Here is a 141026-nt window from a genome sequence, read left to right as displayed (position 1 = left end):
CATTAGGAGAGCATGGCTATTAGTAAATAATTAATTAGAGTTCAGAAATGTTCTTTGCTCCCCCCCCTTAGTAATGTCAATGCGTAATTTCAGATACCGAAAGTTCCTGCCAAGCATCACGTTATCAGAACACCCACAGATGCAAAAGGTGCATGGGCAAAGAGGAAATCAGATCTTCATTTTGCATCCGAGGACCTCAGGCTGCACCACGGTCCTGGTTCTGGTCCAAAACTCTCAGATGTAGCAGGAGACTGGATGGTGCTGGAGGTCAAGGCCTATTTGTGTAATTATCTAGCGACTGTTGTTCTTAGCAAAACCACAAGAACTCGCAAAAGCAGCCTCACCCAAGACTCTGCTGCTCGCCTACGGGGGTAAGGCTGCAGAGCGAGGAGTTGCATGAAATTTTCTTTTCTTTCCTTTAAAGCAAAGAGAGATTTTTTTAAATCTTCTCTGAGGTTCGGGCTCAGCATCATTTTTGCCCAAAGTGATCTGCAAACAATGAGTGACAAAAACCAAAACCAGGCTGCGGGCAAAGCTCCAGCCCCTTTGGCGGGGGGCGGGTGGGAGGAACGGGCAGAGCCACTTCCAGAAACAAGAGGAGACAAAGCGAAGGAAAGCGCCTTCTCCTTGGCACTCTTCGACTCCTAATCTTCAAATTTTATCAATGCCTCCGCACATCAATACCAGACTAAACAATTACAGAGCAGCCCATGGAAAATATGGAATGAGCTCCGTCTCGCTCGGCGGAGTAGGCTCAGGGCACTCAGCGAACCCTCGGCAGCCGCAGGCTCCCTGTGCTCCTTTCCCAGCCTGCCGAGCATCAGAGCTCAGCTTTCCAGCATTCAGATAAACTGAATTTTGCTGGCCCAAGGATGAGGAGTGGTTCTTCCACACGCCGGTGCTGGATCAAAGGAAACGGAGCTGGGAGAGACTTGGAGGGATGGTGACAGAGACCTCGCACAGGACGGGAGCCGGAGGTGACCTCCACATGGCACCAACCCTCCCTCGAGGGCAACGCCACCACCGTTTCCAGCCTTCTGGCCACTTTGCGGTCCCAAGCAACTTTACAGCAAATGTGCACGGCATATGAATTTCTACTTTGCATTGGCACAAAGTGAGGGAAATAAAATCCTGCACTCCTAAGTGCAATTATTCACCCCAGAGCTGCCCAGTATGCATCCAGGCAAGGAATATAAACCTTTCCACTCCGCTTATCTGTCTGCAATCAGGCTGTTCAGCAAAATACCTGAAGAAGCAGTTAGCAAATTAATTAGCTCAAATGCATTTGCGGGCACAGTAATTAGCTTGGAAATATTCCTGAACAGAAAAAGAGGTTAAAACTATGCAGTAAGAATTGTTGGCAGTAATTCTCTGGTCTCTTGCAAAGATGCATCCCCACGGAGAGGAGCAGAAGGATGGGTGGTACAGGTCAGGATATGAACAATTTAAACAGCTGTTTTGCTCTGTGTTTGCCTGCTACGTACTTGGATACAACCACAGGTCCTGGGCTGTCCTTCCACATTACCTTCCCCAGCTTTCTTGATCGAAGGGGACCGTGGTTGCTTTCGCAATCTGCCCTCGCTTTCTCCTAGCATGGATTTTTCCAACAGCTGCTGATTGACCAAAGGCCTTTTACCTTGCCCCAAATCAAACGCTGAACAACCGAGTTTGGAAAGCTGCTCCTGAGCATGCAGGCAGGCATTAGCGGGTTTTTCCTCGCATGCAGAGTGCATTCATTTTGCCAGAGCTGTGCTGGCTGACGAGCGCCCCGCGCCCGAGGAGCACCCGAGGGCTCTGCTCCAGCTGCCTCCGTGCCTAGGGCATGCGCGACAAATCCCGCAAGAGAAGACCACAGACACACTTGCTCGGGGATGCTCCGCTCGCTAGTCACTAACCCCGCTCAGCGGCGGCTCGACACCCTGCCACCGCAGCAGCTTTGCATGGGAAATTTGGGGGATGCATCTTGGGGTGGGAGATTTCTGGGAGTCTTCACCTGTGTTTCTTATTTACGGACTTCCTGCTGTATTTAAAGGTTATTCCTCACCTGTATCTTCCTGATGTAATATAGGAATATTATTAGCTAGACTTAAGCTTTACAGAGGCAAAACCCCTGGCCACAGATGAAAACTTTACAAAATTCCCCCCCTCCTTTTTTTTTTTCCTGGAGGGCTTGCAGAGACACCCAAACGAAATGGCTTTCTTCTCCTCCTCTTCCCACCACCTCCTTCAGGTGGGCTTAGGCCTGGCTTCAGGACACGGCGGAAACTGCAGCCGCCGCCTTCACTCCCCACTAACCGGCTCCGGTTTTCACAGCTGAAAACAAGGGGACACAGTAATCCCTTAGCAGACCTTTGCAGCCGCTCTTGTCGCAGAGGTGCTATAGACTGAGGCAACCTAAAGCTTTTGCAAACAGCTGTATGTGGGGAGAAACGAGGAATCTTGCATGTTGAAAGCCATATGATTTGTCAGTGGTGGTGGAAAATATTGGAAGGCTTCTGGAAGGGTAACAAATAAAAGTACTTCTCTTTTCATGCGGAAACAACTGGAAAATTAATCTACTTTGGAGGATTTTTATGATAATGACTGATGCTTTAATGTAGTCAAACAATTTTCGCTTCTATATTTTTTACCCATGTGGGATTTATAAGAACCTCCCAGTAGTCACAGAATCCAGTTAAAACCTTGCTGCCTGTATGTCTTTCGTTGCAGATGTTTAAGGGTTTCTCCGCAATGGAAAATTCGTTAATGCTAATTAGCTGCGCACCAAATTGCGATCCACTGCTTGGATCCAATTCACCCTAACCTTCATTTTTCCACTGTGTTGTACACTAGTACTCAGTGACTCTCACAAAAGCGCTGACTTTGCAAAGTCTTTAAGCAGATGCAAAAGTTTAACAAGAAGCTGAAATCCTATTGATTTCAATTAAACCACTCCCAGGCTTAGCATTAAGCATATGTTTAGAGCCTTTGCTGCGCCAATGCCTACAAATAGAAAGTAAAGCCAATAATACTTTTTTTTCCTTTGGCTTCAGCGGTCTTTGTATCATTGCAATGTGGTGATAGCCCACTTTTTTCCATAACAGCATCATGGCAGCAAGTATTTATAAACGAGAGTTTTGTATTAGTAGGGATGTGTCTTACTGCAAAAGCTGAACTGGTGATGATCAGATTATACCAAATGGAGCCTCTCTGTTATCAGGCTCATTAGTAGCCTGGAGAGGTGGTTGTCCAAGGGAAAAAAACTTCTGAAAGTGCACAGCGTGAGAAATGCCGCCCACAGTGGCGCAGGACCTAGAAAGCAAATTAGCACTGGGACTGCACAGGCCTCTCTCCATCTTTTCCCAGTAGAGATATTTTTACTAAAAAAGGGGAAAAAAATAATGTTTCAACCACTGCTAGATATTAATGCATATTGATGAGACGCGCTTTTACATGAGCACGGGAGAACGTCATTTTGCCAGAAAGCTGCTGTGGTTGTTTGACTTCTGCGGGAGCACCGTCCTCAGTAGGTATGCTACCGGTGAGATCAGTGATCACTAAGGAGCTGCCTAATAAATCCGCATTTTACTAAAACAGTCCCTTTCCACGATCCTCCCTGGTGGAAATCTGCATGTCGGTTATGGGCTCACAAGACTTCAGCTTGCTTCCCTAGTGCAAACTAACTCTTGAGAATTTACTTCACAGAAAGAAAAAAAGAAGAGGAGGAAAATTCCCATGCAACAAAAACTCTGCGACAGCAGAATCCAGATAAACAAATAAGAAAAGAAATTTTAGTTGGGTGCCATGGCTTTTCTGGCTTGGCTAAATCAGCTGAGAGCGGGAGTTCGTGCACAGTCACATTCCCAGTCGCAGCCCGTGCAAACAGAGGAAGTGGTTTCCTGGGAACGAAACCCACATGAAAGTTCTGCTGATGGCGCTTTACTTCATTTCCTCTCCACTTCGCGTTTCCTATGTAAGCCCACCAGCAGGACTGAGCACCTGGTGCCTGGATCAGCTTTGTTATATCGTCTGAAAGACGGGGGGGACAACTCTCACCCATGGCGAGCAACGCGAGTCCCACCATAACGTGGTTCAGCACTTCCTCAAACGGCAGCAGGTCGGAGCAGATTTGTTTCAGATGGGCTCTGTTTGTAGGCATTACTGGTGGGACAAAAAGAGCTAAAAGAGCTTTCGCCTCTCTGTTAGCTCTATCAATGCGTCCTTGCCATGCTGATGTGGCCAGGTGGTCCTCAGGTCAGACAAATGCTGCGTCTGCCTCCAATTTAAAGTGATGCCGTTGCCATGATTATTTCCATTTAAAAGGTAAAAGGTGGCTATCTCAAGCTCAACACAGTTGAAACTACAGTTTGAATTTAAAATAATATCTTTGGAGCAACCAAATATCAGGGGTTCGGGTCATTTTTGTGGACTGTGATTGTCACTTGCCTCACATGGATGTTAGCCAGCAACGTGCAGAGCCAAGGCATGATGCCGTATTACCAATCTCCTAGGCTGCCAAATTCAAAAGCAATAAATCTTTTCATTATAAAAGTGAGATATTTTAATGTATTCTTGACTACTTTATGTTAAAATATTGAAAGTCTACGTTTTACAGAACCATCAAGAATAAGACAAGGAAAGGTATTTTGCTGAACACCTCAAACGTTAATAATGAGCAGGTCTTACAGTGGTTTATATCTTGAAAATTAAGCCTTTAACATACGTTTGAAGGTTCAAACTTCAGCTGTTTCAGTTAATTAGAAAGCTTAAAAAATGCAGCTTAATGAATTCAGTGCTTGTTTATGTTAAACTGTCAAGGAGTTTAGCAGTGAAAAAGTGTGATTTGAGGAACATCTGATTACAGACCATGTGGAATTCCATATGTCAGAGAAGCTGGAAAGCATTTTACTGAACCATTGTCTAGAATGTGAATTAATTTCCTACTACTTCATAAAAGACTTCTTAGCAGGGTTGACAAAGGATTTATCATAATTATTGCTCTGGCCTGGATCATGATTATAAATGATACATGTGTATATTTTGTTTATAAAATTCCCGGTTTGCAATTAAAACAGCCTGTAATTTTCTCCTTCCCGCTTTCTCATCAGTGACTGATCTTGAAATCTACTGCTTGATTTCAAAGTAATACCTACCAAGCATTTCTTTTGATTTACACTGCCAGGAAAAGACTAGTAAAAAAAGAAGAAATGTTTGAAAGACTTTAATAGAAGAGGATAGGTATTGAGCTGCTAGAGAATAATGATGCTTCATATTCGTTAGGACAAAGGCTGCAACCATTTTTCCTTGTGTAGCTGTTTCATTGCTCAAGAGCCAGATCAAACCCCCCTAATTACATCAACCACTAGCAGTTTGTTTAATTTTAATGAAATCACTTCTAAGGTTCCTGAACTTGGTTTTTCTCTAAACTATCATTGAAAGTGTTTGCATGTTTTTTCTTGCAGGCGTGGATGTGGCATGCATGTATTAAATGCACAGGATTTAATGTCCTTCTCCAGGAAGTCTTTGCATGCATTTCCAGACGAGGAACAGAGCAAGTGTCGTGTGATTTACCTGGCCAATATGTCTTGGCATATTGAGTACTCGTGCAATATCAAATAAAAATAATAGGGCCGTATTAGGACACTACTAGGTGAGTTTAACCTACTGCCCTGGACTGGTGTCCCCTAATAAGCTCTGAACACCACCAGCGATCCAAAGTGCTCCAGAGAGGAAAAGGGAACTTGGGCAGTCATAAATCAAGCAAGTTTATGCCTTAGGGCTCACTGGGGTTATCACCTGTAGCAGCAGTTTGGCATTTATACAGCTGGGACTGGAAATCAAGAGTCTCCAAGAGTTGGGCATATCCTCTGCTGCTCTCATTTTGCATGTATGGATGATGCTTCAAGCTTTAAAGCTGTATGCTCCGGTAATAAACATATAATAATATAAATTAAGATAACTCAGTCTGGGCACCTTAAGTCCTCTCTTTCCACACACAACTGCATCACACTTAGCAATCACGTGAGCGTCTCCATTTTTCTCCTAAGTGTTCATTTTTCCTAAGAGGAAGCTGCTCCTGAGACTGGGCTCTTGCAGCCAAAGTGGTCACTCATTTCTCTGCAGGCAAGGCCATCGAAAGGCATTGCTGGACTTTGCGATGTAGAAACAGCCCCAGCCCATGATTTGTTTCAAGAAGGAGTGAAGTAGCCAAAAGGGCTGAGAAAAAGTGATCAACAGCGTGGAAATATTCCATGTTTCCTTACAAACGCGGAGGTATCTAGCCTCTCTCCTGACTGCTGGTTATTCCGCACTCCTAGCCCTAGTTCTTGTAAGGGCACAACTTGTTAGAAGTAGTTGCTTCCCCATCTTTTTTGGAAACAAGCTTTATCAGCCCTTCGTCTCCCAGCTACTCTGTCCTGCTCACCGCCTCTTCAACCCTATTGCCTGGGAGATTTCTTTTACATCCCAGACACGGGACCCAGTCCTTCAGGATGCACAGGGTCTGAGCTGCGGTGACCAGTTTCAAACGGACAAAAAATTGATTTCTTAGGCACCACAATGCTGCCGCTGTTGTTAAATTGGCATACCTCATAAATGTGGAAAATACTGGTTAAAGAGGATCTTCTGAGTTTCTGAAAATACTTACTAATGCTAGAAACGACCTGTGTGGGTTTGAAAAGATTTTATAAAACTTAAACCAAAGTAGCGCTTTGATCATGCCAAAAATCCATTTAAGGTCGTCTTTTCATTTTTTCAACTATATAAAGCAGTTTTAAGTCTTTCATATCTATTTTTTCCTCTTTGATACCACCTCTGAGTTTGCGACTAGAACCACAGCCATCCTGTGCTCCTTGACTGCTGCAAGAATCAACAGTCCCGCAGACACTGCCAAGCCTGCAAGTGACTTGTGGTTTGTGTAAACCCATGGTCCAATCTCCTGGAAATTTCATCTTAAATGTTGTCGCAAACACCAGCAATATTGGATGTATGCAAAGTCACAAGGCGGTCCATTAAACGTAGTAAATGCCTATGCAAAAGCTTTTCCCCCCAACCAATAAATCAACTTTCCATTTTCCATTCACAAAAATTTTGTGTGTGTGTGTGTGTGTGTGTGTGCGCGCGCGCGCGCGCTGTTTTTGAAGTTGACTGTTTTGGATGGTGTTCAAACATCAATACATTTTTATCACTTTTTTTTTTTCATATGAAAGTTAAAAGCCTAATGGGATCTCTGCACAGAGACGGAATAGTTCCAGGGGAGGAAGTAATATATGATAAAAAGAAGGGTGTTCGATTTCAAAGACTTCTAATAGAAAGTTTCAGAAAACCATGAATAGAAAACACTTACACTAATACTGCCAGCTTACATTATGTATATCAAATCGGAAGAAAAAAAGTTTCTTTTTTTAGCTCTTGGGGGAAATTAAAATAACATAGTTGTACAGGAGAATATACAATCTAAATGAATGTTTGGCTGATATTTAATATCAACAGAAGTATTTTTGAATTCACTGTAGCAAATCGGGCTGGATACATTTCAGTGCCCCAGACTGACCGTTGGAAAGAGCCTTGGACTGGGCCCTACCCTGAGCTTAGCTTGGGTGACCCTGCACTGCTTTCACTCATTAGCATCACTGGGGCATCAGATGAAACTCAAGCGTTAACTAAACCCCTTTTCATAACCTTAAATGTGTGTTTCATTTCTTCTCACTCCTTCCTTTTCTTGTTTGATGTGAAAGTTTGCAGAGTGTTTTTCCTTGGTTGGGTGCCTAAATTTTCCCCCAGAGACGGGATCACATCCATCTTCCTGTGAACATTGCTTGTCAGATTTCTGACTGTTTGTCCCAATTCCATAAACATGTGTGCGTTTATAAACCTTGTTTTCAAAAGGGCAATTTTTCCTGAAAGGAAGTTTTTGGGGTTTTTTTTGCATATTGTGAATGTAATGCAAGGTTAATGGAGTTTTTCTGTCCCACCCCCCGCCCCACCAAGGGAAAATGACTCAGAAAAAGTGAAATTAGACCATTCTCTGTGGCTTTTTCTAAGATGTACCCTGATATTCTGCATTCGAGGGCATTTTAAAAGGTGGTGTGAATTATTCTGATCACGGGACTATTTTCATACAAGCAGAGCTCATGCCCAATGTTTTCTGCTTCTTTCACATAAGACAATCAGCAAATGGCAGATGTAAAGAAGAGCTCTGCTTCTTGTTTCTGCCTGATGGATCTACTAGAAAGGCCTGGGCAGTCTGAGTCTGAAGACAATTCTTTATTCTCTGCAGACGGGTCCCACTTCAGAACTTCACTTCTGTGCTCACCACAGCTGAAGTTCAGCAAAGCTTGGCTCAAGTTGTGATGCCGCTTGCAGGCAAGCGTAATGACTGCACTTTCTTTTTTTTCTTTTTTTTACTTTTCTTTCTTTTTTTCCTTTCTCAAACTTGTTTACATGTTTTGAGGTCTGCCTTGGCCAATCCTCAAGTTCTGGCTGTGTTTTCACCCGGGCCTGAGACACAACCCCAGATTTTCCTCTCCCCGGGCCCCACAGCAGGCTCGCGGGAGCGCAGGGACGTTCTGCATTGCTGTTGTGCAGCATCTGTGACCCTGGGCATCCTAGGGCAAAAAGGAGGAAAATGAAAGGCTTGGATGCAGGCCAGAAAGAAGAATTTGTCCCTCATTATGTGCCATGGCATGATGTGGTAGGATAGTTATTTTAGTGTATCCTATATATACATCCTAGGAAAGTGTATTCATAAACACGTTTGCTAACTCTAACCTGCAGTTAAATTCAAATGTGGCTTTTCATGATCATTTTTCTGCTAACAATATTGTAGCCAGTATTTATTTGTTTGAGTGTTTGGAGAGGGACTTTTATTCATGTGAATATAGGTATTCATCATGTAAATGAATGTATTTATTCTATAAAGGCTCACCCTGTCTCTGGCACTTTCATACATTTCTTTGATAGGAATGTGACAAGAGGAAATTGAATATAAAGTCGACCGGACAGCCAATAAATCAGGCTTATATCTTTCTCTCTACCTCAGACAGGAAGGAACCCAGCTATTTTTAAATCTATAGTCCATATAACTAGCCAGAGCTGTTCCTTCTGTAAAAAAACTCCAAGGTTTTAAATGTTCCAAAATTCCTTAGACTTGCTTACCTGGCCACTTGTCTATCCTCCCCAAAGTCCTTCTTTCCCCTTCGCCAAGGCGCACGACAAGCTAACGACACATCCAAAAACCGCTCAAGGCGGGCCAGCCGTTGGACCCGTATGGGGCACACTCATCAGAGCAGTCCTCGCCAAGAGCTGCATAAAACCTATAGGCTTCAATATAGCAATAAAACCGCTTCTCAGCCGATCACCAACACCATGAGTGTCGGCCACGATCCCAGAGTGCTCCTATCCCCGTACGACAAACTCTCTCTGCCGAACAGTTTGACGAGCTCTAGCATGAGTGTCTTCAAGGAAACTTTCTCCAGCTTGGAGCTTTTGTTCGTTCGTGGAGTTGGTTTTACATCCATGACCTCACCAGGGCTGCCGGGTAGGAGTGATTCATTCCAAGCAATCCCCCAGCGTGAATCTTTGCTGATTAACATTTTCATTTGTCTTCCTTTAACAAGCAAGTTATTGCTGATGAGGAGTTGGGGGATTCTTAGGTTTCCTTAAACTAAATTAACTATTCCTGTTCGATTTGCTCTGGCTGGACTTATACTATATTGCCCTCCAGGCTGCTAATTTGAAAAATGCTCTTGGATTTTAATTTTTTTTTTTTTTTTACTTTTCCTGATAGAAATCCAAGTGCTAACAAGGAGTTAAGTTACATTTCTTGGTAAGGTTTCTTAATTGCCAGTGCTGGCTGAAACTTGAACAGTTGAGAGATTCTGTTGATTATGTCGGCTTGAATATTATTACATTGAATTCCCATCAGGGTAACTATGGCTTTTGTTGTATCCGTTGCATCATTTTCCTAACGTTGTTCAAACCAAGTACTGTAATAATGTTATGGATTGAGAAGGAAATTAACTGTGTCCATAATGCTGTGCCTCTCGTGTAGGCACTGCATTGCAACTGTCTTACAAAAGGTTTTTTGCTTGTAAGCATTTGTGCCGTTTCCTATGCGGAGACTTTCAATGATAGGAAAGAGGCTGGCACACAATTCCAATTGGGTTTTACAGCACTCAGGCACCTGATTTGTCCCTTAGGGCCTTCAGAAAGTCTTTCCTTGGGATATTTGCAGTTAGATTTTATGAAAAGTCCTAAAGAGCTTGGAGGACTACTTTCCACTGACTTCAAAATCACCAGTGTGTTTGCAGCACCACCTGAGTGAAGTTTCACAGTGTTTTCAAATAAATATTCATCAGCCTGGAATTCCTCACCCACACATCTCAAATATTTTAGGATGGTATGTGAGAAGTTCCTGTGTCCATGACCTCAGAAACCAGAGAACCAGAGTAGCTGAGATCCACATTTTCTCCAGGAACATCCACTTTGAGAAGGCTGCTTTGTGAAGAGGTCTGGTGGAGACACCCATGCTAGGGCTGAGGGGCTCAGGGAGAAAGACGGACACCTTCTGGGCAGAGTCCACCCAAAAGAGACACTTAAATATTTTGACTCTTAAGAGTAAGCAGCCTTCCAGAAGCAGAACATTGCCAAGGCATGAGAGGTGGAGATCTCACCACCCTTTATTCCTAGCTGCTACAGCTGGGCTTTATCCATGGAGACACCTCTTTTTCTTCTGCCATCTGAGACCCCAGAAAACCTCTAGAAGAGAGAGTTAAGATGACTACTGTCCCCCAGCCAAGAAAAGGTTTCTGTGAATACTGTGAACTGGCTTGCTCCATTGTTTGTTGATAAGAAAAACTGGGAAGAACCTGCCCGGAGCACAGGCACTCTTTTCAAATGAGGTCTGTCGCTTGCAAAGTTTATATGGTTCTTTATAACATTGTGATCAAAGGCATTACGTAAATGTAACATTTATTATTATTCATAATGCTGTCCATAAGCACAAATTGCTAGAAGGTATTGCCAAACGAGATTTAGTTTTATTATATAAGTCCTATTAACATCGATGGGATTCAAACAGCGGAGGAAAAAAGTTTGGGCTACCCCTACGTGTGTAGGCACTGCAACGCTTATACAAGAAAATCCTCTTCTGCACAGATGCAAACTAGAAGGCCTTGGTCCTTTGAAGGTCTATTAGTGACTTCGAATAGCAGATCAGTAAGTCAGGGAGCATATGACATTCCCCAAGGCCTCCCGGGGTCCCTGTCCCCATATGGCTTTTTAAAGCAAGTAGCCTCAGCAGAGCATGTCACCAAGCGTGGAGGGATGCTCATGTCACGGCGAGGCACAGAAATCAGGCCTGCAGTGCCTCGGCGCTATCCTGGCAGCTCCAGTTAGAGCTCATTTGCAAATATGCCATTTCCTACACATGCACCTTAAAAAAAAAACCCTTCAGACATGTCATCCGTTACTTTGAGTCACCAGCAGCTTGGGAGAGCATTTGTTCCTTTTGAAAAATCGCGTCTCTGAAGAGGTACAATATTAGCTTTAAGCTGCAGCTATCACTGTCTCATATATCAGCTCATTAAGAACACGGCTCGTCTCGATGGGGCTGATGTGGATGATAAGAGACATCAAGTAGCAGCCGGTGACAGGAGGAGCGCGAGAGCCCGGCCCAGGCTGACGGGACTCAGCTGCTATTTCCTCCGGGCTCCCCGGCTCGGGGAGCAATTCACAACGATTTATTATTTTCATGCTTGATTTTACATTGCTCTCCTTTAAGTCGCAGTCAGACTTCTTGTTTGTTATTATTACTATTGTTGTTGTTGTTGTTATCATTATTATTATTACTATTATTATTGTTGTTGTTGTTGTTAGGAAATGCATAATTTTCTTCCTCGTCACTTATGAATATCGGTACGTTCACAGTGCATCCTGTTCAAATTCAAATACTTGCTCCACTGAGGAAATGTGTTTCTCGTTTTCCTGGGGTTGGTTGCTCAGAAGTAATTTCTGTGTAAACTTTCCACCCTACTTCTCCTGCTGTTTTCTGTCTTGTCTTCAAAAGGACTTAAAACATGTCATTTTTTTCTGATTTCCTTCTATGCTATAACAATCTTTTTAATAAATGTGATAAGCGCTTCTGTTGATGAAAAAATAATCCACTGCTGTCGGCTGCATTTTTCCCTCCTTTTGGGCAGGCAGCAGGAATGAATAAAGATTTCTTACAGCTCACAAGATAAGAAAGTTTAAGGGGATCCATAAGATTTGTATTAACACTAGAAAAACACAATAGGTGTCATTAAAAATTGTCATTTATTCTGAAAGTATACTTACATGTACATGGTTATTTGCAGTATTCCCTGAACCGAGAAGGAATGCTGTAAATCTTAGGCTAAAAGAAACCTTTATGAGTGACAAACACAGTCAGGATTAATAAGACATTTAAGGGTCTCAGGAACTTTTGCTCCTATAATAATTGTTGTATTTGCTGTTTTTTCTCAGTGTGCCTCTCTGTGAAGAAATGCAGTTGCTGTTGTTTCTAAGGCACAAAAGCAGCAATGATCTTGTCGCGCAGATTAATGAAATCAAGTTTTCAGCCTTGGTTTCCGAACTCTGCTACCCACCTCCCATGTGCCCTTGGTCGGCTCATTCTATCTCCTCTTCCTCCTCTTCCTCCTCTAACAGTAAACTTGAGAATATATCACTGCTGCAAGAAAAAGCAGGCTGAGACCATGACTGGGAAAAGATATAAAAATGTAAACCAGGCAAATGTTATTTTTCTGTCTGTTTTGTTAAGATTTGGGTAAAAAAGTAATATTCCGTATTTCAAGGAGCATTCCAGTCCTCATATCCTCATTAACTTCATCATTTCTTCTGGCAGCTCATGGGCTTTGCTCGATCTGTGATGCTCAGAGAAGGGGTCCCGCAACCGCGGGGCCCTCCCTGCGCGGGTGATACCCCGTCCCGGGAACGTCACGGGAATGTGCGTAGCGCAGTTTTCTCTTAAGGCGTGAACAGGTTCTTGTAGGGTGAAAAGTTCAGATCAGAAATATTTCCATCCCGGGCCTAATCCTCCCGCCATCAGGATCAACTGCCAGATTCCCGTTGACATAAGTGAAAGCAGAATCGGCGCTCGCACAACGGCGAGCTTTGTTTTTCGTGGCTTATTGTCACTGTCGGCGACCCCCGTGCGGCTGAGGGTTTGTTCATGCTGTCTCTTGGATCTCTCGCCCTCCCTCTTCATATTCATTTTCCACTCCTGTGCCCCGCGCCTGGCTGGGCGGATGAGGTCACGGACCCGGCCGCGGGCTCTTGAGTGTTGCTTTTGGACTGACTCTCGCCTTATCAGATCGGATCGGGATATCACGGCTATTCGACAACGCTGCAGCCATTCCCTGTCCGGCGTGTTCTCCGCTTCGCAGGAGCTGAGCTATGAAAAGCAGCGTGTTTGTTTATTGCCCGTTCCGTGAGAAAAGGCGGCATCTAGCCCCATGCCCTCGGCGCGCGGGGCGCCGGTTTGCTGCGCGGCCGGCTCGCCTGCCCCGTGCCCTCTGCGCTGATTTGGAAAGCGGCTCCGAGACGCCCGGTGGGAAGCCCAGGAAGTGGGAAAGGAAAGCAGCCAAAGCTGCTCGCGAGCTGCTTGCAGCAGCGACTGCGGAGCGGGGTTTCGCGGTGCTGTCCGCTTTGCCTTTCCCAAACGCTGTGAACCAGAGCTGGCCAGAAAAACAACGGGAGAAAAAGGCTGCTTTTTTTTATTTTTATTTTTTTTAACTTTTGGTCAGAATTTGAAATGTTAAGAAAACTTTTGCTGACTTTCAGAGTGATACTTGTTCTGCTGCTGTTCCCATGTAAATGGGAGAAATTGGGAAAACATCATCCAACTCTGTGACTTCTTAAAGCAAAAATCTTCTAAAGAATGAGAACAAAACGATTGCCCCACCCTCATCTTAAAAATTATCACAGCCCTCTGATTCGGACTGCATATCAACCTCTGCTGTAGCTCTCTGAAGGATGAGAGAGAGCCTGCAGAGAGTGATAATCTGATTTATTAGGAGTAGGGCTGAGAAAACAGGGGACAAATACATGGGAAGAGAGAAAGGGAACTGCATGAGAATATAGGAGAAGAAACAAAACCAAAAGATATACATGCAGATTTTCTTGTGACTGAGCTTCTCAGATCCTTTCACACTCCTGGCAGCAGGTCCCATCTATGAGGCTGAACTTTCCCCTTAGAAGTGTGGCCACTTTTAAGTGCCCCAAGCCCACCTGAGCTCCTGACCCCTAGTTTGGGAGGGATGCTCCAGACGGATGGACAGCCCTTAATGCACCAACGGACCCGAAAGGTCAACATCTTACCGTGCAAAAATGGCAAAAGCTGATGTTAGTGACTTGATCCTATGAATTTTATTCCAGTTAGTCAGGGAAATCTTTATCAGATGAGACAGTTTTGCAGCATTCCTAAAGACAGACACACTTGCAGTTCACTTGACACTCATCAGAAAAAATGCTGTTTTCCAGCAATATGTCTGGGGATGAGTGAGGCTGCTTGCTTGATTGCATGCCTTCATCCAGCACCTAAAGCTGGCATCGCACCAAAAGAATTCAACATTCAAAACATTCCTCTGTTTTTCCTTGTCTTTTGTTATGATTTCTGAGCTTCTAAGTCCCAACCAAGATTAGAAGCACTATGAGAAGGGCCCAGAGCACCATCAGAGAAGAAGGTTCACCTGGAACAAGGAGAGAAGATAATCAAAACATACTTTGCGAACCAGATAAGCCAGTTCCCCATATTTATCTCTTTTCTGTTTTATGTGATGCACCAGTTTCATTTTTGCTAAGTGAATAGCCCATTCCCTTTGCAAAATCCACCTGTCAGAGAAAAAATCTGATTAAATAAAGGGAAAAAGAACTTCCCCAGAGCCAATGTCTAGTTAGCAGATGCACCAGCATGAATGGAAGGAAGTTAGAGGACAGTTTCTAGCTGTCAGAGCCTTCTCGTAGTGCTGAACAGGGAGGAAAAAAAGAACAAAGAAGGTTTAAGATAGGGTTGATTTGTTTAGGAAAAAGATAAGATGAGGTGGTTGACTGTGCTTGGAGAGAACTTGACTTGATCGTCCATATATTTTCCTCTTTAAGAAGAACTGTGTGAAAGCAAAAGCTTCCCCCACCACCATTTTTAGTACAATCTGCCCCTTTTGAACAAAAGACTGAAATCTTGCCCAAATGCAGATAATTCGTTTTCCATATCAGAGCTTGCAAAAACATGAATGCTTCCACATCTGAGCGTAAAATCAGGGATCCCGTGATCTGATTCTCATTGCACATGAAAGCTGAGGAGTATCCAAAGATATAATTTAGACTGTACCAGCATATTTTAGGGCTTTCCTAGCTCCACAGAGAGGAAAGAAGTTGCTAATATAGCTACACCAGGAGATAACTGTACTAATGCAGGCACTGCTGGCATGCCTGTGAGATAGCAGCCAGAGGAATTCACAGCCTTCCTCCCAGATTTCTTCTTTAATGTGCTGCTTTCTTAAGTGGAAGCAAAGCATTGATAACCTTTAATGTCCTCTTATGCTAAGGTAGGGAGGAGAAGTCAGCAGGGTCCCTTCTGGCTGTCGATGTGGCCTCCAGAGAGGTTCCTCCGTCCTTAAACGGGCCAGAACAACACTGTATGGCCCTAGTCAGGCCCTCAATGTCGTCCGACCTGTGCACAGACTCTGTTTTACCCACCATCACCAAGAGAGGGATCCTGTGGTCTGTCCTTGAGGAAGGCTAGCCTGACATCTCTTCTAAAATTAAGAAAACAAAGCAGTGCTGATTGAGTGAAAGTGCAATTACACAAGCCTTTGAAGTACCTTGCTAATCCTTCTGCTGCCTGAGGACATGAGGCGCAGGCTGGCAAAGTGACGTCCCTTCACGCGTGCGAGGTGGTGCTAGCGCCTTTCACCGCAGTGTTGCTGCTGGCTCTCAGCAAATGCACCAGCGCCAGGATGAGCTGCCAGCTCTGAACAACGTTGTGCGCATGGAGAGAAAGTGGCCCAAACCCTGCCTGCACGGGCAGCCCTTTGCTTCTGCCATGAGCAGAGGAGGAGGAGAAATCCCAGCGGAGGTGGCAACCCCAATGCCTGCTGGAGAAGCAGACAGTATTGCTGACAATTACGATGCCAATCTAAGCTCTTGGAGATGCTTTCCAGAGAAGACTATGGTAGGAGCAGGTCCCTACACTATTTCAGGATTTTTTAGGTTCCCCACAGCTCCCAGGAGGCTCGACAGATGAAATAATGCCGATTGAGGCTGGTGTGGACCCTCCCCTGCTTGCCTACGTTTAGCCATGTCCTAGCTCTGGAAAGAGCAGCAGTTTTGCCTCCTGACTCCCTCTGCAGAGCAAAGGGACACCCCAGGTGCAAAGAGCAAAGAGCCCAGACCGCCACAGGGGTTGCCACAGGAGGACTTGGAAGAGGCGTCTCCATTCCGCCTCCAGCATGTTGGCAGAGCCATTTACCCTGCTCTATTTACACAGCGTTTAATGCTGTTGATGTCAGTGTGGAGATGTGTTAATAACCCAATTAAACTGTTCATCCATCTATGTCAAATCCAATCGCTTGAAGAAGGCTTGTGTGTTTTGCTTTGTAATTCTTGTACCATGTTATGGCATGCAAAAATGATGTCCTTGTGGCTGACATTTAGCCCCAGCCCATCATCAACATGATCTCATGTGATGTGAGATATTAAAGTGCTAACATCTAGAGTTGTCTTGCTATGAGGAGCTTCAAGAATTTTTTTTCCCCAGAAGGCCTCTTTCTAAGGCAAAGATTAGGGAAAGGAAAGCCCACATATCACCTTCTACTTCTGATCCTCTCTCTGAGGAGACAGAGCTTGACAGCCCTCACTGCAGACTACTGAACTTTCGATTCATGCCAGGAGAAACCATCCTTGCACAGGCAGATCTGTTCCAGTTAACAGTTCCTTCAAACCCACCCGAGAGCTGAAGACCAGCAATATCAGTGCTTAGGCCTCATGTAGGTCCTCTGAGCAGGATAGCGTTTCCAGCTCCTGAGATACGTTAGTCTGGGGTGAGATGAGCTCCAGCTCCTTCTGACATGCTGCAGAGCTGGGTGGGGAGAGCAGTTCCAACCTGTGTAAACTCTCAGCCCCACGCAACCCCACCAAAGTGACCAACCCCCTTGCACCGGCACGTGGTATCGAGTGGGAAGCTTGAAAGGAGGTGCTCAGGAGCAGGTCATGGCCTCCTGAGGTGGGATATGGCAACACAAGTCCTCAGTGACTGCACTGCAAAGGGGATTTAGCAAAAACCTGCGGCAAGGAGCGTTGCACTGATGACGGCAGGGAGCCAGCGCCTGCGTCCCAGCAGGGCTGCTTAACCCGGCATGGTGCAGAGCAACCCGGCACTTACTGCACCGGCTGTGGCCACTTCTGCTTTCCCATCCAGTGAAGGAAGATGGGAATGTTTCACGGCCCCCTTGGGTGCTTGGGAGACTCCAACCACTCCTGCCTGTAAAGAGATCACAAGTCCGAGGCACTATTTTGCCGGGGGAGCTAGTACACAAAACCAGTCCTTAATTTCCCTCTGCCATCAGTCTTGGCTGTCTCCCACTGGGTGTAAGCAAGAGGCCTGTGATGCACGGCACACCTGCAGGTGTGCATGTGTTCACATATATCCATATATATGATGGATCTATGCATGCATGCCAGTGTATGAGTCACCCTGCATTTTAAAGATGTCGTTTAAGTTTTGTTCAGATTGAATTTATTTCCTTCTCTATCTATCAAAACCTATCAGCTCCTAGTACCCTCAGCTGTGTCCCTTCAACTATGACTTTAATACAAACTCTTCCTGAAGCAAAGAAATAGAAAATTGTGTTATATGGTCCCAGTAGAAGAAATCATCTCCCTTCCAGACAGTTCTTAAGCATGTACTTAACTTTAGGCATGTTTAACTCCAACTGATATCCACAGAGCTGAAAAACACATCAATAAAGCTGAAGTTAACTGCAACGATTCACTTAAGGACTGTTCTGAACAGCCCTGACTTAAGCATATGCTTAAATATTTTCTTGAATCTAAGCCTATATTAGTGGAAAAGTCATTGTTCCGTACCAGATTTTTATATGTCTGTGACTCTAGGATAGTTTTAGTATTCTCAATAGATCAGTTCTTTGGATGGATTCCTCCACTCGTCATTAATATTTGGCGTCAACTGTCTTTCTTTCTCATCCATTCCCAGAAACAAGGAAAAAATTTCCCTTCTTTCCACGGATGTATTTATGTTCCCCATGGAAATTCTTCTCTGTGATATATGAACTATTTTCAGAGAAGTTTAGCAAAGTCTAAATCACAAAGGGGAAGAAAACCTCTTCGGCTTGAGTTCATAAGGGGAAAAGTTGGGATTGCAGTGACCTGTAGTGTAAATTTTTTTCTCGAGTTTAATTGTTATTTCCATTCGAATTTCTCATAGCCTCAACCATAAATAAGAGTTCTGAATAATCCTCAGTTTTTGTCCACATATCTGCCTCCCTTAAAATTAGAAGGGAATATTTAGGATCTGTCAAGATGATAGAGTGTCCTTTATGGTGGCCGAATGAAAGAAAGAATATAACTTTGGAAGTAAGCAACATGCTTTTCTTCAGCGTAGGATTTCCTCCGCAGAGACATCATCACAGACTGTCAGAAGCTGGGCAACTCTCCAAAGGTTAGACACAGGGCCAAAACTTATAATTTCTGCTTTACAGAGGGCCATTTCTGTCTCTGAGATTTTAAATACTGTCTCACCGCAGCTGTGAAATTCGGAGTTTGCAGATTGCAGCTAGTACAAGACGTTAGTTTGCCAGTCTGGGATATGTCATAGCTAGGTCTGCACAGGCTATTTCTAGTAAACTAGCTGGAAATGACATTTCGAGAGTGAATGCCAGGACAGGCACAGCGTGAGCATGCAAGACGAGCAACGCAGCAATCACTGCAACGTCCGGCGTGGGAACGCTCTGCTCCGCAGCCCTCCGCCTCCGCCGGTGAACACGCGGACGTCTCCGTGGAGCGCCCACACCAAACCACCCTCCAACCCACTTCCCAGATAAACCTCCGCTTCCCCTCGGCTTGCCGAGCGGCGTGTGGTCCGCCCAGCCGGGTGGGCACCTCCACGCCGCGGGAGCTGAGTCACGGAGCTGTCGTTGCGGCGTTGTGTGCAGCCCGGGACACAGAGACCATTGTGTGAGGAGCCGCTCAAAGGCACAGGAAGACGTGCGGGCTCAGATATTTCACATGTGACGTTCCCATGGTGCAGAAGGTCACCCTCTGCATCAGCCATTCACTTGTGGCCAAATTCCTACCGCCTGCTGTGGCGCCTAAGCCAGGGAGAGTTAACGGAGAGGAGCCAGGCAGTTCGCAGGCCACCCAGGAGGGATGCATAGCTTAGGTGACTCAAGCAATTCTTTTATTAGCTGGAGATGAGCCTGGGGTCTCGCTGCCCTTGACAGTCAGTGGGTAACTTCACCCTTGATGTCAGAGCAAGCACCTGTCTTAAGCACGGAGGGGATCATCTGAAGATATGTCCCTCAGATATATAAACTGCCACATCCATGTCTCTGCGTCATGTACACAGGAGCTGCAGAGACTTGCACGTGATGCTGGGTGCAACCTCCGTGTTGTGCCAGAGCACTTTTTGATCAGGGCAGTGCAATCCAGGGAGAAGCTGAGCCTGGGAAAGGTCTGCCTTGCCCTCTGTGTAGCATAGCCCAGCTCACCGGGGTAGCCCTTTGGGCCAAGCCCCAGCTGCTGTGCTTACCCTCCCTGGGGTAAATTGAGCCAGAGTTTATGAGTTCACAAACGATGCTCTAAGCACTGCACACTCAACCACACATGCACAAATGAGCACACAGGAACCCCCAGTTCAGCTACTCACAGATCCTTCCTGACCTTAGGAGATAAGCAAAGATGGATTTTCCCTTGGACATCATTATTGTGATAGAGTTTGGGAGAAAGAGGGCAAAACCCTAACACTGATCCAATCACATTAGTCTGGGATAGGTTTTCTTTCCTGAACTTCAATCCATCTGTGTATTTTTGTAATGATTCTAGATCTTGGAGGAGCTGCCTGTCAGATTCAGTTCCCTTTCAATGTTTTCAAGTGCCTCCAGACTGATTCTTCACGTTTCCTCTGTAGTTTAATGCTCCCAGAGAGAAACTTCACTTCTTAGACATTTGAAAGATATTTTATCCTTATTGATTGCTTTTATCCCTGGAAGGAGAGATTAGCACTTTTAAACAAGCAGCAAGAATATGCAAGCATGATTATAGAAGTAGCATATCTCATTTGGAGACCTGATGTTAATGTCCTAGCATGGAAATCTTAAGGAGTAACATTAGATTAAGGGGAGGCAGAGCTGTAACATGATGTGGCTGCAGTTATGAATTCCTGTGACTTTGAAAGGCCACGGGGTCACTACTATTCATCATTACAGCTGGCTGGACAAGCAAGTGAAAAATCCTGGTAGAGGACTGATTCCTTAAAGCAAGCTGGGTGGCGTAAAAAAAAATCACGCTTCTCCTTTCCGAACCGGGGCAGGGCTGGGTAGCTCATGCACGTGCACAAGCGCATCTGCTTCTATCTGTGCGAGAAAGAGAGTAGCTCGGTGGCCACTCTGGGGCAGGAGGTAGTCACATTATGAAGGAAGCTCTGGAAGCAAAGCAGGGTCCGAAGGAATCAGAAGTCACATCTCAGCCTGCTCGGCTCTGCTTAGAGAAAGATTCAAAGTGGCATCATCAGATCCTGCTGACGAGCAAGTCTGAGTGAACGACCCAGCGATGCCCTGTTAGATGCTTGTCCAGACAAAGCCTGAGTATTGCAAATTAAGCACTCAGCCAAGCTTACCTGAACCTCGACACAGGGAAAAACAGAGTTCCTCTTCAAACCCCAACTGCGGCCCCTCCAGGCGCTTGGGCCCATGGAAATCAGACCAATGGGAGTCTCCAGAGCCAGGACCCCGATTCCACATCTGGAGTGACAGGAGAGCACCTCCAACACCAGCTCCAGGTCCTTTCTTGTCAATGCATTTAATTAGGCAGTTGGTTACTCCCCACTGAAGTTGGGATTCTGTGGTTTGCAGAGACCCTGCAAATATGTCTCTGACACCCTGTCTGAGAACCTGATGTCTCAGGAGTTCTCTAAGAAAGATCTCTAATTAAAATACCTGTTTTCTCCTCTGTCAAGGGATTTAGGTTGGGATTTTTTTCCCCATCACTAGAGATCATATATGGATAAGAAAGGAAACAGTCCATGAGACTTCAAAGGACTGACTCACCTCTCACTCCAGTCTTGGGCTCGCTCTGTTCAGCCACAAGCCTTATCAGGCAAAAGGTATTTTTGTGGGCTTTACTACATGAATGCATTTTGCAGTCTAAAAAATGATTTTCTTGATTTTATATAAACTAGAGTTTTGTTCAGCTTTGTTTTGCTAACAGCTGATCTGCTGTTTCCTATTGATGCTCAAGCCATAGGTGAAATATCTCTGAAATAAGCTAAGAAAATATAACAGGTCAATCAAAGATTTCAAGACACCCATCACGCTGCAAAGGAGCACAGAACAGCTAGGTGCCCATTTTAAGCTTTTAAGCCCATTTTAACAGTCTGTTGCTATTTCATTAAATTCAGAGTCAACTGGCTTAATTTGGTTTGTCAGGAATTTACTTCAGAATAATTTGGAGTAGGATCAGAATCACCAGGCTTTCTTTTCCTCTCTCTCTTTTAGGATAGAAGACGATAATAACAGAGGATTTTTTTCCATGAAAGCATATGCAATTTCCTCCATGGCCATCCAAAACAAATAATCAGGAGATTTCCCCATGTTTACAGTGGGGCATTCGCCTGACCTCCTCTGCAAAGGTCTTTAAGAGAAATCAGTGAAAAATACTCTGTAAGAAGTGGGTCACAATTGTTGTTGTTACATAGAATTTATGTAGAGTCTAATCTGAAACCAGACACAACAGTTAAGGGCTTCTCTTTGCTATTTTCATAACAAAGCTATTATATTTAGCAGTAGGTAGAGTGAAATTGAAATAAATTTGGTTCATATGCAGAGATTGCATGTTTATTAATAATCACTGTGTCCACATTGTTTATACCAATTCCAAATATAAGCTGTAGTGATGTATAAAAACCCTTCTCCTTGGCATAATTGAGTCAACATGACCAGCTTGGCTCTCCCACTTTTTGAATGACTGCAATTATGTCAGCGCAAAATTGATGGGTACACGAGCTTCGATTTGCAGCCAAGCATCGGATGGACGAAAGTGAAGGTGACACTTTCATATCAAATAGGGGAGAATAAGGACGATGAAATACAGCCTTTTGCTGCTCCATATATCTACCTTTAGGGAGGTCGATGTTTTCAGTAGCCTGCTCAGCATCTCGCTCCTCAAAGCTCCGCTGCGGTGAATGACGGGTGCGCGAGCAGCTGAGACAAGTGGAAAGACAACCCCAGCTTTTGCGAGAGGTGAAGAGCTCCTTACGCACTGAAGGATCACAGATCCATTACATGGAGTCTAATGAGGGGGGCTGAGCCAGTACAAATACAACTGTTTAACAGTTTATTTTAACCATCCAATGGGAATGACGTAACGTAAAAGGATTCACGTTGCCAACAATCTTTTTCTCTCTCTCTTTCCTTTTTTTTTTTTTTTTTTTTTGTTCCTTGCATGGTATTTGTTAGAAATCAGGATTTTCCTTAACTAAATGTCTTGTGGTCTCCTTAGCTTTGTTTCTTAACAGGGTTGTCTTTATGTTAGTTTTCTTTGGCTTCCCAATAGAAGAGTAACAGATTTCTTTTGAAGTTTTTATTGATGAATGAGCTCCTATAAATAACTCTCTGTGGCAGCAGCTTGATCTCTGAGTTTACTCTGGAATAATAGTAGCAATGGGAATGGAGGAAATTTATGGCAGCATGACATGAAATAGTTTAATGGGCTTCATACTGTTTAACTTAATCTTTACAGATGTAAAAACAGAAATACAATTATTTTAACAACTATTATTACATATTGCTTTTCTAATGAAAACAGCGACTTAGTAAGCAGTTTGAGATACGTAGTGAAGAGCTAAGGGGTCCTCCTCATTGCAGAGTCAGGAATGAGAGCACTGGGACAGAGTATTTCCGAGCGTCCGTCTGACGGGCTGGAGGGAGCTCAAGGCACCGGGCGGGAAGCGGGCGCACGGAGCTCATCCAGAGCTGGCCACGAGCTGGCGGTGCCGCGCATCGGGCCGGCCGCCCCGCTACGGACACGAGGCTCGAAGCAGGTATTACACCCCCACCAACCCTACCCACTTCCATCCATAAATGACAGAAAGGAAGGAGGGAGATGATGAAAACCGAGCGCACACTTCCAGACTCAACCCTCTCAGATACCTACGCGTCAGTGCAAGGAGCACAGAGTGCAAATAGTTTTCTAGGGCGGGTTTCACCCTGTCAGCTGCGAGCTGCCTAAAGAATTAGGCATTTAGGCTAAGCTGGTGGTCTGAGTCTCCTCTTTGGTGCAGGCTGAAGCTGGACGCCGGCCCCAGGGCTGCTGGCCACATCCTCCTCCTTGTCCCGCGACACCTCTGTGCAGCAGAAGGAGTTGGTGCTTTCGGAGAGAGTGTCCTGCCCACGGTCCTCCCTCCGGTCTGCCTTGCCTTTGCAATGACCAGGGATGCGTGTGTGGCTCCGCGATGGGCTGGTGTCCCACGCACGGATGGGCTGGCATCCCGTGCAGCCGGTATCTTGGTGGCACGAGATGTTTTTTCTGGGGCAGGACAGAGACTCACATAAGACAACGCTGTAACCTGACTATAGTAAACCAAATCCTTCCATTCATGAAAAAGCAGAATTTAACTACTAGCATCGCGAGTTTGCCTTTTATGGGTTTGCTGGTTTCTCTAGGGTGATGTCACGTAGCATCGAGATGGCCCAGATGTGCCTCTTTTCCTGGGGTAAACTCAGGAAGATGACACTGGGAGAAAGAAGAAAGGAAAGGAAAAGCTTTAAAAATCATCTGTCTTCCGTCTAAGTGGATAGAGCGTCGTAATTTTCAATTAGGCAGCCTCGCTTCGTACTTTAATCACCGTACAGCTGAGTTAGATCACCGTAATGTAAATTAGGTCATCGTACAAGTCCGGGTCCGGTGTTTAGCCGGTCCAGGACTGTAAACAAGAGCTAGTATAAACGACCACATTTCTGATCTCGTGCCCACGTCCCCCAGGTGAGCTTTGAGTGCCGTGGACCAGCGCGGGAAAGAGCCGGCTCCGGGCACGGCGGCCTCCAATCCAGCCGGAGCGCTGCGGCGACCAGCGCGCAAGGGGTGGGCCTAAGATCCAGTCTCACGATTACCAGGAATAGCCCAGGACCTAATTCAAATGCAAGATTGCCTTCGCGCAGTTTGGACGTGGCTTGTAGCCAGCTGCAGCTCCGTTGTACTTTTCAGGGCTTTGCAAAGAGCGTGTGTAAATATTGAACTATGCTAATGCTCTGCATAATTTTTATGACAATAGTCGATTGCTATTAGTGTCTCTTTGTCCTGGAGGGAGTATTATTTAAAATGAAATTACAATGAAAATTATTAGTATTGTGTTTTAAAATGTCTATTTGGTGGGAAATTTGCATTATTCATAATGCTTTCCAATCCCTAGAAATTGCCCATGCAAGAAATAACTTGCAAATTCTTACTTGATTTCCAAAAATGTGGGAAAGTTTATTTATTTCTCCATGCATTCCTGATTTGCAATGTGCTCTCTAAAAATGTCGCTAAGATTTAGGCTAACCAAGCTCATGCTAAATTTAGCAACTATATTTTAAATAAACATTCTTTACGCTTTACTGAACTGGCTTTGAAGCTGGGTTAAAACAAATTGCGTTCACAAGAACATTAACAATGTTTTACTTTGGACTAAGTGAACATCTGAATTAGTAATAACGTATTATTCAGTAGAATCTGAAAATGAGATTTAAGGGATCTAATTCAGCCAACTTAAGAAAAACTCCTGTAAGGAATACAGAATCAGACCGGTATTTGTTTTCAGAAGAGCCAGTTCTGTTCTCCTTGACCACACAAAATTTTCTTCAGGTCTTTTATTAGACATTGCAAGCTACGAGCCTCTGAGAAATCAGCTGTGATTTAGCACGCATTGAGCTTGAGGAATCTGGCCCATTTTAAAGCACTTAATGATTTGTCTGGATAAAGCACTAAAAATATACTGTAGGGAGCAATTATGCAATGTCCAGACTGATGAATTGCATAACCTCATAGACCTTTTCCATCTGTAACTTCTCTAATTCTGTGATCTCGTCCTCTCGGTCTTTCACTTAAAATCAAATATGTGATCTGTTTAGTATCCAAAATGTTGTCTCCCGGAGGACCTGTTTTCTGTGTGCGCAGGGGTATGAATCAAGTAATGTAGCAGATCCTTCCCCCCCTCTCAGTTCTGGATTCGGCTGCTCTTCGCAGCAGGCTTAAGGGCGATTAGCAGAAAGCCAGCAGAGATTTTGGTGTGAAAAGAGATGCTCTCTCCACTCTTGGTAAACGATGAAAGCAGAAGTAACTATTAAAAAATAAAAATAAAGTAGAAACAGTTCCAAAGTCCCTTAGACTTAAGTCACCTTGAAAGCAGACACAGAGACAGCCAGGCGCTTTGAGTGACAGCGCCTGAAAGCAGCTTCTGCACCGCGCACATAAATACTTGATTTTTTTATGTGCTACGGGGCCAACTTCAAGCGAACACGCACTTCTGCGCTCCTGCGAGTTAAAATTGGCTACATAACTCAGAGACGTGCCACCTTGCTCAGCTGGGATCGGTCATTCCTCTCCGGTGGAATGGAAAGGCATATGTATCGCCCACACAAGGAGTGTGCTGTTTAGACTGCATCACCGGCTATTTTCTATTTTTCTTCGCAGTATTTCAGACTTGCGTTTATAGCCAAGCCGGAGAGGTTGGGAAAGCCAGGGGGAAGATTCCAGGGATGAGTTAAATAGTGGGTGGCAGTTTTGTGTTCGGCTATTGCTTTTTTGGTTACGGAACAGGTGTGAAACCACTGACATCGAATTTTTGCAGCTTGTCCAGTCGTTTATGTTCGTCTGACGCATTGCCCGTTTTGCATTGCACTGCGCTGAAATTTGCAGCGGCGGCTGCGTAGAGGAATTAAAGATGTGCAGTTAGATACGAGTGACAGGCAGTGGCGTATTAACACGTACACTTACTTCTCTGCGCTGCTATGCTATCGTTTTTACAGTACCATTACTTCTGCTGCTCTGTATATAAACAGATGACGTGCTAAAGCAGTGCGTGGTTAGTCATTCTGCATGTTGGCAACAAGACCCTTTTTCCTCAGCATTTGTCCTCTGCAAGTTGCACCGATCGCCTGATCCCAATTCACTCCAGACTGCCACTCATAACTATCTACTTGACTCCGAGTTCACGCAAGCTGGTGTCACCTTTGTGCTAAGTCTATTAATTTTTCTTTTGCAAGTGAAACTGAAATCAGGCCCAGCGCGGTTTTTAAACGCTGCAGCTGTGCTGGGTCCCATTCCACTACAACAAAGCAGAAATAAAATAAAATGTCACCATAAACAAAGCCTCGCAGAAAATAAACTCTCGTCGCATCAAGAAGAGAGCTAAATCTCAACAAACATGTCTGTGGCAAAAACACGCATCATGTACCAGTCAAGCTGAAATCCCAGTTTCAGTCTCCTTCCTTCAGATGATTTGTTCACTCTTGACCTGGACCTTAAGAAAATGAGAAAGCTACTCAGCCATTTCTTTTTATTATTTTCTTTTCCATCGTGGTGCAAAAATGAGGAGACCTGGCACATATTTGAAAGGCCGGCGGGTTTGAACCAGTAAAAAGAAGTGACCCTGTAAACAATGCAAAATTAATTTGTGAAACTTTGTACCGCCAAGGACCCCAGAGGCTTTGGTGGTTTGGAAGGAGGGAGGATTTTCCACTGGGGGAGAGCGGTGGGCTTAGCTTGGTCTTTCCAGGACACCTGCAAAAGGCAAAGATCTACCACTAAGAGCTGCTCTTCTGTAGGAAGGACCATCTCTTCCTTCCCCTTGAGGTGGAGGATATGGGATGGAGGAAGCAGTTGCAGGGGCTTTTCCCTGCTCCTCCTGGGCTCCTAGATACAACTGTGCGGGCAGAAAAGGAATGAAGCCCTGTCTGCAGGTCCAAGAGGTATTTTGGGAGCTATAATGGGAGCTGAGGGGTCCTGAAACTGGGGGGACCCGGCTGGGGAGCCAAGTTAGGAGAAAGGGAACAGCGGAAACTGATGACACAGGTGAAATAGTGACAGGATGGCTCTTGGAGACTCGGTGGATTCCTTCAGCCTGTGGCCATCCCCATGGTCCCTGGGCACAGGAGGACATGCTGGCCCTCAGCGGCAGCAGCTGCTCGCCAGCGGTGTGCCAGATGTGCACAACGTGCCGGGAGGGTGGCACGGCTGCACCCGGACCGTGCCCCTGGCAGGTGATAACGGGGGAACTTCCCCAGGGCTTCCGGGCGTATCCACAGCTACCTCAGGGGAGTTTTTGGAGACAAGCAAAAAGGTTCTTCTGGGTATAAACCCTTGTGATTGAGAACATAAGTAACCACTTCCAGGGGCAAAACCCTTCAGCAGGCCAGGCCGAACAGAGGCCAGGGAAGCAGCTTCTCCATCTGAAGCCAGCGACACTGGCCACCCGTGGAAATGGGCTTTTGGACTAGATGGGGACCTGGCCTCCAGACCTCCTCCTGACCTCCACTTCCTTGGAGGCAGGATTAGCCCCCATCTCACTCACGGGCTGGAGTCCTGTTGCACCCAGGCAGCTGGGGGTGGAGGGGTGGCCTGAGGTCTCGGTCACCGCTGGGCAAGAGCTAAGCAGGGTCTTTTCCCTTCCCTACGCCTGCTGCTTTCCATGAGTGATGTTACCACCCGGACTCCGAAAGGACTTGTGATGCCTGCCCCGAGCCTTTCCTCAAAACCTCCTCACAACGTGGCTATTTATTTAACTTGCTATAATACCTGTCTGATTACATGAGTGGCACTGTGAAAAAAAGGGATTTTGAAGCTGGGAGCATTAACCCTCTCGGCATCTGCACAGCCCTGTAAATTATGGTGAGGGCACGTGTGGCTTTGACCGGGTCGTGGCATCTTCACTTGTGCAAGGTTGTGTTTTTTTTTTTTAATTCAGTGTCATAGATTTTAAAAATGGGCTCAAGAGGTCTTTAAACAGGAATTGCCAGAAATAGAAAATATGGCAGGGATTTTATTTGAAGTCCCTCTTGCAAATCTATATAGAAAGCTTACTCCCCTCACCCCCATTTTTTCTTCACTGGGGGAGGAGGCACTTTTGTGTAAAAGGCTGTAGCTGTGTCTGTCTAGGGATCCATCTGTGAACATCTTTCTTTTAGGAAACTCAGCACCCCTTCCCACCCTTCAGGGATTTTCTGCACTTGCCCACACCACAGTTCTTTGCCGAGTGCTGCAACGCTCTGCACCTCAGCTCCTCGTCCAAATAGCAAGACAGACTGGCAGGACCTTCAGGGAGGAGGTGCTGCCCTTTCTCTGGAAAAGATGGACCACAGCTCTCTTGAGAAACCCAGATTTTCAATAGTCCAGGTGCTTATTTAAGGGCAGGCTTTTCTGGTGGGGTGGGGTGGGATGGAAGGATGGAGGAGGGAGGAGAAACAGAATCACTTCAGGAAATATTATCTCAGTTACTAGGAATGGGCAATTTCTTAGGCCCCTATTTTTAGCCTCTCACCTTTTGCCTTCTCCTGGCAGCACAGTGCATCATGCCGTAACCCGAGTATTTGTCCTTGAAAGTCCCCCAGAGCTCCCTGCTGCACCCAGGCTTGGGAATGAGCGCTGGAGCTTCTGCAGGGCCACCCGCCAGCCTGCGAGCCCGGAGAAGGCCCTGCTCCGCTGCGCCGACTCTCCAGGTACAGAGGCGGAGGTGAGCTCAGAACGAGTCAGCCACGGTACTGGGCAAAATACTTTTATTGGATATAGGTGTAGTTTCATAAGGAAAATTGAGAATATAGATCTTTTTCCCAAAGGGCATTTATCCACTAATATACAAAAAGCCTCTATTTATGGCAAAAAATAAGAAATATTCCTGTTTGCTTATAATGTGTCTGGATTCTTCCTTCTTTAAGAAAAAAGAAAAAAAATTGAGAAACAGTTCTTTTCTTTTTTTTCTTTTTTTTTCTGGTAGTTGTCTGGATTGTTAACACAGCTACTCCAAAACGCCAGGATCAGCTTCCACGACCCTCGTTCAGTCTTTTTTGGTAAGAAGTAACCGATTCCAGCAAGCCATGGAAATGGGCAGCTTCTCCCCGTTCAAGGTGTGTGTGTTTGTCCGTCCCCCTCTCTCTGCTTAGCCACATCGGTGAGGCAGAAACGCTGTCGCGATACTCTGGAAGTCCAAGTGCCAGGCAGGAAACCAGCTTGCGTTACCGCCGTGAATTGCGTACAGTGCTGAGTCAAAGCAAGCACGACTGCCCAGGGACCGGCTTATTTCGTCCGTCCTTATTTTAGCTCCGTTTATTCCGACTGCCTGCCTTTCACCCACGCCGGGGACTGGAGGGCAACATCTCGGGAAGTATTTGTGTGTAGGCACCGGTGGGTATGAACGGCAAGACAAAACACAGCCCCCTCCCCCAGGGATAAAAGGGGCGGGTTTGGTTTTCTAAAGAAAAGGGGAGAAAACCGGAGAGGCGAGGGGCTCGGCAGAAAGCAGGTCTGAAAAACCTGACGGAGGCAAAGACTAAACCTGCAGAAGAGCCGCGACGGGGCACCGAGGCGAGCGTGGGAACGCCACCGCCTGTCTCCGCTTCTCCATCACCGACGTGAAAAGAAAAGCGTTTTACCTTTAAAAGTCGATCTGGCAGGGGAGGCAATCGCTAAAGAGAGCTCCGCAGCAAGACGTGCCTTGAAAATGCCCTGAAATCCTGAGTCACCTTTAACATCATGTTTTGGTCTTTACCCGCTTGGTGAGGTCTGAGTCCGGTCTCTCCCTCCCATGCTGCCCCCGGGCCGGGAGCAGCGCCTAGACTGGAGGGGAGGCGGGGAGCATAATTATGGGGGAACTACTGGAAATTAAATACCGTCTCGGAAAAGTGGAGAGGGAGGCAGGAGAGGAAGGGGATGCCGATGTGATAGAGCCTCCCGTGCACCTGGGAGTCGAGCATGAGGGAGGCGTTGAAAGCCGGCCCGAAGCTGCCGCCGGCGACGAGGGAGCCGCCGAAGCAGCCGACGGGGCTCTCGAGAGCCGCCTTGGGGGCGACCCCGGGGGGCGGCTGCCGCAGCCCCTGCGCCAGGATGCTCTCGATGCTGAAGCTGCGGCAGCGCGGGGCGCCCTTGTGCGGGGGGGCGGCGGCGGCGGGCGGCCCGCCGGGGGGCCCCCCCGGGGCGGCGGCGGGTGGTGGCGGCGGCGGCGGCGGCGGCGGCGGCGCGGCCTCCCGCCGCGGGGGCCGGCTCTCGGCGGGGGTCGGCTCCCCCCCGCCGCAGCGCCGCCGGCCCCCGGCCGCCGCCGGCTCCCCGCCAGCGCCCGCCGCCCCCCGCCAGCGCCCGCCGCGGCCCTCGGCGCCCGGGTCCGGCGCCGGGCTCTGGGCGCCCGGGCTGCCCCGGAGCCGCTTGGGCTCCTCCGGGCGGCCGCCCAGCCCCGGCCGCCTGCCCTCCTCGGGGGCCGCGCCGCCCCTCGCCTCCGGCGCCCCCGCCGCTTTGGGCTTCCTCTTCCTCCGCCGGTAATTGCCGTTCTCGAACATGTCCAAGCAGCGGGGATCCAGGGTCCAGTAGCTGCCCTTGCCCGGTCGGCCCTTCTCGCGGGGCACCTTGATGAAGCAGTCGTTGAGCGAGAGGTTGTGGCGGATGCTGTTCTGCCAGCCCTGCTTGTTGTCGTGGTAGAAGGGGAAGCGGTCCATGATGAACTGGTAGATGCCGCTGAGGGTCACCTTCTGCTCCGGAGCCTCCTTGATGGCCATGGTGATGAGGGCGATGTAGCTGTACGGGGGCTTCTGCGGGGGGTCCTGCCGGGAGAGCACGCTGCTGGAGGCGAAGCCCAGCGCCGCGGGGAGATACACCATGGAGGAGCTGCCCATGGGCGAGAGGTGGCTGCTGTAAATGTGGCTCATCGCGGATGGGCTTTTAGCTCCGGGTCTTCCCCCTCGGAGCGGGGAGAAGGGACAGGGCACGGCAGGAACCCGGGGAGAGTCCACCAGGGAGCTATTTGTGCTAGCTCAGATCCCAGCCCTGCCTGAACGAGCTCGCTCTGCCTCTGTCCCTGCTTCATAGCTCTTAAAAAAAAAAAAAAAAAAAGTTAAATAATTGTTGTAAGTTTGCTATTATATGTTGACTTAGCACTGGAAAATAAATTGTCTCTGATAAACAGTCGTTTGTGTTCTCAGCCCACCCACATTAATTAAAATTTCATTGCTACAAAACTCCAAGCTCTCTCCACGTGTCTTGCTGGTACCAGCCAATGGTCTCCGGGTTATTCCTTCATTTGTTTATAGAATTAGTCTGTTGATAAGTCTGCCCACCCAAGTCGAATCAAGCTGTGTTTATTTGGAAAAATTTCCGGGCACCCAATATATAAACGCACTGATCTGATGTTTGAAATATCACGTCCACCCCTTGACGCTGTAAGCACACACAGCAGAGCAGGATGTACACTGCTGGAGCTCGGGGAGGAACGGGCAAGGCAACCCTGGAGGAAAAGAGGGGTATTAAACACACACCCCCCCCCAAAAAAAAAAAAGAGAGAGAGAGAAGGAGATCGATCAGAAGAGAAGCAAGCGCTGGGACAGGGATGATGCGCAGGGAGAAAAGAAGCGGGGCCTGTTTCTGTCCTAGGGGAAGGGTTATTTGGGGGGGGGGGGTGTCCAGGTGCTGGTGGCCGAGGTGTGCAGCCAGCGGGAGCCGGTGGGAGCGGAGCGGCCGGAGGGGAGGCCGAGCCCCGGCGGGGCGAAGCGGGGGCTCCGCGGCAGCCGCGGGCGAGGCTGGCGGCGCAGGCCGGGATCTGCCGGGGGGAGGCTCCCGGGGTGCAGCGAGCTTCGTGAAAGGGGAATTTGGCAGGCGCTGGGAGGAGGGTCAGTATTTGTGAATGCGGGCCTGTTGCTTTATATTATGTACTTTCCTGTTTATAACAAGGAGGGGGATTATAACAACTTTACAAGTGCACACAGCTGGCCGGTGCTTACATTAGGAATTTGTGATGCTCTTTTTCTGTATAAACGTCCAGGTTTGGGGCTGTGTTTTCTGTTGTTGGTTTGGGCTTTTTTTTTTTTTTTAATTTACTGATGTAACAGTTTTGATCCGAGGCCCGAGGGATTCCGATTCGGCTGGAGGTGTCTCCCCAGGCCCAGGAGGCTCGGTGGGGCGCTGCGTTAGACCCCCTTAGCTCCTGCCCGTGGAGCATCACCTCCCTCGGGGAGGGAAGAAGAGGGCTGGGGCGGGGGGGGGATCCCCCGTGTATAAGGCCGTGGAAATAAAGCACGAGGCGTTTCCTGGAGGTCGTGGGTGAGCCGGGCTCCTTTCAGGAGAGGGACCGCCAGCTCTGAAGCTGCCGCCGTCCCTGGTTGTTCAAGGAGGGCACCAGGGATGCAGGTCTGGCAGGGCCTGATGCAGAGGATGGGGGCTCCAGCACCCTCTTGTGAGCCTTCTTCATCCTCCCTGCCCGAAGGACTGTCCTCCTTCAGAGAGAAATAATCCGTCACTACAGCTGCTCGCCCGCACGTAGCTGCCACGGTGGGATTTTTACCTGGAAGGGAAGAGGTAAAAGCCGGGCTCGGAGTGTCTCTCAGCACGCCCCGGCCTCGGCGATGCCCTCCTGGGACCTCCCTGGAGGCTCCCCTTCCTCCCAGCTGACCGTCAGCTTTCTTGCCCGTTTCTGCTCCTATCCCTCCGTTTTCCGAGTAATCCAGCGGGCGAGGACGTTTAACCCCTGGGGTAAAAAACAGCGTGACTGCTTTGGAGCCGCAAATGGTTTCTAATTGCTTTAAGACACCATGCGTACACATGAAATACAGAGGGGGTGTGTACGGAGGTCTCTTCTCCACGAGGGGCTGGGGGAATCTCTCCGCTCACTGGCTCATCTCAGGCAGGAGGAAACAAATCCAGCCCCGTTAACACCGCCCATGCCGGTAACGCCGCATCCGCCCCCCCCCCCGCCCCCCCGGTGCAGACACCCGCCGGCCGCCCGGACCTGCCGCCTCCCCCAGGACCCACCCGGCGTGCGATAAACGCAATAAAACCTCAAGTAAAACAAAGCGGGAGGCGGAAGGAGGGCCTGGGGCCGCCCGTCGCCTCGGCAGCCCCCCGGCAGCATCCCCTCGCCCAGGAGGGATGAGGCAGAGCCCAGCTCTGCTCACTCGTCCGGCACCAAGCCGGCACCCTCAAGGCAGCCTGTGAACGGGAGACCAGCGCCGAGGGTCGCCCCCCCCCCCCCGCCCTGTACAGCCCCCTTCCCACCTCGGGTCAATCCCCCGCTCCTTGGGACACTCCAAGCACGGATTATTAAAACAATAAATACTCGCGTGTTTGGCAGGAGACAGGCACACGGGCTCCCCCGCTTATTCCCCCACCCTTCTCCCCCAGTAAAACTGTCGCTTCCTCCTTTCTTCCCCTCTTCTCCCCCTCTTAGCGGTAGGAAATCCTTGGAGGCAGAGATGCGGCTTTTCTGTCTGGTCCTTGCTCCCAGCTCATGTGCTCCCTGGTGTCTTTCTCCTGCTCATGGCATTGCTGAAAGTCGCTGCGTTATGTGCCCAGGAGCAGCCCCCGAAAGCGCCTGTAACCGGAGAGGCTCCTGCAGCTGCGGGGTGACGGGGGAAGCGAGCGGCTGAAAGCGGGCGACGTGGTTTAGAGGGATGTTGTTGTTGTTATTGTTGTCGTAGCCCTTCCCCTGCACGGAAGAAATGCGAAGCCGGCGATGGAGGCGCTCCTGGACGTCTTTCCCCTCCTCTCCGGCTGACAGGCCCCTTTTAAAGCAGCAGCGAGGAGCGCTCCCGCCCGGGGTCCCCGCCGAGCGGGCATCAATCTGTGCTCCCCACTCCTGCCGCAGCCCGGCCCGGACCCGGGGAACGGGGCATCAATCTGTGCTCCCCACTCCTGCCGCATGCCAGCCGGGACACGGAGAGCAAAGCATAAATCTGTGCTCCCCACTCCTGCCGCATGCCAGCCCGGGCCCGGAGAGCAAGACATAAATCCGGTCTCCCCACTCCTGCTGCAGCCCGGCTTGCCCCGCCGTAGGGTCCGGTCCCATGCAAGGCCCGGGGAGTTGGGGGGGGAGCCAAGCGAGCCTGGAGCGTCTGGGTTGCTCCAGCACTTCGGGAAGTTACTTCAGACGGGGTTAAAACAGGCAGGTTTGAACAGTGACATTCGTGTCTTGCTCCCCCCCAGCTCCTGCCCCGAGTTAAAGCCTGTTTCACAGCGGTGATGAGCCCTGCTCCTCGGAGATGACCCGGTTCGCCCGCTGCAGGCTTAGGCTGCCTTAGAAATCGCTGCACGGAGCGGTCCGATCAGAAGTGCCAAACCCTCGCCCGGGGCGACGTGCACGGCGCTGTACAGCTGCGAGGTCGCTCGACATTAGCACGGAGTCGGGCGGGGTGGGGACAGGTTTCTTCCTCTCCCGACCTCCCGTGCCTGGTATGCACTCTCTGCAAAGTCACCTCCGAAGTGACAGAAGAGCTAGAGGCCTTCCCCCCAAAATCTCCTTCTCCAGAGCCTTCCCACGGTGCGTTGCAGAGCCCATCTAAAATGCTCTAGGGGAGGCGGGATGGCTTTTGTGGGGGACAGAGAGCTCCGTGCCTGTGTTGTACTTCGGCCTTCCTTAAGGAAGTGTATTTTACCCGGGTCCTACGGCACCAGGGAAGCTGGCTCGCTCGGCCGGGCCACGGGACTGCCTGCACACAGACCTACTCGGCAGCGTAGAGAGGGAACGAGCTGGAAAACTCCCGGCCCTTCCCCTTCCAAAAACCCGGGGCCGTCTGGGCTTTCAGACAGGTTTGCATACCCGCAGGTTAATGGCAACGCAGCAATAAAAACCCAAGCACCGTCCTCATCCGCTGCCCGGAGCCACGCTGGGCCCGGGCCCGGTGTAAGCGGCCGTAGAGCAGCCTTCGGCTGGCCCCGGTGGGGCCGGGTTTGGCCCAACGACCGTGCTGCGCGGGGGGTTATGCCGGTCTCTCGGTTGCAAGGACCTACAGGGCCCGATCCGGCCGGGTTTGGGCGCAGACGTTGTCCTAAGGACTAAGAGGGTGGGCTGCCCCGAGCGAGGGGACAGCTGGGGGTAGGGGGAGGACCGGGGATGAGAAAGGACACGTCGGGGCCAGGTCGAGGGGACGGGCTGACCATAGGCACGCTCAGGGCTGTGCTACCCCGTGCTGCTTCCTTCCTCCCTCTCTGGCCTGGCCTGGTTTAAATCACCTGTCGCGAAAAACGTCTCATCGGCCTAGTTAGTCGCCTCTGGCTCCTTCCTCCCCGGATCTGATCACGGGATTCGTGTGGGACCCCCGACGGCCTCCAGGGAGGGTCCCTCCAGACGACCCGGGGCTGGGGGTGGGGGGGGGGGAGGCTGTGAGACTGCTGCCTGCTTTGAACCCCGTCTTTGAGGCTTTAAATGCGGCCCCAGGAAGGTGCCTCTTAGGGGACCGTGCCCGGCGCTGGCTCTCGCCTCCCTGCAAAATGAGCTCTCCGAAAAGGACTCCCGCAGGAAAGGCCGGGGGGCGGCTGGGGCTCGAAAGCTCTCCAACGCCTCGGTTAGAAAAGGGGCCGACGGGGCTGGTCCCCGCAGGAGGGAGGGCAGGCACAGCGAAGGGAGGATGCCCTCAGCAGCGCGCCCGTGCCCGGCGCCCCGGGCCGGGGTCCGGGCGAGCAGCGCCGCGGGGTCGCCGGCCTCGACGGCGCTGCGCAGAGCCGCTCGGCCATGCCCCTTAGCTGGGGCTGGGGGAGGCGACAGGAGCCCCTGCCCCGGCGAAGGGGTGGAGGGACACCCTGCCCCTGTGCTGTGCCAGGCCAGGGGGAGGCCTGATCTTGCAAGCGCCGGGCAGAAAACAAGCTCCTGGGCCCCTACTGCTCTCAGTACCTGATAGAGGGCTTTTATTTTTCGGCCAAGCTGCTGAAATCCTGCCATTTGCAAAGGCAGAAGGGAGGGGGAAAGGACCCGGGCGCACGGCAGCGCCCACGGGGAGGCACCTCCTTACTGTCACCGCGAGCAGTCCCGGCGTTACTGCCATCATCAGCTGTGACCGCTGCGACAGGCGGTGCCGTCTCGAAGGGAACCGGCCAGCCGCGGGCAAGGACCCGACGGTGGCTGAGGACAACCACAGGGGACAGAGCCCTCGCTGTTGCTAGTGCCCTTAGCCGGGAGTAGGGGGACGTCTTCCTTCGCCTCGACGGGGCGAGGGTGCGAGACGGCAAAATAAATAAATAGAAGGGTTGGGAGGACCCCCCCCTCCCCCCCGGGCGAGAGACGGGACCTCCAAGCCCGGCTAAGGTTCTGCCCCCCGAGTGGCCCCGACGTGCCCGAATCCCCTAGGAACTGTCCAGCAGCAGCGCGGCTCCCGGCGGGGGTGGCAGAGCCCGCCGGGGGCAGGAGGCTGGGGACACCCCGGCCCCAGCCCTGCACCCCAGCCGAGAGCCTGCCCCGGCCCCCCCGACGGCTAACGTCGAGGGGAAGGGTCGCCGTGCGCCCTGCCCGGGCGCTCCCGGCCCGACACGCGTGGGAAAGCGGCTCGGGAAGCGCCAGCGGACCGGGCACTGCTCGGTGCCCCCGGCGCACTCCCGCTCTCCCACGTTTGGGAAAATCCCCACCAGGCACCTGATTTCCAGCCACCTCCCCGGAGAGGGAATGCACTGACCTTCTCTCGATGGGCTGGACGCAAGGGGCAAAGTCCGCTAGCGAAAAGCTTGGGGAAGGGGGATTTTAGGACGGGAGAAAAAGTCCTCTCCGCTTTAGGGTTTTTTTTTTTTTAATCCTTCTCTCTTTAAATTAGCGCTTTGGATTTTATTGCAAGAAAGAGAAAAGAAAAAAAAATGAAAGAAAGAACATCCTCTGCGAGCCAGGAAAAATGGCAAGAGTTTTACAAGAATGTTCCTTAAAATACAGATCTAGTGAGTCTCGGACATTTTTTCTCATTTAAATCGAGCGTTTCAGCGTCTTTTGCCAGGTTTCTAGCGCATATGAAATTTACCTGATCAAAATCAATTTATGTCATCGATTTTAACCGCCTGCTACGAGTAGAACTGTTCTGTAACCCAGCTGCGGCTGCCCGTATATTCACCCTGAAAAATGCCAGGGAGATGGGGAAGGGGGAGGCAAGCAGAAGGGGAGTGAAGGAAGGCCCGAAAATGTTCCCTTTCGGCCGCGTTTGTTGCGGGCTTTATCGCCCGTCTGTTGTTGGACGGCGCGGTGCCTCCGGGCGATCTCTGCGGCTGCGAAGCGAACCGGGCTCCAGCGAGCTGGGCTTGAAAACACTCCGAAAGAAATGGAGCAGTTTCCCTCCTAAAGCCGGCTTCAGGCTTTGCCGGCACAAGATTTTAGGATTACTCTTCGCCTACCCTGGCTGCATTTCTGCAATAGGGTAAAGTGGCTTTTCAGCGATTTGAGGAAAAGGAAGGTTCGTGGCTCTAACACGGCATCTGTCAGCGCCAGGCATTGCGAATAGGAGCGTAAGTAGATAAAGAAGAGGTTAAGGCAGCCACAACTTCGTTTAAGAGAGCATTTAAAGCTATAAACTCGTTCTAAATGAGCTTCCGGCAATATTTTTAAACTCCGCTACGAGTTCTGGTTTAAATGATAGCCCGTAGCACCCGCACCAACTCGCAGCGCTTCGGACCTCCTGGAAAAGCGGCGGGCTGCTCGTTTGCTTATAACGTGGCAACTGCCCGCTTCGGACATTGCAGCTGAGCGGGGAGGCGTGCAGAGCACAGCAGAAGGCCTACATTTGCAGAGACAGAGCAAGAGAAAAAGCGCTCCCTCGGCCAGCAGCCTCGCTGCAAGTCCTTTTTTCCGTTCTCGCATTTGGAGGCCTGGGAAATCTCCCCCCCCCCCCCCCGGCACCCCGGTTTAAAGCCGGCCGCGGACCGGCAGCGCCGGAGCGGGCAGCGCTCGGCCCCGGCCCCGCTGGCCCGGCAGCGCCGGCTCGTCCCGCTCCGCAGCTGGGCGATTCCGCCCGCAGCAGCCCTCCGCGTGAACCGAACCTTTCCCAAAGAAATAATCATAATAAGCCTCTAGGCTCCAGGAAAACGACTTTGTTTCAAAAGCAACGAGTCCCATGTTTTCCCGCATGAAGGAAAGGCGAAGGGGAGAAAACTTGCAAAAAAACACGTATATACACACACACACAAGCGCCAGACTTGGAGCAGGAAAAAAAACAGCATGGATTTATTTTAAGGTAAGTACAACAATTAGGACCACATAAGACAAAACGAACTTTGAAGCAGATTAAAGCAAATAGTCCTCAGGAATGGTCAAGGTGAAATCTATTATACAAAACATCACACGTTGTAAATAATAATAAAAAAGTATCAGATACTTTGTCTTTTTTTTTCTTTCAAAAATCCACCAGCAAAAAATAAATTATTTCCTCGTCTTGCAAAAAGAACAACTCTAAAATGAGAGAAACTCTATTGCATAATTGTACACAGAAGAAAAAGAAGAAGAAGAAGAAATCACTTGTCATTAATTTGGAAGTTAGAAATTGTTGGGCGACACAAAAATAATCCAGTGAACTCAACTTTAAATATTATATTAATGGCTCTGAAAATTAGCCTGATTAGAAATCCACACATTTTTTACAGCACAACAGAGAACTTAAAAAATACCCAGGACATATAATTATATATATATATTTATATATTTTTTCTTTTAAATCGTATAAATGGTCGCTGTGATATTGGTCCATAACTTATTTTCTGAGACCCCCTATACTTTAGCATATAAAATTTGCCACTTTGCTTAGATAGACATATATATAGACTTTTTTTTTTCATTATTTTTAGGAGCGATCCCTTTTTCAAGTAGAATCTACTTGCCTGGAATTTAAAGAGGGCCGAAACAGGGCTTGGGATCTGCAAACTCTGTGGTTCCCAGGTCCACCGAGAGGTTGTCAAATCTTTCCTTACGCGATCTGAAGTGTTTGTCTGGTGTTTTGGGTTTTTTGGGGTTCTTTTTTGTTTTTCCTCCTGATTTTTTTTTTTTATTATTATTATCATCGTTAATTTTTTTTTTAATTTTTTTTTAATTTTTTTTTTTTTGGCGAACGGCCCTAGGCGGCAGAGTCGCGGCTACTCAATACTTAGTGCAGTCGTAGGAGTAGGGGGTGGCGTGGCGGTATAGGGAGGGCGCGGACCTATAGGGGAGCTGACAGGTGGAGTTGCTGCTCACCTGGTGGTCGCTGAGCGAGGCGCTCTCCATGCCGAGCCGGTGCGAGGTGAACATCTCGCGCACGTTGGGGAAAGTCTGCTGCTGCGAGCCGAAGCCGTGGCCGGGCAGGTGGCTCAGCTCGGCGCCGTGGTTGAGGTACCAGGAGGCGGCGGGCTGCGCGGCCGCGGAGCCGCCGCCACCGCCGCCGCCGCCGCCGCCGTGCGGGTGCCCGGCGCCCAGCGCGCCCTCCTGCCCCGACGGCAGGCTCAGGGCGCCCAGGGGCGACGGGGCGCCCGTGGGGTGCTCCGCCAGGCCCTCCTCCAGCGCCGCGGGGGGCACGCACATGTGGCCCGGCCGCTCGCCGCTGTAGAGGCTCATGGCCCGCATGCTGCAGTGGTAGCTCCCACTAGTGTCCAGGGCCTGGCTGCACGCCTGGCTGTAGCCCGACGGCTGCCCCGGCGGGTAGCTGAGCGCCAGGCCGCCCCCCGGACGGCCCGAGGCCGCGCTCACCGGGCTGAGCTCCGCCGGCGGCGAAGTCCGCAGGGTCATGATGTTCTCCACGCTGAAGCCCGGCAGCCCGTTGCTGGACGGGTGGTGCTCGGGCAGCGAGCCCTCGGGGGAGGCCGAGGGCGGCGAGGCCGCGCTGCGGGGGCTGTCCCGCAGCGCCCCGCCGCTCGCCGGGCTCAGCGTCTCCACCTTGGTGATCACCGGCAGCTCCGGCGACGCCGTCTCGCTCTTGATGACCACCTTCTTCTCGGAGGAAGGCGCCGAGGCGGAGGAGGAGGAGGAGGAGGAGGCTTCCTTGGGGATGTCGGCGCCGGCGAGCCCGGGGGGCTTGGGCTGCTCCTTCAGCAGCCGCTCCCGGGCCTCCTCCTTCTCCTTGGACACGTCTTTCTTCTTGAAGCGTCTCCGGCGGCGCAGGAAGCTGCCGTTTTCAAACATGTTGTAGGAGTCGGGGTCCAGGGTCCAGTAGCTGCCCTTGCCCGGCTTCTTGTCGTCGCGGGGCACCTTGACGAAGCACTCGTTGAGCGAGAGGTTGTGGCGGATGCTGTTCTGCCAGCCCTGCTTGTTCTCGCGGTAGAAGGGGAAGCGGTCCATGATGAACTGGTAAATCCCATTGAGCGTGATCTTCTTGTCGGGGGCGTTCTGGATGGCCATGGTGATGAGGGCGATGTAGCTGTAGGGCGGCTTCACCAGGTCCTTGGGGGCGGCGGGCTGGTGCGGGTGGTAGGGCCCGTAGGAGCGCCCCATGCCCGCCGCGTAGGGCTCGGCGTGGCCCGAGTAGACGCTCATGGGGTTGGCCATGCCGCCGTACGTCCCCGCCGTCCGGTAGTAGTTCTGCTCGCTTAAATACGGCACCACTCCCAAGGCGTTGGGGTCCGAGACGGAGTAGCGAGCCTGCATCATGGAGAGGGCTTCCCCCGGCGAGGCGAGGAGAGCAGAGCCGCGGGGGGAGGAGAGGAGGAGGAGGAAGAGGGGCGAAGGGTGGAGGGCCTCACCCCCGGCGGGGACCCCTCCGCGGAGAAGGAAGAGGGCAGAGCGGGAGAGCGCGGGAGAGAAAGAGTCTCAGACACGAGCTAAATCCCAGCGCGTCCTTTAGCAGCGGCACCGCAGCAGCATCCTTCAGGTCGCCGGGGGCAGGGTGGTCTCTGGCGGTCTCTCCCTCCCTCTTTATTACTGTGATTATTATTATATACACCTATGTATCGCGGCGGTGGCAGAAACTGCTGCGGAAAGGGAGGCGGGCGGGGGGGGCTGCTCTCGCAGGAAAAGGGAATTAAAAAAAAAAAATCAAAAGGAAAGAAAAAAAAAAAGAAGAAGAAGAAAAGCCTTGCGAAAACCCAATTCTTGTCACAACAACCACCCGAAATCTTCCGGAGCCGGCGGCGCCCCGCCGACTCCTCGCAGGCGGCGGCGGCGGCGGCGGCGGCGCGGGTGCGCGGGGCGCGGAGCCGGCGAGCTGCCCTCGGAGCCGCTGGGAAAGTTTCAAAACTCTCCCTGCTGCCGACGCGCTTTTACTCCCCGCCGGCCACGCCCCTCGCCCCCGCCGCCGGCCAATGGCGGGCCGCGCCCGGGCGGCGGCGGCCAATGGGCGGGCGGGCGGCGGGATGCGGTCGCGCCGCGAGCATCACACGCAGGCACACGCCACACGCGCACACGCGCACACACACACACACGCACACGCACACACAGACACAGACACACACAGACACACACACACACACACACACACAAGCGTTGCGTTGCTGAGCGCTTTCCCTCACTCCGCAAAAAAAAAATAAAAAGTTTATTTTTTTCCCCCTCCTCCTTTATTTTAACGTTTTGGACCCAAAAGGAGCAACTCCCGCAGCGGCGCCGGCTGCGCACTTTCTGCTCTCCCGCAGCGCGTTGCCCTACGCTTCGTTAAAAGAAAAAAAAAAAAGCCAAGTTTTAAAGCACATTCGCAGCCGCGAAACGCGCCGGGTTCCTTTGAATGATCGCGGGTGTCCGAGCAGCGCACTGATTTCCCGTACTGCGCTGTTAAACGCCGCAATTCCTAGCTAACGGTGGTGTGTATCAGGCAGGTATTCCCCCCCCCCTTTCAAATATATTTATTTTAAGTGAAATAACGCAGCAGCTCTTAGCTCGAAGCCGCGGGAAGGCCGCCGGGTCCTTCCTCTCGCTGCTCGCCCGGTAGCTGCACAGGCAGCGCGAGCGCTGCGGAGCGGGTGGCTTCGCACCCCGCTTCGCCGCTGGCACCCCGCTCCCCGCCCCGACGGCCCCGAGCCCCGCCGTCGTTTGGGGCGGAGAGGTTTCCCTGCCGCTTTCCAGGAGTTTGCGGAAATTTCTTATTTAAGAAAAAGCAAAGAAAAGAATACAGTGAACTTTAGGTGCCTTTTTTTTCGTTCCGGCCATTGAGGCGGATTTTCTGGTGCATGTGAAATCCGCCCCTCTGTCTTTCTCTAATGATTTCATTAGAGGCAATCAGAGTCGCATAATTAGGGACGCATGCTGGCCAAGTGTAAATTCAGGTATTTGGAAAGCTGCTGCGAGCTGCCCTGAGCTGCCTGGGAGAAGTGTGGGTCTGAACAGCGGAGAAATGACGATGGGAAACAGTGATTTCACCTCTCCTCGCTCCGCAAAAAAATAGTCATTACAAAATCGATTCGAGCTCCCAGAGACAAGATAAGATTGAAAGGAATTAACTGTCTTTTCGGTGGGGCTTGTTCCCACTTCCTCCCCCCAAATCCGGCTCCTCCTGATCTGACTTCTAAGTAGTGATCTTTTGGTTTCTTGCACTGTAATTCAGCCCTTCCCTCCTTGCAATTTGTGGGGCTTAGTAAAGCTTTAAACAAAGACATTTTTCCAAAAGTCAGTTTGAGACTTTGCTGGCTGCTCATACGAAATGTCCCTTCCCCGCTTTCAGCCCGCGCCGTGGGGACGCGCGCGGAGCGAGGGTCCAGCCGTGGGAACCCCGGGCTGATGTTAATTGCCGGCGAATTTCTTAATAGGAAAGGAAACGATTTTACGTGATAGCTGAAAAAAATAAGGGAGGCAGCCTCTCTAAAAGGACGTGTCGCTAAAAATTATTTGCGATAGAAAATTGGTTGGAAAGTTACACTGGAGACTACAAAATTGTCACTTAATTTTGATGGAAATAAACGTAAATGTTCAGGGAGGGTTTCATCAACTGAGCAAATGTCAGGGGGATTTTTATGAAAACAAATAGTAAATTTTGCGAACGCTGCTGATATTTTTCATTTCAAAGTACGACTAGAGAGACAACATTTTTTTCTGGAATAATTCGAGAACAACTTCACTTTTTTATCTTCGGTTTTCAAATAAACCGCATTTCTCATAAAACCTAGGGCGTTTTCTTAGCATGCATAAGCGCACCGGATTTCTTAGACAAGATAACATTTTAAAAGCCAGGAATGTGTAAATGCAAAAGCTTGACCAAAGACACCCCTGGGGAGTCCTAGGACTGTCCCTTCCTAGAAGCCTGGTACGCTCTTGAGAAATAACCTTTATTGAATCTTACCTCTCCTCAGCCGAAAACTTTAGCGAGATGAGTTTCTACAGAAAACCAAGAAGCAGCAATGGGTCTTTGCTTGCTGCAGCTGCGAACTTTTATAGAGACTAAATCAATAGATTCGGAAAAGCCCAAACTTCAGCTGCAGGGAAAAAAAAAATCATTACCAAAAAAAAAATAAAATAGCCAGCTTCCAAAACGAGGGACCGGGAAGAGAGGAGTCCTTTCAAGCAAGAGAGCAAAAGGCATGGGGGCAAATATTGCCTCGTCCCTGGAACGGTCTTTTTCTTTCGCCCTTCCTCCGCGGGACTCCCGCGAGCGGCGTTACTCCGCGCTGCGCGAGCAGCCGGCGCAGGGGCGGCGGTTTTATCCGCCCGCGGCCCGCGCCCGAGAGCGGCCGCCGGCGCCGGCCCGTGTCGCCGCTTCGCCGCACGGGCACCCCGCGACCCGCCGGCACCGCGAGCGCGGGGAGGGCAGCGGCAGCGGCCGCGGTGCTCGGCGCTGCCGGTGCCCGCGGCGGGCGCAGCCCTCACCTGCGCGGGCGGCCGCACCGCGCGGCGTGTGCTGCCCCCCAGGGGCCGCCGCGGGGGCTGCACCGCCGCCGAGCCCGCACCGCACCGGCACCGGCACCGGCACCGGCACCGCGCCGCAGCCGGCCGCTCGCCCGGGGTCTGCGGGCTGGGGGTGCCCGGCTTGTGCAGGCGTATGGCACGAGGGAAGAGAGGAAAGAGAGCGAAAGAGGCAGGAAGGAAGGAGGAGAGGGGGGAAAAAAGAGAAAAATGAAGAGAGCAAACAATCAGGCAAGAAAGTGAGAGAAAGAACGGGAATAAAGAGATCAAGCAAGGAAGATAGAGGAAAAAAAGAAAGAGAGAAAGGGAAATAAAGATAGCGAGAAAGAAAGAGAAAGAGAGACAGAGACAGGAAAAAAAGAAAGGAAAGAAAGAGAGAAAGAAAAAGACAAAGAAAGGGAGAAAGAAAGAGAGAAAGAGACAAACAAAGGGAGAAAGGGAGAGATAAAGGGAGAAAGAAAAAGAAAGAAAGAAGAAAGAAAGAAGAAAAACAGAGAAGGAAAGCAATAAAGAGAGAGTGAGAGAAGAGAAAGAAAAAGAGAGACAGAGAAAGAAAAAGAAAGCAAGAGAGAGTGAAAGAAAAAGAAAATGAAAGAGAAAAAGAAAGAGACAGACATGAAAGAAAGAAGGAAAGAAGAAAAGAAGGGAAGAAGGAAAGAAAGAAAGGGAAAGGAAGAAAAAAAAAGAAAAGTGAGCTTGCTCTGGCTTGGCAATGCCAACAGTGGCATCAGTCCGGCTGAGACCTGCAGATGCCCTTGGCTGGGCACTTCTGCACCGCTGCTCTGCATCCGGATCAGCAACCGACCCACGCGCGGGCTCCGGCCAGGCAAGCAGCGGCAGGGGACCAGCACAGCCCCACACCTCTTCCCCACGGCAGGTGACGCCGCCGGCCTCGAACAGGTCAGTCCGTGCCAACCCCACCTGCCCCAACCTGCTGCCTGCGCTGGCTTATGCAGTATGCACACAAATTTGGTTGTGCACAGTTTATTCACATGTGGAAACTCACCTCACATTGGTCAGAAAGACTAATTTCTAGTACCCCAGTAAATACTCTAGAAAAATGAATATATCATAAAAAGCCATTGCCTTTGGAATGTATAGCCTATTTTTAATTTTTAATATAGAAAAACGATCACAGTCATATAGCTACTTTAGCACTGATCTGCCGGGAGCATTTTATCTGTTTTCTGTGGTTGCCCTCATGTGTTCAGCCTGCACTTCAGGGAAATGATTCGCCTGGCACAAGGAGCCTCTTTGCACTGTCCACCTTGCAGCCTGGGGTTTGTAACCCTGCTCTGCATTAATCAGGAGCTGCCCTTTTTTCTAGGTCTTTTCACAAAATGTGAGTGCTTCAGGCAAGAGCTGCATTTTATCTTCTGTGTTAAATACTGGTTCCTTTTTAACCTCTTTCACTACAGTATTTTATTCATTTTTTTAAATGAGTATTAGAAGTGATTCAGACACCTTGAATGGAATAACTGGATTTACTAGGGATGTTGGTGGCCTTGTCCACTTCCTGCTAAAACGAGAGGCTTTCCACTGACATCTGTACGAGCTGCATTAGGCTGCTAGCGCTAATGCTAAAGGCTGCAGTGTGTCTGAATAGAAGAGATCCTGGAAAAGTAATTTGGAGCAAACAGGACTTCAGAGCCATGGAACCAAAGCAGCCAAGTAAACTGGTAGAAAAGACGTCACTGATTAGCAAACTCCTCGTTTAAGAGGCTGTGGCAAAGTATCCTCATTTCTACAAAGCCATCTCAGGCCCTCTTTTTTGGAAGCCAAGCCCATGTAACTGTCTTGCATGGAGGCTGGAGAGAGGCGTAGGTGGTCCGATCAGATGTGAGCCCCCCGTGGCTGTTAATGCATTAACTGTCACAGCACTGTTGCTACCTTATTCATTTAATAATGATTAATAATTTGCTTCTTTAAATGAGAGGAGAAAGAGCATCCGGCGGAGCATCCCCAAGTCCCACAAGCTGCAGTGCGGTGATTTGGGGGGGACCCAAAGCCTCTCGGCTGGAGAGGGTCCGACCACGGACACAAGGGTCTCCCAAAGCAGGGCCGGGGGGGGCTTCCCAGGATGGGTCCGCGCGCGCCGACCACAGAGTCCGGGAAGGAGCTTGGTGTCTCGCGAGCCTCCGCTTCCTCAGCTGGGAGCGCAAAGAGCAGCTCCGAATTAAAGAGCGGCTGCACATGGCTCACCAAAGGCCCAATCCCGACCTCCCCACGGAGATATCAAAGTCGCTGGGAGTTTTCCGTGAGTAGGAAGTAGAGGAATGAGCTTCAAACGCTTAGGCCCTACTCCGCATGGGTGGTCTATTATGCCTGGACGGATTCCCACTGGCTCCAGCAGCACTCGGAGGCAGGGAAAAGGCTCTTCCTAAATGCACCCCTTTGCAGGACCGGGGCTCTGAGCACTTTCTTTGAACGCTTACTAGGGATTTTGGCGGAAAGGTGAAGCCCAGGCGCCTTGCAGCTGTTGCAAAGCATTTAGCCCCGTGCATTGGTATTAATCCGAGTCTGAAAAACAGAGGGGGAAAGACTCCCGCGCCCGGCGGAGTCCTGGCCTTCGATCCGTGCCGTGAAAACCAGTTCAGCAATCAACAGCAGTGGAGAAAATACGTTTGCGTCTGCCCAGCTGTACATCTGCAACTAGTCAGAGAAGAGCATCCGAATTTGTTCCGCCTCTCGGCTGGCAGAGCAACAGTCGTCTCCGACCGTGGATGTGTATCAGTAGCACCCGAGCCAGGCAGATTAGGAACCAAATCCATCAGCCGGTTCCCCCTTCCCCAGCACGCTTCAAAACAACCCTTCCGCTTCGTTGTTCCCATGACCCTGCTATTCCCCTCCACGCGGGAATGTCCGGATTCTCAGCGCTCTCCGTCTTCTCGGAGTGATTGTTGAACACATTAATTCCATAAATAATAAATCATGCGGATTAATCACTCGCTGGGCTATTAAATGCAAGTGAGAAGTGCTGGGAGTTCTGGAATCCCCTGCAAAGGCTGGATGTTCACGACCGGCCAATTTTTAGTGGAAAAATAATTGATTTGGGAGTTTATTTTACAAAAAGTGGGTTTTGTTTTTTTCTCCACCCAGATGTGACACGCGATGCAAAGTGAGACCACGGTATTTCTGGGGTTTGGGGTTTTTGGGGGGTTTTTTTGTTTGTTTTTTTTAAGCAGAAGTTCGCAGTGATTCCCGCTTCGAAATCAGCGGTACAGCGCGTCCCTTTGCGTGTTCGGTTTGAAGAAGGAGGGCGACGCTGCCCAAGGTTTTGGGGCAGGCGGGCCCTAATCTCGCCCTTACCAAGGCCGGGCAAAAAGACACCGCGCGGTGCCTCGCTGCAAAGATTGCCGGGCTACAGCTCAGGAGCTGCCCACCAAGGGAGACATTGGAGAAAGGAAAAGGGAGCCAAGAAAAGCACATTGGGAAAGTCACGGGAGGATACTTTATTTAAATGGAGCGTTCCGCTAAGAGTCGTAATTCCGATCGGGGCAGGATTCAACACCCCCCCCCCCGCCAAGCCACACACAGACGCTTTGACTTTGGCGCTTTTTGCCCCCTGCACGCCACCGTAGCCGCGCGCTGAGAAGGGGCGGGGCTGAGCGAGGAGGCTCCTCCCCCCCGGCCCCCCACGCCGCGTGCCGCGCCGGCATGGAGGGGGCCGTGCGGCTGCGCGCGGGTGAGCGGCGGGGGCGCGCGGCGGGGGCGCGACCGTTGGGGGCGTGGCCGTTGGGGGCGCGACCGTTGGGGGCGCGACCGTTGGGCTGAGGCGGGGGGGGGGGAGAGGGGCGGGGCCGCCCGGCGGCCTGTGGCGGCGGCGGTGGCGGCGCTCCCCCCTCCGGCGCCCTGAGCTCTCGTCCGCCCGCCCGCAGGTGCCTCCAAGTGGGACGTCCGGGAGCAGGTGTGGGACTACCTGGAGGCCAGCGGCCTGGCCGCCTTCCCACGGCCCGTGCACCGCCGCATCCCCAACTTCGAGGTACGGCGACCTGCGGCCGCGTCCGGCCTGTCACCGCCCGCGGTGGCGCCGCGGCCCGGGCGCCGCTCTGCGGGCTGCGCGGTGAGGGAGGGGCGGCGGGGGGTGGCAGACACCTGGCAAACACCCCCCCCCTCCCCACGGCAGCAGCGGGGAGACCCCTTCCCAGCGAGGGAGGCCCCGCAGGTACCTGCACCAGGCGCGACGCGGCGGGCACACGCTGCGTTTCCGTCAGTAGATAGCAAAACACCTTGTGAAGAAAGTAAATATATTTAGGGATGGGGAAACCGAGGCGTTTGGAATTAAATCTGCCCATCCAAGGCCTTCAGCAGGTCCGTGGGGAGGGAGAATGAGGTCCCCCGTGTTCCAGCACCTGGCCTAGGAGCTATAATGTGCAGCTCAGTTGTGACTGGTGGCAAAGTTATTGCTGGGCAGCGCTGAGGGAGCACATCCTCCTGCTCCAGCTGCCTTATGCTCTTAGCTGATGAGTGGGAGGAAGAAATAGGAAGGCTTCCAAATACTCAGTTACTCGGGCCAGGGCTTTACTGTCTGCCTGTTTTGATCCAGGCTCAAGGTGTGCAGCCCTGTATCTGCCATATGTTGAAGAAACGATGACCTTAATAGCGCTGTGGGGATGCGTGTTGTGTGTTTTAGCCTGTGAGCAGCTTTGGGAGATTGGCTCTGCTTTTGCCCAAGGGACTGGCAGAAGTGCTGCCTTACTATCTTGGGGAGAGCAGTGGCCTTGAGGCAGAAGAAGTGCTGACATGGAGGGAGCCTGAGACGTTATCTTCCCCCCTGAAGCAAAAGGATATCAGAGTTGAAAGTGCTAAGTGGGGGGAATATGTGCTCTTCTAAGGTTTTTCATCTTACTTGGTTAAGAAGTGAATCTTCTGAGATCTGTTTTGTCTCTAGAAAGAGAGAGCCTTGTCCAGAAAGTGGCTCATCTGAAAGTGTCTCTGGCTGTGACTTGTGTTTAGAGGAATCTATCTGTATTCATTGATCAAAAAGAGAAACTGGCCTCCAGCTTTGAGTTAGGTACAGGTGAGGCAGAAGTTAGGCAGTGTGAATGTACTTGGCCCCCCTTTTTCTGAGGCCTGCAAGATATTAGTCAAGCCCAGCAGCAGTTAGTGGTAGGTGAGAGTTTACCATAGAAAATATCACAGAATGAGCAATATGTCCCTCACACTTAACATCTGAAGAAATCAGCCTCTCTACTTGATGTGAGAGTCAAAATTTCCCGTCTCTGGTTTAAACTCCTTGCTGATGTGCTGATATCTTATGAAAACAGGGTGCCTCCCATGCTGCAACAAGGCTTCTGGGTTTACAGGAATTCAAAGCTGCCAATACAGTAAAAATAAACCCTGATGCTCCCCAGAAGAATGCTCGCTTTCTAACCCTGGAAGTAAGTGAATGTATTCTCTTGTATCTCTTAATTCCTTTCTTCACGCAGGGGTCTCACCAGGCTTGTTGCTCTATTAAAGAGCTCGATGTGTTCAGCAGAGCAACTGAGATTAAAGTGGATCCTGACAAACCTCTAGAAGGTGTTCGGCTAGCCGCACTGCAGGTAATGAGCACCTTTGCACCCGAGGAGGAGTAGAGCAATAGTGCAGATCACAGCATCTTTTGCTCAACACCTGGCATCTCTCCTATGGGAGTTTTACTAGTGCTAAGCCTCGTGTGGCTGCTTATGTAAGGATGTCTTTGCCTTTTTGGCAAGTGGCAAAGGTGCGTTTAGGGTTTTTGTGAATGAATATGTTTATGTGGAGCAACAGCTGGTTCACCGTGTTCTTGTTCCCAGAAATATATATGGTAGCCTTGCTTCATACTGTCTTACATTTAGCACTGAATGAATGTGTGACAGACTTAGAATAATGAACGTTCACTAGCTTGTTATTATGAGTAACTTGTTTGTGTATCATACTCTTTGGACTAATAGGTATGTCTTGTCATCTGTTTCCTTTAAAAAAAAAAAAAAAAAACTAAAGTTTTACTGTACTGAGAGGATTCATCTACAAGCACTATACAAACAGCATTAACTACTCTATAGCAAATAAAGTAGTTGACCACATGGAGGCCTATGGGACAATACACTTTTTTTCCAGGTATATTTAGTGTAAGATGAGTCCACTCTTTGTAATGTAATAACTTATTTTGTTACACAGGCAAGGAAGACACTGTTGGTTCCAACACCACGTTTGAGAACTGGGCTGTTTAATAAGATTGTTCCACCTTCAGGTGCAACTAAGGAGATTCTACGGATATGTGCTACATCTCAAGTAGGAATAAAAAATGGGGGAGGTCTGAATTAATATGTGAAAGAGTGTTGAATTAGGGTAGTCTAAGTAGAAGTTGAAATATGAAATATTGTTCTACTAGTATGTTATTCCCATTTTGTGTACACATCCACCATGAATAATTTTTTTTGTTATTACTTAAATTGTCACACAATTTATTTTTTTTCACCATTATTTTATTTACTAGTACGATGGTATCTATATTTAGTGAATGTTTTGGGGAACATTATGAGCAACTTTCATAGATGACCTAAATCTTTAAGCTTCTAGTAAATACTACTTCTATTTTCTTCTGCAGTTTTGAGCTGGTGAATTCTAGAAGGAAAAATATTTTAGCGTGTATAGTTTTTGCCTAATCTGATGGATAAAATAGTAGATGTACTATATAGGAAAGATCAGTTCTTTTAGAATCCTAAGTCTAAAGAAACATGAATTCTGTCATTTGCTTCAATTAAGGTGCAACAATGCTGCTTATGCACCTAACAGTTTTCTTTTGAAATGTGGTATGTTGCTGCCCTCTGGTGTTAAAATGTCATACTGTACCGCTAAACTCATTTGGCAAAGAATTCTGCATTATTTTATGTGCATCTTGTATTTGATGTAAGAATATAACTTGTACAAAATGAATAGGCCAGCTATATAGGTTTTATTCTTTACTTTATCTCCAGGTAAAAGCAGTAAAGTTCCTACAGTAATCCTGTATTCAGCTGCGGATTGTAAATGGATGGTAGTTGTTAGTGAGTTTCTTTGTTAGAAGTTCCATTAAGGTCATTAACTAATTAAGCTTTTCAGGGTGGAAGAGCACTTTTGAAAGAGACCTTTCTTTTGACCTGCTTCAGGCCTCATATCTCCTCTGTGATCTCGCCACCATGTGTCTGTTCCCCCCCAGGCAGGCATACTAATGAATAAATGCTATTAGCAGTTTGTATTTACAGAGCATTGTGCAAACAATTCTTACCGCGTTGCTGTGAAGTGGGTAGTGAGTATTGTTACTGATAAAGTGAGTCAGCCACAATTATTAATCTCTTTGTTTTTGTGCTCTAAACTGAAAATATTTGGCTTTTTATTGTGAAGATTAGTTTAGGACAAGGTTGAGTTGGTGTGAGGATGATTTACGTCACCTGTACACCTGTATTAAGAGTCATAAAATAAATCTCAAGATATTTTTTTTAAAAGTTCTAAAACCTTGAAGTTTGGAAGCTGAAGTGAAACAGTTTAATTTCTGTACTTTTGTACAGAATTTGTGTAGAAAGTATTCTTTAAAGAGGAATCTGAAAGTAAGAAAGGGAGGGGAAGGAAGGTGGGGTTGGGTAAGGTTTTTCTTTCCACTTGTCAGGCACATGGTGTTTTTCTATTCATTAGTGTCTTAGGCAGTTTTGGCAAAGATAGCTTAGCTTGACAGTGGCACGTCCTGAATGATGGTCACTCCTCAAATTGTTGGGCAACATGTAGGCAGCGTTGGAAGATGTGTTTAATGATACACGTGTGGAGAAACTGATAGTGCAGTGGATACAACATGAAACAGCAATTCAGGTTGTGTTCCTGGTTGTGCTTCAGCAAAGCATTTTGTGTACTTGTGTAACTTCAGACAAGCAGCTTAACATCTTTATGCTGTAGTTGTCTGTGTCTAAACTGAGCTTCGTGATTTGTATGTCAGAATTAATTTAAGAATTTGCAGCACTCTCGAGTTCCTCAGGGAGAGGAATCTACCTATTATGACTATCACCCAACTGGTAGCAGTATTGGGGTAAAAAGTTTCGCTTGCTGTCATTTTCAAAAATAGATGCCCAATCTAGGGTTTCAAAATCTGAGCTTACAGCCTTAAATAAATAACTTTGCTCACAAAAATGCCCACCTCCCATAGCACGCTCTGAAGTGTGCCAAAATTTTCATAACTAGTAGAAAATGTATTCTGGGATTCCCTAGAGGATAACTTTTCAGAAATGTATAATTTGACTATACATGGAAGAAACACCTTGAAACTTGGGGAGCTACTTGGATTTATCAGAATATTCTTGATTTCTGCCTCACTGGTTGGAAGATTCAGCACTCTGCAATCCTAAAATTATGTTTTTATTGCAGGGTGTAAAAGAATACAGTGTGCCTATAGGTCTTGATGGGAAAGCACGAGTGGACTTGGTGGTAGTAGGATCGGTGGCTGTCTCTGAAAAAGGTACGATAATGTCTCGTAAGCTTTTCGGAAGGAGGGTGCTAAGTTGTGATTCATAAATTCGAGTAGGTTACATGTTCCTTTTGGCAGGCCTGAATATCTCTTTGGAACTGGATTGTTGTCTTGAGTTCAGTCTCTTCTGTGTGACAAGTTACTGATCTCAATCCAGCCAGGAAGAATCAGTGCCTGCTTCACAGCAATGCCACCAAGACGTGGTGGGCAGACAGCAGCGTGGTTTAGAGCCTGCAGGCCAGTGTTCTGGCCTTCAGTATAACTTTTCAGGCAAACACGGTGTGAGTAAGGAGGGCTCCTTGTTCAGAGGATCTCCTCTGTTAGAGAAGGGAAGTGTGAAAGGATGGGTGTTGCAGCTGCTGATTCAGTACCTATTTGGGGAAAAAGTTTGCATTTTCTAGTATTTTGTAGACCAGCTGGTGGTAGAATATTTTTTTTATCAACTTTACCCATTGCCTAGAAATAAAATCCTTTTTGTCTGTGACCCAGACTCCCTTTTGCCCACACAAAATTAATGTATGTTTGACATGAGTAGATGGTCCTAATTGAGGCTGGTAAATAGGCTTCCATTTTAACCAAATTGGATCAGATTTTGTTTTCCTCACAAATTTGTCCTGAGTTGCAGACTCCTGGGATCCTTCAGGTGTTCACTGAAACTGATGTTCTCTTTTAATCTCAGTGCTAATTCTAAGGAAAGCTGCATTCAGTGAAGAGAAGCTGATCTGAAATTCTCCCAAGTTACAACTCCGTGCTTGGTTTGTCTGTTGCAGACTGTTTAATTTAGTCGTGTGCTTTTGACGGGAACCATCCTTTCCACTCTGCTGTTCTGTGTTTACTATCACTGTTCACTTTTGTTTCAGGCTGGAGAATTGGAAAAGGGGAAGGTTATGCAGACATGGAGTATGCAATGATGGTGTCAATGGGTGCAGTCCAGAAGGATACACCTGTAGTTACTATTGTGCATGACTGCCAGGTAAGTTAAAATATTCACTCTCAAGTGTTTTAAAGAGTCAGTTGTGTGCTACTCAGCGGTCCATCTGGAGAAGAAACTTGGTTGGTTTTGGCATAGCATCTTTACTTTGTTTCCACTATCAATGAGAGATTTTGATACATTGCAAGGCATCAGGAAGGATGCACAATTTTAGTGAATTTGTTTTTAACTGCTTACCATATTTCTTGTGCCTTGTAGGTTGTTGACATAGCAGAAGAGCTTCTTGATGATCATGATTTAACAGTGGATTATATACTCACTCCAACAAGAACTATCAAGACTAACTGCAAACGATTGAAACCACAGGGAATAATATGGCATAAGGCAAGTTACTCTGCTAAAAGTGACTTATTGGTACCAAAGTTCTGTTGATAAGTCCCCAGTTTTTCTTCAATAATTCCCTAGGGAAAATTGCAAATAAAATTATTTTTCTACTATTAGAAACACTTGACAAAGGAACAAATATGTTTAGCAGGTGAAACTGAGAAGCAATATTTTATATTCAGCTGTTTGTAACTGGTAATAGTGAAGAGGAAAAGTATGGGTTTTTTGAAGCTGAGGTTGCTGTATCAAATGGATTATAGGGTGAGAGTAACAGAAAAATCATCCATGGATTTTTAAGACAGATGTAGTTTCTTGTAGTCATTTGCGGTATAAAAGTCTATGGAAGCTGAGCAGCTGCCTCACCTTATGTGTCTTGTTCCTGAATGCTGATTAGAATTATTTCTTTTCATTTTTTGGAGACAGTGCCGTAGAGACAACTTTATGGTATTAGACAGTGTGGAATGGAGGAATATGTGCTGCTCCATTTCTGTAAGAAAAGCATGACCTGGTGGCTGGTACCTTGCTGCATACAGAGTGAATATGTGGGATTGACTTTCAAATGATGCATTATTTGTAACTGGAGCTCTTTTTCAGGTGGAGGCATAGTGACTTGGTACTTTTACTAATCATTTCATTTTAATCATTTAATCACTGTTTTATGGGGTTTTTTTTTTTTTTTCAAAGCTTGTCAGAAATCTAAGCAGTTTAACAAATGGCTGCACAAAGGCGTTTAGTAAATGCTTTTACTGGAAATTCATGCTGGGAAAACTTTTTCTTTGTCATTAGATTTTCATTCCTAAAAATCATCCAGTTAAGGAGCAGATGAAATCCAGCATGAATGGGTAACAGTATGAACACTAAAATGAGGAACAGTTTACCGTTGTCTTGCAGAAACCACTAGGGAAATATTAGTGCATACTTCTAGGGAAATCAGGAGTTGGTTGGCAAGTGCTTAACAAACAGTAAAAAGAGTTAAATTTGTTAAGGTAACGTATCTACAACAAACAATTCTAGCCAGTACTATTTTTATTCCGATGGTGGGAGAGTATGTTACCCTGACTGTGGTTGAGGATTTGAGGTTAAAAATATAAAAATAAAATCTGTCTGTACTAGTGAATTTTTTCCATTGAATTATTCCTGAATTTTTTTTTTTAGAATACTATTGAAAGTAATTGTGTTGAATGTTTACCCCTTTTGCCCCATGCATCTTGCCAACATACTTTTGATCACACTCTGTCTTTCTTAGTGTCAGAATTCAGTCTCAGTGAGTGGCCTTGCTAACACTTTTTTTTCCCCTTCTGCTTCCTTTTACTAGTTACATTTTTCAAAGGTCTGAGGAACACACAGTCTCTTGCAGGGTCCTTTAATCTTTGTGTAGCTTGTGCCACTCTTGAAAAGTCAGTCAGTCCCCAAGCAGTGTATTACATTCACTGTTATCTTTGCATTTCCTTGCTTCTCAGAGAAAAATTCAAGATCAATGTTATGATGCTTCATAAGCTTGTGAAGTATTTGTCACAACTCCTTTGTGCTTGTATTTAAAGCTTGAGGAGATGTTTAGTTTAGTCATATCTAAAGCTTGAGACACACTGATTTTTAAGTTTGCATGTCATAATGAAGCTTTTTTTCTATAGTGATCTCTACATTTGTGGGCATTGTCTGAAAAATACAACTCTCACTGAATTTCCTACAGCTCTCAGCAAGACCAGAGCATGTTACATGATTGAGCCTTTATTTAAATGTTTGAATGTTGATTTAACATCTGAAAATTAGAGGATCCAGCTTTTGGCTGTTCTCCAGGGCTCGAGCGATTAGGTAGGAACATTGGAGAACTATTGCTCAAAGCAGGGATAATCATTACATTTCCATTGTTTTGGAACAAGAACCAAGTACCTTGTATATATGAAGAAGAAAGAACTTGCATTATTCTTTCACAGGGAACTGAGCAACTTGTATATGTTTTGTTTGTGGTTGTGGAAGTAATTGTGATCAACCGCTGCACAGAGTGTCTTGAAGGTGGGAGGTCTAGTTAACAGTCAAGGTGTTAAAAATGCAGGATTTGATTCTTGCGATTTAAGTGTTTGTCTATAGGCTTTTCATGCCTGTTTCTACATCCTTTTTTCCTTTCGAATCCTGACTTTGCTATTGCATTCTTGTTCCTCTGAGCAAAATTAAATGAACCGAGAGGCAGAGAGTAAATAAATATCCCACTTCTGAATAGGGTGTTTTGTCAACAGAAAGTAGCTTAACTGTATTGTTAAGATGTGTGATGTGTAAAATACATTGCAGAGAAGTTCATCCATGAGGAACATGACTGGATCAAGTAAGACAATGGTTTAAGGGCTTAAATTAAAGAAGTTTGCAAACATGGGATTACTGCTAAGCGTTGTTCTAAGGGATGTGCTTTCTATGAAACTGTTAGGAGAAATAGCCATCTGTACATGCGTTCTGTTTTCAGCTCACAAGAGGTCAAAAATACTTATGCAGCAAACAAAACGTACATCTTCAGGATAAATTTCTGTGCTCAAAGAAGCACTGTATTTTCTTGGAGTATTTTTGTTCCTTATGTAGGAAGGAAGCAGTGAATCGGATAAGGAGATAAGTGTAAATAGATGTTACTCTGACAGTAACTGACTTACAGCTCATGGGGTAACTAGTATGATTTGCCCTCAGTTGCTTCCTTTCAGGTCCCTCTGTGCAGAATTTCCATTTGAGTTATTTCTTGCTGTCAAGGTAGTATGTTTTTTTCCAAACAGGAAGATGTGAATTGCATGCTGTGATTTTTATCACAGAAAAGCTGCTTCCAAGAAAAGCTGACTTCCGAGTAATATGGCTATTTTATCAGAAATACAATATTACTGATGTCAAAGAAGCATTATTAAAGTCAGTGCTAGATGCTCTAGAAACATTTCTAAATATGAAGGTAATACTGGAATGCGTGAGGGGAGAAGTTTTCTGCATGTCGGTTCAGAGTTTCAAAAATCAGTAAGTGCTCTTGGAGGACAGTAATAGCTAAGAACTGAGCACACTGGAAAACTTGGCTAATTTATCTGGATGCCAACGGAGAATTATTTGGCTTCGTCTCTCCTGAAAATCTAACCCATTGTTTCTGGGAACTCTAAATTCATGAAGCGACTTACTTTCTCATTTAGTATTTTGTATGGGTAGCTGTGATCTTTATCTGTGACACTGTCTATTATGTTTGTCACAATTATGAAGTTATTTTCTGCTGTGCTTATTTTAAATTGAAACTATACAGACCAATTAAAATATTTGGGGTCATGAAGAGGGAAATGAGAGTAGCTAGTGGAAAAATAACTAGCATCTAGCATCTTTTCTTTTTTTTGACTCATTCTTTTGCTGAGAATTTAATAGAAGCAGGAGAAGATTTTTTTTCCCAAAATGAAACAAACCAAGAGGGAATCCCTGGGTGTAATGCTGAAAGAGTTTAGTACCTGATGGCAGAGACAATATCTGACAACCAGCAGCTTTTGATCCAGGTTTGTGCTAGAATATTTGAAAAATAAAATAATGTTTCAGGGCTCAGAAAATTCACACACCCAAGCTGGCAAAACCTCTAGTAAGGACGCAGCTTGGCTGTGAGAAGAAAATTACTGTCAGTTTAGCCGAGGCTTTCCTTGGAGGGATGGCATGAGCAGAGAGTGCTTCCGTGCATGGTTAAACATCTCAACACCTTTGCAAATCTGACCCTTGCTGCAGAGCCCATGAAGGCAGTTTTTGCTGATGGATTCCAAATGTGGGTTGCATAAGTTGCTTTCTCCTGAGGGACACCAGCAGACTTCATGGGCTGCCAACTCCCAGAAATATGCCCTTGGATTGCCTGCACATATTTGGACATTTTGTGCAAATGAATGATAAAATGTGTGACTGCACTGGCCCGTCCTAGCTATCTTGGCTTTGTCTGTGCCACCACTTTAAACCCCTGTGAACTCGGTGCTCATTGAAACAAGCCGCTGATTAAGGAGACAGCACAAGAAGTGGGCTCTGTTCTGGAGGCCTTTTAAGGAGCATAGGGTCAGACGTCTTCCAGGGTGGGCAAGGATGGATCATTCAAACTCTTTCAGCTTACTAGCCTCAGGACTTGAAAGGGCTGCTGGATCTACTCTGCTAGAGATTGTTAGGTTTCATTCTCAACCCTCTGCAGGGCAGCAGTGTCTGTGTCCATCCTGAACCACATTTCCCTATGTTCATTTGGGCACGCAGATCAATAGCTTTGTGAAGCAGAATTTAATAGCAGATCTAGCATGCTCTCCATTCTATAGCTGTCCTTCCCGCATCTGCCGTGCATCAAAACTGCGCCGCCTTTGCTGCCAGGGAAATCAAAGTGGTGTTTGCCTTGGCCTGCACTGTATCAGGGGTCAGCATTACTCATTCTGTCAGAGGACAAACACATCTTTCATTTTCCCCAGAAAAATATTGAAAGTGGCTATGTTCACTGTTCTGGAATAACAGAGGTTGAAGAGAGCTCTTGATGTTCCAGCAGAGATGCTGCAGAGGTCCATCTGCCTCTACATGGTTTTGGGACCACATCAGGTGTCATAAGAGTGGATGCTCAGGGTTAAGTGCTGGGAGATTTGTATTGGCAGTCAGCAACCCAGACTTTGTTTTCTTCAGGTTTCTGTCAGAAAGGGGCCACATTTCCCTTCTCAGCTCCTTTCCCATAGCTTGGTAATTGTGTGCCAGAAGAATTCATCTACCCTGCTGTCCTCTTTCCCCAAGGCTCTCCCAGCTATGGCAGGGAGTAGGCAGGATTGTTAAATGATTAATTGCCTTTGGTGGAGTTATTTTTAACCTGAATCACTTCAGTTACTGAGTTTATAGCGCAGATCCGCAAGTACTTTTGTGCTGGCCAGCCCCAGAGGGCTGAAATATGGAACTAGACTGGTAACTGATGGTTGAGAGATAATAGGAAACTTCTTCAGCTGGCTTCACTGCCAAAGCCAATCATCTAACTACGTCACGGCACTCGATACAAAGTTTAGAAACATCAATAAATGGTTTGGCCCTAACTTTATAAGGGTGGGGCAAGCAAGGGGAGAAGCCTCAGCCACTGGGGTTGCCCAGGTCTGCCTAATGGGATCACCAAGACTTGCGGTAGAACCCAAGTCCCCTGGATCCTGGCTTAGCTTTAATCACTAGGCAAGGCTAGGGAGGAGTGACCAGCAGGCACAAGACCAAGAAACGTGCAGCTTGTTTGAAAGAGAGGAGGAATATCTTTGGACTCTCTCCACATGGAAATAAATCATTGCAATCCTCTACAGCTCACAAGACAAAAGAAACTTTTTGCATGATTGTAATTAGCAACACATTGTACTACCACAGAAGAGTTCTTTTGTTTGGTATTTTGCAACTGAGCAGAGCAAACTTTTTTCCCTCCTGTGCCACCCACTGCCCCCTTTGTCCTTTTGTCTCCCACCCCCCGCACCCCAAAAAAGGTGGTGAGTTGGTTTGTTGGATCGGTACTCTGAAATCCCAAACTGTTTCTGCCTTTTCTTGACATAAAAGTTAGGGGAAAAAGATAAAACATAGACGGGGTTGAAAGCTTTGACCCAGCTGAAAGATTATCCTAGACCCCGGTGAAAATAGCCCTTAAGGCAAATCATCTGTCTCTTTTTCTGTCAGAAAGATGCCTGTTGACAGTGTCAGAACTTGTCTCATACAGTAGTTTTTTTGTTTGTTTGTTTTTAGAGAATAATTTCTATTACAAACAAATCTGAGTGCCAGATCGATTGCCTGCCTTTCTCTGATACTGTATTTACTAGTATCTCTGCACAGGGATGAATTTAAGGTAATGATAAGTTCACCTTGTGGTCTTGTTTAATGATCACAACTTCAGCTTTGATAGAAAACTAGTTCGCAGGCCTGATGGATACACGTATACTATTGTAACTGCATCTTCCTGAGTTTGCAGGGAGCCTGGAACAGTAGCTCCAAGAGCTCTGTTTATTTTAATGCCAGAAACTGCTGGTCGCTTCAGCGAGAGGAAAGGCCATGTTGAAGCCTGGCCATTTGAAATCTCTGTTAGAGAGCATGCTGGCCCCTGGCCTGCCTACCTCACCTCCTCAGTTTGTCCTTGAAGGACTGGAGTTTGACTGGCGTCCCAGCGCTCATCTCATTGATTCCTATAATCTACAAAGTGATGAGGGCTTGCCCTCGGTAGCGTTGATCTTTCTAAATAAACACCCAGTCTGTATGTCAGGATTTAGGTTTAATTTCAGGATGAAAGGAACTGTACATACACTTGGTAATAGGTTAAGGTTGTGTTTTGGACACAGGAGTGATTAGTTGCATGAGAATAGAAAAATGTTTTTCCTGTTTGGTTTAATTAGCATAGAGCTTACATTTCACATAGAAATTTGACAGAGGACAACAAATGTTCCTAATTGTTGGCCAGTAAAAACAAAGTAAGATGGCCTCAGCCATTGGTTTGATGTTGTATCGCCCAGGGAAGGGGAGTTTGCTGTCAAATGCAGCAGTCCGAATTCTTGGCTGAGAAAAACAAATCAGTCCAAGAGTCCATAGAGCAATAACTCTTCAAAATCTGAAAATGGCATGTACCTTTCAGAACGCTGAGGCTCCCAGAGTCCCAGAGGAAGTCCTTGCCTCTCTGTACTGGCTGCCAGATCAGGCCAGTTTTGTATAGAAATTCTTCTCAATCATAAAGTTTGCTTGTTTAAAGGGTCTGATCCCAAACACGTTGACTCTGGATCTGCAGTGTGGCAGAATAGTGGCAGACCCTGCCCATGCTGGTTAGCTCTATTTGTTGTTTGATCTTACATTAACAAGATGGAGCTAGGCTGGACTTGATGTAAATGTATATTTTTATTTACTTTCAGCCTGAAATAAAGCTGGCTTGTTTGTTCCTCAGGAGAGGAGTCCTGGGAACCTTTAAGAAACTTCTCTTGACTGGCTTTCCTTTTACCTCAGTCTAACTTTCCCTGCACCCTCTTTTCCATTTTACTCCAGTCACTTTCAGAAATGGGCTCCTTTCCCTGAAGATCATTACATTTTAGACACTATGTGGTGCAGCTGGATCCAAACTCACCCTGACTGTAACTGTAAAATGAGGAATTCAGGGGGTCTGAGAAGAGAGAGATCTGAGCTGAGAGATCTGCAAGCATATTCTAGCCAGGATATGCTTGTGCAGTCCAGTACAGCCTGCTGAGAGTTGTGGCTTGTCAGTTTGGGTGCAGCACCCTGTTAGAGTGGCTTGCTCACACTGTGTGGGCTACTAGCTTGGTCTCTGCTAGCATGGGCATCTCTTCCCTGTGTTCTGTTTTCCTCCCTAAATTTAAGAATTGGGTCTTGTGCTGATGGATGTTCTGCTTGTCCAGCAGCCAAGTATGAATTATTCCTCCTTCCAACTGCAGTCTGCAAGCCAAGAGTTAGACCACATTTAGCTAGGGAACCGTCGAGTTTCCTGCCAGTCACTGAGTGCAGCCTGGGGCATCTCATGCCTGAGATTGATAGGGTTCAGCTGTTGAGAGGAAGAGCCCTTCCAGAAAAGCTGCTTAGGAACCGGGGCTGGTGCAGGGGTAGGGGGTTCACAGTTTTGAAGTATAGTGTCAGGGCACTCTTGCGCTCTGTGATCCTACACAGCAGACTGATGTGGGCTCTGACGAGCAGCTGCGGGTGGTGTATGAGGTCAAATGGCAAGAAGGGAGGCTGTGGTGATGTGCCACAACCAGAGAACTTGCCTCCAGCTGGGCCCACACTCATAGGAGCCCTGCTAGAAGGCACGCTCCCCAGCTGCAGACTAGCACCATGGTCCCTCCCCATTGTATGACCCAGCCTACGGGATATCCTGTTTTGAGGGAAAAGAAAGCAAGGAGGTCTGCAGAAAGAAAGTGCCTTGATGGTTTGGTGAATTGTATGCATGTAAGGTTTTGCCAGAGCAGGAGCTCAGACCCTCAGTCAAAGCAAATATTGATGGGTAACAATGAGAATGCAAATCTGAACGCATCCCTATAAATAAATGTCAAAATCCAACGGCTCCAAGTTTGGTTTTGATTTTCCTGCTGCATCTACATTGTGCAGTTTGCATAAAAAGTAGCTAATGTTTATTTATTGTCCTACAGTGTATGTTTAGGGAGCAACAGAGTAAGGCCAGCAATTAGTAACACTTTGAATGCTCTGGCACACCAAATGGCAACAATATAATAAGGTTCCCCTATTTTTATGGTACAAAGTGGTCCTGATGGTCTTTTCCCCTTTCTGGAAGGAGAGAAAACTCAATTTTTTTTTTTTTTTAGGTCAGCTATGAGATGCTGGGAAAAATCCCCATCCTAAAGAGTCTTCGATACAGAGAGAAGCAGGCAGGCAAAGACGTTACCCTGAAGGATGAACATCCAGACTTGGCAAAAGCCGACAAACCAACAGCGTTAAATGAGAAGGCAATGGCTGAAAATACGAGACCGCAGGCTGCAACGGGCTCGGCTCAAATAGGACAACAATATGTTGAAAGTGATTCTTTAAGTCCCAGATTAGAGGGATCTGGCATGCTTACTACTGTGTATGTGGGGAATATACCTCCTAGTACAAGAGTGAGTGAGCTGAAATATGCTTTAAGGGAATTCCATGCAACTCCTTTACGACTGAATTGGCAAGGAGCACAGCACAGGGCTTTTCTCGATTACAAGGATAAAGCAACCGCGGAGAGTGCTGTATCCTCTTTGAAAGGCTTGAGCCTCGGGGGCAATACTTTGCGAGTTGAGCTGGCCAAGAATCAGAGAAACAGAGGGCAAGCAGAAATCAATAGTCAGAAATGAATATGAATAGAGGGAAAAAAACAGGCGTATTTTCATTTTTTCGTGGGAAGCCAACCTAAGTTTTCAAGGATATTAGTACATCCTCTGATTTCTGCAGGCTGAACAACGAAACGCAAAACCAACCTCTCAAACAAATGAGGCATAGCTATCACAGCTGACTTGCCTGCCTAATTCCTGCAGTTGTATACTCAAAGTGTATTCACAAAGATGGATGACACAGGGGGCACGTCTCTAAACAGATATCCACAAAGTACCCCCACTTTGTGCTTTTGTTTTCCATTGGCATTGGGTTGCTTTGCTGTTCTGTGTGTTCCTTTATTAAGCCTGGATCAAAAACGTGCCATTTGGCAGCTGTGTGCAGCCACATGTAGTGGCACCTGCAGAGTATACATGCAAATTTGTACCTGTGAGTTTAAAAGTCAGCAGCTGAAAATGTTTCAAGGATTACAGTTTTGTTTGCTAAGAAGTGGGTTTTGCCTTTTAGAAGTTTTCAACTTTTTTTTTTAACATAAAAGTAAGAAGGGAGATTCCCATTTTTGTGCTCTTGAAGAAGCATTTTGAAACATTGTTTGTACATGGCTCAGCCATAGAGTCCTGATAATAGCTATTAACATCAGGTATAGAAGAGTGTAGCCCCTTCTCAGAATTCTTACCTTAATTCAACCCCCTCTAAACCTTGTACATCTTATTTCAGTCTGGGAGATGAAAGCAAATACCAATTTTATTTCCTACCTTTCCCCAAAACACTTTAGGTGCCTCTTTCATGGATACATAGAATTATAAGCTAGATACTTTTCCTGATCGTTGTCTTTTATAATTTGGTGCAACTCCATTGCCTAGGTGAAAGTTGTAGCAGAGGTGAAAAGCAGACAGACCATGGTCAAAACTAGTCAGGTACTGAGTTATTTGAAAAGTTGCTGCAGAGTGTAGCAAAGCTTATTCTTGTTGTGCCTTTATGACCAACAATGTGGTCTTTCTGCACCCACAACATCAGAGAGTGGTGAGCGTTAGAGAGCGCAGCACTGGAAAGTTTTCTTTATGGGGAAGTGCTAGCTTGGACAGTAAGACTTGCACACACATGATTATTCACTTACAGAATAAAGCAGAATAATGATTTATTTGGTACGGATTTTATTATATTTTTTTCTTCAGTTCCCTATTCCTGAAAAACAAGTTGAATTTTGGCTGAACCATCCTTTCTAAACAGAAGCACTTTTGCCATTGATGCTGGGCACAAAGTCAAAATAAGCATCTAAATGGTTTTTTTAAAGTATGAGTTGGAAACATTTTTTTTTTTTTAGTCAGAGGGTACTGTTAAGTATATTTTAAGCACGTTATTATGCCTCAAGGGTCAGACATTTCATACAGTATTAAATAAAATGTTCTCAGCGTTATCATGTGCTCTGGGCACAGCAGCTAAAGGAAAGCATTGCTTCAACTTCTTGTAAGGTCAACAAAGGAGAGCCTTCTCAAGAAGTACTGCTGTGTTCTCAAATGCTCTCTTTTCTTCCAGCTCAAAATTATTTTCAGTACCACTTAGTCTGAATTCAAACATAAGCACTGCAGAGTCCTCTGTCTTGTTTCAGCAGTTGTGCACGTCAAGGGTAAGAATTGGGTTATGTTACCACTTGAATGGACTTGTTACATCATAAGCTTAAAAAGCGGGGAAAGGAAAAGCAAAAAAATCATCAGACACCATCCCTTCTCCCTCCAAATGACTACAAATAAAGTAACATGATCATCTCATATTCTCTTTGACTCTTATAATACTGCTTGCTTTGGTGAAGATGCCCAAGGGTGACCTTAGCAGTTAAAAAGTAGTTATTCTGCCAATGAAAACTTTCATCATCTCAAACTTCCCCTGTTGTATTACAGATTGAACCAGCCTACTCTGGTCAAATTAGCAGGAATTCCTTACACTGCCTTATTTCCTTTCTCACTGCCTGAAGTTTCAATACAGATAAGAATAACCACTGTTGACCACGGGGAGAAGAATGGTTTTGTGTTTTTAACTGAGGCAGAACTAATCAAAAGAAATTTATAAGTGAGACATGCTTTGCATTTATATGTTAATGCATGTTTGAAAGTACTCTAGCAATTTTTTTCATGTTAATCCTGGTACTGTAGCAAGTCTGTTTTTTGATTGCCAGAAACCACAACACACAGTTTAAGATCAGCTGACCTCCAAAAGCAGTGAAACAGAGGAATTAATTCTGGTCTTCTCTATCTTCTGCTAATATAAGGTTATCATGCACCATGAGTGTTATGTCTCTTTACTTTGCTCTCAATGTCATATGCAGTAGGTGGCCAGTTCTGTTTGGACAAACATGTCTAGATCTAGCTTCTCTTTGATGCTTTTTCCCTTTGCAGTTTTGGTTCCATGTTCAACCCATAACATGAGTGATGCTAGATCTGTGTCCAAGTAGATTGATCTCTGCATTTCTCTTCCAGCCTGTCACTTTTTTTCATCTCATGTGTTGCAAGGCCAGATTTCATGGTAATAAGTAATATCTTGTTACTTTCCCAATAGGTAATTAACAGTCCAAATCAAGCTGCTGGGAAGATACTAACTAGATAAAGGTATGTAAGTATGGTTAGGTGCTTCAGAAAAAAAGAAAATAATTACCACAAGCTTAAGTTAACAGACTGTTCATTAGCATTTTGCATGGACTGGAAAGATGATGTTGATGCTATGATATTGTCTTTCCAACTTAAGCCAGTCATTTTTGATTCAGGTTATTAATAAATGTAACATCCTTTGGGCCTTGCCATCTTGAAGTCATTAAAGTGTGTTCTTAATTCAAGACAGCAGCTGCTCCAGGTCAGTTTGGCAGTCTGTTGCAAACCCATCTGTGTCAGCAGCTTCAGCTAATCAGTAGCAACTGAGGTGCAGGTACAAGTTTATTTCTGTCATCTCTGCTTCAAGAGCAGCAATCTTCAGAAAAGGAATTAGTACAGGCAGCTGTTGAAGATAAAGCCTGAAGCTGCAGAAAGTTCTCCAGGGTTCAGAGCCTTTGCATAAAGTTAGTGAAGAGAAGTTGTGAAGTTACATGAAGACAAAACAGTAGTGCTCAGAAATCAGGTTAGGCTGCCCTACAGTCCTTACTTTGACCTACTCATTTATGTCAGTCTGCTTTAGTTTCATTAGGTTTTTCTCTTAGCAAATATGACTCAAGAACATACCATCTCCCTTTTAAAGATGACAAACCATAAAGAATATCATGCCACATATGGATTGCTATAGGACTCGCACAGTGAAAACAAGAATGATTTTGTAGGAACCTAAATATTTTCATCTTGCATCAAAGCTGGTCTATAAGCTTACCTGTGAGGAAGATGGTATATCTCATGCTTTCTGAAATACATCATGTATTAATACATTTAGTAGGATTTTGACCCTGCACACTTGAAAGTCAATGAGATTTTTGTCTTGGACAGCAAGGGAAGCTGTGGAAGGATGAGGCCCTTAGTGCTTTTTGTGAAGTTGCTCATCTTTTGCTGAAAGACATTTCAATGCAAGATGCTAAATTGTTATTTAATTAAATAATGCAAGACTGCCTGAGGCACACTACTACTTGCCTTTCTGGCTTTGTTAGCTGTGTGATGTGGATTTTTTCTTGCAGCCTGACCAAGTTCCTACTTGGAGGGAGACAACAGATTTTGAAGAAAAAAGTGAATGGGGCAGTCTGCATCTCTTAGATCTATTGTTTCAGGCTCTCTGTACGCTCAGGAAGACATCAGTTATATACGAGTCGCTTTATGACTTTTCTCTGAGTCTACACAACTGAAATGTAATACTTAGTGAATCCTTAGACTCTGATCTCATGATGAAACTCTAGGAACTGAAGCCTGTTTGTGTTTTACTCTGGCCCTGACTAAGACTACACAAGATATTTTACCAACGACCAAACTAGAAAGTCCACGCCCTGAAGAATTTAGAGTCTAAATTAACAGGCTTTGGAGATGAGAACCTTTACTGTACTGATAATTCTTCATTTTGTGCCAGTTGTATTTGTCATTCTGCAGCTAGAGCCTAGGCTGAACTTGGCTAGAGACGCATGGATACAGTTTGTGCCTCATCTCAGGCAGATACTCGCCCATACTTCACCAGTTTATTGTTGTGACTAAAGCACTAGCCTAGGATTTCAGAGGCCTCAGTGCTTCAAGACAGCTCTCTAATTGGCATTCTGTGACCGCTTATGCCCAGAGCAATGGGGAGAAAACCTCTTTAAGCACTTAGTCCCCAGTCTCTTCCTGTAAGGACAGTGGGACATCCTTGCTTCTCGAGACTCTCATGATAAAAACATCCAAGATGACGAAGAAGGGCCTGGACACTGCAGAGAAGTTTAAAATGCCTGTGATATGGTGATCTGCATTTAATAGGAAATGCAGTGATCCCTAGCAGACTTGATTTTAGTTCACTTGCAGCAACAGAAGAGCCTGTGTTTCACTGCTGTGTGATGAGAAGAAAAGTTCAGCAGTACAATGGGAAATACTTTCTGAGCCAACTTTGTTTAGAAGTAATTAAAAATGAGGTCTTTCTATTCTCTCTGCAGCCTGATGTCCTAGCTTGTCATGTGGTTTGATGCATTCTTTCCAGTTCCTTTCATGGCGCAAACAAGTTAGGATTTTGTTATTGCATGCCCCTCTTTTTGAGGGTTCAATGGGGAAGGATGCTGAACAACTCCTGAGGCTGGTCAGCTTGATTTTCAAGGCAGCTAAGAGGGTACAGATCGTGGCCACCCTAGGTGTTACCTAGTATATATGTGTTTCCTAGAATCATTCTGCCCCTCTGCTCACCCTCTTCTTATCCCTATTTTTGGGAGATGCTAGGAGAAAACCAAGTATCAAACGAATCCATTAGGTTTTAGAACTTGGTCGCTTTGGAGTGGATTTTCTTTTGTTGAATGATACTAGTCACAGCGTGGTGTGTGGCACAGAACAGTGAGGCAACACTGTAATCTGCTAACAATAAAAGCGAGGTGGCTAACTGCCACTCAGCCCTGAAAACTGTACAATCACTAGGGTTTTCCTTCAGACAGCTATGTCCACGCGTTTCCTGGAATAAGGACAAGGCCACACAGCTTCAATCCACCAAAAAAACAGCAGCGAGTAAACAAGCCATGTTGCTGTGTAGTCTTCCCTGAGTGACAAGAGTCAGAGATTTTTTGTTTCCATAGAGAGGGAGAAAAAACAATCTCGACACTGGGGTGGGAAGACAGTAGAGCCTGATCCTGTTTCACAAAGGCAGGTCTCCATCCAGTCCTCCAGAGCCTCCATTCACATCATTCCCTGATCCCCTCCCAGAAAGCAGTCTTTGAGGACAGAGGATTTAGCTCATTATCACTGGAGACTACTAAAATATCTGTGGAAAGGCATGGTTAAGTATTGGCTTGAAGTCCTGTCATTTTTTTATTTCATCATCTTCTAGTGCTCCAAAGGGAGAAATAAATGTTTTTAGGAAAATGTTTCCATTAAAAAAAATCTAGCATTGGTGCTGCCTTTTCCTCTACAACTGCAGCAAGGGCAGAGGAGAGGGAGGAAAAGCATGTGCTGTGAACGCTCTCATCCCGGTTCCTCAGAAGGAACAGCCCCATACAGCAGTTCTGGCTGTGGAGGAAACATCTGTGACTGTGGCCATATTAGTCAGGCAAACATACACGACAGCCTGCTTCACATAGGGGTATGAATGCTTTTATTTCCTCGTTGCCATCTATAAAATGTAATCTCTCTACAAGAAGAGCGCACCATTTCCCATGTTTTCATGTGCAATGTCCGCGATGTCTGCTATAAACATCATGAAATGTTTGCCGGCCCCTCCACTGACATAGGTATAGAAGTCACTCCTTTTCATCTTTCAAAGAACCGCAGAAATGTTTAGGGTCATGTATCCTGCCATTGTTCTGGGCTGGGCATCCCACTGAAGTCACTGGGAGAAATGATCTCAGGATATGGACCTGTCTAGTCAATCTTTACCGTGGCCCTGGTAACGACCACACTTTACAGACATGGAGATGACTACCGATAGACTAGATGCAGCTGGCAATTTCCAGCACTTTGCAAACCAGCTGGGGAAAAGGGGCCAGAAGGGCCCTTTGGACTTTTCTGTGTGACGAGCACCTGGTCTCCCAGCTGGGCATCTTGTTGCTCCTCAGTGGAGCGCGGCAGCGTCACTGTCATCCTGTGACCCTCTGCCTCCAAACGCCTGCCAGAGGCAGCCGGCCCGATCCGTGGCGGTGGAAGCCACTGTGCTGTACTGTGGCCGGGCAGCATATGAGCGAATGGACCCTCATGCTCCAGAAGAGCCTTGCAGTCAAGTGACCCAGCTGCAAATCTCTCCTCAGTCCAAGGACATAAATCACAGGTCTCTCACCCTGTGAGAGAAGACACAAGATGTGAAACTGGGCTGCTTTTCTGAAGAGATGCCTCCTCCAGAGTCCAAGCAAATCACGTAAGCGTGTGTCACAGCCCACCCATCCCAAGCAAGAACGCATGGGACTGAACCACGGTGACTTTTTTTTTTCATGTAGACATAAGGCAAACATAGAGGTATTAGATGGGAGGAAAGGAAAGGAAAGGGAAGGAAACATCATGAAATGCTGCCTCTACATTTCGAGGCATTAGTGTAGCCGTTGCTGTCACTCCCCAGTAATTCGGAGCGATTTGCTAGAATGAAGTTAATCTTTCAGACAAGATTAATGCTTGCTATTTTTCCAAACAGATATCATGTTTTCAAAATGTTTCCAGGCACTTGCACTGCTTAGACTCCAACCTGTGGTGTTTCCATTTCTCTGAAGGAAATGATTACTCGGGCAGTTGATCTGCAGGGTCTTTTCTTTACCGCCATACAGGAAAACGATTGCTGCAGCAATTCCTTCTCCAAGTGAACTCCTGGTACTGTAAGTCACTGCAAAGCTTTCCAGGCTCTGACATCTTGCTTTCCCAGGTGTGTTTGCTTATTTTTTCAGTAATTAGCCTGAAGTTGAGCTGAGCCACAGAACTGCAGTTTCTGTACCATTCTGGTTCTTTCAACTGGTTTAAATAAAGAAATGACTATGTTCAGGCTCATATATTTATGCCAGTGTAAGAACTACTGAAGTGAGATGGGACTGCCAGTGTCCCAGCATCTCATTCCACGATCAAGCAGAGATGATTGGGGTTTTTTTGCTGACCCCTATGCCTGTGACAGTGAATTTCAACCTATGGCCCTCAGGCTTCTTGGGGTCACTCAGAGAGTCTGTAAGAAGTGTCCAAGAAGAGGAGGTTCGTATTTACTATGCAGCAATCTACCTCAGTGAAATTTCCCAAAGGAGCTGCATTGCCCTTGGAAACATTTAGCTTATTTTAAGATTGGAGTTAATAAATTTATCAATATTTTGATAGGTCAGAACATCCTGTGATAATGGGGAATTGGTCTCAAGAACCTTTTATAAGCCTGTGTAAATAGATGTCCACCCCAGAAGATCAATAATGATAAACTTTATTCCTTCTGTTATCATTAATATTATGATTTTAGTTTCTGATGGAGCAGGATGAGTTACTGGCAGTAAAAAGTTAACTAAAAAACAACTGAGCTGCATGCCTTTCCTCACTTCTTGAGCCAATGTGATAATTATTTTTATGAATAACATCAGTTCATCATTTCAGAGCTCCTGTTAGCACTCTAGGCATCTCCCGCTCATCGGTCCTTTCTCTTTCAGCCAGCCAGCTCACCTGCGTCATGGATTATGTCCCTGGGGATGGCTCCCCGTGGCAAAGACTTCTTGTCACAGAAGTGTAAATACTGTTCACAGTCAAATGCAAGCCTGCAGGAGCACCCCAAACACTTTCTCTTCCTGCCAAAATTGCTGTCATGCAGCAGTTACTCTTATATATATACATGGAAAGTGAACAAGTGTTTGGGCATTGTCTCTCAAAAGCATTTCAGGGACAGAGAAATCAAAGTATCTTCTCAAAAGTGACAAGAACTGTGGCTCAGATCCCCCAAGATATGTAGGTACAAAGTATATATATCCCAAACTTCTTGCATTCCAGGGAGAAGTCAGGCATCTAATTATTTTGATGGATTTGAGCCTTTACCTGCTAAGAGTAGAGACCAAACTCAGAATTTAGGTTTTCCAAATAGCCATTTAAGATTACAGGTGTCTGTTTCCAGCAGGAAGGTCTCCAAGGCAACTAGTTTTCTGCTAGTCTGGGTAACCACCTCCATCCGAGGGCATCATGTGCTAAGTATCTGCTTCGTAACTAGACTTCGCGGTATCCCACGATAAGCACCCCCAGCTGCCCCACCTGGGCAGTATACTCACTGAGCGTAGAACGAGGCTGAGCCAGAAGCATCCTATAAGCTAGGCCCAGCTGATATTTTCAATCCTCAACATTTCAATGCTAAATTTGAAGATGAGCCAAAGGCGCGAGAAAAAGAAGAAAAAGAAAAAAGAAAAAAAACTTTTAAAACCTATCCCAACGCGACGAACACTATCTGCCGTCGAAAACGGCAGGAAGAGGCCCAGCTTTAAAAACACGATGAAATAATAATAATAATAATAATAATAATAGCAATAAACCGCCTTTGGGACGGGAGCGGCGGGAGCGGCGGCGCGGCCGCGGGCGGGCAGCAGGTGGCGCTGCCGCCACGGGAACGGCGCTGCCCGGCCCCGGCCCCGGCCGCGGTTCGGGGCTCGCCGGGGTCCCTCCGCACCCGGTGCCGGAGCGATCCCAGGCAAGGCTGGGCAGGAAAGGTGCAGGAGGAGCTGCGGGGTCTTCCCCCCCCCCACACACCCCGTCAGGCCCCCTGCACCTTACCGGTTTGCAGAGCTTTCCCGTGCTCCAACTGCACCAACTCCAGCTATTCCCGGTGAGGACGCCCCTGTGTGCCCCCATCAATCAAAACCCCGTGCGGACACAAGGACAAGGTGGAAAAAGCAGGAGAGAGAGCTGCAGCTGCACGGTGGCCCTGCGGGGCTGGGAGGAAACGCCGGCAGCCTGGGGACGAGCTAGCGCAAACTGCGGAGGGAAATGGTCGGGCTACCGACGCGCCTGGCCACCAAAGTGTTTTGCTGTGGCACTGTATCGCTCCGGCAGGCCAAAGGCTGCGTACAACACACTTGCGGTACAACACTCTGGTCCCCAGAGCATAGGTACATCCCAAACCAAATACAGGCGGATGCACTAGGCCCTGTTTCTCACTGTAAATTCCTATGGGTTTTCGATAAGGCTGCTGCTCCGCTAAAATTTCAGAGCAAAAGTCCTGTAGAAAACCCATAGGCCTCTACAGGGCGTCTGCAATGAGAGACTCCTTCCTACAGGCGAAGTGCCCAAAACAGATAACTGTGCTGCTAGATCACCTCTTGATCAGCAAGTGGGCGACCAGGAGTAGAGGGTAGATCACTGATACTGAATCTAGCTACATCAGCTGGCCGTGGGTTAGATTTTGGCAAGGGGGAGGCTGTTGCATGAGCAAATACAGTGTTTCTGATCAAACCTATTTCTCCTCGCCTCTTACAAGAGTCCAACTGATCACATAAACATACAAGCGGAGTTTGTGCAAAGGAACCAGCTATGACAGCAGCTTGCTTTTTGCCATCGCATGGGACAACGGATCCAAGGCAAAAGCAGATCTGTCTTGTGCAGAACAAGGGCTCGGGGCTGGGGGCAGGAGCCTGCAGGGTTTCATCCTTTCCTCCCTGAGGTAGGTGTCTGAGATGGAGAACTGTCTGTTTAGACTGCGCTCACTGGCTTGAGGAATATGTGGCGTCCACGGTATGTGGTGGTTCTGTTTTTCCAGGTTTGGCAGCACAGAGAGGGAGAAGGCAAAGGGAGGGAGAAAAATGAATCATGCAAACCTTTGTTGGGGAGCAGAAATCAAGCCTCTCTCAGGCTAGACCTGAGGCTTGCAAGGTGCCTGCCTTCATTTTCCAAGCCCCCTTGGAGCCCAAACTTTCAAACAATTGATTGTGCATGCAAACAAGCAGGTCCAAAATGAATCTAAGGGATGAAAACGAATCTTAGAAGTGATAGTGAGATTTCAAGGAAGGAAGAACCACTCGGCAGAGACTGAACTCCTAACCTCCGGACCTTTATCTCAGCCACACCTAGCACAGATATGCGCTTCAGGAGCAAAAGCTCAGGCCTTAGCTTGCACATGAAAAAGATGGTAACAACATGGCTCACCTCCAACAGGACTAGGCAAGAGCTGAGGCGATGGAGAGAAGGATCAATCCACAAAGCCATAGAAACAAGGACACCAGGAAATCCCCAATAAACACTGTAGGTTGCTTGTCTTTGGCCTACATAGATCTACTCTTAAAAAAAGAAAAAAAAAAACCTCTGAGGAAGTCTTTCTCCACCTCTGATAGAGCCTTCCCCACCTAGCCTAATTAGAAGAATAATTAGAAAGTTTTTCTTTTGCGGTTACCACATAACCTTGCATCTAGATAAGCTGATTACACACAACTGGGCTAGATAGGGTGCAGTACCCGAGTTTTCCTATTAGCTATATATAAAGACAGAAATACACAGACAAACAAGCAGATTAATTCGTATGCATCTATTTTTATGTATGTGCATGTATTTATAGTATGAGCATTGATGAAGGCATATTGGTCTAAGGAGGTTACTAAAGCCAAGATTTGCCCGGTATGGTAGCATCCTTTATTAGACCAAACAAAACCAAACTTTGCGGCAAACAACCTATTTTTCAGATGAGCCGTGCGTGTTCCCCCGCTGCCTGTTCCTCTTTCCCGGCTGCAGCGTGTGCGCGTTACATATTTATTCTTCTCGAACCCAGCGGCGCTGGATTTTACACAAGTCGTGCCAGCCCCCATTTACCTGTTGGCATTTTTTCCCGACCTTTTCCCGACGCAAAACCTGAGGAAGGTTTTGATGCCCCCCCGCTCGGCCCGGGCAGCGGCGGGGCCGCGCCGGGCAGCGGGGCTCGGCCGAGCCCCCCGGCAGCCGAGCTGCCTTTTCTCCCCTCTTCGGGGCTTTTTCCGCGGCGCTGGGTTTGAACCCGACGGTTTCCCTCCGGGGTAGGGTGCGGGACACGGGCTGGCTTTAAAAATATGTCTATATAGCCGGCCTGGGATGGAGGAGAAAGAGAGACAAGGAGCCGAGGGCTGTTTCTCTCCAGCGACACGCGCTGCCTCCGAGTAAAAGGCAGGCCGAGCTGTCAAAAATCGCCTTTCGGTTTCTCTTTGGGGGAAAAAAATAATAATCTCCTCCGATTTTCCTCCCTCCTCCGTCTTGTTATTATCACTTGAAATATTTCCGTGCGGCGAACGGGGATCGCCGGGATAAGGGACCTGTTGGAAGCCGCAGCCAAGAACAACAGAGGCCCCCGCGGGCCCGCACCGCGGTGGGAAATTGTTGCACCAAACGTACGAAGATTTGCAGCGCTGACAGCGGAGGAGAGACGGGGCCGGGGCCTCCCGGCTCCTCCGCGCCCGGGGCCCCGGCAGCCGCGGGGAAGCAGCGCACCGCGGAGCCCTCTCCGCGCCCCGGCCGGAGCCGGGCGGGCCACGCACTCCTCAGATATATAATTACGCGTAGTACACCGCATGCTCGTTTATTTGCTGCTCATACAATCGTGAAGCCCATGTACAAATAACATACATGTTTTATTTTGGTTCAATTTTTTTTTTCCTTAGGGACAAACGTACACAAAAGGGCTGGGCCAAAAAAAAAAACATAATTACAATTTTATACAGTGCAGAAAGAAATTAAAATAGGTGTCATCAAACTGTACAAAGAGGGCCAAAAAAAAAAAAAAAAGAAGGGGAACGGAGGGGAATAATCCTTCATTATATATATATTTCTATAAAAACATATGGAGGATTGTCTTTACACAGAGACCATGATCGATTTAAAATTTACAAAGGTTAACTAAAAAAAAAAATCTATATGGCAAATATTGCCAACAGAGATCCACCGCTTTAATACTGATCAACTGAGACTACTTGTGTCTCGATTATTAGCAACAACAAAAAAAATGAAGAATAAATAACAGAATGAGCATGGCTGTCTCTTTTCAAAGTGCCTTATTCTCTCTGCATAGGGTCTGATCCTGCAGTCTTTATGCAGGCAAAAAAAAATATTAATAGCTAAAAAAAATCCCTCTGAGAGATTTTTGCTGGCTGTGTGTTTGCCGGCAAAAAAAAAAGAAAAAAAAAAGAAAATTAGGAATTTCTCGGAAGTAGGGGCTCGAACTGAGACAGGACTGAAGCGTTTGGGGGCGGGAGGGCCCCAGCGCGACCCCGCTCCTGGCCGCGGTGCAGCGCGCTCCCGGCGCGGAGGGGCAGCGCGCGCAGCCCCGCGGCCGCGGAACGGGGCCGCCGCCCGGGGAGCCCCGCGCAGCGCGGGGCAGCGCTTTCCCTGCGCGCTGGGGCTCGGTCCCAGCGCGCAGGCCGAGCCGGCAGCCCCGGCAAGGCTGGATCTCGTTGCAGCTCTGCCCCTACCAAACGGCGCCGTGGCATCGCTTAATGCTTTGACTTACACAGATCCATTAAGAACTTTTTTTAAAAAAAATATCAAAACCTCATTTGTTAAACTCTTAACCCAAAATTGCAGTCGGGGATCTCGGGGAGGAGGCGGCAGAGGTCTGGGGGGGGGGGCTGCTTTTTGTTTTTCCTCTCCCCATTCGCCAACCCATCCCAACCCGAAGGAAGAAGCAGAAGAAGGCAGAGACCGTCTTTGATTAAAGACACGTGTTGGAAGCCGGGCTCCGGCCGCAGCCCGGCCGATGCTCAGCGGAGGGGCCGCCGCAGCCCCGGGGCCCGCACGCGTCTGTCCCCGGCCGCGCACAGTGGTCCCAGGCGTCCGGCCGCCGCCCGGCGCTGCGCCGCGCGGACAAAGCGAGTCTGCAGGGACCCCCTTCCGCGGAGCGGGTCCTGGGGGCGGCCCCGGGGGGGGCTCGGTGCCCGGGTCAGGCCTTGGGGGCCCCAGGAGGTGGCTTTTCCGCCCCGTATCACATAACGCACGGCTTGATGTCCTGGTATGTCACTTGTTGGTGGTAATAGGAGCCGCTGCCCGCTGAATGCATGGAGGAGGAGGCCATGGCGTTGAAAGAGAAGACGAATTCCTTTCTGTCGCACATGCTTGGAGACTGGGAATGATACCGCGGGATGCCTGCGGGACGGGGGGAAAAAATTGTCAGCCATCATAATTATATTTAGCAAAGGAGGTTGAGCAGGGGGACAAGGCCGTGGTCGGAGAGGGAGCCCCTCCGCCGCCCGCAAACCCCCGGATCTCAGCGCGGAATTGTGTTTTTTTTTTTTTTTCTTTTTTCTCCACGAACGCAAATCTTCGGGCCCGCCCGTGGCTCCGCGGGTGCGGACAGGTGCCGCGGAGGAAATCCCCACGGCGCCGAGGGCTCGCTGCGCGCAGGCGGGACGGCGCGGCGCTTTCCTGCCCGGCCCAAGGACACTGCGAGCAGACAGGTTTTTCCATTTTGCGCCCTCGGCGCCCCAACGCGAGGGTGCAGGGCGCTTCCCCGCGCCTCCGCGGGGCGCGGAGCGGCGGCGGAGCGGGGCGCCGCTTCGGCCGGCCTCAACCCACCCCGGCGGGCCGGGGGCAGACGCCGGGCGGAGAGCGCCGAGGCAGAAAGGCCCCCGAAAGCAAAACCGTTTCTGCCGTTTCGGCAGCGATCTCGGGTCACAGCAGCCCCCCGAGGAAGCGGGGGTGACTCGGGACCCCCAGCGCAGGGCCGGCCGCGGTCCCCGGCTCGGGAAAGGCCGCGGTTCTCCCGCAGCCCGCGGCGGGGCTCGGCAGCGCTACTTCGCAGTGAATTTGGGGTGTTGCCCGGGAGCATTTCAGCTACCACCGCGGGCGGCTCCTTTCCGCCGTGCCCCTTTACCTTCCTTCCCTGCGTGTTATTTCTATTTACACCCGGGCCGGGCTCTGCATCGCTGCCTCGTCCGCCAGCGCGGCCGGGCGCCCCGAGGTTAGGCAGAAACCCGCGGCCCGAGCCGCCCCACCTGGCCGCGGCCGCGGAGGAAACGCGGAGCAGGCGGAGAGGCCCCCGCGGAGCCGCCGAGTCCCCCCCCCGGGGCTGCAACACGGACACCAGCTCCGCAGCAAGCCCGGCCCGGCCTGCTGCCACCCGGCCGCGGCCTCAGACCCGTCCAGGCCCTGCGAGCGCCGCGTCCCTCCCTAGGCCTCTGTCCCGGCCGGCCGGGAGCGGACAAAGCGCCCCGAGCCCGGCTCGCTCGCCCGCACCGCCTAACCCGGCCCGTGGGCAACGCCGCGGCTGCGGGGCCTGGCCCGGGCCTGGCCCGGGGGCTGCGGGGCCGCAGCAGGGAGCTGCTTGCAGCGCCCTGGGGGCGAGCGAGGCCACCCCGGCCGTGAAACCGGCCCCTTTTCTCCCTGCCAGTGTCGCCGGGACCCGCGGGACCCCTCCCGGTGCCGGGCAGCCCGGCGGGGCTGAAGGGCAGGAGCCGGGCTGGGCGCCCCGTCAGCCCCGCGGGCGTCGGCAGCCCCTTTGCGCCCCCCTTTCCGCCCCCCCCCCCAGCTCTGCCGTCTCCTAACGATTTTCTCCCAGCTCCGCGGGCTGCCCGGCCCGTCTCGGCCTTGCCTTCCCGCAGCCCCGGGCCGGGGGGGGGGTCCCGGCCGGCCGCGCTCGCCTCTCCCGGCCCCGCTGCACCGCTCTGGGCTGCGCAGGGTGCGGGGGCCCCCACCCCGCGGAGCCCCACGCGGAGCCAGCCCCGACGGCGTGGACCGGCACGGCCTCGGGGGGGGGAGGGGGGCCGGGGGCCTCCCGCCGCGGCCGCGCTCGCCTCCCCCGCGAGGTGCGGTAAAGCGTTTCCGAAGCCGGCGCGGCGCGGCGCAGCGAGCCCCGCAGCCCACGCGTGCCCGCCCCGCCGGCCCCCGCCTTACCTTGCAGCTCGGCGGCGTTGTGGCTGTTCTGGTGCAGGTAGGACTGGTCTAGGGAGTGCGTGGAGAGGCTGGACGACAGCGGGTTGGCCGCGGGGTTGCAGGGCGACAGGGGCTGCTGCTTGATGTAGGACGCGCCGGTGTTCAAGGCGGCCGAGGCGGAGGGTGCCCACGCCGAGGCCGAGCTGGAGTAAACCGAGTGCGGCTCCATGACGCCGCCGCCGGCGAGCAGCGGCGAGGCGGGCACGGAGCTCTCGTGGTGCGGGTAGTCGCCCGCCGAGGAGCCGGTGCAGCTGCCCATGTAGGAGTGCCCGCCGTTGGCGGGCAGGTGGGGCACGGAGTGTCCCGCAAGGCCCATGCCGTCCACGTTGCTGGACAAGTGCCCGTTCATCATGCCCAAGCCCCCCTCGAGGGAGAGGCTGTTGGGGGGGCAGGAGAGGCCGCCGGCCGAGCCCTGGAAGCTGTAGCTCTCGGGGAGGTGGTTGAAGCTGAGCCCGTTCATCATGCTGTACATGGGCTTCAGCGCCTGGCATTTCCTCCTGAAGCCGCGGGGCCGGCGGCGGAACGAGCCCTCCTCGAACATGAACTCGCTGGCCGGGTCGATGGTCCAGTAGTGGCCCTTGCCCGGGCGGCCCAGCCCCTTGGGCAGCTTGATGAAGCACTCGTTGAGCGAGAGGTTGTGGCGCACGGAGTTTTTCCAGCCCTGGTAGGAGCCGCGGAAGAAGGGGAAGCGGCTCTGCAAGAACTGGTAGATCTCGCTGAGCGTGAGCCGCTTGGAGGGCGAGCTCTGGATGGCCATGACGATGAGGGCGATGTAGGAGTAAGGCGGCTTCTCCGGCCGCCGGATCCCCGCGTTGGTTTTCTTCGCCTTGGGGCCGCCGCCGCCGCCCGGGGCGCCGCCGCTGCCCGGGGCGCTGCCGGCCGCCCCGGCGGGCGCCGCGGAGGCGGCGTCCATGGCCGAGCTCTGCGGCTGCTTCTCGGCCACGGAGGACATGGGGCCGTAGCTGCTCTGCGCCGGAGGAGGAGGGGGCTGAGAGGACAGAGCCTGCTGCGCTTCTGCAGTCATCTAGGGCCAGGTCCGCGGCGGCCAGCCCCGGCCCTCCTTCGCCACCCTCCCCCACGCACCCCCCCAAAAGGCCACGCTGCTGGGGGCTCCCCGCGACTCCCCCCCCCTCCTCCTCCTCCTCTTCCTCCTCCCAGCCCCTGGCAGGGGTTGTTTCCACCGGGAGGCTTCACCCCTCTGCGGATAAACAAATGGAAGCGACCCCCCCCTTCCCTCCTCCTCCCACTTTATCCCTAAATCCAAGCCCTGCTGCAAAAGGCGAGCGAGAGGCGGAGGGTTGGGGGGGGCTGCGCGGGGGGAGCGCGCTGGGCTCGGCTGCTGCGGGAGAGAAGCCGGCGGCCGCCCGCCGCTCGCCGCCGCCGCCGCTCGCCGCCGCGGGCCGGGCTCGCCGCCGCCGCCGTGGTCCGTGTCCCGTCGCGCCCCCCCTCTAGCTGGGCTGGCGCTGCCGGTGCTGCGGGGAGCTGCTTCCCATCGCGGTGGCGGTCGGTTCTGCCCCCAGCCCCGCCGCTCGCCTTTTACTTTATCTCCCGCAGCGGCGTCTGCCGGTCCTTGACAGACGTAAGAGCCGAGAGGAGTTCCCCGCCCCGACCAACTCCCCCACGCCCTCGCGGGCGGCCCCCTCTCCCGTCCTGTCCCGGCCCCCCTCCGCTCCCAGCTCCCAGCTCCCAGCTGGTGGGCAGCTTTTAAAGAGCCCTTTCCACACCGCCCTGCCCGGGCCGGGGGGCTGCGTTGCGCATCCCTGCCCGCCGCGGAGGGAGGAAGGGGGAGGGGGGGAAGCGCCCACGCGTGACCGCGGCGGCGCGTGGGGCGGCGGCGCCTCCCCCGCTCCCTGCCCTGCCCCGCTTCCTCCCCCCCCCCTCCCTCCCTCCCCAACGCCGCTCGGCTCCGGCCGCTGCCGAAAATCACGGGGGAGGGTGGGAAGGGCTCCACGCAGGGCCTGAGTGAACCGGCGGAGGAAGGGCCTCCGGGGCCGGGCGGCGGCGGCCGGGCCTGCGGGCGGCGCGGAGCCGCGGGCGGCGCGGAGCCGCGGGCGGCGCTGCCCGGCGGCGGCGGCGGCGGCCTCCGCGCCGCGCGGAGCTTCACCCACTTAAACCCCCTCTTCGTGCGCTCTTTTAAGCTCGGCGGGCCCGGGCAGGATGTTTATACTGCGCAATGTAAACACGGGCTCGGGGGTGCTTTAATAAAAAGAAATCGGCGAAAACTCCTGCTGCCTCTCGAAATGCCCTTTTCTGCCTCCGCCGCCGATCCGCGGATGGGAGCGGGCTCTGGCCTCCTCGCCTGCTCTGGGGCTTCTTTGGGGCTGTTTTTTTTTTGGGGGGGGGGATATAAATCTGTGCTGAACGTTTGCAGTTGAGTGCCGGGAGTCCGATGCTCAGCTCCGTCGGATGCCACAGGCACACGCACACCCGAGGGGTGGGGGGAAGGAGAAGAGGGAGGCAGAGTCATCAGACCTCCTTTCCTCCCCCCTTCCCCCCTCCCCCCCAAAAAAGCCCTTCTGAGCATCTTGCGATCAGGAGAGCTGTCACTCACTCATCAAGGTAAGTCGCTTTAAACCTTTGTCACCGTCTTGCGGACCGCGCGTGGAAACTTGTGCCCCAGGGCGACGCCGGGGGGGAGGGGGGGAAGACGGGGCGGCCGGGGCAGTCTTGGCTTTCACGGCTCCTCGCTAGGAGCCGAGCAGATGTGCTGGCGGCCGCAGTGCTTGGTTTCAAGACTGGGGAAAGGAAGAGAGAGAGAGGGAGGGAAAAAAAAAAAGAAAAAACTCCCCCCCCACCACCACCAAGTGCAGGCCGCACCAGAGTGCTGTGGGTCTGTCCTGCTGCAGCCTGCAAAGTCAGTGCCTCGAGAGGGGGGGACCCCCGGCTGAGCATCCCCCCCGAAATCCCCCGTCTTCCCAGATTCGCTTTTAGAGTTTTTTATGATAATTTAATACCTTTTAAAAGAGAGATAGATACCGATCGGGTTTCCAAACTCCCTTCGCGTTATTCGCAAGCAGTTGTTAGTAGCCTCCAGGGCGCCTGTCACATCTGTGATACAACCAAGAGGGATTTAACGTCGGGGTCTTTTTTCCCTTTCCTTCCCCGTCCCATCAGTTCCCCCCCTCTCCGCAAAAGAAGTCATTTTGCAAAAGCACCAGCCCTCCGTTTCCCCGAGCGAGGGCAGAGGTGGGGGTTTGGGGACGGCGACAGGGAGCCCTCAGCGCCGGGCTGGACAAACCCCAGGGCCTGGAGGGGACGGCAGCAGCGAAGGACGAGAGAGGGGGGGGTATTTCTGGCGTTTTTTCCTCTAGAAAGCGGCGAAAACGCTGCTGCGGGTGCTCGGGGAGGGAGCGGCCGCCGCCGGTCTCCCCGGTCCCGCTTCGCCGCCTGAAGGCACCGGCGAGGGCAGAGCAGGAGAGGCAGCAAGGCGGGTTTGGGGTATCGTTGCTCATGGGGCAAAAACGCCCCCCAAAAAACGTTTCTTCGGGCAGCGATCGCCTTCTCCGGGGGCGGATGGCGCCGGGAAAGCCGCCGCTCGCCGCCCCGCTCGTCCGGGAGCGCCGCGCTAACGCTCCTGCTCGCCCCGGCCGCCGGCAGCGATGGCTTTTTTGCTTTGCATCGCTTAGCCAGTGACTTCCCCCGAGGTGCCCAAAAAAAACGCGAGGGGAAGGAACTAACTCCAGCCTCGAAACAAAACAAAACAAAAAAGAGCTCGTGTAAAACCCGCATTTAAAACCGTCACCACTGGCAACATTTCCACTAGGAAATAAATATCTCCGTCTCCGTGGGAGCAAACCGTTAACTCGAACAAAAAAATCTCTCCGTGGAAATGAAACGATTTCCCTCAAAAAAAATCAGTCTCCGCACAAGCGCTCTTCCTCCTCCCCCCCCCCCCCCCGCAGTATCTTTTCGGAGTGTGAAGATTTGGTTTCCGACGTATTTCTTATAGCCAGCAAACATTAAAATGGAAATATATTGCCCCGGGTTTTATAGGCCTCGCCGTGGGAATAGCAGAAATGTTAGAGCATTTTATATGGTAAACTGAACCCGCGAATTTGGTAAATAACAGCTTTGGGGAGGAAAAGCCGGGCCGTGTTTTCTCTGATGTAAAAGAGGGATCTTGTACAGGAACTAAACGGACTGTGCCAGGGTTGGAGGAATAAAGGAGAGAAAAACACGGCGGGAGAGGGGTTGTTAGTGACACTTTAGCGCTTATAAATCCTCCGCGCAGGTCTCCGAAATACTTTCAGATTCAAAACCTGCTTTTGGAGGAAACGAGGATGGGAAGATTTCTGGGCTGAAGATCCTGGCTGGGGCCAGCCCCGCGGATGAACGTGACTCGCTTTTGCTGTTTTTTTGCTGTTGTTTTTGTTGCTTTAATCAGGCCCGCCCCCAGCCCTCAGCAGAGGAGAGTGGGCAGGGAAAAAAAAAAAAAAGGATCATCTGGAGCAATTAGTCCTTTTAATCCCGGCACCGTTTGGGGGCCCGTTTTACCGACCCGGACCCGCACGGATTATTCCGGACACCCACTCCCGGCCCCACTTCGCTTCCCAAACGAATCCTTCCCAAACCCCATCCCCTTTGCGACTTCCCTCTCCCTCCACGAAACTCTGCCGTGTTTTGTGTAAAAATAGACAAATCCGAGCTTTCTTCCTTTTCCTGCGCCGAAGGTATTTTTACTAGCTAATTGCTTAAGTGAAGTCAACTTTGCAAGCAGGCCGGGTGTAATCCGAGTATGGAAATGTATATAGGTAGTATTGTTATAAGCAGGCTGGGTGCTGCTCGGCGGAGGGGCCCAGGGTGTTTGTGCGAGCCCGGACCACCCAGGGCGAGGGGAGTGACCGGCGCATGTCCCTCTCCCCCTGCCCTGCTTTGCATTAACACCGCTCGCAGGAGCCCCGCTCCCCCGGCACCAGCCCTTTCCCTCGTCTGTTTTTTTTTTTTTCCCCCCTTTCCAGGCGAGGCCATCCCCGTGGCCGCTCGCCCCAAGTCCGCTGCAAATTGATGCCTAAACGTTTACTTAAGGCCGAGGGGGTGCGTTTAGCCAAGTGGCTGCAGGGAGAGGGAAAAGGCCGGGGGGGAAAGGAGCTGGTATGTGGAGGAAGGACACGCTCGGGCCCGGACTGACCTGCCCAGGAGGGTGCGAGCGGGGCCCGGCCGCCCCACGGAGGGAGCTGCGGTGCCGCCGCGGCGGAGACCCGGAGCCGCCGGGGATCGGCTGCTAACGGGGTTTGCGCAGATGCAAACAGGCAAATGAGACAGGTTTCGTCGCCCCGCGTGGGCACTGCAGCAGGGTGGAGCTGGGGCCAGATCCCTAAAAAAATAATAATAATAATAAAGTTTCCCTAAGAATTGAGCAAACTGTTCCCCTTGGTCCGATCTCCGCTGCTCTGCTGCTACTCCCGATACATGGTCTGAGTGCAAAATTGCCTCCCTTCAGCCAGTCGTGCGGGGATTGGGGGGTCCAGCGCAGAGCAATATTTTGCCCCACGCGTGTGCGTGTGGCTGGCGGCTCCGTGGCACAGACAGAGCCGGCTCTGGCAGCTCGCAGCCCGAGGGCTCGGGGTTGGCAGACCCTGGACTCAAGGACCGAGTGGAACCTGCAAGAGTTTTCGGGAAGGGACAACCCGAAATTGGGAGCGGTGCAGAGCAGAGCTGCAGAAGTGTCTAACCCGGCTGCGGAGAGGCGCATGCTGTCTATCAGCCGCCGTGTGTTAGGCAGAAGTTCAGGCTTTGGTCAGAAAGGAAAAAAAGAAGAATCTTACCCTTTTTTCCCCTTTGTCTCTCTCTTTTCCCCCTTCTGACCGTCCCGAGACTGCCCCCCCACCCCAAGCCCACATTTTCCATGACGTCCTTCAATGAAATATTGCAGCACAGGAATTTACAGCCCTCTTCAGCGCAGGATTTTTTAGGAGTTTTCTGGCAGGACCGAGTCCCTCTAATACAAATCGGCTCCAGCGATAATAAGCTCCGAGCGCTACTACTTAGACACAATCGCTTCCCACAGAGATCTTTAAAATATCTCCGGGTATTTATATCCCTGCTTACGGAGGGATAGCTAGCCTCCTTTCCCGGAGGGATGCTTTTTGGCTGGCTGGGACTCAGACCCGAGTACCAGGGCACCAGACCGCTGGCGAGAGAAACCGCAGGTCTGAGCTGAGCTGGGTCCTGGCTTGCTGAAGCGACCGGGTCGCCGGTGATGCTCCCAGCCATCACCGATAAAACTGCACGCCCTTAAAGGCGGCCGAAGGTGTAAATCCAGGTGTAAATCCAGGTTCGCACTGCTGGGTGCTTGCTACTTTCTCTGGGCACACGGTTTCCCTGCGGGATCCTCTGGAGACTTGGGTGGGAGCAGAATCGGGGCCTCGGGAGGTAGATGCGGACTCAGCGCAGGTGCTGCAGCCGCGGGTGGGGAGGAGAGCTGGGGGCACCGGCCACCCCGAAAGAGACGGGACCGATGCGGCTGCAGAAGAAAACGCGTGAAAAATATCCCCCCACTCACATTTTTTCCCTTGGCATCCAGCGGGGCCGGGGGCCGCCCGCAGCGGCAGAGGACAGGCTCCCCGGGCGCAGTCCTCTCTCGGGCAGGGCTCCCCGGTGGCCTGCGGCGCGGGGGCCCAGCGCTCCTCGCCGGCGTTTCGGCAGCCCGCTGCGAGCCCCCGCGTCGCCCAGCGATGCCCCCTCGAGGGGAAAGGCCGGGTTGGGGCTCTGCGATCCGACCCCCGAAATTGCACCAGGGTTTGAGCCCGGGCTCGCGGCGCACGCGAAGGGGCGGCGGGGATTAAGAAGAACCGGAGCCCAAACAACCCCCCAAACTAAGCAGGGACCCTCGGAAAAGGAGCTCGCCGCTCCCGGCTCCTTTGCAGAGCAGTGTGGCACAGAGACGAAAAATAACCCGTGTTGTCATTTCCAGCTTTTCTAGCCCTAAGCGCCGGCGGGTAAATTAGGGACTTCAGTGCCTGGGAAAGTCTCGATCCCCCTCACCTTCTGGGGCAGGGAATCGCCTCCACCCCGCCGTGCCCCGGGGCGCGGAGCCCGGCCGGGCCGGGCGGGAGAGTCCCCGCGAGAGGGGCACAGCCAGGGGCTTCCCCGCGGCCGGCCGCCCCGCACGGCTCCGCTTCGCTTTCAGCCTTATTGAACGCAATTCGTTTCTCTTCTTTTTTTTTTTCTTCTAAGCCCTAAACAAAACTCCCGTTTATATCCCCTCTTTCCAAAACGACGGGAGTCGCATTGCAGGACCTGCGTATAGGTGCTGGCAGAGAGGGGCATTTTTAGCGTTGTGGCAGGCAAGAGCCATCGGCCCCCCAAATGAGTCGTTTCGAGTTTTCGAACAAAATACATCTGTGCGGAGAGGTGCGAGAAATTAAAACGGAATAAGCCAAATTAAAGAGGAAAGGGATTTTTATTGTATAGGTACTGAAAAAACACGGGGACGATATACTGCCAGGCTAAATAGTAGCCAAGCGGATGGCTTCATCTCCCCCTAAGCACCGCGGAGAGATGCAGAAAACAAACCCAGCGGGGCAGGGGACTGCGCAGGGCTCAATTCCCAGTGATCAGTACCTGGATGGGGCTGCCCGCACCGATGCGGCGGTAGCCCGAGCCCCTGGGCTGGAGGACGAGGACACGGGGCTTCCTGGGAGGAAAATCCACATGGAGCAGGCCCGGGGGGCTGAGAGGATCCGCAGGGGTCTCCGCGGCCGCGCAGTGTCCCAGGTCGCTCCGCGGAGGTGCGGGCCCGAGCGAGCTCCGCGCAAGGAGGAATAAGCGCGTTATTGTGAAACACGGGCCCCCTCCCCGGGACTGTGCCCGCCGAGACCCCACGGAGTCTGCCCATGGGGGGCTGCACCCTTCTTCTTGGAAAGAGGCTTTGGAGAAACCAGCCCCGGGTTTCCCCTTCCCTTTGCGCCCAGGCGCAGCGCATCCTTCCCAGCCCCGGCAGCAGCATCACCTGGCCCCGGAGAAAAAGGGGGTGCCAACAGCCAGGCGCTTCCCAGGGGAATTGTCCCTGGGGTCTCCTGCCTGCAAAAAATCCGTTTCTGAGCCCTGCTCGCAGACCGCACACTGCAGGCTAAAACCCACAGCGGTTTCGGCCGGGGGAAGGGTCAGGGCGCTCGGCACGGGGCCGGGCAGATCGGCTTGACCCCGCTGCGCGGGGGGTTTTGCCGACACCCGCCGCTGGTGCCGCCCGGCAGAGCTCCCCGCGCGGGTCTCCCGTGGGGAGCGACGGAGCTGGGAAGGGTGCGGGAATACCAGTGGTTTCCAGCCAAGGATGCTCAGCAGAGCAGCCTCTCGCTGCCTCTCCCGATGCTCCCCTAGGAGAGACGGGCGAAGCTGGGCACCCATCCCGGGCGGTGACAGCACCCTGCTGGGGGTAGCGACCCCGGGCACGGAGGGCGCCGGGGGCAGCGGAGCCGCGGGCCGGGTCCCGGCGGGCTGCGGCGGGGGCAGCGTGCGGGGGGGTCCCCGCAGCGCTTGCAGCCAGGCTCGGCGGGGTTTGGTCTCTCTGGTCCCTGCACAGGGGGCTTCTGCCCTGCAAAAGCGGCTCTTGCTGGAGGCGACCCCGCGGCATCCCTCCGGGCTCCCGTGAAAAAAAAAATAGCACCCTGAGCCGTTTCGCCAGGTGCTTTGCTGCAGAGACAGCGAGGCTGGGCTAGATACCAGCCCCGCAGCCCCCACAGCAAAGGGGCAGCACACGGGGGTCAGCAGGGAAACTCGCTCCCACCCGAAGCAGTGGGAAAGGCCACGGCATCCAGCGGGCAGGCGCCGCCGGGCTTGGCCCCTGCTAGTCCCGTGGCGACTCGCTCTGCCCCTGACCGGGCTTAACGAGGCCAGGCTATGCAGCTAACTCGTGTGTCACAGGGGAAGCCTCCTTATTTTTATTTTTAACCTCGTTTCTACAATAAATCTTGCATCTAAACTCTGTGCCACCCCAACCCAAAGGGGGAGTTTCGGGACTCGTATTCATAAACAACGTGAAAAATCCCCTCTGTAAACAACCGCAGCTCTCTGCCCGCGTCTCCCCTCTTTACAGAGAAGTGGAGAGGGTTTTCCTTGGAAGCTCTCCTGGCAGAAACTATTTTCCAGCATTTTTTTTTCTTTAATAAGTGAATTTCCACTTAATAATACATCACTTAATTGCTAGACGTCGGGAGCTCTATAATCGCACCAGCGAGCTCTGGAGCCGCACTATGGGGTGTTGCAGACTCATGCCTTGCCTTGCTTTGCACTTACCAGGGCAGAGAGTTAAAAGACACTAAAAATTGGTTAATCATCTTTCCCACATCCTTGGAAAAACAGAAGAGCGCGTCGTAAAACGATCCGCTTTGGACGACTGGCCCCTGGCTAAATATTATGAGCAACTTTTGGCTTTAAAAATGTTCTGCACGGAACGACGTGCTTAGTTGGTATTCCGAGGAAAGATGCTCAGTGGAGATATGAAATCCCCAATCCAACGTGGGAAAGATTTACGGAGAATTTATTATTATCCTCTAGAGTTTCACGATTTCTGCAACAAAGCAGTTGCCTTCTTTTTCTTTTTTCTTTTTCTTTTTTCTTTTTTTCTTTTTTTGAAAATAAAGCTATTAGGAGAAACGGGTACATCCATCTTCCCGTTCCTGCGTTCCTTAGGGAAGGGGGTGTGCGTGTGTGAAACCGGGGGAGGAATGGAGAAGAGATCTGGAAAAAATCGGCGCAGAACGTACTAAAATTCGAATAACGAACCCAGAAATTATTTTGCTTTTCCTTTTTTCAAAATCACTCTTTGAATTGTAAAATGTCTCAGAGTGTCTTAGCAAAACACCCTTAGTTCCACGCTCTTAATCCCCCTTAGATTCCAGTCCTTAAATGTGTCTATAGAAATCATTTTGCATCTAACCCCATTAAAATCGGTGGATGAAAGAGCTTCTGCCTTTCCCCCAAGGTACGGGAAGCAAATCCCTTTCGCCAGCAGAATTTGGGGTTACCTGGAGGAAAGATGCTGACCCAGGGCTACCCGGCGGGATAGGCTGCACTGTAATTATTTCTCTTGCGGGATCATTCGTTCCCTTTCGGAAACGGATCTAACTTGGGTGTTTAATTCCAAGCACCGCGGGGGTTTTAACCGGGCAGAGAGGGCTTTAACCCGGCTGCAGGGCTTTGCTCCGCGCTGCCTTTGCCGCGTCGCGCCGGCGATGGGCGCGGAGCCCTGCGGGACGGGGGTCTCTGCCCCCGGCGCAGCCCCCGGCAAGGGCTCGTCCCGGCCCCACGGCCGCGGCGCCCCACGCGTGTGCGGGGCCGCGGCGGCTCAGCGCGGAGCCCCCCCGGGGCTGGCAGAGGGGCAGCCCCACGGAGGCACTCAAGCGCGGCCGGACTGGTGTTAAACGGCTCTGCTTAACACAAATACACGCGCGCGGTGAAACGAGCGCTGGCACGTCAGAAAAGGGACATTTTCTTTGCCTCGGCAAAGGACGTGGGACGGCGGCGCTGAGGGGGAGCCCGGGGCTGATTTGCACACAGACGCCACCGCATCTCAGGAAAGCAGCTGCGTGACTCGCCCCTGGAGCTCCTGGTAGAGCTTCATCCTCCTTAGTGCAAGTGTTTGAGTCAATGAGTAGAGGAAAACAGAAGTGCTTCCACATACTGAAGACAGACAAATAGATAGACAGATACACACTCCTGGAGGAGAGAGAAAGCAAGAAAGAGACAGAGAGAGACAGAGAGACAGAGACAGAGACAGAGACAGACAGACAGACAGAAAGAAAGAAAGAGAATTAAAGAGAGAGAAAGAAAGAGAGAGAGAAAGACAGAAAGAAAGGAAAAGGAAAGAAAGAAGGAAAGAAGGTAAGAAAGAAGAAAAGAAAGAGAGAAAAATAAAAAGAGAAAGGGAGAAGGAGAAAGAAAGGAGAAAGAGAGAAAGAGAAAAAGAGAGAGAGAAAGAAAGAAAAAAGGAAAGAGAAAGAGAAAGAAAGGAAAGGAAAGAAAGAAGGAAAGAAAGAAAAGAAAAGAAAGAAAAAGAGTGAAAGGGAGAAAGGAAGAAAGAAAAGGGAGAGAGGGAGAGAACGGAACAGAGAGAAAGAGAGAAGGAGAAAGAAAGAAAAAAAATGAAAGAAAGAGAGAGAATGAAGCAAAGAAATTCCCGCAAACGAAAAATGGGAAATAGACAACATCGGCTTTCCCTGCAAGCCTGGGGTGAATCGGGAGGCAGACGGAGGGAGAAGCTCCCAAAGGCACCAACAAACCGCCGGCAGTGACTGCTCGCCTCTCTTCGGAGGCTGCCGGCCGCTGCCTTTACCTGCTTCCGCAGCCGCGGCGGTAGGAAAGCGAAGCAAGCAGTTCCTAAAGGAAGTTCCTTTAAAAATGCCCCCCCGAACACCGGGAAACAGAGGGAAGAAAGAATAAAATCCCGGACTTAGGCTGGGGGTAGGGGGAGGAGGACGGGGGGTGATTTGGTTTTACGTTTTATCGCATTTTAAATCTTTCTTTCTGAGGAGAGAGGAATTGGCGGTGTGTGAACGGCTCCGTCCCCGCGTTTCCCCGGGCGCGGAGCACCCCGCGGGCCGGGGCGCAAACGAGCGTCTCGGTTTAACACCGGTGTCCGTGCGCGTTTCGCGCGCGGCTCCTGCCCCCGCTCCGCGCCCGCGGAGCCCGGCTAACATCCGCGCTGCGAGCAGCGGCACCGTCTCCTCGTTTACTTCACCGGCTTAGTAGGTGGCCGTGTATATTTTTGTTGAAGTAGTGTTTATGTTAATGAAAAAGGCTGAGATTACAAACAGACCACTGAATGCCCTGGATGTTGCTGCCGGATTGGTCTAAGCTGTGTACTTTAAACCTAATCAGTTGCTGTGAGCAAATATGATTTTTGTATTTTTAGCAGAAACACATTTTGCGCGCTTCGGGGAGCCCGCGCCGCCTCTCCCCCTCCGCTTTTGTTTCGCTGCGAGCTCTGCAGCGTGTTTGCCATCACTGCCCAGGGAAATCCAGTCCGCCAAGGGGACTGCGGTGGGCGAAGCGGTGGCATCCAAACCAGCTCTCAAAAATTAACCACAAAAAACAACGAAAACAAGCCCTCCCGGCTGGGGTCCGGCCACAAAGGCTCTGAGCCCGCTTCTGGAGCCCGGCAGGGGAAGCTGGGGCTCAGCTCTCCTTCCCTCCAGCATCCTCACCCCGCAGATGGATTTCAGTGTCCCTGTGGCAAACGCGTATTTGATAACCTTGCTTGTAGCAGGGGGAACTGGAGACCCTGTGGAGATGGATTTTGCTCAGGGTTGTTTTCTCGTTGGGTAGATTTAGGCAGTACTTGAAATTTGCTCCAAAACGCCGGTAATTTACCCATTCACGAGGGTTAAAAATATAATTCCAGATCCTTTAAATGCTTCGTGAGCGGGAAGCAATTCTGTGATCTTTACGCAAAAATTAAAAATCCGTCTTTTTGCGAGGGGAAGACAGCAGTGATTGTCTGCTTGTTTTTACTTTGATCTCAGAGTCTGAGTTTGGGATCACTTTGATTCTGTTTTTCTTAACAAAAAAACCTCTCCAAAATTATTCCGGGCAGCCCCCACGTCCCCTGCCCGATTGTTCCTCTCCCCCTCTGCGTGCTTCAAATGTCGCTACTTATAGGTGCAAACCATATTTTTACAGACTTCCCCACCCACTCGATAGTTTTGCAGCTTGGAGAAATCCACCTTTGGTCCCAATTAAAATGGGAGCGCACGGATTTCTCCCTGCGGGCAGCTCTGCGAGCAAACGTGCGCGCAGCGTTTGGCATTGCGCTCCTTTTCAGCACTTTCCTTTTGTGGGCAAAAGCTCTCGGCGGAGGAGCCTCTCCGACAGAGCCAGGCAGACCTGGAGGATTTGTGCGTTCAGATATTTTACTACCGTTATGATTCCTCATTGACTGTAGTTCAAAGAAAAAAACGAAGCGTAAACAAGTCCCCGTTTGAAGGGGTTGTTAACAAAAATTAGGGAGATGGAAGCATTAGCAGAAAGGGATTAGGGAACGAACAGCAAGCAAACCCCGAGCAAGCCTTTCCCCCTGCCCTCGCTGTGCCGCACAAGAGCTGCAGGGGGGATTTTCGCCCTGGTTTCGGTGGCAGCGGAGCCCCCCGAAATCAGCTTTTCTCCCTTAGGATATCAGTCGGGGATTGAACCATCTGCACGTGGAAATGGGAGATTCCCAGTGCGGTGCTTCCCGGCGACCTCGGCCGGGGTTTTTTCTTTCTCCTGCCCTCGCACCTGGAATTAGCCTTTCCCCCTTTTACTTTTTTCCCCCCGGGAAACGGCGTTTTTAGCTAGCAGCATTACGCCACCCGGCGGAGGGGTTAGCAGGGCGAAAAAGCCGGCAGAACGGAGAGCTCGGAAGAAAACGGCCCCAAAACTAAGCCCGTGCTGTTAGGGACAGGTAGGCCGGGCGTGGGGCGGGGGTGCGCGACCCGGTGCACCGCTGCGCACCGCGGAGCCGGGCCGGGGGCTGCCCCTTACCCGCCCCGCACACGTACACACACACACACACACACACACACCCTCCCCTAACCCCCCCACATCCGACCGCGCTGCTCGCTAGCAGCGCTAATGATGCCGTGTACCAGCTATGCGGTGCGAGGCAAAAGCAGATGAAAGTGATGTCACATTAATGTCAACTAACAACTCTAGCCCACACAGCCTTGATTGCTCTTATTAATCTTGCCAATTTGTCTGTCAGCACTCGGCTAATCCCTAAATAGCCTTCAACAGGTGCTTTATGCTTCCGCCACATCCCTGCTCCCCCCCGCCCCAAGGCAGCCACCCACCTCTCCCCCAGGAGCCCCTCGGCTGCCCCGGGGACGCTGCCTTTCCCCTCTCCGCCCGGGATGCTCCCCTTCCCCTCGGAGGGCTGGGGGGAGCGAGGCGACTTTGCCGATGTTGTTTAGTCTGTCCAAAGCGGGGCCGGAGCTTTGGGTTTCCCCAAAGGCCAGTGCAGGGAGACCTTGGAGAAACTGAGGGTGATGGAAGGGAATTACCTGGGGGCACCTGGGGGTGGGGATGGGGAAATAAACCCTCCAGATGGGTTTAGTCCCTTGTCACTTAGAAAACACGTTTGTGCACCCTCTGCCTCGACTACTGCACGACGGCGAGTCGCGTTGCTTTTATTTGTCGTGGGTCTGGTGGTTTTATTGACGGGAAAAAAAGATTAAAACAAAAGGTCCAACCTGAAGCTGCAGCGGAAAAGCCACATTACATCCTGAGCAATTTTATCCTGCTATTAAAGCTCAGGGTTAAATATTTTCTTTACTACGCTATCAGAAAATCCACTGGTTTATTGTAGTGTGTATTTAGCTATAAAGTACCAGTTGAGTATTGAATGGAAGATTAAAATTATTGTGTTGCAAGGCTCAATCTTTGTTACGCTGTTATTTAGCACACTAGTCTTAAACACAGGTTTTGTATGCAGGCACCCCTATCAACTACTCAAGCCGAGCCCAGACTGCTTTCCTCTTTCTTCATTAAAAAAGTGTTTTAGTTCTGCTCGGCAACTCCGCTTCATGAAACAGTTCACACACAGCTCTGCAGCCCTTTGCTTTGCACCAGTTCACCTGGGAGATGTTCTGCTTCGGGGGATGAGCTGCCAAACCTGGCTTTGATGAGCAGGGTCCTATTTTAAAACTGAAGTTGGTTCAGGTTATTTCCAACCGTGTGCTCAGGGCAGCAACAAGGAAGAGCTTTCAGAGGCATCTTCAACCATTCCCCTAAGAGCCTGGTCCAAAGCGGTCTGAGTCACCAAGGGAAGTATTTCCACTAATTGAGCTCAGGGCTCAATTCATCATTAACCCTTGGGTGCTTCAGATCAGATCCTAAAAGCCCTCCAAAAATACAGCTCACAATCGCAAGCTGTTTCACTCCATCCTGACCTGGATTTATTATCAGGAGACAGATAGATATTTTTTTTTTCTTTCTTTCTCCCCAAGCCATTTATTTCATCCAATAAGACTATCCATCACGGTACACTGGAACCGACCTACGATCCAAGGATATTCTTAGATACGCGGCATGTCAGGAAACGGCTAGCAGCCCCGCATGATGCAAATATTTGGATGACCGAGAGGTAGGAAGGATTGTCCAAATGTTTACTAAAGGCTGTTGATAGCCTAAGGATTTATAACTGGTGTATAATGTCTGCCCCCACACAGCTCCTCTAGCAGGTGCATCCAGTTTCAACATGACACATGGTATGTGTGTATGTGTGTGCTCTGGGAAAGGGGATGAAGGAGAAAGACTGCTTCACAGGTCTCAGCTCCCTTTCCCCAACTCTGATGAAGTTGCTTACTTTTTTTGAGCCTCAGGAAAGGCAAGAAAGGAGCCCAGGACCAGCTCCAAAGATGCAGAGCCCTGGTAGCAATTCAAACCACTGCTGACTTTTAAAAACAAAATCCAAGAAATGAATATGTTTAATTAGAGTTTCCTAAGTGAAACCAATGCTCTGAGTTATTTAGGCCCATCAAAATATTCCCTGTCACACTCCTTTAGTGTTGTGGTGGAGGAAATTCATGACATTGTTCTAGTTATTGTTCTTGGCATTTCACTTCCTAATTTCCACCACTGGGATTTGATCTCTTCTGTCTCGCTGAGCTCTACAATAAGCCCTAATTGTTGCTACAAGCCTATCAAAAGTGCTAACAGATCAGTTTTAACCATTTCTGGTGTTCAAATAGCTATAACTTTCCAGCAGTGATGCACACACAGCTGGAAATAACCCCACTATCTATTGCCGAGTAGCCTCTCCGTCTTCTCTTTCCTTCTAGCTCTTGGAAGTAGTGCGTTGCTCTGTGCAGTGCAGGCAGCAAATCTCTGTCAAGCCAGCGGCCACGTTAACAGCAGGAGATGACCCCCCAAAAGAGGAATTTACACCCTAGATAGACCAGGCTGACTGACTAGAGATGGAAATACAGCCAAGGAAAGATTTAGTACCTTGCTCAAGGCCACGTAGCAATTTGGTGGCAGAGACAGAAAATGAACTCTGGTGCCTTGATACACCCGGCCAGTGACCTACTGTCCGGTTGCCGCTGCGTCAGGAGTCATTCGCAGGATCCAGAGGGACGTTCAAGGGCTCCAGTCCAGCCTCCTGCTCCAAGCAAGTCTGTCGCCACCACGAGATCAAGTCGGCCAAGGCTTTGTTTAGCTGAGTCTTGAAAACCTCCAAGGATAGGGAGTCCAGACATCATGACTATTGACGGTCCTTATCGCAGCAGCCGCAGAGCTGTCAGTGCCCTTGCGTCTTTCTAACCCAGTGTCTTAAAGTGTTGGCAATGCAGCAGCCTTTTTTGGCTAAAAGCATTCCTTGCTACCACGTTTTTGAGACTCTTTAGTCTACAAAATGGGAGAAATCAGCAGAAAATTGAGTCACTGAGGTCTGGTAATTGCCTTCCCCTCATCTATTCTGTGAGTTTTGAGTCTGTGCTAGAAACATGAACACATGCCTTTAGTGCACTGCAGAATTTCAGACAACGTGCTTTTCTTAGTAACGTGCTTTTCTTAGTAACGAACAGCAATTGTATCTGCTGCAGAAAAGCCTTTAATTCATTACAGCCCTGGACTAGTAGAGTTTACTGACTGCTCAGATGGGCGAATACAATGGCCCTATTGTTTTGCCAAGGGAAGATTTCTTAGTTGCATGCTGTTGCATAAACTGTATGTTTTCTATTTGTTACCTGACTCGTTTCAATGAGTTTCCTTAGATGGGTTTAAGACTGTTCGTCCTCCTTGTGCTGAAGCAATGAAAGAAACTATCGGTGGCTGTGGACCAGATTATTAGTATTACCTCTTTTGGCTTGTTTAAAAAATAAGAAGAGAACTTGGTGTTCTTCTCAGGAGCAGAAATTGCGTAACAAAATATATGAGAAAAAGAAGTAAGTACTCAAATTCCAAAGTCATCTGTTGTGCTTGATGAAGGTTTATTATATTTTGAAAGAATTCAGTCCCGGTTTTGATGTCACATTCTCGGTATGACCTTAAATGTGGAGTCATAACTCAGACTCATCTGGACTCATCTCTCCTTGAACCTATTTCTCAGCAATCACCCAGCAGTGCTGGAAAAGCATTTCCTTGACAATGCTCTTGAGCCATAGACTGGTTCCAAGCTGGAGGAATGCAGGGAAAACCAGTTGCATCCTTTTAAGCATCTGGTTGCTAGCTCCAAATTCTCACTGGGGCTGGTGGCACCTGGACTGGGCATCTCAGGGACCTACATTGCAGGTGCAGAGAGACTGGAGGTGGAACATTAACTGTGGCATCTCTTTTACTGCAAGAATGACTGTTTCTGCAAATGTGTGCACCACTCACCTCTCCATTTTAACAAATGTGGTCAAACTGCACGCAGTCCAAAGCCTTCTTCACAGTTTAGCCAACCATGCCTACATACTGATATCTCTAACATTTCTTAGCTGTGAGCCTCAGTATTACATTCTCCAGATTTGCACTCCAGCAGGGATGTGGTGTGGGGCTAGGATCTTCTCCCTGCAAGTCTCCCTCCAGGGAGACTGGTGGAGAGGATCAGGTGTCGCTGTGGCAGGCGCTCTCCTTTCCCAGGAACCCAGGGCCCTGCAGGTGCAGTGCCGTGGCAGTGCTAAAGATTAGGGAGGCTGAAGAAAGTGAGCAGGCCAGGCCGGTGGGGAGCTACACACCATCCTCTCGCCAGGCTGCCCAAAGAAATTCTTCCTGGAGAGATTATACAGACTCTGGCTGTGTTATCTTGCTGTGCTTCCCAGCACAACCCGGTGGGTTGGGAACACATGCCCTCTTTTCCAGCCAGCTGTTTTGGGGATGTGTTATGCCATTTAAAATACTGTCGCTATGGCTATGGACCAGCCAACAAGCATGGGTGGCCTGGAGCCAGCTCACTGCTGTCCATCTCCTTCTGCTGCTGTCTAACCAGGTGCAGGGTCCAAAATTGCTGCCTTGCCCCAGGCAGTGGCAGGGAAAACACCCACCCTGAGATCTGTCTAGCTCATATGGTTGTACCCCCTCTAAGAGCAAGATTAGAAAATTAGTAAAAAGGCTGGATTTAAGGCATTCCAACCCAGAACTCAATCCACTTTTGAACTCCTGACCCTTGCCAGGCCCTGAACAGGGATGCTCAGCAGCTCACATGAATTCTTCTAACTTGGACATACTGTAACTCTTTGTCTTACCTTTGCTACTGAAGTCCAACCAAGGGGAGGCTGCAAACCTGGTAGGATTCAGCCCAGGGTTGACTGAAGCAGAAATAAATTAGCTCAGTCCCTGGCATATTTCGGTGCATTTGGGCTTGGAGGCTGTGAGTGATGGCACGTAGTTCAGACTGGCAGGGCAGTTTTGGCAATATATAATTAGTTGTTTTTCTAAAGTGAACCATTATTGACAGATGGAAAGATTTTTATTCTGTAGGATTTCTCCTGGCTAACCTGTCAGGGAACATATAGGTCACATTGTAACTCAGCTTCCTTGGAGTAAATCACAGTGTGGGGCTCCTTTATCTTAACCAGAGACTCCATACAGGAATGTTTCACTGTCCAGCCCTCAGGCCACCCACCCCTGATCCCAGACTTCAGCATCTGCTCCAGGCCCAAGCTCTGACCCCTACGAGACATGCTTTTGCAAGGTCAGGAGGCTGGGTGGTAAAGGGGGAATGGGGAATAGCAGAGAGACATTTGAGGCTGGTTCTGCAGAGAGATTTCAGGGGGATGTTTACACTGACCATTAAGTGCAGACTTGAGCCTGTTTTTCTCTCCAGGTTTGCCTCCCATCTGCATTGTTTGCATGAAAGCATGCATCAGGCACAGCCTCAGTCCCAGCTTTAGAGTTTTCTTGAAGAGGGTGGCCCATGCATGCTCTGCACCCTCGGTCCTTGGTCATGCAACTTGGGCCATACGGGCCAAGGTAGGATCTGATGAGGCAGCTAGCCCTACAAGGCAGATGTCTGATCTGGGGCTCTTTCTAAGGAAAATGAGGATGCTTTTAGCTTGAGTTACGACTGAGACATTGTGGTGTAGCCAAAGGCAGGCAGACTATAACCAGAGAAGCTGTATGGGACATCACACAGAGGAAGGGGAGAAACAGATATGTCAGATGGAAGTAAATGGGTGCCCATCTGAAATGGATGGAGATACAAGCCTACGTATTGCTTTCACCCAGAACAGAGTATTTCTTTCAATGTCATGCTGTGGTGATTCAAGCCCTTCGAGTTTGTCAGCAGAAAGGATTATAGAAAATACTCTTGCACTGAATGCATGGCCAGGATCCATTTCATACACATGGACAAACCATTCTTCCCTGGGTGGAAACTGTGTCCTTTGGGATCAAGTCAAAAATTATTTCATTTGAAGTTTTTCTGTGGAATTTTTGTTTGCATTTTCCTGGAAAGACCAAGCAACCATCTTCATCCAAGAATAGCTGCAGAAGAGTCACTGGACATGGTCTAACTCTCCATCAGGAACAAGGCAGACTGCTTCTACGTGCATTAAACAACGTTCCCATGAGACATTTCAATAGAGAGAGAAAAAAAGAGCATTCCAAGCAAGATTCTGATTTTTTTTTAATTGCAAAACTGAATTTTTTTTTTTCACAGCCATTTGTGTAAAATTCTTTCCTTAATGAAGAGGAAGATGTCATTTGCTTTTTCTATAAGGGCTAATCAAAGAGGAGATGAAGACGGTCAAAGAGGAGATGACAAAGAGATAAGATGCCAATCCATTGCCCAGTGTAATAAGTATTGATTTCACTGGGCAATATAGAGGGTTGTATGGTGATTTTTTTCCCCTAACTACTCATTAAAACTTCCTACCCCCCAATTTCTACTCAGCCTTATAAGTGAGTGACTAATTTTCAGAATTGAATTACTAAGTCTTAAGTCAGGGAACTCAGCCATGTCAATCACTCAGCCCCAGGTACTCAAGGGTATTTAAATCACTCTGATGGGAATTGGAGACTGGATCTAAAAAGAGACTTGGCCACCCTGGTACAAAGCAATATAACATGTGACCCGTGGGTGTGAGCTCCCTGCAGTGGGTCGGGCCTCCTCCCTTGCAGGGGGACCCCACCGGAGAGCGGAACAGTGGCACGTTCAGGGCCGCACCTGCCCAGGGCCCAGGCACCATCCTCCAGGCTCTTCCTTCCCACAAGGGCTGCACTCGGAGGCAATCCTGTCCCTGTTGCACTGAATAGCCTCCTGGCTAAACCACTCGCTGCGGTGTCAGGCCCTGAATTCGATTCCCTTCCCAGACTTTGTGTTCCTCTGCGACAGTGCCTGGGAACCTCCAACCCTCCCTGTGCAGCTGTTCAGCTTTGCAAGGGAAAGGCTCCCAGATGTGCTAGGGAGGGAGTGGGCAGAGTCCTGAATTCCAATCTGTGCTGTGTGGACTCTTTGTATATTTTATTTTAAGGAGAAAATATGTACAGAGACCTTGGAGAAAGGCTGGGGAACCAGGCATGTCCCTGTGAGCACACTAACCACTGGCCTAGGAGGTCCTGCAAGTTGTCCGCCCTCAGCTTTCCTCTGGCCGCAAGATGAACTGGCAGCTAAGGGGCCTTCCAGGATCAGACGCAGCTGAAGTTCATTCGTGTCACACAACAAGCCCCCAGAACCTCCTCTGGAGAAGGCTTGAGGCGTCCAGCTCCTCTGAGAATCTGGGCCTGACCCAAAAGTCAGGGAGCACAGCAACACCTAAACACCCGTGTTTGATACTTTTGACTCGTAAAATATGTGCCATATCAGATCAGTAAATATTTACACACTCTAAGCATGTTACGGAGCTGATTTCATTGCATTTTAAGTACATTTAGCCATGGTACTTGGTAGCTACTTGATTATTGCGTGAGACAATACATTTATGAAGTGTTGGCCTTCATTTAGTTACTAACCTCATTGATGTATAATATAAAAATGGTATGAAACTAATTGTTTCCATGGAAACAGGAATCCAGCAAATGATTTCATATCACAACTTGGCAAAAGAAAAAGAAGAAACTTCTGTAATTGTTCCCATTAACCAAATGCAAAGGATTCATGCTCAATCTCTACTACACTCTGTTTCACTTCTGCTGTGAATTAGGGGAGGAAAAGTTAGCAGAGAACCACATAAAAAGCACTGAAACAAGACGCACTTTACTGAGCATTTGTAGTTCTGCCACCAAAACAATTTTCCTTCTGCTTTACAGGTTTCTGGCCAGCAGAACAGACTCTCACAGTCCCCCATTCACCCGGAGATGTCATGCACAGAGGCTTTAATTGTGCAAGAGCTGTTCATGGAGGCAGAAGAAGGACGTGCCCTACCATGCTGCAGGACTGAGCAGGACAGTTTGGAGATGGGACAACCCTCACTTCATTGGTGAGTGCTTAGAAAGTGAACTTCAAAAGCAAACTCAGAAAGCCAACTTAGAAACCCAGCTCTCAGAGTGAGTGGCCAGGGCAGCCCTCCCTGGCTCTGAGCGACGGAGATGGGCCACAGCGCAAATCAACTGGTGTGCAGGAGGGGAAGGGAACCAGCCCACACCTCATCTTTAATCAGGTTTTCCTGTTTTGTCTATAGGGCATACTGAGGACTGGAGCACAAGCTCAGCTCAAGGACTATTTTGCTTTAGACAACACCCCAATACAGCTGTACTGGAGGAACTAAAGGTTTCCCAGTTCCCTGGGCCCCGTAGCTCCCACCTGCCTGAGATTTCCTCACCCCAGTGAGCCCAGTGAGAAGCAGTAGGTCCCAGCAAGTTGCTTTATGGTTCAGATGTCATGGACCATCACGTGCAAGATCAACCTGGCTAAATTTTAGTAAGTCTAGTGCATCTACAATGCCCCAGGGCACCCTGCCTGTGCACCCGTGTGGAAGTGGGTACCTCTCACGCACCCTCCCACCTTGCAGGATGGAGACCTGGCCACCCAACTCCACCATCAGCCTGTCCCCGCATTGGCATGGGGCTCTGCCCCTTAACCCAGCCCCTCATGCACAGCAATACAAGGAACTGGCAGCACAAAGGGTGGATCGGCTCCCAGGACAACACCACCCAACCCTGCCGACCTCTCCAGAGGAACAGGGAGATGCTACCTACCACCTTGCCAACCTCATCTGTCCCAGGATTGGCCGCGGAGCGCATTTCCCACTGGGCTAATTATTGCTAATTGTGCCACTTTGCTATCTCGCTGGCCTCACCCTGCATAGGGCTGATAGGGATATCAGTGAGATAAGGAGCGTGCAGATAGCACAGGTAACCAGTAAATGCTGTCAAACTTGCAGTGGGATGAACTGCTTTCTGGAGGGGCTTATCTCCCACCACTATCAAGAGCTCCTGAGGCACCATCCTCCTAAGGAGGATACCGTGGTACTAAGGCTAGGTGGAGTGGAGCTGGGCAAGCTCCTCTGAGCCCTTTAGAAGATACTATAAGGAATTTTGGTGACTCAGTATTTGCAAGCAATAAAGAAACAAGCTGGCACTCATTTCAGAGTAATTCTTTGAAATTTACTTAACATGCAGTTTATTCTTTTGAGTTGTTTTTGTTGCTGTTAATTTAGTGCTATGGAAATGAAGGTTTCACCATTTCTCCCTTCTTCCTCCCACAGAGAAATAAATTCTTTTTTTACATCAAATCTAGTATCTTTCAGATCTCTCACCCCTACACTGGTCTGAGCAGTAGGTAGAAATTATCACCACCTATTTATAAAAGAGGAAACTTGGGTCAGGAGTCATTGTCATTCTGCAACATTTTCAGAAAATTACTCGTAATTGAATATTTAAAATTTCGCACCCAACTTGGAGAAGTCTTATACAGGAAATACGTTGTCTCCTACAGTCTTGTATAGCTTCTGTCTGCACATCACACCGAAGGTGGAACAGGTTGGTGCCTGCCATGCCACATCAGTGCTGAATACCTACGCGTTGTCTTTTGCTCAGGCATCTCAGTGCCTGTTGTAAGAGTTACGAGAGCACCACTATCTCATTAAGCAGATGGCTCAACCAAGGCAAGTGTGTTTCACAGCTTGTGTTTCATGGCTATTGAAGTCAATGGCAGAGCGACTCATACACCTGAGAAATTGCTTTGGTCCTCTAATTTGAGTCTTGGAATATTATCCATGTCAAGTATCTCCATATATAAGAGCAAAGTAGGAGACTTGGAGAGACAGACCACTTCTTCCTCAAGGTACCTCAATCATCTGCTGTTCCTTTCACCCTGCAGAGTCTGGTCCGCTTTCAGTTTGGTTTCAGTTACCGAAGTTTCTCAGCCTGTTACAGCAAAGTTCATAACAAAGTCTGTGGCCAGCTCTTTCTTTGATAATTCCTTTTCCCCCATTTGTTTATCTCAAGTACTGAGCTTTGTTCCAGGCCCAAAACCAAAAGCCTTTCTACCCTGTTCTCTTCTTGACTTGTTGCAGATGTAACGAAATAAATCTTTAGAAAGAACAAACCTTCACTTCCTCTCTCCCGTCTGATTCAGTCACAAACCCCAGGAAAGAAAAATAAATCACAATGTGAGCTCCCCCAGTCCTGGAGGATACCACATCTACTTCTGTAGGCCACCGTTCAAATTGGACGTGTCCATCCCTCAGAGAGGTCAGCTAACACAGCAACTTAATCAACAGCATCAGCCCAGGGTATCACATGAAACGAGCCACACAAAACAAAGCCACATGCATTTCTGTGAGCCAGAAGCTCATCTTCTCAACCCTTCCAAATACTCCACATATTTTTTTCCCCTGCATGGTCTCACAGTGAGACAAAGTTCAGATAATCATGAAATCCCTATTTTGAACACAGCCAAAGTCAAGGGTGGACAGAAAATGTGTTGTGATCGGGCTGAAGTGAGGTTGACATGATGGTCAGTGCTGGCTGTAAGCACACGACCGAGCTGTTGGTGCCTTTCCAGAGGTTGTTTCTCAAGCACCAGAGGGGAATATGCAAAGCTGGCTTTTCCTCACAGCCTGGCGGGTTGCTCTGTCCCTCTGGTCTTTTCCCTGCCTCCAGAGTCACCCAACATCTTTTAAACTGTCATCAAAAAAAATCAGCTGAAGGGTGCATCCCTTTTTCTAAATTGCCCATAGGAAAAAATTTGAAATGTCCTTCCAAATAGTGTTCCTGAGAGGATGTCTCCATGAGAAAGCTGTGATGCTTTTCCATCAGCCATTGAAGGAAGGCTCAAATTATCACTGAGCGCGACCAATTACAGTGGCTTAACAAATTGCTGTTTTCAGCCAATCTGCCGGAGGTCCCATGTCCATTCTCCTAGCCTGTCCCAGCTGTGAGGTAAAACACCTCGGCTTAAACCCCTTTCCACTTCACTTTGCATTGCCCTCGGCTAGGAACTGACAGTCGGTCACCATGTCCCAGCCGTGGGGATTGCACCCTCCAAGCGAAGGGGGCCACAGTTTCTTAAAATGGGATTACCAACATTTGCCTGACTGTGTCTTCAGTTGACATGGGTCTAAGTTAAACCCAGACCTGGCTTTAAGCTGGGAAATATCGATACTGTGTAAAAGGGATCACCTGGGTTTACACCAGGCAGCATCTGGCCTGTTGTTTCTTATTCCTTCAAGGATAGTCAGGGGAAGATGTGCAGAGCCGCAAATTACGCTGAAGTCAGAAGACATTTGGGTCGCACTTTTAGTCCCAGACCTTCACTCCAGACGGATGAACTAAGGCTTTTTTTTTTTATTTTTTATGCAAGACATCTTTGCACACTTGAAGCAATTCATACTGTTAACATTGAAGAAAGTGTAATTAGACACTTTGAGAACTGGAAGAAATTAACTCCAACCACAGACTGTTACTCAGACTATTATTTAATAATACTTCCCAAATGTGCAAAGTACTTAGTTTTAGAATAACAGGAAAGAAGTATAACTCCTTATTGAGAGCTAAGGCTTTGGCCCAGGGAAGGCGCACGAAGAAGGCAAAAGCCAGGCTTCGGAGCTGGAAGACGAATGCCACCTCTCTGCCACCTGACGGGTGCCAGGGCGCCCGCCAGGGACAAACCCTGCTCGGCCCTGGCTCGGGGCCGTGAAGGGTTCGATTCACGGCCTGAAACTCTCCGACCCTTGAATGGCTGGAACGCAGTCAACGCGAGCAACAGGCCCGAGGTGCAAAGAGCTGGATGAGAGAAGATCTCCTTCAGTTTCCAACATGCCGAGGAAACCGCTAAGAAATTGCTGTTTTCCTTCTTCTACAGCACCAGGCAGAGCTGTTGACTCACCCGTAGCTACGGAGGCCTGGCTAGAAAGAGATTATTGTGATTTCTGTCTGTTTCTTTCCTTACTACAAAAGGCCCCATTCATCGGGGTTAATTTTGAAGGGAGAGCAAGGGGTATCAGTAGCATGAACTGTATCTGAATGTTTCAACCACATTTCAGCAAGCCACGCTTGTTGGCCAGTTCAACCCCCTGAAATAGATATCTTTCATTTTAATTTTTTAGTGGATCATTTCTCTGATTCTAAACAGAGGTATCTTTTCTGGCCGTGGCAAGTTTAAAAAGTACTGACGAAGCAGGGAAGGCCATTTTCGTAGCAAAAACAAGAGGCCATTCAAAAAGCATGAAAAAAGTTGTTCTCGAGGCAGATATATACATTTCTTCTGCTGGAATCAACGTACCTATATTCATCTACCTAAATGCACGCACATATATGAAATAAGGCTGTGTCCAGAACACTGAACCTCTGCCTTATTTCAAAAGGCTGACCAAAATGGATTTTTTTTCTTTTTCAATTTCAAATGCATACGTGATGCCTGATTTGCTTAACCGCTAGTCATTGCCGAGCACAACTGGGACTGTCTGTGTGTGGGAAGAGCTACAACGTAATTGCTTTCAGCAGAATATCACTGTAGTCTATAATTAAAATATACAAGGTTGCCAGATTCAAAACTTTTAAGTGATTTCATCTGCATTTGGGTGATTATGTCTGTCTGAGCTGCTCATTTAAAATGATATTTCTATTTTCAGTGCACAAAATGGTTCCTGGGCAAAAGAAAAAAAAAAATCCAATAACTTTGTCCTGTCCTTCTTGCAATCTCCAGGAAAGCATCTAGGGAAGTGTGAAAAGGCAGCGCTCAGGCTTCACAAGTGTGTCACAGCACTGGGGAAACCCTCGGCGAAAGCTGCTTGGGAATCACCGTTTCAGAGATGGAGCGGAAGGTGTCGAGAAAGAAAAAAAGGAAGGAAAAAAAAAAAGACTAACAGAAAAATCTGGCACCTCCTAAATCAGAGTGACAATTTCAGCACAGTGTTTATGCATGGTAGTAAAAATAAATTGTCTGAGACTGATTGTACCCACATGCCACTCGTTAGGCCACAGGGATGTCCCCCGGTATCGGAAACGAGACACAAGGAAACACATGACAACGGCAATCATCGTCAGCGTGGCAGAAGCAGCGACAAGGCTGCTTTCCTTCCAGTTTTAATAAGTGAAACCAGCAAGAGGGAAGAGGGATGTGTCACTGCTCCCCGCCACACCAACGCGCCCACGCGGAGAGGGAAGAGTGACTTTTGAGGAGTCCCAGCGAGGCGCGCAGGCGAATGAGCAAAAGTTTTAGCGTGTCTTCAAGCCTTGACAAAAGAAGCCCGCATATTCACAAAGCCCTCTCTTCCCTTTCTTGGGGGAAAAGTCTCTATCAGGCAGCGAGGATCCGCTCCTGAGCCAGGCTGTGACCTGGTGGTCCATAACTCCGTCCCTGGTCCTCTCCTGAAGCCCTCACGGTCTCCTCCAGCTCAGGCCAGACCTGCCAGAGCCTGAGGCAAAAGCAGAGGGACCTCGGCTGTGTCCTCGCAGTGCTAGGAATACGGGCTGGGGAATATCCTTACCCCATGTTAAGCAGAGTGCGTGTCTGCCCCTAAAGTACAACTCAGAAAAGTGCCCCAGTGTGGCACAGATGAGAGAGCCCTTTTCTCATCCCGGTTGTAGTGCCCTCCCAAAGCCTTTCTCTCATTTATGGTCTTTCCACAGGGTCTGGGTGCTCAAAGATGTTCTGAGATGCTCGTGGAGCATCCTGAGTTACGCACGGGCTGGGCTAGTCCCCGCGGGACACTTTCTGTCCCCGCGAGAGCTGCTGTCCCTTGACAGCTTTGGGCCCTCCACAGACCTTCCCTGCAGCAAGTTCCTCCTCTTTGGTCTTTAGGAAAGGTCTCTGCCACCGGATTGCTCCTTGCAGTGGCACAGCCCCTTGAGGAATGACTAATTTTGGTGGAATTAATCTACCCAGAAAGCTTTTAATTCTGAAGTTATTCTTTGCTCAGGGCTGTTGTGGCATCGGTTACTTTGTGCCTTGCTGCAGTTTCCCTGCACGAGGGAGCAAACGAGCCCCGTCCCTCGTTTAAACTTGCATATGGTGACAGAACGGCGGGGTGGAGGGGAACAAAAACCTCAGCACGGTAACGTAAGGGGCAGCGTATAATCGCCTCCAGCAGAAGGAGAGTCTCCGTGCTCACCATAGCCGGTCGCTTTGCCCGGCGGTACAGCCGGGGCCGGCGCAGGCTGCATCGGCAGGGGCTGGGGCTACTCTGGGGCCGGGTTGTAGCAGGGATAAAGAGACAGAGGAGATCCCCTGAGACTCCCACTGCCTGTTGTCCCCACAGCTGCCCATCTGCACAGCTGGAGACCTCCGGGGGTGAGTGACACCAGGGTTTGTCCACGAACGGTCTGGGGGAAGGGGAAGGAGCACAGGGAGGGCAATACAGACAGATTTATCTCGCCAGGGCTCTTAAAGAAAAGCAAGAAAGAAACCCTTTGAAGGACAATTTGGAGCAAGAGAGGGTAGTACAAATGTTCTGATTGCAACATGTGACAGCTTTCAGGACACCTTGATGACACAGGTATGTCCAGAGTAAAATCTGTGCATATTCCAGTCACTCACTGGTTTTGACTTTGAATATGACTTGAATTCATGTCGTGGCAACTTGCAAAGAAAACTGAGTAGATCTGCAAGGTCAGAGGAACAGCATCTGCACGCTGGAGGTTTCTTTGCTCCCTGGCAAGGTGCTTTGTCAGCTGGAGCTTTTCTTGTAGTTGGGGTGTGTGCACACAGCCTCCGTGGTGCGAATAGCCTGGGGTCAGCGCTGAGATGAATCCGACACAGTGGCCCAGATCTTCCAGATGTGTAAAATGTCATGACTTCATGCCTTTCAGCAGAGCAACAGTCCAGCTAGAGACGTGCTCAATCATCTTTCAGAGATGCCGAGCCAGCTATGCCTCAGCATACACAAACTGTCAGGTAGCATCCTCTTCCTCCCTCGGAGGAGGGCTGCACAGTCGCTAGCAGGGAAAGGTATGTCTGGCATGCAGCGTTTTTAATCAAAATAAGCAATATAAGAAGGCAAAGATGATAGCATTGCTGTTATAATTGTAATGAGTCACAAATGCTATTTTAATGGTTTTCTTTGAAAGAAGTACACAAAATTCAACTGATTTAATTAAAGATCTCCCAGGCTTTTTAATCAGCATGGCCACAAATGAAGGCAAGCCTACTTTCATGTGGCAGACTACAGAAGTAGTTTTCCCATTAAAATAATAAAAAAAGAGAAGTGAAAACAACATTTTTAAGAGTTTGTTTGTAACAATGCGAGGACATGGCATAAAGGACCTACATCCCCCGTGTGAGAGAATGACATTTGATTAGCTGGGATAAAGCACAGAAGGCTTCATTTTTTTTTATGGTTTATGAATACGTGTTACGTTGCACATGTCTGCTTAACACTGCATACGTCTCCAAGGAGCCTTTGTGCAAATTCATTCGGAAACAGGAAAAGGAAGCAACTCACAAGGGATCAAGATCCTGACAGCTAGAAACACAGTCTCCTGCATGGTCCTGCCCTCCATCATACAACATGATCGGGGTAACAACCTGTGTGGCAGCAGCCAGGGCTGGAGATAAGTGAGATGTGGGCAGGGCAGCTGTACAGGGAGCCCTGAGATGCAGTCTGGAGCTGGGTCACACTGGTGAACACACAAAAGGATAGAAATTTCAGTCGATTATAGAAAGGGAGGAGGATATTCCAGGATGGATCCAGACAGAAAAGTAATAACGAATCATCAGACCCACTAATTGAGGCATAAATGAATCCCCAAGACCTTTCCCTTGCCAGACTCAACACGACATCTGCCCACACAAGGAGGCTGTTGGATTTACCCAACTCAATTTCGGAAGCCCTTTCTGAGCATTTTCAGAACAACTGCCCAAAGCCCTGGATGCACAAGCAGCCTTTGAGGCTGATGAGATGTTTAAATAAAAGAAGTAGGATGGGTCAATCAGCAAAGTGTTTTCTTTCTTGGCAAGCAAGCTTTGAGCATGTAGAAAGTGAGAACTTTAGACCTAGGTGTACATGGGGCTCTGACTACATCCCATGTGGGATTCATTTGCTAGGAGGATCAGGAAACACCATGAGGCTCAACCTGGTAGAAATAGCTACTGCTTCCTTTGCATTATATCATCACAGTGACTGTGAGGTGCACAGTATCCCACATGCATCCAAGATTTGCTGCAAAACATCAGGGAAATGGCAAGAGGGCAGATTAATCCCGTTTACTCTGAAGAAGCCCATGATTAATGCATCTTGGATGGTGTTGTAGGAAAGGGGACGGCTTAAAAAGATGGAAGGAAGTCTGTGGCTGTCCTTAGTTGATACTATATATGGTATTTGGTCAGTTCTGCTTTAGAAGCTGCAGCCAGAATTGCATTTTTATTGTATTTCTTTCTAAAGCAGAAAAAGGTCAAATAACTTCACTGCGCACAAAGAGCCAGTGATGATGGATAGTGCTGCAGATGACAACTGCTAAGTTATGGGCTCTGGTAGTACTTGCTGGGGCAATCTGGGAGGCTACTGCCCCCGCCTGCCCCCTGCCAGGCCAGCGAGGGCATCAGATTAGGTGACCTGTCTGCTCCTAATCTGTTGGGAGCCACCACTGATTTTGGCTTGTGTAGACAGGCTCAGCTGGGAATTTTGTTGGTTTTGACTCATGGCCCTTTGAGACCAGAGCTGCAGTGTCTGTGGAGGGAAGAGCATGCAGCTCTGGGGAACGCAGACTCGAAGCCCGGCAGCTCTTCGCCTGCAGAATCAGTCAGCTCCTGCCCGGGATAGGACTTCTCTGCATCTCACCTTGCCCATGTGTTTCCCTTCACCATTGCTGGAGGAATGGGACAGCTCAGCACCTGGGCAGTACTTGCAAAGCCCTTTGGCAGCTCAAGATCAAGCTGACCACATAGGAAAAGAGGCTCTTGGTTATCGTCCTTAGAAATCATGGCTGCTTATTTTCAGGGTCTTTCTTCTGTTATTATTTATTCCTATTGCTGGCAGTACTGTAACATGAGTAACCCGGACCCTGGCAGTGTTAGGAGCTGTACAGGCAGAGAGTGATGCTATATCAGCTCACCAAAGAGGTTATTCACAGATCGTGAGTAAAGCAAGTGAAGGCAGATAACCACAGATGAGGAGCTTGTGGGACAACAGGGATCAGTCAACCAACAAGAAGTGAGGGAGGCTGCGCCCACGTTTGAGAAGTCACAGAGGATCACAGCTCCTTGCCTGTCCCATTCCACGACCAAGAAAGTCATAAGCTCGCCTCTATCCTCTGCCCCCTGAAATCTCAGAGCACCTTTCAGCTTGCCTCCAGATCAGACGCATTAACGGGATGGGGCTTCCCTACCAGGACTGAGGTCCAGCCTCTATTCCAGCTGTGAACTGGCCACCCCGGCTTCCTGGCTTGGCTGATCTGTGCACCCACCTTCTTGGGGCTCAGATCTTGGGACTGATCTGTCCTCTCTGCAACGGCCTCCGCTTACGCTCCAAAGTGGCCGGGGTCTGTGCTTTCTGCTCTCTAACCGGAACGGCACTGATAACTAGCACTGCTGCAAATGCAGGAACATCCCCCCCTTCCCTCCACTCCCCTTTTACATCTGCTCTACATTTGCATCTCAGAAATTAGAGAACTTAGTTATGCGGAATTGCATAGCTAGGGCTGGAGTATGGAACTGATTGGGTATTCAAGCTAAATAAGACGAGTTTAAAGATCTTTCCAGGAAATTGAGTGGAACACCCAAACTGACATTCGGTATTAAATATTATATTTGTGCAGTTGCTCTTTCTATCCCGTTGGCATTGAACATCTGGGAGCACAATTCATAACATGCAGAAACTGAATACCTGCTTAAAATCATGCTCATCAGAGCTCAGAAATTAAAATATTACTGTGTACTCTCTGAGCCAGGCCATTCCTAAAAGGTAGGGCTATTAAAATATGATTAGTTGAGCCATATCTGGTCTCAGAAATGTCATACACCATTACAACTGAAAAGACTTTGATGCGATGCTATTGGCAGAGCCCGCTGCCCGATCAGCAGCAAGATGCCGAAGAACGAACCTTGCAAAGACTTGCCCCAGCACCAGGAGGGAAATTAAAAAGAGCAGGGGAGCCTCGGAGCTCGGATCGTGCAGACTGGGGTGCCTCACCTGCCCCCGGCACAGCCCTGTCGCGATGCTGACTCGCGGTCTCCGACACGTCCCTGTTTCCAAGAGCTCCGTGCGCTTCATGGGTGGTCGGGATTGCATTCCCCCTTCCCCCCCCTTGCCAGAGAGTAAAATCCAAACAGCGACCACAAAAAACCTGCAGGACCGGGCTCAGGTTGGGGTAATTATCATCTTTCGCTTTTCGCAACACAATGATATATATAGGGGTGTGCGTGTGTGTGTGTGTGTGTGTGTGTGTATGTACATATACATATATAAATCCTTCGCAATATACGATTGTCTCTCCTAACGAGGCAGATTGACCTAATCAGGTCGGAATTGCGCAGCGTTAATTACTGTAAACATTTTTGTGCCGAAATCTCTGCAAGGGCAAATTACCCCACCAGCGGGGCCGAGGCAAGGGGGGGGGGCTTCTCTCTGGGGGCCTCTGCTGATCCGCAGCTGCAGGTGAAGCCCTCCAGGTCCGGGCTGCTCCCAGACCAGGTGAAGCCTCCCCGGGGCCGCCCAAGGGCCTTCGAGGCCATCGCCTGCCCTGGAAAACCCGCAGCCAGGAGCCAGTCTGAGGCACCGAGCGGACGGTGCAATTACAACAGCAACAAAATCCCCCCGAGCCAGCCCTTGTTCTCCGTAATTGAAGACATTTCCCATAGTTGGGTGGCTTTTTTTTTTTTTTTTTTTTTTTTTTTAATGCATGCACTAAACCAGACATCTGAGAAAGAGGCAGTTTTGGAAAAACGATGCCGAAACGCAGTTACGGGCTTCAAGGTCTTGGGGCCGAGGCTGGGCAAGATCCCACCTCTCGCCTCACGCCGTGCCGAAATCTCCGCGAAAGCGGAGGCAGCGCCGCACTCCCCAGCCCGGCGGGAGCTGCCTCTCCCCGGCTTTGTCAGGGCTTATTACTCCATGTTTTCACACTTATCCCCAAGGTGTTGAACTCGCCCTGAAGGTTAATTAGTAATTTATTGCGCTGTCATCAGTTCGAGGTTACTAATGGCTTCAATTTAGCCCCAGGGTTTTCAGAGTTCTTTTTTCTTTTTTTTTTTTCCTTTTTTTCCTCCCTTCCTTTCCTCCTGCCTGTTTTGGAGGAGCTAGGTTTTGCAGTGCATGGGAAAAGAGGCAGGTCTGCTAGGAAAAGTGCCGGGAAATAAGGAGTTTCCCCTTTCCCAGGGCAGTGCAGGGCCAGGCTGGGATCGCAGGGGCCCTGTATTCCCGGCCCAGTTTGCAAGGAGACAATTTAAAGCAATTCACACAGAACAGCAAACCTGGGGGTGTTTCGAAGCCCTCCCGAATGCCCAAATGCCTGCGCAGCTCGGCCGGCCTTGCAAAGGGAGCTGCCGAGGGCTGGGATTTGGTGGCGATGGGGAACTGAACGCTTTTCCCTTTCCCGCGATGCTCCTCCAGGCGTGCCTCAGTTTCCCCACCTGGCTCAGGCCAGGGGAAAGCTGCCGGCTTTCCGCCCCGCAGCACGCGAACCTCCGGAGACAGCGAAGGCAGGGTGAATCGAACTGCACTGCGAGAAGCCCAAGAAACCCAGGTCCAAAGTCCCCCAAAAAACCCCGCGCCAAGCCCTCCCTCCACCCAGGTGCGACTCAGACGCTGTCCCAACAGCGGTGCCTCCGCCGGCCGACCCCCGGCTGCTTCCCGGGAACTTCTCCGCCAGTGGGGACGCCCAGCAGAGCTCACCGGCGCCGGGTCCCCCAGCTCCGTCCCCCCCGCTTCCCCGCCTCGCCTGCTGGAGAGCCTCTCGCAAACCAGCCGCCCAACGATTTTTGGAAAATAACCACGTTTCCTGTGTTTATACAGGCCGTTAGGTAAACTGGCGGCGGGAAGGGGGGAGCAACGGGATGCGAGATGACGGTCGGGTCTGGCTGGGTCGGCTCCGCAGCCTGCATCCAGGTCGGGAAGGGACGGCGCGGGGCGGAAACGGCGCAGGAGCTCTGCCCCGGCGGGGACGGGGACGGGGACGGGCTGTGCCGAGCAGCCGTGCGCGGGAAAAGGGGGCCTGGCCCATGGGCACTGGGCTGTACCCGGGCGTTTTGGGGTGCTCGCGTGTCGTGGGAGCTCCCGGTGCACCCTCACTTCCCGCTCCGCCGGGCGCACAAGGGAGAAGGGACACCGGGAGAGTCTCAGGAAAAAGGGAAGAATTAGGTCAAATCGAGAATACGGGGGAATTTCTTTCAACCTAAGGGCTGCAACAGATCTGCAACACGTGTTGGGGTGCAGACGGACGAGCAGGGCGTGCAGGGAAGGCCACGGCCGATGAGACGCAGGCCACGAGGCTCTGCGTCCGGACGCACTGGCGCCGAGGGACGAATCGGTCAGGGGAGAATGGTGCAAAGGTGCATTTCTTGGAGACGTGTGACCTGAACAGCCAGAAGGGAAAAAGGTATGGCCACTTCATTGGATTTTGATTAAAAAAAAAAAAAAGAATAGGAATCTATATTTAGTTTTCGCCTTCAGACACAGCACGTGGATTCCTAGAGTAACATCTGCTATTCCCCTCCCCTGTTTAATTTATGGCCGTTAACTTTAGGGCTAAGGACAGTTTATGGAAAAAAACACCTGCTTTCTCCTACTCCCAGGGCAAGAATGGAATTTTCTCTGACTCTGCATCCTAAATAAAGCTCCGTTCCAGGCCTCGATGATTCATAGAGCAGCTCACGCACACATGCCTTATGTTAGGAGGCCCCGTCAGAGGCTCGTGCCCCTTTCTCCGGGACCGAAGCACAGGCTTTGCACCGAGCTCATTTATACACTTCACTAGCTCTTCCGCAAAGTCAGGCTGAAACCTGAGCCCCGGGGCTGGGGTGCCCCGGTGTGACGGTAAAATCCAAGCAACCGCTTGCGGGAAGGTGCCGGGATCACTGTCTACGCCAGGGTCATTTGGACCGTGGGCAAAGCCACCTGGTGCTGGTCTGCATTTCTACTCTCATCTCTCCTCCAAATGCACCTTGCACATGCACCAAGCTCAGGCACATCCTTGCTCCGCTCTCTAAGCAACGCGGTGTCCCAGCCCTCCAACACAGATCCCTGGCTCTGCTTCTGTCATTATAAAAGATCGTCTTTCCACGATCGAGCTTTCAGTCATGGCCGCTTGTCAAAAAGAAAGAAAAAAAAAATCGAAATGGAAATTGTTGGCAGCGAACTGAAGATAAAACCTGGATGCTCTTCCAAGCTCGTATTTGAAAACTGATAGCCAGCGCTCACGCAGCACGCAACGACCCCCCACATAGCCACCCCTCGTCCCGAGCGCCGCGTCGCAGCCGGTGCGGAGTCCGGTGAGGCTTTGCCCCGCTCCGAACGGCCGCGCAGACGTGCCGCGCGCCCCGACGGCCACGCTGGAGACCACATTTGCTGGCTCCTATGCATTTTTACAGGGGGAGCAAAGCAAGGTGGTGGTGGGGAAGCATATGACTAATCTTGCAACCTTTCCTTTTAGTGTTTAAGAGAAACTAAGTCTGTTTACAATAAAAAGGAGTGATATTTTTCATCCTTCCAAATGGAACAAGGGTTATATAAACAAAGTAACCTCAGACACAGCAAACACCTGTTGGAGGGAACTGGCTTTAAAAGACATGCAAAAACTATCTATTTATCTATTTATCTATCAAGACTTCTTGTTGACTAGTGGTCAAGTTCAAGTTGAAGTGCATGGCACAGATTTGCTGATCGGGGAAGGCTGTGATAAGCAAAAGCGTTAGCAAATGCCCATGTTTATTGCTTGGGAGGTCAGCAAAGGAACGAGGAACTGCTTTCTGCCACTCGAAATGAGTTTAGGTCTGCGCGTTGCTAGATAATTTCTCAACTAGATTGAAGCAGTTTTTCCTGTACTCCAGTACCTCACTTCCAAGAAGAAACCTCAAATCAGGAAGTTATGGAATAACTTGTCATAAGTCTCCATGTCTTCCTTATATCCTTTAGCTCATGTTTCAGTTTTGCACCAAAACATGTAGGCTTTTATTTCTTCCAAACTTCTGAGGTTTTGATTTTTTCCCAAACTAATCAAATTGAATGCAAATATGTTCACATAATCCTACAGTCTGGGTTTGAAATCTTTAAGCTCTTTGGCTTTAGTGGTGTCTTGTGGTGGTGAGTTCCATAGATTAATTATGCATTTGCTTAATATAATACGGGGCTGCATCATCTCTTTACTAATTTCAGACCAAATGAAACTAAATCAGTTATGGAGTTTTTTACAAAAGTTTTTATGTTTTTCACAAAAGTTTTTCAAAACCATCCAGCTCCTTGAGCAGAACTGCGCTAGGGAGGTGCTCTACCTGAGAGCCAGCCATGGTTTTGGGAAGAGCTCTGAATCAGTGCAACAGGGTGGACTTTGGGAACCTGCTGTGAGAACACGCCAGGAGATAACGCAAAGTTTTCAACCGCTTCAGTGCTTAAAGCGGACACACAATCAGCGTGGCAAATAGACACTCCCATTTTTGTGGAGCCAAACTCACGGCTCTATCAGTTTCGTAGCAGGTTGTGCAGCACCAGGCAGGCTCCATGCTCCAGCCATGAAGGGTCCAAACTTCACAGAGATCCTTGATGGCGACAAATCTCAGGATCTGCTGAATTCAGCAGATGTCTGTGACAAAGCGGCTGAGACCTCCTGGCAGGACAGCCCATCTTTTCCCTTCTTTGTCCCCAAAAGAAAGCCTGGTACGGGCTGAGGCTTGCTGGAGGTTACAGCCCCAAGAGGTGGCTCTGGCAGGCAGCAGCTAGCAGTGTTGGAGGCCCTGGATGAGCAGCTCTACCAGAGCCGTGCCTCTGGATCAGGCCCTTCTCCTGGGGAGTCCGCAGCTGGATATTCTATTAGAGTTTGGCACCTGACCCGTGAAGTCCAGAAGACCTCAGCAGTAGTTGTGCGTGATGACTCTCTTTATTGCATAGTCTGATTGGAATGCAAGAAATGAGCACAGACATTTCCAAAATTAAGCAGGAAGAAGGCAGGTAATTCTCCAGAAGCAATTCCCCTTTCCCTCGAGCAGTGATATTCCCTATGAGCTGTGACAACAGGAATTTTCAAAGCTACCACTCACATTTACGACGCTTTCATCCTCATTGTATTTTCCCTTTTTTCGCCTCCAAGAGCGAGGCAGAGGAATATTATCTGTTCCAGCACACCATGAGGCAGATTTCTCAGCTTGCATAAATCAGTACAGCTCCACTGAAGCCATGGATGCCTGCCAACTTGCACCTATTCAGGAATCTGGTCCTGTGTTTTTATAGCTCGTATTTCGACAGGCTTCCTTTAATGAGGCTGAAGGAGGCTTCAGCAAAGCGCAAACTACCTGTTTATCCGACATCCGATCCCAGTTGACAAACTGACATTGCAGGACCGCGCGTACTAGAAACACGGCTCGTAACACAGAAAAAAAACGTCATCTTCCGCGGTGTTTGCGCGGTTGTGATTCTCCTGAAAGGTTTGCAGAAAAACATTTTTCCACCTGTAATTAGAGCGGCTGCCTCGCTCCGGCCTGCGCTCTGTAAGTCCGCTCTGACAGGCCGTGTGTAATATCATTTCCCTGCTTTCAACCTCGTTCCAAGTTCGGAAATCCAGCAGGCTGGGTGGAGGACTGCTCTGCTGGAAGAAGGGGCGGGCTATTTTATTTTTAAGTTTTCATTTCATTGCCTGATTTTTTCAGAAGCATTCAGACCCTGAAAAGAGCAAGTTTTGCCTCGAATTCAATACAGCGCACACAAACTGAACAACATGATAAACCGAGTCAACCTTTGGCTCTGTATGGACATAAGACTTCGTGCTTGTGCAGTGCAAAAGGAGAGAAGGGTTTGTTCTTGGTCCTAACCTAACAGACAGGTTGATACCAGTGGTGAGTAATCATCCTGATTGCAAGCCAAGGTGTACCTCAGGCCTGCAAATATCTGCGGTCACTTGGTACCCAGTTCACCGTCTGCCCACGATAGCCCCTATACCCATCTAACATAAAAAATGCCCAAGCTTTTACTATGTACTTTGTACCCGTATTTTATGCATATTATCCAATTAATAAATACTCCTGATCTATTTCAGTCCAAAAGTTAGACGTACTAAAGATCAGAAATGGCACGCTAGGTCGATGTACGTTTCCTCTGTGAAACGTCCTCTCTGTAACCAAGGGGAGAGACCGAAACACAGTGGTTCACCGTGACACTAGTTACCCTACAGCATCAGGCCTTGGTCACAAACGTCTCTTTTTAATTTGTACCTGTCTCCTATCTACCAAGACAGCAGCATCTAATGAGCAAATAAGGACCATAACTTGGTTTCCTAGCGCTGCACCAAAGATGCACTTTCTGCCCACTTCCTTCTTTTTCCTGCTACTTCGGTTTCACAGAATCACAGAATCACAGAATCACTGAGGTTGGAAGGGACCTCTGGAGATCATCTAGTCCAACCCCCCTGCTCAAGCAGGGTCACCTAGAGCACATTGCACAGGATTGCATCCAGGCGCATTTTGAATATCTCCAGAGAAGGAGACTCCACAACCTCTCGGGGCAACCTGTTCCAGTGCTCTGTCACCCTCACAGTGAAAAAGTTTTTCCTCATGTTAAGATGGAAGTGTCTGTGTTTCAGTTTGTGCCCATTGCCTCGCGTCCTGTCGCTCGGCACCACTGAAAAGAGTCTGGCCCCATCCTCTCGACACCCTCCCTTCAGATACTTGTACACATTGATAAGATCTCCTCTCAGCCTTCTCTTCTCCAGGCTGAACAGGCCAAGCTCTCTCAGCCTTTCCTCATAAGAGAGATGCTCCAGTCCCCTAATCATCTTTGTGGCCCTTCGCTGGACTTGCTCCAGTAGTGCCACATCCCTCTTGTACTGGGGAGCCCAGAACTGGACGCAGTACTCCAGATGTGGCCTCACCAGGGCTGAGTAGAGGGGGAGAATCACCTCCCTCCACCTGCTGGCAACACTCTTTCTGATGCAGCCCAGGAGACCATTGGCCTTCTTGGCCACAAGGGCACATTGCTGCCTCATACTTAACTTGGTGTCCACCAGCACTCCCAGGTCCTTCTCAGCAGAGCTGCTTTCCAGCAGGTCAACCCCCAACCTGTACTGGTGACTGGGGTTATTCCTCCCCAGGTGCAGGACCCTGCACTTGCCTTTGTTGAACTTCATGAGGTTCCTCTCTGCCCACCTCTCCAGCCTGTCCAAGTCTCTTTGAATGGCAGCACAGCCCTCTGGCGTATCGGCCACTCCTCCCAGTTTTGTATTGTCAGCAAACTTGCTGAGGGTGCACTCTGTGCCTTCATCCAGGTCATTGACGAAGAAGTTGAACAAGACTGGACCCAGGACTGACCCCTGGGGGACACCGCTAGCTACAGGCCTCCAACTAGACTCTGTGCCACTGAGCACAACTCTCTGAGCTCTGCCAATCAGCCAGTTCTCAATCCACCTCACTGTATTACTCCTTTCCCTGTAAAACTGTTCATGCGCATTTTGGGAAGGAGCCAGTAAGTCAAACTTCTTAACATCTTCTCTTTAACATGAAATCTAGCATTTCATCTTTAAATACTTATTCAGTTTGTTCCTTAATATAGTCTTAATATAGCTACTTTACAGTGTTCCAGTAACAGCTAGGCACCATCTCATAGTAGTGACTCATCTTCTTATCCAAGACTATATGTATTCATTACAAAAACACACAGTTGAGCACTCTCAAATATTTATCTCACCCCAGAAGAGACATAGGCCTGGTATCAGTAGATCTGAGCCCAGGTTCACGTCCAAGTTCAGATCCCAAGTTCTCAGCTCACACCTCACTTCCTAGAAGGGTCAAATCTAAACAGCTCTGCTCTGAGGTCTCTGTGCTGTTTCATGCATAGCAGTGGAAAAGTCATCTCATTCAGTCTTGGGGATTTCACTTGCACGAATTGATCAGAGCAGTGACACAAGTTGAATCCAGCACAAGCTTTGTAGGTTCAAACCTGCGGGAGATTCTCAAGGGACAGGAGCACAACTGGGAGCCCTACAGCCCAGCATCTCAGAAATTCCACTTGCCAGAAGGAGTCCTGGGAGGTGTGAACATGACTGCAAGCCCAGCTTTGAATTTCTAATGCTATATTGTAGGACTGACTTGCTATACATCAGATCAGACCAAATTCTGATCCCACTCCCACTGATTTTGCAACATTGCAAAAAACACAGACCCTAGCCAAGCCATTCTTGTGTAAACAAGAACAGAATCAAGCGCATGAAACTTGGACCTGGACAGGGGTGCTCAGATCCAACTTGCTGGCTTGAGCTTTCCTGTAACTAACGTCTGACTTGGGCAACGTGAACAATAGAGCAGAACTCGCATGACTTTCTCTCCCTTTCCCAGCCTGTCCAAGGAGCCATCATTGTCCCAGTCAAGAGCTTTCTAACACTTAGTGCTTTCTCCATTTACACATACACACCCCCTCAAGATCACCTTTGGCTGCTTCTTTTCCACCTTCTGGAATCCAGAATTATCTCTGCTGATTTTTTCCAATTATAACACATTCTTGATTTTTTGACTTTTCAGATAATATTGAAACTTCTTCCAAGCAACTCTTTTTTCTTGCCAGTACCCTTTCAAGCTGATGGTAGATGCATGTGTCTTGTATCTCACAAGACTGGCTTCTTACTTTAACCATCTGGGGACAGTAGAATCACGCCAAAGCATTATGTACAATGCAAAGCTGGGCTAATGCAAAGAAGGCATTAAATTAATAGCAGTTCAAAATGCATCAGTACTTCCAGTTTGATTTATTCCTTAGCTGGTAGAAATCCAAACTGAAGGTACAGACTAAGAAAATAAAATAACAACAATCACAGTCTGGAATAAGATAATATCTTCCCAAACTGCTTCATATAAATGAGTGCTAGGCAGGTTAGCTGCCTTTGGATGGAGCTCCACAGAGTTAGGTGTCTTTCACTGCTTTCCATGGACTAATGGAAGAATCAGCCACTGCATCCCATATTCAAGCATTAAGGGCAGATGATCAGTCCTACCAAAGGCTCTGAAGAATCATAAGTCTGGGCTGGCCTTAAGTGCATGGTCACAGCTATTTTGTCCATACCAGGTCTCTGGAGAACCCGACCATAACAGTAGCTGTTACTGCCTGGTTCTGTTGCTCTCTGTCTTTCCCCTCCGATTCCTCCTCCCAGCATAGGAGCAGCAAGAGGCCAGCTTGGCTCTGGCCCCTGAGTCTTTAGACAACAATGTGTAGCTTTGTCTAAGCTGATGAGAAACCCTGAACCACTTTTCAAAAATCTCGGTTCCACCGAGGCCAGCGTGTCGGGTCCTCCGTGGCTGCATATCTCGCTGAATCCACCAAAGCCAACAGAGCTGTGCTGAGACACACCACCTGACTGATTTGGCTTGATAGCTTTGGTTTCTGACTTCAATGGGGAGCAACTCTGGGCCTTCATGACTTTTTGCTGACCCCAGAAGAGTTTAAAGCAATCAACTGTTCTCTTGTCAAGTGCAACTCCCGCAGGGTTGCTCAGGCAAACAATCTACGAGCCTGCAGCGAAGCGTTTGCAAGGTAAGCAGCCCAGCACTCGGAGAGCACAACAACAGCGCTACGACTGAGAACGTTAATTGCTCTCCAATGCCCCCAGTGATTTTTAACATTTCATAACTCCTCTGCTGGCCGACAGCTGGATTCTTCTCTAATTAGAAACCAGTTGTATTTGAAAAATCAGACATTTCCTGGAATTTAAATGACCAATTTCCCACCAGTCAGTATCCAAGAACACGATCCTGCATTTCCATTTGTAACACACTGGAGAAAATGATTGGGTCATACTGGATAAGTAGGGGAAGAAAGGATTTTGATGACTTGAATTTCCCATATTAAAAACACACATTCCTAGGTCTTGATATTCTGGCTAGTCTTGTAAGCCTTTTTTTTTTTTCTTTTCAGAAGGAAATAATATCGTTTGCTGATGGAATTGCAATTCGATGTTTCAAAAGGCAGCATATTCTTAAATACTGCAAATAAATCTTCCAAAGACACAGCTGGCAGCTGACTATGCAGTTATTCACTTGTGCCTTAGGAAGCATGCCTTTGTTCATAATCAATGCAGAATAAATATTAATTTTTCCTAAGCCAGTTGTCACATTTTCTCTCTACTGTAAATTACTGTAATATTAAGGAATGAAAAACTCTAGAGTCTCCGTTCTTAGGCTATTGAAAAGACAAAATAAGAAGTGCTGGGGCAGCTGCTGGCCTCCAGGAAACTCCGTGAACTGAGACCTATGGACCTGCATCCTAATTACATCCTTGGGGAACAGCAGAGAAGACAGAGCCCTGAACGCTCGCTCCAGAGGAGGCAGTAACAACAATACAGTTTGTCAGCACATCTTCTCAGTTGCTGTTTTCTGTTCCAGAACCCACAGTTTCAGATATACTTTTTTTTTAAAAAAAAATCATTCTCTAGCTCTTCTGCTCATGGTAAAAAAATTTTTCAACTGTAACTGATTAAAGAGGTTGTTGCTTGAGTTTGCAAGCAGCCTGAAATGAGAGCTGGAAAAAAATCGAAAAGCCTATTTGTCCCTGTGAACTACGTACCGTGATTTTGTGAAGGGATGTCCCTTAACTGTGTCTTTGCCTTAACTAAGAGAGGACAACTGCAGCTGGAAAATAAGTATTGCATACTTAAAGTGACCTTTGAAGCTGTGACTACATGAAGAGAGCTGCTCCAGATGGGAAACCTTGAGGCAAGAGCTTGGAAGTCATTGCATCTGGGGCATCTGCATACCAAGTAGTTTCTAGAGGAAACTATTTTGTTTGGGAAAGAAATTATATTGCACTGGAACTCAAAGAACATATGCTTTTTTTTTTCTCTTCCTTTCCCTTGAGGCAGCTGGGTTTTCCCTGGAATATTCCGTGGTCTTGTCTATGTTTTAGTGTCATGAGTAAGAAATACATGAATGAGCTGAACTACCACCATCTTTTGCTAGAGTCAAAACCTCTCTAGCCCAGAGGATGCATAAGTGCATTGCCTCCTGCTCATTGAGGGAAAGACCTTGCCAAAGGACCTCTGTTTTACTCTGCCTAAGTGAGGAAGGTTGCAGCACCTTTTGTGCCACCGCTAAGCATGTCTCCTTGCCCCTTCCATCCTTGGCTTGAGAGACACCAGCTATCTCCCACCTGCAGCTCAGTAACCAGGTTTGCACAGCGCTGTGCTTCAGGCAAAGCTTTTGGGGAAGGCAACCGTGGAGGCAGCAGGTATTGCTACGCCAGCACGGAGGCACGCGGAGCCATCCTGGAGGCAGCTTAGGGCCTCTCTGCTCAGACCGTGGGGCGTTTGCACCGCCCAGCTTATGAGGTGACCACGAGGCAGAGAGTCTACAGCATTACCCCAGCCCCAAGTCTTGTAAAGGAGGGGTGAGAAGCTGAGGCAAATGCTCCGGAAAAGACTCAAATCATCATGCTATATAGTTTGTCCCTAGACAGTGCGTTATCCGACGTATGGTTTGCCAAAGGCATTTAAAAAGCTTCTTTGGCCTTCAGCAAGGAAAAGGGAAGACGAGGGAAACACCTGTTTTAAGGAATAGGAGCAATTCTGGAAAGCATATGCAGAGACTTCCAAAGGGGTTTTAAAACGGACTTGTCAAGTAACTTAAATGGAAATGTTATTCCAAAAGTTTATTCCAAGATTTGTGCATACTTAACCCATAAACCCATAGCAAACAAACACGGTATAAAAGCCCCAAGGGTAAATAGAAATAACAAAGCCTGTGTAGATCAGCGTAGTTGTGTTGAAGGAAAACTTTTTGGAGGAGTATGTTTGACTCATTTTCAGTCTCCCTGCCAATGAGCGGTTTTATATAGTGCACAGGAGAATATATTTCAATCAGTTGCAGACCGCTCACCAGGGGCACTGAAGCCCATTTAGCAAAACCTGTGATGCCAAGCTAAATCTTAACGCAGTCATTAGTGCTTGGAAGGTACGTGAAGATTTTTAATAATGAGGAAGGTTAAACAGAGATGTCTGTTTTTCATAATTGCACAGGGCTCCCAAGACAGCTGTTCAGCCATCTTGAAAATCAATGTTTTGATGCCCTTTGAACCTTCTTTTCCTGTTGAGTGTCTCTCCTACAGGTTGCTCCCCAGGATGAAAACAATAAAAGCAAATATATAACAGTAAAGGCCTGAGGTTAATGTCTTTAACAAGATAATGTTACTTAAGGGAACTGTAAACCAAATCATTCCTAAATTCCATTTGTTCTTTGCAATCTAGAATATATTATGAAACCATATGTGTGTATGGATGTGTACATGACTTGCAAGGGTTTTTTTTTACAGTAATATGACTGCATTTTCACATTTTGTATTCTAGTATTCCCATATTGCACCATTTGCTGAGTATTGTATTAATCGCTTTGTTAAGAGCTTGCTATCACTGCCGTGTCATAAGGCAGCCCATTGCAACGTAGCTGGCTACATGTCTAATGTGCAGATCTAAAAAAATGACACTAATTCATTTCACCAAGCAGATTTTCTTTCTTTGGATTTAGTATCCAAAGGTAATTCCTTCCAACAAATTGGCACATGCCCTTAATTTTTTAAAAAATTTTCACCAGAGAAGAGCTTGGTAAAGTTACTTCAAGCTACATTCTTTACATATATATGAACTTCAGGAAAAAAAAGAAAAGAAAATAAGAAAGGGTAAATATTTCCCTGACGTACATGCATTGTTTTTACACCCACTGAAAATTTGCCTCAAGAAGTGTATAGGTCCAGAAGTTACTTTTGCAACATTCTTAGATATTCCCTGCAATTCAATTAGCTTTGGGCAAATTTGATATGGAACAAGGCTTTGACCCTACGTGTGTGTTTTTTCTTGATTCTCATGGAAATAGTAGATATAAATAAGTGCAGACCAAAGGAGAGAGACTAGTTTATTTAACTTTATATCATCTACAATGCTATAAAACCTGGAATAAAACAGAAACATAATCCTACCAAAACATTTTGGAGGTTGTCCAGAAAAATCTAAGGACACTCGTTTCTACTGATAGCTACATCGCTGGACTCATTTCCATTAACACAGGTTAATGGAAATCCCTGCCAGTGAAAATCAGACTAGCGTAATCACTGCACAATGACACAAGTCTCGGCTCCACGTGCTTTCAAACTGCAAACCTACACAGACACCAAGGCAAAGGATAAGACAATTGATGATAAGATGACCATGAAAAAAACCTGATAGCTTTGGAAATGTTGGCCTGAGTCTAGATCTTCCTCCTCCTATACAGCCTAACCATTGCCCCTACCTATACTTCAATCTCCTGTTAGAGGGCTAAGATTATTTGGCACAAGATCTACCATAGGCATCAGGCAGTAAGGTGTTTTACTGTAAATCAAGAATCTCTCCAAGCAGTCGAGATTGAAAAGGCAAAGCTCTTCAACATTATTTATGGCAGAAATAGGCTTAATCATTCCTGTAAATTATCAGCACCATCTAGCTGTGTTCCCCTGGACGAACACGGCTCTCCAATGAGCACTGCTGTGCCTTACAACACTGTATTATTTGTACTACTGCACACACTTCAGACCCTAGAGGAGTCTGTGGTTGAGCACAACTGGGCAGCAGCATCCTGGATCAGAGAATTTACTTTGGAGATAGAGAACAGGTACAAGCGGAAACAAGGGTGAAGGACTTGCCCAGGACCAGCCAGCAGACCGTGGTAGAGCCAAGGACCTGCATCTTTTGCATTCTCACGCAGGACCACCAAGTTGCTCATTAGTCTAATAAGCTTCAGCATAGCTTATTTCCACATTTAGTCTTTGCAAGAGAGCAATAGTCTTAAGATGTCTGATATTAGCCCAATCTGGCCACCAACCCTGGAGTCTACCAACCTTCTCTGCAAGCAGAGGCACACCAGAAGGGCACGTGGCCGGGAGGAGGCTTTGCTCCCCAAGGAGGCCATCACTAGCTCTGCTTTGACGTGAACCACCTGGGCCATGTCAGCACACATCGCAGCCTTCACGGGCAGCAAAGCTGTGGTGCTCTGACAAGCTCAGGTTTAACAGGACTTGTGCAGCTTTTTACTGCTGTCCTGTAAAATGCCTTTCATAAACGGAAACATTACCCCTTTTTTTCTTATACAGATTACATGTTTCTATGACAAAACATATTTTTGATAGGTCTGAAGTATTTCACTTGCTCTCTTAGCATTAACTACAAGTTAATCCAACCTTGTCTTGCCATGGCAGCCATAGGTATAACGCAGCCTTGGGGAATGGACGTGTTTATAATATTAATTGTCAAAACGCTTCCTTCTGTGCCTTCAGCAGAAGCATCACCACAGTTCAGAGCACAGCGGATAAACCAGCACCATTCTGCCATCATTTCCAGGGCTGGAACTACTCTTCCTAATTCGGGTTACACTTGCCTGCATCAATGCAGTATCTATAGCGGGATAGGAGAGAGATGCTATTTAAAAATCAGCATTTTCATGCATATGTACAGAAGGAAACAGATTAGCAAGGTGACAGATTTCACTGATACAAAATATATTCCCAAAGCTGAATATCTTCTGCAGAGGGCTGAAGAAAGACCTCTCAGTATGAAATGACTAGGTGAAAAAATGGCAGACAAAATTCACTGTCAGCTAACTTGAAATTTTACACTTGGAGCTCACACTTCAGTTCTCTGCTCCGTGCCCTAATCCCACTGGCGAAGCAGCAGCAAGCTTCCCACGGCTCTGCATTTTATCAGACAGCAGCGAATGAAACAGTGCCCTCTCTGTTGCCGTTTCCCCCAGTGAGAGAATTACAAATCTGTGGACAAAAAGATAGAGTTGAGTAAAATCAGCATATTTATTACTAAAAATTTTTTAGCACTTTTAGATCTCATTCTGTTTCCATTCCTTTAAAGTTCATGATATTTTGCAACTGATTTTTAAAAAGATCAAATAAGCTCAGTTTTTCACTGTACTTTAACAAGCCTGAAATTTGCATTCTGGAAAAAGGAACTCAATTTGCATGAGATTCTGGATCCCTGGTGGCGGAGACATACGTGTTGCTAACATTTATGCCAGAAAAAAAACTGACATTCTATGATAATAAATATATTCTTAAACAACTGCAAAGAAACCTTTACGTCGACCTCCCACCAACAGGTTATTTTTAGAATTTTTTTAAAAAGAAAAAAAAACACAAAACCCCCCCAAATCTTTTAATCTAATCTTGGCTATATTTTCCCCTTCAATGCCTAAGGGACATAGGATTATTTATAACAGGAAACCTTTGATTTCTGAGCTTTTATGTTTTTGCAGTGTCCCACTTCAAACCTACAATAATAAGCGTGTTGATCTTCAAGCAAAAAGCAAATTGTAGCATGCACTTAGAGTTTATTCTGCCACTTACTGGAGCTACCCTCGCTATCACTTATTGGCTTCAAAAGGAGCAGAATTCGTCCCATGTCAAGGGCTTTGATAATCCCACCCCTAAGAATTGCAAGGGTTTAACCTCAGGAGCATGCGAACTCATCCCAGAGCAGCATCTCTTACAGGAAGGCCGGGATTGGCGGTGATGGGCGCATTAAGGAGCCCCCTGGGCATTTGCCTCCCCATTAGCACAGCCTGTGCGAGGGGTCCCTGAGGCACGGACCAAACATCTCCCTGGCGACAGCATGGCCCCATGTGCTCTTAGGGCCAAAGGGGCCTCCCCCCGTCTTAGGGCCATGAGAAGCATGTGGATGGCACCAATTCATTTTTCCATATTGCAAAATATGCATGCATATAATAGTAAGGGAAAACCCCAGCTCTGCCTCATCTCTTCACCATTGCTTCATCCTCTCCAGATTCATCTAACGTGCCTGGGACTCAACACTTGAATAAGTCCTTTTTAGCTCTGCTTACCTCCTCTTTAAGAGGCTCTTCTTTCTTTGTTCCTCTCCCCACCAAGCTGTTGCCTCTTCTCCTGTCTTTGGCCAGGGATCGCCAGTCCGAAACGAAGATGTTGCCACCTCTCATTGAGTGAAGCTGCCAATCGCTCCAGGCACTAGCATGGGCAGCAGGCTTTGATTCCTCCAGTCTGGCAACTCAGGCAGACACAAGGTATGCCCTTACAAATTCCTATTATTTTCAGTAAAGCTACTCCTGCAGGACCCAACCCAATGGAAAAAACTGCAGCTGACAAAATTTCAGCTGGATGGGGGCCCGCACAGTGGAGAATACTTCAGGATCAGGTGTTGGATCACCGTCTCCCTGCAATTTTCTTTTTGAGTTTAAATAAAAAGCCTCTTTGATGTCTCAGTCCTTACTAGAGCTCAGAATAATGGTATGTTTATTATGAGAGATTAATTCTTTTTTTCTTGGAAATTTCTAGTTTGATTCCTTTAATGCTTAATAAGCTTGTTGAAAGCAAAACTAGGGCAAGAAGCCACTCACTGGGTGAGATCTTACCGCCAGGTCCTGTCACTTCCACCTACAATTACCTTCTGGTGATATAATGTACATTGAACAACATGGGTAAAATCAGATGGGTGTGCACTGGTAAAGAGAGGGCTCTGTATCAGAATTTAAGTGGTTGCAGACCTGGAAAAGTAAAAAAAAATCAAGTGGTGATACATTTCCTGCAAGTCTCAATGCCCAGAAAAACAGGAAAGTTTCTTCACATGTTTTAAAGAAATATATATATATATATATACACATATTTATATATACATATATATAAAAATATATATATAAATAAATAAAAATCAGGTCTTTGCAGATTGTAAAATGAATGCGAAACTCAGCTTATGAGGGGCAAATCAGATTTCTGTGCATAGAAACTTCCCTCTTCCTTTACGTACAGGTTAAATGGGAATTTAATAAAGGCATTTAATTGGGCCCTTGATAATTTCAACACCGATAACTTCACATAGTCAGTTTTCATCTAATTATGGCTGTGAAGAATGCAATAATGGTTTTGCTTTTGCTGGAAAGCTGAGAAAACTCATTTTGCTGCTGGATTTGCCGGGCACTTTTCCAGGCAGATTGGCAGAGCCTCGTGCCAAATCTAGTCCAAGGCTGGTCAAGCTCCTGGTTTCCTCGACAAGGAAATAAGGATGGACAGAGGAAGCTGCCAAAGGGAGAACATGGCATATCCCCGGCTACACCAGCCAAAGTCCCATCTCTGAACCTCTTTTTTCTGGTGGCTTCAGTCCTCCTGTTCACACACAGAAGCTGGTGGTCTCTTTCCACCACCACAAAAAACTCTGGAGACATCAAAATTGCCCACCAGAGAATCCACTAATGCAGGAGAAATCTTGGATCATCTTTTTTACTTTTTTAATGTATATATATATAAAAATTAGAACAGGAACTGGCTCCTTAAGCCTAGATAGAGAGCATTTTAGGGGACAGAGAAGAGATGTGGCAGAGAAGATGTGATCGATGGAGATGCTGTTCCCCCAGTCTTGCCGAGGTTACGACGACCACTTCGTGCAACTGCATGGGCTGGTCTGCACACGGGTAGCGGCTTGATTTGGCTGGGTTTTCTTACATTTCAAAGGTGGTCTGCTATCAGCTGAGAATCCAAAACCACAGACTAAAATAAATCTTATAAGATCACTTTAAACTCACAACAGTTAGAATAATAAAAATAGAAAGCCTACACTGAGCTCTGGCAAACCCATTCCTTTTAAAGTTTAATTCTTTTCTTTCCCCATGAAAAATGACAGTTCCCCCTGCCTTTTCTCTACCTTTAATCCCAGAAATGCTGCATTTATTCTAGTTGACCATGCACTCTCCTTCTCTTCTCGCTCCCTCTTGCATCAGAGCATTAATGAATGGGAACATTTTTCTTACTTCCAGAGGCATTGAGAAAGGTTTCAAAGTAAATTCTCTGGAAGCCCAACAAGAGCCTATGGTTCCCCCTGTAGCACATTCATGGCAAGGAACCCAGCGAGGAGAAATCACCGTGACCCCATCCTCGTCAGGAAAAATAAATACGTTTTCTTCCATCCAAGCTGCAATTCTGCGTGGAACAATTTAAGCCTTTCCTGCCACCTCTAGGCATTGAGGTTTGTAATTGAAATCCTGAGGAAGAGAATTGGCCAGCAGACAAGGAAGAAACTGTCATCCCTTTGCATCTGCTTTGCTTTCAGATGATTTAACTGGCCAACTGATCTTTGCTTTTCATTAATATTTAATTTTTCCCCTCCCCACGAGCCATGTATTAACTGTAGGTGTTTTGAGTGTTACTCTCTGGAACCAGGAATGAAAGCTTCAATCCACCATGCTGCTCCGCTGAGCTACCTCCAGCCCAGCCTGGAGAGATCACTCCAGGGACTGAGAAAACCATCTGGCTTTCTGGGATGCTTAAAGTGCTTGGCCCTCCTGCCAGAAAGAAGCTGATTACTGCCAACTCTGGCAGATTTTCCAGTGTGATGCCTGCCTGTAAGAAACACGATGGCCCTGATTTAACTTCAAAGCTGGCCCTGCTTTGAGTGGGACCAGATGACCTCCAGAAGGCCCTTCCAACCTAAATTATTCTATGGCTATCACAACTGCTTTGGCATAGGAAGGTCGATGTTCATAAGCCAATAAAGTCCATAGGTAGGTCTGATCCACGAGCAGTTTACGCTGCTGTGTTTTCTCTGACGTGCTGCCATCCAAACGCGAGAGACCAGCAGGTACCAGCAGAGTGCTAGCAAATTCCTACAGACCTCCTGGCTGGTTTACAAGGCATCTTAGGCACAATAAACAGCTTTTTTTTTTGTGAACCACACCAGAAAAGGAGGAGGGGAGCAGGACAAAAGCAAGGAAACTTGGCTTGGGAAAACACCCAAACACATCAAGATGATATGAAGAAACTGTACAATGCCTCAAGCGAGTGTCAGGCCTGTCCTCCACTCCCCCCTTCCCTCCTCCGCTCGTTCCGGGCTCCCCAGCACATTATAACTGGGAGCAAAAAGGACGATAACGTTCACTGTTATTTTCCTTGGACTCAAACTGATGCTACGAAAGGCTACTCATCGTCCGCACTAGGTGACCCTGACATAAACCTTTAAGGAACATCAGCAAGTGATATCCCAATTAAAACTAGCTGGAAACTATTCAGCACATATTTTCCCCCTTCCAAGACAGTGAAGCTTTGACTAACCAAAGACATTTGTGAGAAGTCATTTGCTTTCACTGGGTGTGGATTTTATTTTCCTCTTTTTATTGGTGGAAAAAAAAAAAAAAAAAGAATGCCCACAGCATTTCTGCAGCATAACCTCTCTTTTGGCTTGTTCTGTCATTTATTTTCTTTTTAACCAGTTAGGGGCTGGTCTTTTTGAATGCATCCCTAGAAAGGGGGCAGCAAAAATGGAAAGGAAGAAAATCCCTCTAGTTATGAGCAACCCTAGGAAGCGCCAAGCCCAAATGACATCAAAAGAAACTGCCAGGCCCAGCTTATGGGCTCATCTGCTGCCACCACTTGGCATCCTATGTACCCTAAAAAACAACTCTAGGTTTCATTCGTGAAGGACGTTGTCTGGCCTGGTTAGAAGACTTCCCCCAGATGTCAGGCCTCCAGTAGTTGGAAACCTCTTTCTGATTTTACTGCTTAAACACGTTCATGGCTGGCTGGCTATACCTATTTGTTCTTCTACTAGATCTAGGACATATCTCAGTAATTCCTCCATTATCCCACTATAATGAAGAAATAGCCTCAACCCAAAGTGTCCATGTGCCTTCCCACCTTTGTGCTGTGTTAGACCTTTGGAGCTATAGATGTGACCCTTTTGACTGATATGGAAATCCTGCATATCCACACACACATCCCAGAGAAGGGTTAGTCCCTTCACCAGATTAATTTTGCAACAGCCCTTTCTGTGTACTCATACCTATTGTTTGAGTTTCTTGCATAAAAATAATTAAAGTGCCTCTCTATAACATGCTTGTGTTAAACCCACCTACCCAAGCTCTTTGGGTAAATTGTCTCTCATTTTGGGTGCAGGGAACTTTCCCATAAGGAATATCAGTGTAGGAACATCTCAAGTCCGTCACAAGACATCACTGAAAACTTTGGGGGAAATAAAACAAGTCATACTGGATGGAGAGATTATTTTGGTCCTCTGAGCTTTCTTTTCCAGTTCAGAAGGTCTCCCTTTCACTGTGTCTGACTCTGAAAGTTTTGATGCCATCTTAGGAAAAAAAATCTGTATATACGCGCATTAAAAAAATATATATGAGAAGACTATCATGCTGCATTGTATATTCTACCACGACGAGCACTTTAACAAATGTAAATAAAAACAGCTTTCCCTCTTCTGACTCGTCCCATGAAGCTTTAGTTTGGGCCTCCACATAATCCATGGGATTTCTGAAGCTTTTAGTTTTAACTAAGTAATTTGTACGGCTGCCTGAGATGCTTCCAAATGTGCGGTAACTTGATTTTGGTATGCTCCCAACCACCTAATTAAAACCATGGAATAGAATCATTGGGCTTAGGTGATTTTTAATTCTTCTTTCCTCCTCCTCTTATTTTTTAATCAAAAGAAATCTTCTGAGTCACACATCTAGGGGATTACTCTAAACAGCACTTTGGAAAGGGCACACACTGGAAATCCCATATAGCAGCAGAGGAGAGTTGTCACGCATGCACATAGAGCTCAATTAGTCTGAATGCCAAAGGTTAGGGTACACACAGGAAAACCAAATTGCCTGTGATCCCCTTCTTACTGCAGCATCCCTTTAGGAATGATGTAATGAGGAAAAGAAGATTTCCCCTTCCAAAACTTTAATGAGGATTTTGGAACAACTGATGAAGAAACGGCCCGGGGGGGGGACAGAGTGGGGAATTGTGCCCTCTGGGTCCTGCCGCCGTTGGGCGCCCACCCTGCGCACAGGACCAGCAACTCCCTCTCGTCAAATAAAGCTCGATAAAGCTCCGTTACAGACTCCCCTTTGTGGGGATAAACCTCAGCAACGAGCGAGATGCAAAAGCTTTCTCCCTCCAGATGCCAGCTGTTTGGAAACAGCAGCCTGCAAACCAGAAATGGCTTTTCTTCTTGTTGTGTCGACACAGCCAACAGCCAAGGTCTGGGCCTTTTATTGTAATTGTTCGGCACAATAACACACAGATTGAAGTTTGGTTTTCGCGGTATCTGGCTAGGCATGTCGACCTGATGTGGATCAAAGACTACATGGTAGAATTAAGCAAATATAATCAGTGTAATATGATTCATTCTTGCCCTGCTGAGCAGATGTTTGAACAGATGTCAGGTAAAAAAAAAAAAAAGTGCTAGGGAGTTAGTGCATTATTTTAAATTAGTGCATTTAAGAGAAGGGAGTATCTTTGCTAATCCCATTTAAGGTGAAAGCGAGTATTTATGACTTTGGTTGCTGGGAATTTATCCTCCCTTTGCCTTTTAGTGGACAGCAATCAGTAGTTCCCCTATCAGGGGCACTACGGGGCTAGTGGGCTAGGATGCTTGCCCAGTCTACCCTGCTTAGATCTCCCCCACCTAGGGAAACAACATTTAACGCACTAATTAAATGAGTAGAGAGAGGGTTAAAGATTGAGTCACCTATTGGCCTACTATATCTAGGGAAAAACTTTCCTCCTGAGATATTTGGATTGTGTTATAGAATTGCCATCACTGTATTCTGGGGAGTTTACTGGGGCCCTTGTTCACTGCTGGATAAATATGTGACCACAGACCTAGCTTTTTCTGGCATTTATAGGTTTGCCCTTAAACCTGGGGAGTCCTATTATGTGCCTAATTAGTCATGTAATTACAGTAACTGGGTGCAGATTAGGTAATTATCAAAGCAATACTAATCTACACACTCATTCACCTGAAGTTATATTTGCAAACTTAGTAACCATGCAGAAATCACATCAGCTGAAGTCTATAGGCATCATTGGAGCAAAGCTCAAGTACATTTCGCATGGCCAAGAACATTTCTGCAGCATTTAAAAGTTGGGTCTCCTTTGTTAATCAAAACTCCATAACCCTAAAAACAAAACAAAACAAAAAAATCTAGGAACAATAGTGCAAGACAGGATGGCAGAGGTGGAAACAAATTCCTGTGATTTTTGTTTGCTTATATCTTAGAGATTTTAATATGGGTTGTCTTTGTTTACCGGTTGCATTGGCTGGAGAGCTGACGTACTCCAGTAATAGCTCCGTAAAAAGGAGAACACAAACCAAAACAAGTAGTGGGAAGGTTTGGGGTGACTTTGCTCCTCTGCTTGATGTTTTCGTATCAGAGAGGAACATCAAGGCCTTCATCTCTGAGGGTCATTCATTTCTTGAGTGATCCTGGATGACTTCCCTATAGATCCCTATGGAGTTGATTCTTTTTATAACTATCTCATGTCACTGGGGAAAGTTTCTCTAGCCAGCACATTCACTCAGCCACCAATGCTGCCTGACATTTACCCTATGATGTGGCTTCGTTAACTTTGTCTGGCTATGCAGAGGCATCCACATAAGGTCATCCTTTAAAGAACAAGTAATTCCATAGCCATAACATAATAAGGCATCAATACTTAGGAAACAGTGCTTCTGCAGCAGTCAGGTTGCTTTATTTACTATTCATTACCATTAACATGAATTTGCATGTTTGTCTTCTATTTTATTCCCTTCCCCACTTTTCTTTGCCATCAGAATGTATTACAGCTCTGTCTGCTGTACGCAGAGAAGTTCACATGCTTTGGAAAGCTTTCAATTAGTAAACAAATTTAGACATGGGCCTGAAACACAAGCCTGCGTTGTTGCTGTGAGGGTATGGATCTTGCTTTAGCTACAGGGCTTGGGATTGCAATTAGGGGAAAACGTCTGTATCAGGAGGCAGCGGCGGTCTGATGGCTAGAGCTCTCCAAGAGCCCAAATCTCTTGTTTCATTTTTGCTCTACTACCAAGGCACCCTGTGACCTTCAGCATATCGCTTCACCTCCACACATGCCCGATCCCTTCCCATTCATTTCTTGCACCTACTCCAGGGTCTCTTCCTAAAGTCAGCAAACAGGCTGGATATTGGATCCAGATCCAAAAGCTCCTACCTGGGCTCATTTCCAGTAGCATATTTGAAAAAAAGGCTTTGCTGAAGAAGCCTTTCAAAGAGCAGCCTGAGGAATGAATGCCCTCGCTTTGCTGTGTTTCAGAGCACGCTGAAGGGATCCCTTCAGATCACCGCAGACAGGGAGCTGCTCTGCTTGTGACCGGTTTCCATCCTGCTTTTATCTAGAAGTCGCATTGTAATGTTGCTGGTGAACGGGGACCACAGTGATTATTTTAATTTTCAAAAACAGAAGAAAGAGACAGAGAAAAGAAATGCTCCAGGCAAAATTCTTGCACACGAAGTGCTCTAGCCCTAAAGGTGTGATGAAAGCATAATCCTGCACATAACCCTTAGTTCTGCTGCCTAAAATAATACTCCAGGATGCTGGCAGGGGAATACTACGCTTCCTGTGAGTGTTTCAGTTCACATTCTCCCAAAAATAACACAGCGACTGTTAACACCTGCACTTTTCAACGTTTCCTTGCTAACAACAAGGAGATTAATGGGTTCCATTCAAAAAGACCTTTTTGACCTCATTTATGATGTTGAGAAACTCAGGAAATTGCTTGCTAATCCAAATCTTGATAATCCCAGTATTCTTTAAGAAAAAAACCACTGCTCAGAGCATACAGTCAGGAGAGCTATTTTACCAAGGTATGATAAGATCCTCAAGGCATCACAGCAGGTGGATCTCTGCATTAAAAACAAAGCAGAACCATGGACTAGGGGTGTAAGAAGAGGGATTCACCACCCTGCCTGCTGTTGCAAGCCACGTACCCTTAACTCGACCAAGACTTAGCACCTATTTTGGAAAGCTGAGGAAGAAGGAAGTCCAGGGTCATTTCCAGTGGCTCCAGTACTCTCTGGCAGGATTAGACCCAGCTGATCATGCAGCCAGATCCCAGGTTGACCCAGAGACATCAGATCCAGCAGCTCCTGTTGTCTCACTGCTGCCGCAGCCAGGGAACTGGCACGGAAACCGGAGCTGCAGGTTGGCTGCTCCTGGACCAGTTAAATCTTGCAGGTGGCATCACTTTGCTCAGGACCTCAGCATCAGATTTCTGGAGGAAGTTCTTTTCCAGTTTTCCATATACAGGTTCAGCCTTCTGCTTTTAATTTTACAGGGGACTGGAGTGTATATATATATTTTTTAATTATTAGGAAAACAAAATGGACTTAACCACAGGAGACTGCTAAAAAGTTTGCTGAGCAAACAGCCTTCCTTGGACTCTTCAAAGTCCAGACATGCCAACATCTGTACCTACTTCTGCTTAAAGAGACATTCACCCCCTCGCCCAGATGAGATCTGAACGTACAAGTTCTGTCAAAAGCACACATGTGAGCCAGAAGAGATGCAGGAATCAAGAAGTACCCAACTCTTCCGCAAAAGAAGTGAAAACAAGAACGAAAGCCACCCTCCAAGTTCAGCAAAGGATGGCCAGGTATACCAGGGATGCTTTAGGGCAGCAGCTCCTCACTTCTCATCTCTCTTTCCCTCCCAGCTCCAGGAGGACGTGCTGAGGATGGTCCTGTAGAAGGACCAGCCTCAAAGAGGGAAGGTTTCTGCAGCACAGAACCATTTCTGTTCTCTTTCTTGTTTTGCTGCAGTGTTGTCGGTCTCCAGTGAAAGCAAGGTCAGCCACCAAAAGGAGCTACAGCTGATAGACCTTGGCCTCTCCTGGGCATGAAGGTGGGACTTTCCTCAGTGGCCACAGTAGGTCTGGGGGTGTTAAGCTGCAACATCCTCCTTTCCCCCAGTGATGAGCCAATGACCCCTATCCTGTGCCTCGATTCCTCTGTAAGAGAGAGAGGACCATTTTCCTCTGAAAAGCGCTGATGGGGAGGGATGCTGAAGGAGGGACGAGGCACATGGCAGCAGGCAGATACAACGGCTCAGACCATCTTGTTTGAGTTAAGTAACTAGATCCTTTTGCTGTCAGGGCAGAAGAGCACGTTCAGAGGGTGACTGCAGCCCAGAGAGAGCCTGACTCCTCAGGTGGCTAAACCCAGGCAATAAGCTCCCAGTGCCGCTGTTTCCTTCCCCCTTGCTCTGATCCTCTCACTTTTGTTCCTGTTGCCTTCCTGCTATTTTATCTATGACCCCTATGTGACCCTTCCAGGTTCCCCTCCAAGCCTTTCTCAGTTCAGCCCAATTAGCAGCCTTAACGAGCTCAAAAATTATCTCCAGCTTTTGTTGGTTTAGAGAAGTTTTTCACCCTCCTGCAATGTTTAGATCCATCAATCTTAAAAATTCATGTGAACCAAAGCGAATCACCAATAGTGACCATTCTGCTGCATTCGCAGCTTGACCAATGCTATCCGGTACAACAGCACTTGCTTCCTCCTGCAACTGCCATGCAGGAGACAGTGCGGTGACAACACTTTCTCCAGAGTTAATTTTGTGCACGAGTAGATAGTGAAAGCTCCACAGCTGAAGAGAACAGCAGCAGTTACAGAGCTTTTTCCCAGTTAGGATGGGGTGCAATATTATCAGGTGTGAGAGCAGGAAATAACAATGTACCACCATTGTAGAGATTTTTACTAGTTGTACTAGTCAAGTTGTTTTGTAGACCCCAAGCAGGTGGGGGAGGGAGAATGATGGGATCCTTTTAAACCGTTTGCTTAATAGGAAGTTTTCAGGGAGTTTCGAACAATTGGGACTGAGAAAGTACAGTCGATGTGTGTGTACACAGCGATTTGCAGCCGCCACATGAAAGGTCAAGCCATTGAGGGCCATTGTTCAGGAGGCCAGGTTCCTCGGCGGACCTGCAGGAAGCACAGGGCAAAGCTAAGGCTACCTTTGCCAAAGCTGCTGCAAACACTTTCCCAAGCTAAACTTTGTATGCTGCCTGTTTTGTTTTTTTTTTTTAATCATAAACGTGTCAATGGGCATGGGGGAAAAAATAGCTTCAGACAATGAACCAAGCGCATGTTTTCCAAATGGTAATATGCACGTAATACAGGGCCTTGGTGATTCTTGGCCTGCCAGGGTGTCTTGGGTAAGAAAAGTGGTAGCTCTGATCCTTTTATCAGAGAGAGGGATGCTCATGTCTGTGCAAGGATGGCTTCCATCTGTGCAAGCATATTCCAGATCTATCCAATGAATGATTTCCACTGGGAAACTCCTCGCAGTTCACATAGCTTCAGACAGGTGACAGGGATTTTATTTCAGTTTCTTTTTATACAGTGTTACACTGCCTCTAGGAACCACTTTCCTGGTTGGTCAGTGAGATCTTCTGCTCTTCACATCCTCATGAAATGCTGACATTTGTTCCTACCGATGCTCCGCTTTTTCTCTCCATCTCCCCTGGCCCTGCTATGTTTCAGAGGTGATCAGATCTGCATAAATGGTCCCTGGACACTATCAAAGCAGCCATGAAGAGAAGTTTCAAATAAATCCCCAAATTAGAGTTTTCTGTGACCCAAACCCAACTTGAGGACCTTAATATTGAATTCATTTAATTTGACATGTGTGAAGTGTTAGAACATAGAACAGTTCTATGAGAGACAGAAAATTAGTATGAGAAAATTAAAAGATAACATTGTATAATCTAGGGCATGAAGTTTTCTTCAGTGCTATTACCTGTTATCCAATGCTCTTACTAACGCTCATCCTGGTACAACGTTTTCCCAAAGTTGGGCATGTGTTTTCATTCAGTCTGCAGACCCAGCTACAAAGTCAATAGCAAAGCATATCATGATGTCAGGCACATTGCAAGCCCACATTTCAGCAAAGAGAAGCATTTGCGCTTCACTGAACTGCAGTAAAGATCTCTTTCAAAGCCCAAGAAAGCTGGAGATACCACACTCTTCAAAGGCAAGGAAAAATATGTGAAAAAAGAATTAGAGGTCTAACTGATCATGCATTAACTCCAGCTTCATGTAGATTTTATATAGGTGGAACAATCCAATGTTAATTTGGCAACCTCAGATTTCCCTAAATAAGAACAAAAGAAAAAAATTGAAGGAAGTCTTTATACAGTGACAGCCTCACATCTACATGCACTTACCCCACTGGCATTCACTGTGTGTCCTGAAGACTCTTGGATGTACATGAACTATTTCCAAAGGATCCAAGAATGGTAAACTGTCTCCAGTGGTGAGAAAAGAAGGATCTCAAGATCAATAAATAAATAAAAAAGTAAATAATTGAGTTCTGGTAACTCACTACAAAAGGTACTGAGTTAATGATTGTTGTTTTACCCAAGGGAAAAGAAGAATTAAGCTCACATAGGTCAAACACAACAACATTGGGGGTGAACACTTATGGGTTTCAAAAGCAAGAAGAGCCAGAATGAAGTAGTGGCTCCACCCTACCATGAGTAATTAAATATTTTTCAGTTATTCTAAGACATGAGATAGTTGATTCAGAGATCACATTCCACTCGCAATCTGTGCAGGATAAAGCAACTTTTCCTCCGTTCGTTCAACCTTCTCTGTTGGGTTCCTACTTTCTGTAGCTGCCTGGATGCCAAGCCAAACACAGATATTCCAAAGAGCAGGAGGGATTTCAAAAACCTGCCCTGCTTTTAAGCAGAATAACCATAAAGCTGTTCCTAGACATGCACAGATCATTTTGTGCTAATCAGAGAGCAAACTCCTCTGCAAAATATTATTCATGGGACTGAACATCAGCCAACTGCAAAAACATTTTCTTAGCTTGTGGATAAACAGTCGCACAGTATCTGCTTAAGACAGAAAGGCCTCCACCTCCCAGCATTAATGTAATTTCACACTTTACCAAATAAAACGCCCAGAGGTTCCTGAGCTTCATGCAGGAAAATAGCATCAAATTAAAACATGCAGCAAGACAGCTTTGGCTAAACTGCTCTGGTCTTTGTTTCAATTTCTTTTCCTGATTTGATCTGAGCTACTGAATTAGGAGCAGCGAAGTTGGGATTTTTTTTCTTTTTTTAAGATTCAGTTTTAGGGGAGGGTGTTATTTAGAGAGCACAGGGCAGGGGAAGAGTCCTACCAAGGTCAAGAGAAAAAGAAAAAGACAGATGAGGACTAAACAGAAAGACATAGATTATGCCCAACAGACAACAGTTTAATCCTCTCTGTCTGTGTCCATCTGCTGTCTCATCTTGTATTTGGATTTGAGACACGAGGGGCAGGGACCTCATAACAGACCTCAAACAGAGCCTTTGAAGACGCATGAATGTCCATGCTCAGTATCAGGAGCAATTAGCAAGCTTTCTAGCGCTGCTTAGCTGGATTTTTGATCCAGGGCAAGTTCAACAAGGCCACACTTTCTTTCCATGAAAGAAAGCTTATTAATTGGTATCCTGCCAGCCATAAGAAAGGAAGAACTTGGCCTTGGACATCAAGAGCTTTCCTAGGCCACAATCCCAGCACGTGAGTAATTGGTTGATTAGCTTTTGGCTGAACACCTTGCCTCTCCGCGAAGCCAAGCCCAGTTCATCTTGTTGCAAAGACTCCAGAAGAGGAGCCCAAAAACCTACCCAAACTGGACTGAGACTCTGGGCAAGCCCACAGCTGAAAGCCAGGTCTGAACACTGCCAAGTTTTAGGGTGGCTCGAATGTGACCTTTTAACGCTAGCCCACCTCAGAGAAAAGGAACATCTCCATGCAGCTACATTGCGTGTTCTGAGCATTTATCACATTTCAGCTCATTTTGCACTCCGCTTTCGACATTCAGATTGGTTAGATATCTTAAGTCCTAGAACATTTAATTATAGCTCATGCCATGATTTACCTTGTCCACTAGGACTTTGATTACATTAGGAAAGAAAAAAGATTTCGTCTATGTTATCCAGTTATTCCAAGCATGATCCTTAACCTGAAAATAAAACTGGAATTGGCTAGCAAGAGATGATATTTTTCTTCAAGACAGCTGAAGGAAGCATGAAAACTGCTGTCCAGGATATCCGGAACTTGGCTGGTTCCTTTCTCTTCCCTGAGTTTGCTCACCAAATGATTTTTGTTTATTTTATAAAAAGCCTGTTCCTCTTTGACAGGTGTCCTATAGGCAGAAAATATGTCTTGGCTAGGGATGCTCTGTAGGGATTTAGTTCTGGGTTTCTTCTAAGGAGTGATGGGAGTTTTTCTGCTAAAGGTAAAACCATGCAAGGCCTGTGTACGGGTAGCAGTGTTCCTTTCCATATTTAACTCAATATGTGAGCCTGCATGCATAGAATTTCAGGCATGAGAAAGTACTCGAGAATTGAAAAGCTGCATAAAAATGGAAGCAAACTGGTAGTGAAAGCTGAAATAGGATCTTTGGAATTGTGAATTAACATAAGCACAGAAAATTCAAGTCAGATTTGCAAACGGTTGGCAATTTCAGGAGTTTTGTAAAATCAAAAATGCCAAGAACCCCAAGAGAGCCAAATAGGAAGCTATCTAGCACTTGCCCAACTTTTATTTGGGTTTTGTTTAAAAACATTGGATTACCAAGAATTGCATGAATTTAAGTCTTTAAGTATTCTGCACCTTTCCCTAGCAAAAAGTTGGGCTGACTCTGCTCTAGCAGTGCAAACAGGATACCAAGAGCAGCCGCTCCCTCCAGCTTCCACCTCTGCCGCAGACGCTCTGCGAGACCTCGCTGCCGCTCGCCGCCCTGCCCCGTTGGGCGAGCCCTCGCTCAAAGCTACAAGTCTCAGTTCCACTTGGTGTGCTGAGACAAAAGACACCATCCAGTAACTAGAGTAACTGCATGGCCCGCAGGAGCCTTTTAATCTGAGTAATTACATGAGCCCTTGTAATAAGAAGACAGCGTAAGGATGCAGCCCCAGCTCACTGCTCCTTAGAGCCAGCTTATGCGCTCCTCCAACTCCGCAATGAACTGATTCAGCTCGCTAAGCCAGCGGAAAACCTGATTTCTACAAAACCAGCAGTTTCTGCTGGCTTGGCAAGGTCAGACAAGTCCCAGTGCCAGTGGAAGGGAAAGGGATGGCCAACACAGCCGGGGGAAAGCAGGAAGACGGAGCTGTGATGGCAGCAACATGGATTAATTTACACTGTTGAACTGCACCCACAGCATGTTGATGTTAGGTCTCCCCTCACTGAAGTCATTTCTGATTTTGTTCCCTGTTATTGTAATATCATTCGATATACCCTATCATTACACAGAAATGCAATGCTTCCCTGAAGGGTAAACCTTTATAGGAGTTAATGTCTGTTATAGGCAGTAAAAGCCAATGAGCCAGAGGTTTTTTTTTTTTTTTCTGCAGAGCAAGCCTTAGGAAGAAACAGCAAAGGAATGAATCAGCAAGTGCTGGAAAAGGATATCAGATTAATAATGCAAGTCAGGGGAGGACAGAGAGTAGCTGTACAAATCATCCACATGAGTATAGGCTACAAAACTCAGTACAACAAAGCCCTGAGAGTCATGCTGAACTTTAAACATGTGTTTAAGTCCCACTCAATCAGTTGCTTAATCACTTTAATGAATACAAATGGCCCCAAGCGTTTAAGTACTCTATTGAGCGTGGGTACACTAGATCCAACACTGCAGGCAGAACAGACCCCTTTGCACACCCACAGGTAGGGGTGAATCAGTATTTCTAAGAAGTTTTGTAGCAGAGACATGTACCTTGAGTAGAGGTACTAGGACCCTCTGTAGAAGTTATTTTTGCATCTTATGTCTAATTTTCATTGCCAGACTGCATCTTTGGAAGCCTTGTTGAGAAAGACAATGCAGAGAGAGAATTTAAACTGATTTTACAAATAGGGGAAAGGCTTTATTAATTTGGAAAAAAGACAATTTGCATTTCATCTCACTTGATACTTTAGTAGACACCCAGTGCTACAGCAGTAATTAGAAAGACACTTAACGAGTCCTACAGAGATGGTGTCTAATAGCTGGATGCACTTTATTTTTCCTAGCAAAGTCTTCTCTACTGCTGCAAAACACTTTGATTAGGATCCTCAGCACATCATTAAACTCAGAAGAGCTATGACCAATGTACTTGAAGATCTGCTTCTTGGAACCCCTCAGACTATCAGGGTCACCTTTGGGACCTAAGAAAGTCAGAGGGATTTTCTTTAACGTGGGAGGGAGGTTTTAACGATAGAAGATATGAGTGAAGCGGAGCTCAGCCAGCCATTTTAAGTGTATTTAGCATATTTCAATAATGAGAGCTTTCATGCTATCCAATGTGCGTCAAGCCATCCTCTTGGTCTGGCACGCATCCAGGCAGCAGTTCTCCTCCTCCCCGTCGAGATTCGAGAAGAGAGAACAAGTTAGAGAGTAACATGGCAAGTCTCCAGTCCTCTCTAAATATATTTTACTAATATGGCAATTAATATCATGGACCAGTGCCTACTTCATAAAACCAAATTCAGTATGTCGGTAAGAACGTAGAGCGCTAGTGATTTAGAAACTACTATTTCTTGGACAAGGGCATACTTTAAAAAGCATGATCTCATAAATCTGTGGTTTCTCTGCATTTTTAGGTTGTGTATATGAGAACTCCCACACCAGATAGCAGGACGTGTAACATTGTTAACTCCACGAACCCCAGGCACATGATGGTAATTACTGAAGACCTTGAAGCAAGAAGACTAATAAATTCAGTATTAAGAGGACAGCTCCTGTTCAGTTACACATAGTACAGGGCTGAGTTTGGCCCAAACCCATATGTGAAAAGGTCTTATCCTTTAAAGCATCTTGATTTCTCAACATGCTGCTGTTCATTTGTATACCTCTGTCTACATCACTGGACATGAGATAATCTAGCCAAGTGTCTTCAAATGGCCCAGAAGAGCACCCAGCCCTGCTGGTGCTGGCTGCTAGTTCCCTCAGTCTCTTCAGATATTCAACCTTGGTAGGCTCAGGAAGGACACTTAGGTCCCCAGGGAAGAGTGGCCACGTGTAGGTGTGCTGGTGAGTGAAAACTGTTTGAAATGGGGAAGCAATCAATAAGAACAGGGTAATAAACAAACGGAGAAAGAACAGTAGGAACAGAAGTGCTTTTACCATCTACTGCAACAGATGAGAAAGATATTCAGCGTCTCCCAAGGTCACACTCCTAAAGATGAATGCAGGATATTGTACACAGACTTCCACGTCCTCCTCTTTCCAGAGCCACTGACAGAGTATTACAAGGGGAACCCAGAGATGTTCTTCATCCTGCTGTTGCCGTGGGTCTCTTCTTCGACTCCTAGTGTAGCTGGCGCATGCCTGGTGCTGCCGACTCATTAGCTGAACCGAGCACAGTTTGCCCTGCTGTTTGCCTCTCCTGCCATGGTTAAAGCCA

At 48.5% G+C, this 141026-nt stretch overlaps 4 protein-coding genes and 2 long non-coding RNA genes across 9 annotated transcripts; 3 read left to right on the top strand and 3 right to left on the bottom strand.

The window, feature by feature from the left end:
- Window positions 1-28983: 28983 nt before the first annotated feature.
- Window positions 28984-31405, bottom strand: FOXL1 (forkhead box L1). Its single transcript, XM_067302404.1, has 2 exons — window positions 30569-31405; window positions 28984-30424 (listed from the first exon to the last, which is right to left on the bottom strand). Exons 1-2 carry the CDS (start codon window positions 31134-31136, stop codon window positions 30093-30095), a joined length of 900 nt encoding a protein of 299 aa, XP_067158505.1. The 5' UTR covers window positions 31137-31405; the 3' UTR covers window positions 28984-30092.
- A 6959-nt stretch (window positions 31406-38364) lies between these two features.
- FOXC2 (forkhead box C2) lies at window positions 38365-41287 on the bottom strand. Its single transcript, XM_067302403.1, has 2 exons — window positions 39389-41287; window positions 38365-38628 (listed from the first exon to the last, which is right to left on the bottom strand). The coding sequence occupies exons 1-2, from the start codon at window positions 40772-40774 to the stop codon at window positions 38530-38532; spliced, it is 1485 nt and encodes a 494-aa protein (XP_067158504.1). The 5' UTR covers window positions 40775-41287; the 3' UTR covers window positions 38365-38529.
- Window positions 41288-47586: 6299 nt separating this feature from the next.
- MTHFSD (methenyltetrahydrofolate synthetase domain containing) lies at window positions 47587-65275 on the top strand. Of its 3 annotated transcripts, none has more exons than XM_067302400.1 (8): window positions 47587-47633; window positions 47827-47930; window positions 49378-49491; window positions 50090-50203; window positions 52304-52394; window positions 53264-53376; window positions 53593-53718; window positions 61989-65275. In XM_067302400.1, exons 1-8 carry the CDS (start codon window positions 47606-47608, stop codon window positions 62502-62504), a joined length of 1206 nt encoding a protein of 401 aa, XP_067158501.1. In that variant the 5' UTR covers window positions 47587-47605; the 3' UTR covers window positions 62505-65275. The 3 variants fall into 3 exon arrangements, with proteins under 3 accessions (XP_067158501.1, XP_067158503.1, XP_067158502.1); XM_067302402.1 differs by lacking the exon at window positions 49378-49491 and adding an exon at window positions 49255-49329; XM_067302401.1 differs by lacking the exon at window positions 49378-49491 and adding an exon at window positions 49216-49329.
- Window positions 65276-74051: 8776 nt separating this feature from the next.
- Window positions 74052-78470, bottom strand: FOXF1 (forkhead box F1). The gene is made up of 2 exons (XM_067302874.1): window positions 77373-78470; window positions 74052-75626 (listed from the first exon to the last, which is right to left on the bottom strand). Exons 1-2 carry the CDS (start codon window positions 78433-78435, stop codon window positions 75466-75468), a joined length of 1224 nt encoding a protein of 407 aa, XP_067158975.1. The 5' UTR covers window positions 78436-78470; the 3' UTR covers window positions 74052-75465.
- A 1174-nt stretch (window positions 78471-79644) lies between these two features.
- LOC106485050 (uncharacterized) lies at window positions 79645-99979 on the top strand. Its single transcript, XR_010885276.1, has 2 exons — window positions 79645-79970; window positions 98556-99979. It is a non-coding gene; the product is annotated as an uncharacterized lncRNA (long non-coding RNA).
- A 10459-nt stretch (window positions 99980-110438) lies between these two features.
- On the top strand, window positions 110439-118975 carry LOC136992844 (uncharacterized). Of its 2 annotated transcripts, none has more exons than XR_010885278.1 (3): window positions 110439-110646; window positions 111023-111221; window positions 118727-118975. It is a non-coding gene; the product is annotated as an uncharacterized lncRNA (long non-coding RNA). The 2 variants fall into 2 exon arrangements; XR_010885277.1 differs by lacking the exon at window positions 110439-110646 and adding an exon at window positions 110688-110731.
- Window positions 118976-141026: the final 22051 nt, after the last annotated feature.

The sequence above is a fragment of the Apteryx mantelli genome, chromosome 10 (genome assembly GCF_036417845.1).
Source record: "Apteryx mantelli isolate bAptMan1 chromosome 10, bAptMan1.hap1, whole genome shotgun sequence".
NCBI classification, from domain to species: Eukaryota; Metazoa; Chordata; class Aves; order Apterygiformes; family Apterygidae; genus Apteryx; species Apteryx mantelli.
This window is presented reverse-complemented; position numbering and strand designations above follow the sequence as displayed.

Coding starts and splice junctions, on each gene's coding strand:
- FOXL1 (XM_067302404.1), bottom strand. CDS start 31,136: ATGAGCCACATTTACAGCAGCCACCTCTCGCCCATGGGCAGCTCCTCC. Junction 30,425..30,568: donor CGAGGGCCGCGGCGGGCGCT/GGCGGGGGGCGG, acceptor CGCCGCCACCAC/CCGCCGCCGCCCCGGGGGGG.
- FOXC2 (XM_067302403.1), bottom strand. CDS start 40,774: ATGATGCAGGCTCGCTACTCCGTCTCGGACCCCAACGCCTTGGGAGTG. Junction 38,629..39,388: donor CCTCGCTCAGCGACCACCAG/GTGAGCAGCAAC, acceptor ATTATGCAATAG/AGTTTCTCTCATTTTAGAGT.
- MTHFSD (XM_067302400.1), top strand. CDS start 47,606: ATGGAGGGGGCCGTGCGGCTGCGCGCGG. Junction 50,204..52,303: donor GGATATGTGCTACATCTCAA/GTAGGAATAAAA, acceptor TTTTTATTGCAG/GGTGTAAAAGAATACAGTGT. Junction 53,719..61,988: donor AGGGAATAATATGGCATAAG/GCAAGTTACTCT, acceptor TTTTTTTTTTAG/GTCAGCTATGAGATGCTGGG.
- FOXF1 (XM_067302874.1), bottom strand. CDS start 78,435: ATGACTGCAGAAGCGCAGCAGGCTCTGTCCTCTCAGCCCCCTCCTCCT. Junction 75,627..77,372: donor CAACGCCGCCGAGCTGCAAG/GTAAGGCGGGGG, acceptor CCCGTCCCGCAG/GCATCCCGCGGTATCATTCC.